We start from the raw sequence: 144,179 nt of genomic DNA, 5'->3' as shown, positions 1-144,179 counted from the left end.
TTGAATAATGGTACCACATTGGCTGTCCTCCAGTCCTCCACACCTTTCCTGTGGCCAGAGAGGAATTGATAATTTTTGTAAGGGGCCCTGCTTTTTCCTCCCTTGCCTCACTTAACAACCTGGAATACTTATCTACTTTTAGGTCCCATACCTCAGAAAGGATGTAGTGGTCCTGGAGAAAGTCCAGAGGAGGTTCACGAGAATGAACCCAGGAATGAAAGGCTTAACATACGAGGAACGTTTGAGGACTCTGGGTCTATACTCAATGGAGTTTAGAAGGATGAGGGGCAATCTAATTGAAACTTACAGAATACTGAATGGCCTGGACAGAGTGGATGTTGAGAAGGAGAGACGAGGACCCATGGTAAACGGAGTAAAAGGAAGACCCTTTACAACAATGTTGAGGAGAAACTTCTTTTGCCAGAGAGTGGTGAATCTATGGAAATCATTGCCACAGAATGCAATGGAGGCCACGTCATTGAGTATATTTAAGACAGAGATGGAAAGGTTTTTGATTGTCCAGGGGATCAAAGATTACAGGGAAAATAGGATTGGGAAATGTATCAGCTATGACTGAATGGCAGAGCAGACTTGATAGGCCAAATGGCCTGATTTCTGCTCCTATGTCTTATAGTTTTTAAGTCTGTCAGATCTGCAGAACCTCCTCTCTGTCTTTTTTAATGGTATCACAAGATATAGCAGTTGGAAAATGGAGGCTTCAAATTCTCCAGACTGTGTATATCGATCATTTGAGAAGATGAGGCTGTCACAAGGCACTGCCATTACATTTGAGTATTGTTGAACATAAGATGCCAATCAGTGGACACAAAGCCCTCTTCATGGGTCCTTCATGATTGCATGTCTAAACTGAATTATGTGGGATATTTATGTGGGATTTACTGGATTATACTTTGCTCTCTGGGTTGAAATCCTTCTTGCCATGTCATAACACACCCAGTGAGGCTGAAGAATGTTAACTTCCAGATTAATGGTGAATCGAAAACGAATGGTGAGCATTGTTTAACCACTTGAATAATGATAAATGCAAAATCCCTTCGAAGGGCTCACATTCCAGTCCTGCACTTTGGGAAAAGAAGAGCAATTGACTCCTCCAACTTTGCAAGTGGTTCATTCCATTTTCAAATTTTATTGCACAATTGAGACCACCATCCCCTGTGATATCACTTCTATTGTATTGTCGACACGAACCCCATTGAAAACAAAGCCCATCCCTTTTTTTTTGCCAAAAGCTGTCCCTTGACTCAAGGAGATTCTGTCCTTGATTTCTTTCAGACGGGTAATAAACCAGGCTGCGCTCCAATCAGTCTGGTTTGGTACAGAGATGAAAAGGGTTTTGAGAGGCCTTTTGTTTATATGTAAACAGATGAGACTTCAGGTCAAAGTGGTCATGTTTTAAAAGTCTAGATTAGAATGGTGCTGGAAAAGCACAGCAAGTCAGGCAGCTTCCGAGGAGCAGGAAAATTGACATTTCGGGCAAAAGCCCTTCATCAGGAATGAGGCAGGAGCCTCCGGGGTGGAGAGATAACTTAATCCAGGTACTTTTCATTGTACACTTACTGAAACAAATTGCAAAGTTTGAGATTGTAAGGTCTGAGGTGCCTGCTTAATAAAGTTTTGAGTGGTCTGGCTTAGTCCATATCACCATAAATTTACCTCTCCACCCTGGAGGCTCCTGCCTCATTCCTGATGAAGGGCTTTTGCCCGAAACATCGATTTTCCTGCTCTTCAGATGCTGCCTGACCTGCTGTGCTTTTCCAGCATCACTCTAATCTAGACTCTGATCTCCAGCATCTGCAGTCCTCACTTTCGCCATGTTTTAAAAGTGACCAGTATAAGAATGGGGAGTGATCAGCTCTCTAACTGAGCTGAGCAGTTTCCTGATGAACGGCTTGTGCCCGAAACATCGATTTTCTTGCTCCTCAGATGCTGCCTGGCCCGCTGTGCTTTTCCAGCAATATACCCTTGACCCTGAGCTCCCGCATCTGCAGTCCTCATTTTCTCTCAGTTTTTAGTTTAGTCTGATCTGGTGACAAGTTCAACAGAGAGCTATATTGAATCTCTCTCTCTCTCTCTCTTTCTGCCCTTGAACTTCAATCTGTAAACATGTACTCCATTTATACTGGTTTTTAAAGGGAATTTGTTTATTGGGACTGTTGTGTATATTTGGATCAGCATAATTAAGTCTAGTAGGATAGTTTTGAGTTCTGTGGGGGTTCTTTATTCTGTTCTTTGTGTTTCATTGTGTAATTCTGTGAATAAATTTTTGTCTGTTTTAAAATCTAGTAGTCAACCTAGCTAACTTTTAATCCAGGTAATTTTCATTGTATACTTAACGAAACAAATTGCAAAGTGATAGTCTGAGCTGCCTGCTTAAGAATATTTTGATTGGTCTGGCTTAGTCCATAACACCATGACCATTTCCTCAGTGACTACATAGATTGAGGCCAATCCCAGAGTTAAATTGACCACAGCCTTGAAGAATGCCATGAACCAAATTTCCAGATTCTACACAATTCCCAGCCCCTGACCAAACATGGGCCCATGCTTATGTACAGGGCAGCTCAACTGACTGCAGCCTGGACCGACACCATAATATCATCCTGACTGACCGAAACTGCTTTATTTGACCATCAGGATGGACAATGATGCAGACTGTAACTGTATGAAATCCATAACTCATGTTGCACCGAAAACGTGACTGACAGCAGTCCAGCCCCTAGACTCTAAAAGGCCCAGCCCCTGAATTGAGTGGCTGGAGTCCAGTCCCTCTGCTTTCACACATCACTTCAAACATTCGCATTGCCTCATAATGGAAGGTGTTGACATATCCTGCCCCTCTGGCATTGACGCTGCACGGCAAAATGACCCATAATTCCTCCACTCTTGAGGACTGGTATTTTTCAATGTTTCCTCAAGCCAGAAGGTTTCTGAACCTGTTTGTGTGAGAAATCAAGAGAAAGTGAGGACTGCAGATGGCGGAGATCAGAGTCGAAAAGTGTGGCACTGGAAAAGCACAGGCAAGTCAGGCAAGAGAATCGACGTTTTGGGCATAAGCCCTTTATCAGGAATGTGTGAAACCAGTAAGCTAGAAGCTGACTATCTGTCCATCTGTGTGAAAATAATATAACAAAGGAAAAAGATGCCAGGCAGTCCAAATCTGTCAGTACTACCTCTAAGTATCAATGGTGTCCGAGTGTGCCCAATCTCAAGTAGTCTGATGTTCTGAGGTGGATACATTGACAATGCCCCGTTATGTTGATGAAGGGATTCAACTGCCATGAAGGCACTTGCTGCAGTTGACATGGTTGTCAGTAAAGAAAAAGAAAATGGTTGGCATAGCCATGACTCGATGCTGAGGTATGAACTTAACAGGTATCCAGGGCGAAAGTGAGGACTGCAGATGCTGGAAACCAGAGTTTAGATCAGAGTGGTGCTGGAAAAGCACAGCAGGTCAGCCAGCATCCGAGAAGCAGAAAAATCGACATTTCGGGCAAAAGCCCTTCATCAGGCTTCCTGAAATGTCGATTTTCCTGCTCCTCAGATGCTGCCTGACCTGCTGTGCTTTTCCAGCACCTCTGATCTAAACTTTAACAGGCATCCACTCTATTTTGAGACATTGAGAATTATGACCAGGGAAAACATTACTCGGGAAGGGGAGGTTTGCAGAGTAAGCGTAATTAATGAGGTACAAACTCAAGCTACTAAACTTTATTGTCATCAGATAGTAAGAATTGGATCTTGCTATCTAAGTAGAAGTGAATTGCAAGAGTATTTCTCGACACAGACTCTCACTCATTGGAGCCATTACATTCATCATTATTCTCCCCACCACTGGGAAGGTAAAATCATACCCAAGGTTAGGCCACTTGAAATCAGAGCTAGGCCACTCAGAAGAAAGATTATAGAACATTTTTCATGTTAAGGACAATGGAAATGTGGAAATCTCTCAATAAATGACAGGTCAATTGAGCTTTGTAAATCTGGTAAACAGATTTTTTGGTTTTCTCCATATCACATTTTTAATTTGAGGAGAAATCCTGTAAACGGTCTCCTTCATCTCCAAAGGTGATCCAGCTAAATGTACAACACTTGAATCACTTTAGATATGAATTCAACTGCATTTTTATGGAAGGAGGTTTAACAGGTCAGCTCCAGTGAGCAATGGTATGGGTGGTTTGTGGTTCCTAGATGGTCTGATGTACTAGTGTGCTGTGAAGGTCACAGTTTGAGGACAGTCATTAAACACTTGCACTACAGATAAAGAAATACAAATATCACTCTCACTCTTAGTGCTGCCTTATAGCCACTGTCAAAAGGAACCAGTACAAAAGAATTTCAATTAACTTCATGCCACAACACGCTTTGTTCAAAATGTTCTTACATGGGAATTATGGAGAGCTCTCATTTTCCCCAATTGTTTACTCACCTTCCACAGCCCATATGTAGACTTTGGAGTAGGACTGCTTGGAAAATTGTTAGTGTAATAACAACAAACAACTGGGATTATATTAATGTTGAGGTTCTCATGAAACTTCATCCTCCGTCTTTGAATCACTTGAATACTACACTAATTACTGATTGAAATCCTAAATCAACTTATGATAGTCATTTCAGGAGGCGAAGACAGTTAGTCTCTGAACAAGGTTTCTGTATCAGAGGAATCTGTAAATCAGAGGAATTTGGCAGATGTTCTGGATGTGAATCAACCCAGTCTCAGTAGCTGCATGGAACTCGGTCGATATACAACACTGGACATCTACATGTCATAAAAACGATGGTTGGACAACAATGATTCGTCTGCTGTGATGGTGACCCAACTCTCAAAAACTTCTCATGAAGAACATCAAAGTCCTCCACAAGAAGGATTTAAACCCCTTCTTCATCCAGACATGGAATATGCCAACAGCTTCTTTGGCAAGGAAACTTAGCCAATCTACTTTCACCAACAGTGAATAAGCGTCCATCCAGAGCAGTGACTGCACTACACGTTTTTTTCAGATTAGATTACTTACAGTGTGGAAACAGGCCCTATGGCCCAACAAGTCCACATTGACCTTCCGAAGAGCAACCCACCCAGACCAATTCCCCTACATTTACCTCTTCATCTAACACTACGGGCAACTTCACATGGCCAATTCACCTAACCTGCACATCTTTAGACTGTGGAAGGAAACCGGGGCACCCAGAGGAAACACACGCAGACACAGGAGAATGTGCAAACTCTACACAGACAGTTGACCGAGGCGGGATTTGAAACCGGGTCTCTAGCACTGTGCCACCATGCCACTCGGTTTTATTTTTAAACCCTTGATTTGATTCCAGTCTGTATCGCATTCCTGGGTATCTGGTATGCTGTATATAAACCACCCTGAACTTCTTGATAAACCCAACTTCCCTCATATTCTGAGACAAGCTCAAATCAATACACAGAATCACAGTGATCTGCTCCTCAACCAGCCCAACATTCAACCTTGCCATTAAAGCTGAAGCCCAGATTCCCATAAGAATTCAATTTGTATCAATTATACAGAATATCAACGTTCTCACCTGTTGATCCAAGGAAATACCTCTCTAACACAGATCCGTAACCTGTGGGGGTGTCCTGTAGGTTGCTGATGATGAAAGGTTGGGAGTCAATGTCAGCATTGTTAATGGGCCAGTATTGAGAATGCATGCTTCCTCCTCCATACCATGACACATTGTCCATGGAAAAACAATCCTGTGAACAGAGAACCCAATGACCAACTCCATTGAAATTACAGAACAGAAACAGGCCATTTTGTCAAATTTGCAGTTTATGCTTCACACTCATCACCTCCTATTTCTCATAGTCGAGACTATGGTGCGGGAAAAGCACAGCAGGCCAGGCAGCATCTGAGGAGCAGGAGAATCAACGTTTTGGGTAGAAGCCCTTCATCAGGACTGAGGCTTGTGGGCAAGAGGGCTGAGAGATAAATGGGAGGGGGGGGGGGGAGGTGGGAAGGTAGCTGAGAATGCGATAAGTAGAAGGTGAGGGGGAACATGTTAGGTTGGGGGGGGAGGGGGAGGGGAGGTGGAGGTGGAGGTGGAGCGGATTGATGGGGAAGATGATGGACAGGTCAGGAGGATGGTGCCGAGTTGGAGGCTTGGGACTGGAATAATGTGGTGGGAGGGGAAATGAAGGAACTGTTCAAATCCACATTTATCCCATGTGGTTGCAGGGTCTCAAGGCGGAATATGAGGCGTTCCTCCTCCAGGCGTTGGGTGGTAACAGTTTGGCAATGGAGGTGGCCCTGGACCTGCATGTCCTTGGCAGAGTGGCAGGGGAAATTCAAGTGTTCAGCCACGGGACGGTGGGTTGGTTGGGTGCGTGTGTCCTAGAGATGTTCTCTGAAACAATCTGCAAGTAGGCGTCCTGTCTCCCCGATGTACAGGAGACCACATTGGATGCAACAGATACAGTAGATGACATTGGTTAGGTGCAGGTAAATTTCTGTTGGATGTGGAAGGGTCCTTTGGGATCTTGGACAGAGGTGAGGGATTTGGTGTGGGCACAGATTTTACACTTCCTGCCGTGGTAGGGGAAGGTGCTGTGAATGGGGTGTAGGCTGGTGTGGGCATGGACGTGACGAGGGAGCCACAGAGGGAATGGTCACTCTGGAACGCTGATAAGGGTAGGGAGAGAAATATCTCTCTGGTGGTGGGGTCCTATTTCTCATAACAATGGATCAAAACCTCAAAGTACTTATGAACACATTGAACTTTTAAGTCAATGTGCTTTTTTCTAAAAAAAAGGACAGCTACAGTCAAAAGATGACAGTGATTATGCAACAGTGTTCTGTTCAGATATGTTTGTTTTACCCTTTCAAGAAAGCATAAATAAAATGTTAGGGCTCGAAACGAACTGTAACCATTGGTCTGTGTGTTCATGGCCTGATGTATAGTGTGCTGTGAAGTTCACCATTTGAGGACAGTTATTAAATCCTTGCATTACAGGTAAAAAAAAATCAGATGTCTCTCACTCTTAATGCTACCAGACAGCAACTGTCAAAGGGAACCAAGATAAAAGAATTTCCGTTAACTTGCAAAGTCAAGAATATTCAACCGTCAATGTAGCAACCACAACTGTCCAATGTCTCAGAGACTGATTGAGTTTGTAAGTTTTTTCTTCGGATTCACTTTTCATTGCTAGTCTGGATGTTGTTTTTTTTTGCAATTAGCAATTAATAAACTTCCTCTTTTATTAACTCAAGGAAGTCTGATTAAATTGGCTCCCTTCTTAAAACAAATGAATTGAGTTCAAGAGCAAGTCTCCACTGGGAAGGGATCCTTCACAAATCAATCTTGTCAGGACCAACGAAAGATGAGTGAATAAAGGAGGGGAGCCAATATCCCTCCTCATCTGGAACTGAAAAATTTGGGGAATGTCATCCACGGACTCATCATCACTTATTTTGTTTTCATCTTATATTATTAGTATAATCTTTTAATCCTTTCTCCCTCACATGAGTGGATTGCTTTTGTTAAACATATCAGTATGGGTCCCCTAAAAGTCCATGTGGCATTAGATTCAACATTCCCACTGAATCGGTTAGTGACTATTTTATTGTTCTAAGCCAGTTTTGCAATTCATCACAAGGGGAAACATTCAAACCTTCTGCAACTAACAGGCTTTAAGAAACCAGACAATATGCAATGTTCTCTAAGAAATTCAATGCATTGAAAATTAAGCTTCATTATTCCCAAAGTCATCAAAAGGATTAAAAGTGTTATCAAATAATGCAAAATTCTACACTTTACCTTTTAGACACAGGTTGACAACGCACAGAGCAGGTTTCTGTACTTCAGAAATACTAATGCTTTGAAATAAATAACCTTAAGCTACAGGTAAACAATTATGAACCATCGAGAGGGAGAGAGGGGGAGAGGGAGGGAGGGACGAATGTGCACGCACACACACTCACAAAAAGAGGTCATTAGTCCCAAATCACTAAAATAAGATGATAATTTTTGATTCTTAGAACCTACTGCTCCTTGATCTTCCTTTTTCAGATACCATCACTTGCTTGCAGGAGACATGGAGCAACAAGGTGACTCTTAAAATCTTTGACCTATTGGTTAAAATCCACAGCTAACAACAACCAACTAAGGAGAGAAAACAGACTGGCTTTCTTTGGCTTGTGGCGTCTTTATTTTTTAAATGCAGAGAAAAGGGCAGCACCTTCCTTTCTGAAGGTCCAATGGCTTCTTACCAAACATACACAAGCCGTTCAGCTAGCGGCAAGCCAATCACATAATTGTCAGCAAGCAGAGGGCCTGGACATTAACAACTGGTCACCATTCCACAGGCCAATCAACTACTTGTTGCTGGTTGAATCTCTGTTCACACATTCCACTGTCTCCAGCTTGTCTGTAGTAACATTCCCCACTACTTCAACAAAGATCAATGTAAAATGCACTTGCCAAGTAACTTGCTTTTAAAAAGTGCAGCAATTTTTCTACAATCTTTTGCTTTTTAAACAGTCATAAAGTCATAGAACTGTACAGCACGGAAAGACTCTTTGGTCCAACTCGTCCATGCCAACCAGATAGCCTAACCAATTAGCCAACATTTGGACCATATCCCTCTAAACCCTTCCTATTCATATACCCATCCAGATGCCTTTTAAATGTTGTAATTGTACTAGCCTCCACCACTTCCTCTGGCAGCTCATGCCATACAGACACCTCAATCTGCATGAAAAAGATGCCCCTAGGACCCTTTTAAATCTTCCTTTCCCATTTCAGTCCACAGTCATAGAAAAACCGAGAAACAAATCAAAACATAGAAATATTTAAAAAGTACCATTTTTACACTCATGCAGTAGCAGAACCGCAAGTATTCATTAATGTCCTCACCAATTGTCACCATTGTCTAAAATGAAAGCCAAGTCATACAAAAGCATCAAGTTCCCAGACACCATATATAAATTGGCACAAAACATTAGGTACAAGTTAGCAATCAATATTTGTTCAAAGGTACTGAAGCACACTTTTACACACAAAAAGCTATCACCTTACCTTCAACAGACGGGTGAGGTTACAACTGAAGCAATGCAATCTCATACTTTAATCAATCAATTACCACCTACTTTATTGAAGCTCAGTTTTCAATCCCAGAGCAGAATTTAGCAATTTACGTTGCAAACGCTATAATCCCATTCACAATATTTTTCCTGTTACTAGCTCCTGAACTGACAGCCTGTAGCTAGATTCTGGATCAATGGTGCTGGAAGAGCACAGCAGTTCAGGCAGCATCCGAGGAGCAGTAAAGTCGACGTTTCAGGCAAAAACCCATCATCAGGAATAAAGGCAGAGAGCCTGAAGCGTGGAGAGATAAGGTAGAGGAGGGTGGGAGTGGGGAGGGGATGAAGGTGATAGGTTGGGGGCAGGGGGAGGGTGGAGTGGATAGGTGGAAAAGAAGATAGGCAGGTAGGACAAGTCATGGGGACAGTGCTGAGCTGGAAGTTTGGAACTAGGGTGAGGTAGGGGAAGGGGAAATGAGGAAACTGGTGAAGTCCACATTGATGCCCTGAGGTTGAAGTGTTCCGAGGTGGAAGATGAGGCGTTCTTCCTCCAGGCGTCTGGTGGTGAGGGAGCCGTGGTGAAGGAGGCCCAGGACCTCCATGTCCTTGGCAGAGTGGGAAAGGGAGTTGAAATGTTGGGCCACGGGCGGTGTGGTTGATTGGTGCGGGTGTCCCGGAGATGTTCCCTAAAGCGCTCTGCTAGGAGGCGTCCAGTCTCCCCAATGTAGAGGAGACCGCATCGGGAGCAACGGATACAATAAATGATATCAGTGGATGTGCAGGCAAAACTTTGATGGATGTGGAAGGCTCCTTTAGGGCCTTGGATGGAGGTGAGGGAGGTGCTGTGGGCGCAGGTCTTACAGTTCCTAAGTTGGCAGGGGAAAGTGCCAGGATGGGAGGGTGGGTCGTAGGGGGGCGTGGACCTGACCAGGTAGTCACGGAGGGAACGGTCTTTGCGGAAGGCGGAAAGGGGTAGGGAGGAAAATATATCCCTGGTGGTGGGGTCTTTTTGGAGGTGGCGGAAATGTCGACGGATGATTTGGTTTATGCGAAGGTTTGTAAGGTGGAAGGTGAGCACCAGGGGTGTTCTGTCCTTGTTACGGTCGGAGGGGTGGGGTCTGAGGGCGGAGGTGCGGGATGTGGACGAGATGCGTTGGAGGGCATCTTTGACCACGTGGGAAGGGAAATTGCGGTCTCTAAAGAAGGAGGCCATCTGGTGTGTTCTATGGTGGAACTGGTCCTCCTGGGAGCAGATATGGCGGAGGCGGAGGAATTGGGAATATGGTATGGCATTTTTGCAAGAGATAGGGCGGGAAGAGGTATAATCCAGGTAGCTGTGGGAGTCGGTGGGTTTGTAAAAAATGTCGGTGTCAAGTCAGTCATCATTAATGGAGATGGAGAGGTTTGCCTGTCATTTTCTGGTTGGTAAGCTGAACTAATGGAGTGCCCCAGCAGTCAGTGCTAGGTCCTCAACTATTTACAATCTATTTCAGTGACTTGGGTAAAGGAATTGAATGTATGATAGTTTCCAATTTATCCTTGTGACATCAGAAAATCAGCTAAGTTGCAAAAGGACAAAAGAAGTTAGCAAAGGTTGGTTAAGTGACTGGGCAAGATGGAATATAATGTGGGAAAATGTGTACTTGTCCACGTTGGCAAGAAGAATAGCAAAACTGCACACTCTCTGAGTGAAGAGAGATAATATAATTCTATATTACAGAAGGGACTGGATGGCCTGGTACATGAAACACAAGAAATTAGATTACAGGTACAGCAAGTGATTAGGAAGGCAAAAGGAATGTTGGGCCTTAGTGAAAAGGAGAGCGAGTACAAATGTTGCGTTGCTGCACAGGCTTGGTGAGACCACATCTGAAATACATTATCATGTTTTGGTATCGTTACCAAAGAAAAGATATACCCTGTAATTGCAACTCAAGGCAGTAGAGTGATTCAATCTCTTCCAGTGGGTTATCTTATGAAGAAAGGCTGGACATGTTGGGCCTGAATCCTCTTGTGTCTACAAGAATGCGAGGTGATCTTAGTGAAACAAAGGAACTTTGACAGGATGGATTTTGAGAGAATGTTACTTCTTTGGGGAAATCTAAAACATATTAAAAATAAGAGGTTCACTAATTTAAAAATGAGGTAGGAATTACTTTTATGTCAAATGCTGTTAGTCTGTAGAATTCTCTTCACCATAGAGGAGGTTGCATTGTTGAACTCTATATAGAGTTAGACAATCCCTAATTGACAAGGGTATCAAGGATTATTTGGGGGGCAATGACAGAAAGGTACAATTAAGATACATCCAGAACAGCCAAGATGTTATTGAAAGTACGGCAGGCTGAAGGGGTGAATTGGCCTAAGCCTTACTTTGTATTCCTGTGTTCTTATATGAATGAGAAAAGAAAAATAAATCCATATGCCACCTCTTCCTGCTATCCAGAGTGAGAGACAGTGAGCATGGGGGGAAGGATTATGTCACTGAAGCACCTGGTTTTGTTCTATATCCTGTCAAATTCCATCCTGCCATTGTGGAGGCCAAGCAATCACACAAAAGTCCCACCTTTTTACCATCACAATCACAGAACAGTGGGAGTATCCCTGTCTCTGAGTCACAAGTCTGATGGGCCAAGTCCTGAGCTAGACCTTAAGCACAATACACCCGGTTGCCAGTCTAGTATTACATTAAATGAGATCATAAAACTTTTACCCTTTCAGGTGAATGCAAATGATTTATTGCCATTTTTTGAAAGAGAAAAGCAGGGAATCTATATCTGGCCAATGTTCATGAATGACAGAAAAAGCAAGGATATCTGCCCATGATCGTACTGTATTCATGGGAGCTCAACTGTCTGTCTAGCTTCCAATATTACAAGTGGTTAAAACTGCAAAAGTATCTGATTGCCAACAAAGCACTTTATGCCATGCCACGGCATTGCATAAATGCTCATTTTTTTTACTGTCAATTACCACTTCAGTTTAGTGGATTCCCGGCCTGTGGATTAGCAGATCAAAAACCATTCCGCATGACTTCCCTCTGCTTAGCTTTCCTGACTTTCCCTACAATAACATCACTTCACACAATCATACTTCATTGCATAGCAAGCCAAAGGAAGCTAGCACACCCAAATTGGGGCGGCACTGTGGCTCAGTGGTTAGCAATGCTGCCTTACAGAGCCAGGAATCCAAGTTCAATTCTCGCCTCGGGCAACTGTCTGTGCGGAGTTTGCACATTCTCTCTATGTCTGCGTGGGTTTCCTCCCACAATCCAAAGATGTGCAGGTTAGGTGAATTGGCCAAGCTAAACTGCCCATAGTGTTAGGTGCAGGGGTAAATGTAAGGGAATGGGTCTGGGTGGGTTGCTCTTCAGAGGGTCGGTGTGGACCTGTTTCCACGCTGTAGGGAACTTAATCCAAAAAAATTTTCATCTGGCTCATTGACTAATCATTTAAGTTTCCTGTTACATATACTCAAAAGGTATTAGTCACCAAGGAGATGATCCTTGCTACGCTCTCACAGAGTTCACAGTGAGTGACAGCCATAACAGTCTTTCCACACTCCTGAGTTGTCATAATGGTGATGTCGGTGTCATCAAACTAGGAGGTGGGGCTGATTAGTTATGCATGATACAAAGCTCAGACACTGAGCCTTGATCCTTTCTGTCTGAGCCTCATATTAATATTCTCTGTTTGCTGGAACTCTCAAAGCCAGATACAATCTGCTAAATTCTTGTAGGGATTAAGTTGGTCTTTGAATGGCTCATTAATCCAATTCTACTGCTGGTTCACTCACATCAGATGCCAGCTCTGGCCTATGAATTCTTACACATATATAGACAGGGCTTTTCAGATTTACAAAATCATTCTCTGATAAATAATAGCCAATTTAAACATTCAAAGATGTAATTTTGAAATCCTGTTAACAATGATAACATCTGAAATAGCCCAGAACATATCAGCGCTGTCACTTATGCTTTTTGAGCAACAAGGCAGCTGATTTCCACACTAAGACCTGAACAGTTAGGAAATAAATGACCAAGTACTACAATTGGTGGAGGCAGGAAGATTAGTTAGGCAATTCCAGAACACAGAGCAGATAATTCATTCACACACAGGCCCTGTCACAAAATCATTCAGATCTCATTCTCATGCAGTCTGCATCTCATGACCTTTTTTTACTACAGTGGACATTAAATACTCAATAAAGGTGTTTGAGGTCTATGGAATAATCAAACTGCAGTAGTATCTAAATCATCATCCCTTTAATTTACAATAAAAGCTTGCATTTTTCAGTTGAAAAATAATCATTATTTTGAACGTTAATTGCTGTTGACAAGGGGATCAGGAAAAATGATTAACACTTGACTGCTGTTGTATCATTGAATCCTAAAATCATTACAGCAGAAGTGGAGACCCAATCGATTCATTGGGCTGACTGTCCCAAGGAGCGATTCATACACTGACACTGCCCAACCCTCTCCCAATATCCCTGCATCTTACTTCTCTTTCAATATTTTGGAAACACAAACATTTACAGCACAGAGTCTGCACTTATCGAGAAACAAATTAGCCAGCCTAATCCCATGAACTAGCATTTGGTCCCATATCATTGGATGATATGGGACTTCAGGTGCATATCCAGACACAATTGAATTGATCTGAGGGTTTCTGCCTCATCTACCCTTTCAGGCAGTCAGTTTAAGAACCCAACCATCCTTTGGTGGAAATCATATTTCCTCAACTTCCCTTTAGCCCTACCATCAATCACTCTAAATTCATGCCCGCCTACCCCAAATATGTGCTGCCTATTCATTCCATCCAAGACCCTCACTATTTTGTGTACACCTCAATTAAAGTTGGTCAGCCTCCTCTGTTCAAAAGAAACCACCTCAGCCTAGCCAATCTTTCCTCAGAGCTACATTATTCCAGCTCTGTACACTATCCGCTGTGATTGTTGAGGTGCTTAGAACGGCAAACGTTACGGGAATGAATGAAAGACACGACAGGTGAGTGGGCTAGAAGGAGCCTTAGCTACAAGTGAAAAAGCATGGGTTGCCCAACAGTGATTAAGGGGCCATTTGAGGTATATGGGTGACATGGCATGGATGGGACATGGGGAGTGTGTGGATGATGATGCAATGGGAAGGTGAGAGCTGGAGGATCTAATATTCACCAATTAAATCAAATCTCGATGAACTCGGTCAGGCCTTGTAGCTAACCCACCTGGCTCCATCCTTCACCCACCACCAGAAACAAAGTTCAATTTATTTGTTGCACTTTTTCCAGAGGCAGGTGCAGCAAGCCAAGAAATCCCCTAATGTTGGTTTACTGTCTTGAGAGTGAGAAATGTGGGCACCGTGTGTAACTGTTGGCAGATACAACACAGCTGTGCATTTAATATAGTCATGATACATTGTGCACATGACACTTTGTGCACGCAGCACAGTAGGCACACTAGACATCTCACACACATGACATAACACATATGGTAGGTAGCCCATGCACATGACATGGCAGGTAAACTAGACCATCAAAATCTGAAATGTGAGAAAGAAAACTTTCAGCCAGAGGGTGATAGGAATATGGAACTCACTGTCTGTAAGTGTGGTGGAGACAGAAACCTTTATAATATTCAAGAAGTATTTAAGCATGCATTTAAGGTGCCATGGGGGCATATAAGAAATGGGCTAAATGCTGGAAAATAGGATTAGAATAGTGGTTGTTTTTAACCAGCTTGGACACGATGGATATTTTTCTGTGCGGAGAATCTCTTTGACTTTGTGACATTATAACCCATCTACCAACTGGATACTACATACAATACAAAGCCTTTACAAGGGAAAGGTATTGGCAAAAGTGAGGACTGCAGATGCTGGAGATCTAGATTAGAGTGGTGCTGGAAAGGCACAGCAGGTCAGGCAGCATCTGAGAAGCAGGAAAATCGACGTTTCAGACAAAACCCTTCACTAGGAATGAGGCAGGGAGCCGTTGGGGTGAAGAGATAAATGGGAGGAGGGTGGGGCTGGGGAGAAGGTAGCCAAGAGTACAATAGGTGGATGGAGGTTTGGATGATAGGTCAGAGAGGAGGGTGGAGTGGATAGGTGGGAAGGAAGATTGGCAGGTAGGACAGGTCATGAGGATGGTGCTGAGCTAGCAGGTTGGAACTGGAGAAGGTTGGGAGGGTGGGGGGAGGGGAGGGGAGGGGAAATGAGGAAACTGGTGAAGTCCACATTGATGTCCTGTGGTTGAGGTGTTTCGAGGCGTAAGATGAGGCGTTCTTCCTCCAGGCATTGGGTGGTGAGGGAGTGGCGATGGAGGAGGCCCAGGACCTGCAAGTCCTCGGCAGAGTGGGATGGGGAGTTGAAATGTCCAGCCAAGGGGCGGTGGGGTTGATTGGTGCAGGTATCCTGGAGATGTTCTTAAAGCGCTCTGTGAGAAGGCGCCCAGTCTCCCCAATGTACAGAAGACCGCATTGGGAGCAATGGATACAATAAATGGTATTGTTGGATGTGCAGGTAAACTTTGATGGATGTGGAAGGCTCCTTTGGGGCCTTGGATGGAGGTGAGGGAGGAGGTGTGGGCGCAGGTTTTGCAATTCTTGAGGTGGCAAGGGAAGGTGCCAGGATGGGACGGTGGGTTGTTGGGGGCGTGGACCTGACCAGGTAGTCACGGAGGGAACGGTCTTTGCGGAAAGCGGAAAGGGGCGGGAAGGGAAATATATCCAAAGTTTGTGAGAAGATTTGTAGCTCGGATGCTCGTTGCTGTGGTTCTGTTCACCGAGCTGGGAATTTGCGTTGCAGACGTTTCGTCCCCTGTCTAGGTGACATCCTCAGTGCTTGGGAGCCTCCTGTGAAGCGCTTCTGTGATGTTTCCTCCGGCATTTATAGTGGTTTGTCTCTGCCGCTTCCAGTTGTCAGTTCTAGCTGTCTGTTGCAGTGGTCGGTATATTGGGTCCAGGTCGATGTGCTTATTGATTGAATGTATGGATGAGTGCCATGCCTCTAGGAATTCCCTGGCTGTTCTCTGTTTGGCTTGTCCTATAATAGTAGTGTTGTCCCAGTCGAACTCATGTTGCTTGTCATCTGCGTGTGTGGCTACTAAGGATAGCTGGTCGTGTCATTTCATGGCTAGTTGGCTCCCAAGCACTGAGGATGTCACCGAGACAGGGGATGAAACGTCTGCAACACAAATTCCCAGCTCGGCGAACAGAACCACAACAGGGAAATATATCCCTGGTAATGGGGTCCGTTTGGAGGTAGCAGAAATGTCAGCAGGTAATGTGATTTACGCGGAAGTTGGTAGGATGTAAGGTGAGGACCAGAGGGGTTCCATCCTTGTTATGGATCAAGGTGTGCGTTTGAGGGTGAAGGTGCAAGATAAGATGATTTGGAGGGGAAATTATGGTCTTTAAAGAAGGAGGCCATCTGGTGTGCTCTGTGGTAGAATTGGTCCTCCTGGGAGCAGATACGGCAGAGGCGGAGGAATTGGGAATATAGAATAGCATTTTTGCAGGAGGTAGGATGCGAAGAGGTGTAATCTAGGTAGCTGTGGGAGTTGTGGGTTTGTAAAAAATGTCAACGTTATGTCGGTCATCATTGATGGAGATGGAGAGGTCCAGGGAGGGGAGGAAGGTGTCAGAGATGGTCCAGGTGAATTTAAGGTCGGGTTGGAATATGTTGGTGAAGTTGATGAATTGCTCCTCCTCCTCGCAAGAGCACAAGGTGGCACCGATGCAGTCATCAATGTAACAGAGGAAGAGGTGGGAGTGGTGCCGGTGTAACTACGGAAGATGGACAAAGAGTTAGGCATAGCTGGGGCCCATGCAGGTGCCATGGCTACCCCGTTTGTCTGGAGGAAGTGGAAGGATTCGAAGGAGAAATTGTTACGGGTGAGGACCAGTTCAGCCAAACGAATGAGAGTCAGTGGAAGGGTACTGTTGGGGACGTCAGGAGAGGAAGAAACGGAGGACTTGGAAGCCCTGGTCATGGCAGATGGAGATGTAGAGGGATTGAATGTCCATGGTGAAGATGAGGCGTTGGGTGCCGGAGAAATGGAAGTCTTGGAGGTGGAGGGCATAGGTAGTGTCTCAAACGTATGTGGGAAGTTCCTGGACTGGGGGATAGGACAGTAGTGAGGTAGGTAGAGATGAGTTCAGTGGGGCAGGAGCAGGATGAGACAATGGGTTAGTCAGGATGGTCGGGCTGGTTGATCTTGGGAAGGAGGTAGAATCAGGCGGTGCGGGGTTCCCAGACTATGAGTTTAGAAACTATGGATGGGAGATCTCCTGAGGTGATGAGGTTGTGTATGGGAGATGATGGTTTGGTGATGGGGGGGGGTTGGGGTCATGGTCAAGGGGGCGGTAGGAGAAGGTGTCTTCGAGTTGGCGCCTGGCTTCAGCGGTGTAGAGGTCAGTGCACCAAACTACCACTGTACCCCTTTTATCTGCTGGTTTGGTGGTGAGGTTGGGATTGGAGCAGAGGGAGTGGAGGGCTGCACGTTGTGTGGATGAGAACTGATAATTATTGGTACCTGATTGATCCAGAGACCCAGGTTATGTTCTGGGGACTGGGGTTCAAATCCCTCCACAGCAGAGAGGGGAATTTGAATTCAACAACAAAAATCTGGAATTAAGAGCCAGCATGGCATCATGAAAGGGAAATCATGTCTGAAAGAGAAACCCCAACCAGAGTGATAGAGGGAAACAGTAGATGAGCTTTATTTAGACTTCCAGACAATGTTTCACAAAGTACCTCACAAAAGCTTAAGACATAAGATAAGAGCCTATGACGTCAGAGGTAGCATATTGGCATGGATAGAGAATTGGCTAATGGGCAGGAAACACTAGGATGATCCCTGGTACAGAAGGATTGTCTAATGAGCAAAGCCTCAACAGTTTGGGATTCTACTCACTGGAGTTTAGAAGAATGGGAGGTGATCTCATTGAAACATAATAAAATTCTTAAGGAGCTTGCCAAGTTTAATACTAAGAGGATGTTTCCCCTCATGAGAGAGTCCAGTACTAAAGGGCAGAATCTCAGAATAAAGTAGTGCCAATTTAAGATTGAGATGAGGAGGAATTTCTTCTCTCAGAGGATTGAGCAAGTTTAGAACATCTTGCCTGTGGGGACAGAGTCCTTGTGTATAGTTAACACTGAAATGAATAGATTCTTGATCAGTAGAGGAATCAACTTTTATGGGGAAAACACAGGACATGAGGAATTTTGGATCAGCCATGATCCTACTGAATGGTGCAGCAGGCTTGAGGGGCAGAACAGTCTATTCCTGTTTTTTTTTCTTATGGTCTTATGGTCTAAAACACGAATGATGTCAGAAAATCCCATCTAGTGGACCAAGGTCCTTCCAGGAAGGAAATCTGCCATTCATAGCTGGTATAGCCAGGAAACAACAATGGCAGAAACAGCCCTGTCAACTCTGCAAAGTCATCCTTACTAACATCTGAAGCTAGTGCCAAAATTGGGAAAGCTGTCTCACACACTTGTCAGGATGTTGCTTGACATAGTTGTACTCATGGAATCATACTTTACAGACAACGTCCCAGACATCACCATCACCGCCTATGGATATATCCTGACTGATTGGCAGGAGAGGTGATATACACTATTACAAAGTCAGGGGCACATTACCTTGAGAGTCCTCAACATGACTCCAAACCCCATGAAGTCTCATGGCTTCAGGTTGAACATGGCTAAGGAAACTTCCTGCTGATTAGCACATACCTCACAGGGAAGTCATCTGGGATTTGCTACTAAATAATGAGCCAGGCCAGATGTCAGATCGCTCAGCAGGGGAGCATTTTGTCAACAGTGACCACAACTGTCTCACCTTTATCACAGCCACGGAGAGGGATAGGAATGGACAGTATGGGAAAGTATTCAATTTGTGGAGGGGAAATTATACTGCAAGTAGACAGGAGCTGAGGAGTATAAATTGGGAACAATTGTTCTACAGGAAGTGCACAACAGAATAGTGGAGGTTTTTTAAGGAGCACTTGTTGGGAGTGTTGGATAACTTTGTCCCACTGAGAGAGGCAAGGAATGCCAAGGTGAAGGAGCCTTGGATGACAAGAAAAGAGGAGCTTCTCATCAAGAGGAAGAAGGAAGCTTACTTAAGGCTGAGGAAGCAAGGTTCTGTCACAGCTTTAGAGGATTACAGAGCTAGGAAAGAACTCAAAAATGAACTAAGGAGTGGGAAGGATTAAGGAAAACCCAAAGGCATTCTACACTTAAGTGATGAATAAGAGAATGATCAGAGAGAGGATAGGGCCGTTCAGGGATAATGGAGGGAAATTGTGCCTGGAGTCTGAAGAGGTAGGGGAAGGCCAAAATTAACTTTTTGCTTTAGTATTCACTAGAGGGACCTTGTTGAGAGTGAGAACATTATAAACCAGACTAATAGGCTTGAACAGATTGATATTAAGCAAGTGGATGTGCTGGAAATTCTGGGAAGCATCAATATAGATAATTCCCCAGGGCTGGACCAGATAAATCCAGATCCAGATAAAGTGATTTATCTCTCCACTCTGGAGGCTTCCTGCCTTTATCCTGATAAAGGGCTTTTGCCCGAAACGTCGATTTTCCTGCTCCTCGGATACAGCCTGACCTGCTGTGCTTTTCCAGCATCACTCTGATCTAAACTCTGGTTTCCAGCATCTACAATCCTCACTTTTGCCCAGATAAATCCAAGGTTACTATGGGAAGCGAGGAATGAGATTGCTGTGCCTCTAGTGATGACCTTTGCTCCTCACGCTCCATGGAAGTAGTGCCAGATAATTGGAGGGAGGCGAATGCTGTTCCTCTGTTCAAGATAGGGAATAGTGAAATCCCTTAGATCTGCAGACCTGTCAGTCTTACGTCTATGGTAAACAAGGTACTGGAATGGATTCTGAGAGGTGGGATTCATGACTATTTGGAAAAGTATGGTTTGATTAAAGGTAGTCTGCATGGCTTTGTGTGGGGCAGGTCATGCCTCACAAGCCTTATTGAGTTCTTTGAGGATGTGACGAGACAAGTTGACAAATGCCAAGCAGTGGATGTGGTGTATATGGATTTCAGTAAGGCATTGATAAGGTTCCCCACAGTAGGCCCATTCAGAAAGTTAGGAGGGAAATTTAGCTGTCTGGATATAGTATCGGCTGGCCGAAAGTAGATAGTGAGTGGTAGTGATGAAAAGGATTCCGCCTGGAGGTCGGTGGCCAGTGATGTCCACAGGGATCTGTTGTTGGGCCTCTGCTCCTTGTAGTTTTTAAAAATGACTTGGATGAAGAAGCAGAAAGGTGAGTGAGAAAGTTTGCCAATGATTTACAATCCAGCTGAGTACATGAAAAGATCAGCCATGATTTTATTGAATGGTGGATCAGGCTTGAAGGGCCAGATGGTCTACTCTTGCTCCTAATTCTTTTGTTCCTTTGTTAAAGGGGAGTGGAGTTATAGATATCGTTGAGGGCTTTTGCAGGCTGCAACAAGACATTGATAAAATGGAGAGCTTGGTTGAGAAGCGGCAGACGGAGCTCAACCTGGATAAATGCGAAGTGATTCATTCTGGAAGGTCAAATTTGAATGCTAAATACATTGTTAAAGCCAGGATGCTTGACAGTGTGGAGGAACAGCAGAATCTTGGGGTCCACACACATAGATCTCTGAAAGTTGCCACCCAAGTTGATGGGGTTGTTACGGCGGTGAATGGTGTTTTGGCTTGCATTAACAGGGGGATTGAGTTTCAGAACTGTGAGGTATTGCTGCAGCTCTATAAAACCCTGGTTAGACCACACTTGGAATATTGTGTCCAGCTCTGGCTGCCTCATTGTAGGAAGGATGTAGCTGCTTTAGAGAGGGTGCAGAGAAGATTTACCAGGATGCTGCCTGGATTGGAGGTCTTCTCTTATGAAGAGAGGTTGTGAGTTAGAACTTTTCACACTGGAGAGAAGAAGGAAGAGAGGACACCTGATAGAGGTGTACAAGGTAACGAGAGGCATAGATAGTGTAGTTAGCCAGAGACTTTTCCCCAGGGTAGAAATGGCTGTCATGAGGGGTCAGAATTTTAAGGTGATTGGGGGAAGGTATAGGAGAGATGTCAGAGATAGGTTCTTTATGCAGAGAGTGATGGGTGCGTGGAGTGCATTGCCACTGGTGGGAGTAGAGTCAACGACATTAGGGACACTTAAGCAACTACTGGACAAGTACATGGATAGCAGTAAATTGAGGAGTATGTAGATTAGGGTGATCTTAGATTAAGATAAATGTTCAGCACAACATTGTGCGCTGAAGGCCTGTAATATGCTGTACTGTACTATGTTCTATACATTTCTCCCTTGGATGATGAATCAGAACTAACCACCACCCTTTAACAATCAATGGAGGTACCATTACTGAATCGGCCACTATCAACCACCTGGAGGTTACCATCAATCAGACACTTAACTGGACTCGCCATATAAATATAGTGGCTACAAGAGCAAGTCAGAGGCTAGGAATACTGTTGCAAGTAACTCACCTCCTGACTCCCCAAAGCCTGTTCACCATCCACAAGACAAGTCAGGAATATGATGGAACACTGCCCATTTTCCTGTATGGTTGCAGCTCCAATGTTACTCAAGAAACTCAACACCACCCAGGTCAAAGCAAACCACTTGGCTGACACCCATTCCCTCCCCCACTAATATTCAGTAGCAGCAATGTGTTCTATCTACAGGATGCACTATAGAAGGCTCTATAGACAGCACCTTCCAAACCAAGAGTCACCTCCATCTCGAAGGATGAGGGCAACAGATACAGAGGAACACCACCACCACCTGCAGGTTCCCCTCCAAGCCACTCACCATCATGATTTAGACATATATCGCCTTGAAAATATATGTTGCTGGGACGAAATTCAGGAATTCCTTCCCTGATGGCATTGTTGGTCTAACTACAGCACGTCAACTGCAGCAGTTCAAGGCAGCAGCTCATCACCACTTTCTCCAGGGAAACATAATAAACACTGGCCCAGTCAGCGACATCGATACCCCACGAGTGAATAAAAAGTATTAAAACTCCTCCGTGTTGAACAACTCTTGGAGGAAGCACTGAGGGTGGCTGGGGCACAAAATGTACTCTGGGTGAGGAATTTCAATATCCACTACCACCAATGACCATGCAGTAGCCACTATATTGAGGAAGTTGTTCGAGTCCTAAAGATATTGCTGCTGGACAGGGTATGTGGCAAGTAACGAGGGAAAAACATAGTTGAACTCTTCCTCACCAATCTGCTAGCTGCAGATACATTTGTTCATGACAGTATCAGTAAGAGTGACCACTGCACTTGTAGAGGTGAAGTCCCGTCTTCACATTATGAAAATTCTCCAATCTTATAAACTAAGATATCCCTCCATGTCTCATCAACAGCCTAGGCCAAGAGTTCTCAAATTCTCCCTCCAAATCCTCAGCACCTCACTACTTTCCTCCTTTAAGATACTTCTTAAAACTTAAATGATTGACTAGAAGCTTGGTTATCTTCCCTAACATTTCCTTACATGACTTAGTGCCAAATTCTCTCTGATCATTGGTCCTTGGAAACACCTTAGAGTTTTCTCCTATAATAAAGACACCTTATCAATTGCATCACCTTATACTACTTCACAGTGAAGTTCATCTGCCATGTATCCAGCTATTCCTGGATCCCATGTCCTCGCTGTAACCTGCAACACGTAGAATGCAACCATAATATTAACACAAAGCAGCCAATATATGGAAGACTCATGTAAAACAGCCTGCTTGCATCAGACACTGTGTAACATAGCACTAGTGTTATATATAACAGTGAAAGTACACAAGATAGCGTGTTTGTAGCCCATCATATGGTGCCTCCTGTAATACTGCATCCTCTCTATTCTCCTGTAGGAGTTTGTGCACTCCACTACAGCCTAACCCTCTTAAAATTTAATTGATTTGGTTAATGTTCAAATCAGTCAATGTCCATAAGCAGCAAGACTTGGATAATATCCAGGCTTGGGCTAACAAGTGGCAAGTACATTTACACCATACAAATGTCAGGCAATGACCAATTCCAATAAGAGACATTCAAACCACTGTCCCTTGACATTCAATGGCATTACAAATGCCAAATCACTCACATCATGGGGTTGTATCATTATTTGTGACATCTTGGGGTTACCATTGACCAGAACTGAACTTGATCTGCCATGTAAATACAGTGGCTACAGGAGCAGATCAGAGGCTAGGGACACTGCAGCAACTAAGATATCTCCTGATTCCCCAAAGCCTGTCAATCATATACAAGGCACAAAGAATATTCCCCACTTACCCGGATGAATGTAGCTCCAACAACCGTCAAGAAGCTTTACATCAAGGACAAAGCAGACTGCTTGATAAGCACAACTCCACAAGGTGCCAAAACCTCTCAGGATCTTGAATGTTTCAATCAAGTCACCTCTCACTTTCTAAACTCCAGTACAACAAACCAAGCCTATCAAACCTTTCCTCATAAGACAAGCTTTTCATTGCAGAGATTTGTTTGGTAAATCTTCTTCCATGCATTACATCCTTTCTTAAGTAAGGAGGCCAATACTGTGACAGTGCTCCAGATGCAATCTTACCAGTGTCTTGTATAATTGAAGCATAACCTTCCCACTTTTATATTCAATTCCCCACAAAATAAATTACAACATGCTACTGGATTTCCTTTGAAATTCATGGACTACAGTTCCCAAACCCCTCCCCCCGGCTCACATATCTGAAACCTCTGCACTCACCATTTAGATAATATGCTCTTTGTTTTTAATTCTCTGCCAAAATGGACTTCACATTTCCCTCGTTAGCCCCTGTTTGCCAGATCCCACCTCACTTATTGACACCCTTTTGTAGCTTTGCTACATCCTCTTCACAACTTATTTCTGCACCATACGTTCATTTGTCAACCATTGGGTTAGGATGAGAATGGTGCTGGAAAAGCACAGCAGGTCAGGCAGCATCCTGATTTTCCTGCTCCTCGGATGTTGCCTGGCCTGCTGTGCTTTTCCAGCACCACTCTAATCGCGACTCTGATTTCCAGCATCTGCAGTCTTCACTTTTGCCTAACCATAAGGTTAGGGTCATTGAAGCCACTGCTATCAAGTGTGAACTCAGTTGAGGTCTCAGCACCGATTCCTGGTGCCACACACAAGTTGGTGCTAACAATGGAACGAATCGTACCTGCCGTTTGTTGTCAATGACAGACACTGAACTGCTGACCAAGTCGCAGCTTGCCTGGGAGCAGTGGATTTACCTTGAGAGCCACTTGGCAGTGTCTGGGGGTCCACTCCACTCGGTAACATTCGGCCAGGCTTTGGTTGATGGGTTCCAGCAGTACCTGTAGCTCACTCACGCCATCCCAGCTGGAGCACAGGAGGCTCTGGTTGTACCAGCAGCGGTTGGTAAGGAGCGTGTGTCCGGAAAGGGGGAGGTGCCGAGGCTGGATGAGGGCGAAAGACTGCTCCCCGAGCACGGATCGAAGTGCCAGCACTGACCTCTTGCTGTGCCACACCAACCCGCTGAGCTGGCCCTTGAGCAGCCAGGCAGGCTCCGGCCGTTCGGCCACTTGCCAGTACAGTACCCCGATGGTCATGAGGAAGAGCAGAGCCACCCCCACACAGCCCAGAGCCCCTTTCCACGGCTCACTCATCTCCCGGCTGCCCGCCTCCAGACTGCACTCTGCAGCTGGGCTGCTCGACTCATCGCGCCGCCGTGCCATCCCGGAGAGAGCAGCCCTGTCCCGGGACTGTGCCCCCGGTGCCCGGTGAGAGAGAGCCCAGGACCGAGCCCCGGTGCCCGGTGAGAGAGAGCCCAGGACCGAGCCCCGGTGCCCGGTGAGAGAGCCCAGGACCGAGCCACTGACTCCGCTCTTGCAATGACTGCCGGACTCTAGCTCCGTCTCGCTGTCCCCACTCACTCACACAGCGCTCAGCACATGACCCGGACTGGAGCCGGACCAAAACCAGAGACAGATCCGAATTAGGGATAGACCGTGACTGGAAAAAGTTCGTACACAGATCTAGACTGGAACCAGACCGGAGACGGTCCGGGACTGGAACCAGATCAGTAACAGACCTGGTCTGCAACAAGATTGGAGATAAACCCGGATCAGATTCAGGTCAGATATACCGGGACTGGAAACAAGTCAAAGATTGACCTACAATGGGTATAAGAACAGAGATAGACCCACTTTGGACGCTGCCTGAACTGCTGTGCTCTTCCAGCACCACTGATCCAGACTGGAACTAGATGAGAGGAAGAGACAGAGTGGAACCAAATCAATAATACACCCAAACTGAAGCTGCAGCAGAGATAGTCGTGAACTGAATATAAACCAGGGACAAGATGTAGACTGGAACCAGATCAAGATAGATCTAGACTGGATCTACTTCTGAGTTACACCTGGACTGGAATCTGATCAGAAGTGGATCGAAATCAGGAACAGACCGGACTGGAACCAGATCAGAAATAGACGTACAGTGGACCTGGATCGGAGATAGACTCGGGAAAGAACAGATCAGAGATGGACCCGGACTGGAACCAGAGCAGAGATCTTCCTGGATAGGAACTGTTCAAAATCAGATAAATGACCGGCATGGAACAAGGTCAGAGATAGCCCTGGCCAGGACCCAGACAAGATCAGAGATGGACATCCAATGGAACTGGAGCCAGATCAAAACCAAAGACACATCCAGAGTGGAACAGGATCAAAATCGGAGACAAACTCAGTGCGGAACCAGTTCAAAACGAGAGATGGACTCAGACTGCATCAATGAATATGCACAGCGCTAAATGATTTGTCGCCCGACCGCCTCTATGCGTGATCAATAGTGGCCCGATAATCATACAATGGCAAGAGGAGTGAGGGATCGCCACCAACATCAGAACAAAAGAGAAGCTGGTACGTAGTCTTGGATATCTTCTCCAGCTCATTGTTATGTTTTGAGCCTTTACCTTTGACAATAACAAGTAATGACCCTCAGTTCCTCATGTCCCAATCAGTGTATTCACTTGCACAGATATCCTGTGATAAAGTTATCAAGTAGCCAGAGTCAAATAAATGTGGCGCTAGGAAAGCACAGCAGGTCAGGCAGCAGGAGAGTCGACGTTTCGGGCATAAGCCCTTCCGGATGATTCCCTGCACCTCGGATACTGTCTGACCTGCTGTGATTTTCCAGCACCGCATTTGTCGACTCTGATCTGCAGTCCTCACTTTCTTCCTTATCATGATTCGGAGATGCCGGTGTTGGATTGGGGTGTACAACGTTAAAAAAAAAATCACCACAACACCGGGTTATAGTCCAACAGGTTTAATTGGAAGCACACTAGCTTTCGGAGCGCCGCTCCTTCATCAGGTGGTTGTACTTCTCCTTACCAAGTCGCCAGCTAACCGTGGTTAATTTGTACCTGGACCTCCTTATACCCAGTAGGTGGCAGCACAACACTACCGTCAACTTTCTCTTGCCTGCCAAACAAATTTGCTGAACAGAGAAGGGAAGGTTCTTCTATCAGGGTGCTTTTCTAGGTTAATTTAATTAACTTGTTCAGATTTGTTATTATACACACCTGCAACAAGAACCCTGACCTCCCAAGTGAGAGTTAGTGACACTACCACTGCATGTCAAGAGCCTTTGCACAATGCTTTTGTCACACTAATTATCAGATTTTGGGCTGTCAGTTTGTAAGGTAATTTGGGTTACACTCTTGAGTTGTTCAGATATAAAGTGATTCTGCACATGTTCAGATAAACTATACACACAGTGGTTAGCACTGCAGCTTCACAGATCCAGAGAACTGTGTTCGACTCATGCCTTGGGTGACTCTCTGTGTGGAGTTTGTACATTCTCCCCATGTCTACATGGGCTTCCTCCCACAGTCCAAAGGTGTGCAAGTTTGGTGGATTGGCCATGTTAAATTGCTCCTAGTAACCAGGGGTGTGTAGGCTAGCTAGGTTAGCCATGGGGAATGCAGGGATGGCCTTTAGAGGGATTGATGTGGGCTGAAGGGCTTGTTTCTACACTGTAGGGATTCTATTGACAATGCGTATAAGGTATGAGCAGGTAAGGAAAGAGTTAAGTTGAGGGACAAAGGCTCAGCTCACATGACTTTGACCAGTAAACAATGAGGTGCTGGAGGCAAGGTTAGTGTTTAGCGAGGTGAAGAACATCTATTGTTAAAAATCACACAACACCAGGTTATAGTCCAACAGGTTTAATTGGGAGCACAGTAGCTTTCGGAGCGACGCTCCTTCATTAGGTGATAGAATTGAGCCCTCCACTAACACAGAATTTATAGCAAAAATTTACTGTGTAATGTACACTGGGATTTCAATCCCAATTTTACAAATTTGCACTGTAAATTTTTGCTATAAATTCTGTGTTAGGATTGAGCCCTCTGCTATCACCTGATGAAGGAGTGTCGCTCCGAAAGCTGGTGTGCTCCCAATTAAACCTGTTGAACTATAACCTGGTGTTGTGAGATTTTTAACTTTGTACACCCCAGTCCAACACTGGCATCTCCATATCATAACATCTATGTGTAATGCTAGGTGGCTTAATCTTTACTATTGATACTTGCTGATTGTAATGGTCACCCAATCAATATAGATGTTGCCTTATTTGGATGCTGATCCCTGTAAGGGATATATAATTCTTTAAAAATCTGCTGTTCAAGAGAAGACTACGAACTCATGTCTTCATGTACATGGGCGATTGCGGTCTCTCCAGGGCTTGGAATAAAGATGAAGAAGGTAGAGCCATTCTGTGTCTCTGAGTGTTTGCTTCGACTGGTACAGAAACAGGAGGACAATATAATGATGAAAGCACTGAAGAACAGGATGAATTTTTAATTTGCCTGACCTGTAGGGAGTTGTACTTCTTTGACACAGATTAGGAGGGAGGAGGAGCTGAATCCAGGGGTGGAGCTTCAGACAGGACATCATAACTCAAAAAGTGGTGTAGGATTGGCTGCTTTCAGACGAGCTTTAGAGACCAAGTGAGAGCAATACCCAGAAGGCATGGAATGTTCTTATTTTTATAGTTCGTAGTTTGTTAGGAACAGAGTGTTGAGTATTGGGTAAAAACAATGACTGCAGATGCTGGAAACCAGAGTTTAGATTAGAGTGGTGCTGGAAAAGCACAGCAGTTCAGGCAGCATCCGAGGAGCAGTAATATTGATGTTTCAGGAATACAGGCAGAGAGCCTGAAGGGTGGAGAGATAAGTGAGAGGAGGGTGGGGGTGGGGAGAAAGTAGCACCAGGGCAGAGGAAATGACCTGGGAGTGCAGTGGGAGAGGAACTCCCTGAGATTCTTGTAGAGAGAGGAGGAGAACTTCTTCAAGGCAGGCATCCTTGCAAGAGGATTCGCAGTAAGGTGCACAATGGCAGGAGAACTGGACCCCATGGAATGCTCCTGCAGTATATGGGAAATCAGACTTCCAGTGTCTATGGTGATCCTGTATGCAGGAAGTGTCTTCATCTGCAATTCCTGATTTGCCAAATGGAGCACTTAGAGCTGCAGATGGACTCACTATGGAAATTCACTGAAGCTGAGAATGTGGTGGATAGCACGTTTAGCAAGCTGGTCACACCACCAATAGTACACAGACTGAAAAATGTTGGGGTGACCCCCAGAAGTGTTGGCAGGCAGTGCAGGAGTCCCTTATGACCATTTCCCTCTCAAACAGTTATACCTTGTTGCATACTGTTTGAGGAAGGTGAGCCCCTCGGGCGCGAAGCAGCATGGCCTGATTAAATGCAGTCAACACGGCTTTGTGAGAGGCTAGTCATGCCTCACAAACCTTATCAAGTTCTTTGAGGATGTGACTAGAAAAGTTGATGAGGGTCCAGCTGTGGATGTGGTGTATATGGATTTCAGCAAGGCATTTAATAAGGTTCCCCATGGTAGGCTCCTTCAGAAGGTCAGATGGAATGGGATACAGGGAACTTAGCTGTCTGGATACAGGGAACTTAGCTGTCTGGATACAGAATTGACTGGCCAACAGAAGACAGTGAGTGGTAGTAGAAGGAAAATATTCTGCCTGGAAGTCTGTGGTGAGTGGTGTTCCACAGGGCTCTGTCCTTGGGCCTCTACTGTTTGTAATTTTTATCAATGATTTGGATGAGGGGATTGAAGGATGGGTCAGCAAGTTTGCAGACATCACAAAGGTTGGAGGTATCGTTGATAGTATAGGGGGCTGTTGTAGACTGCAGCGGGACATTGATAGGATGAGAGGTGGCAGATGGATTTCAACCTGGATAAATGCGAGGTGATGCATTTTGGAAGGTCGAATTTGAAAGCTGAGTACAGGATTAAGCATAGCATTCTTGGCAGTGTGGAGGAACAGAGGAATCTTGATGTGCAGGTACACAGATCCCTTAAAATGGCCACCCAAGTAGACAGGGTTGGTTGTTAAGAAAGCATATGGTGTTTTGGCTTTCATTAACAGGGGAATTGAGTTTAAGAGTCGTGAGATCTTGTTGCAGCTCTATAAAACTTTGGTGAGACCATACTTGGAATACTGTGTCCAGTTCTGGTCGCCCTATTATAGGAAAGATGTGGATGCTTTGGAGAAGGTTCAGAGGAGGTTTACCAGGATGCTGCCTGGACTGGAGGGCGTATCTTATGAAGAGAGGTTGACTGAGTTCGGACTTTTCTCATTGGAGAAAAGGAGGAGGAGAGGGGACCTTATTGAGGTATACAAGATAATGAGAGACATAGATAAAGTTGATAGCCAGAGACTATTTCCCAGGGCAGAAATGGCTAACACGAGAGGTCATTTTTAAGTTGGTTGGAGTAAAGGATAGAGGGGATGTCAGAGGCGGGTTCTTTACACAGAGTTGTGAGAGCATGGAATGCGTTACCAGCAGCAGTTGTGGAAGCAAGGTCATTGGGGACATTTAAGAGACTGCTGGACATGCTTATGGCCACAGAAATTTGAGGGTGCATACATAAGGATCAATGGTCGGCACAACATCGTGGGTTGAAGGGCCTGTTCTGTGCTGTACTGTTGTATGTTCTATAATCAGCCAGATCAGTGGCAGCACGACTGGCTTAGTTTTGCAGCAGGGAAGGTTGAAGTGTAGGCAAGTAGTAGTGATAGGGGACTCTATAGCCAGGGGCACAGATAGGTGTTTCTGTGGTTATGGGAGAGGGTCTAGGACGTTGTGTTGCCTCCCTGGTGCCAAGGGGGCAGGTGAGAAGCTAGAGGTTGTAGTCCATTTTGGTATTAATGACATAGGCAGAAAGAGAGATGAGATCCTGCAGAGTTCAGGGAGTTAGGTAGAGAGTTGAAAAACAGTACTTCTAGAGTTATAGTTTCAGGACTACTCCCTGTCCTACATGCTAGTGAGGCCAGATATGTAGAAAATAAGAGTTGAGTATACGGCTAAAGAGTTGGTGTAGGCAGGTGGACTTCAGATACCTGGATCATTGCAATCTCTCCAGGGCAAGTGAGACCTGTAAAAGAAGGGTGGGTTACACCTAAACTGGAGGGCACCAATATCTTGGCAGGGAGTATGTTAGTGCCACTCAGGAGGTCAGCATATAGTAGAGAAGAATGTAGAGGTTGTCAAGTAAGTCTAATAGGAAGAACAGTAAAAAGTGAGGTCTGCAGATGCTGGAGATCAGAGCTGAAAATGTGTTGCTGGTTAAAGCACAGCAGGTCAGGCAGCATCCAAGGAACAGGAAATTCGACGTTTCGGGCCCGAGCTCTGATGAAGGGCTCTGGCCCGAAACGTCGAATTCCCTGTACCTTGGATGCTGCCTGACCTGCTGTGCTTTAACCAGCAACACATTTTCAGCTCTAATAGGAAGAACAGACAGGACCAGGTAAATAAACACACTGGAACTGGAGATGTAAAGTTATTTAAATAAAAGGTAATGAGTGTAACAGGGAAGGCAGATGAGCTTAGAGCCTGGATTAGTACATGGGGCTACAATGTGGTAGCCATTACAAAAACTTGAGAGAAGGACAGGACTGGCAGCTCAACATTCCAGGGTTTAGATGCTTCAGGATTGATAGAGAGAGATGTAAAAGGGATGGGGAAGTTGTATGACTGATTAAGGGGAATGTTACAGCCATACTGAGAGAGAACATCTTTGAGTGCTCATCCAGTGAGGTCATTTGGATAGAACTCAAGAACAAGAAAGGTGCAATAACTATGATGGAGTTATACTATAGGCTTCCCTGTAGTAGATACAGGAACACCTATAGAAATAGATCTTGAAAAGATGTTAAAATGACAGTTGCAGTGGGTGGTTTTAACTTCCCAATATTGACTGGGACTACCTTCGTGCCAGAGGCTTAGATGGGACAAGATTTTTTTTAGTCACAGCCAGAAGGTTTCTTGAAACAATGTAGATTGTCCAATAAAGAATTGTATTAGCCTTGTGCAGTCAGTTCTGCAATAATGCAATGGTTGCATTCTTGTGCAAACCTGCATTATAGAAAAATCACACTTTAGAAACAGCATTTAAAGTGTTGACTTTGTAGTCACGTTATGTCAAAACATGTTTTAAGTTTGTGCTTTATAAATAGCACCCCCAATTCCAACAATCGCATTATAGTGAGTTTGTGGTAGGGAAATGCAGGCTATAGCAGAATGAGCTGTATTGGAGAATGAGCCTGGACAGGTGTTCAAAGTTTCAGTAAGGGAGGCATCTTGGAAAGAGTGATCATAATTCTGTAGCTTTTAAGATAGTAAAAGAGAAGGATAAGACTGGTCCTTGGGTGAAAATGCTGAATTGGGTGAAGGGTAATTTCAACAGTAATAAGCAGGAAATGTAGAAATTAAATTTGGAAGGTGAAGGACTAGTAGTATTATCACTGGATTGTTAATTCTTTGAGAAGGTGACCAAAACAGGTGGATGGAGGGTAAAGCAGTTGATGTGGTGCATATGGATTTCAGTTAGGTTTTTGATAAGGTTCCTCATGGTAGGCTACTGCACAAAATACAGAGGCATGAGATGGAGGGCAATTTAGTGGTTTGGATCAGACATTGGCTAGCTGAAAGAAGACAGAGGGTGGTGGTTGATGGGAAATAGTCATCCTGGAGTTCAGTTACTCGTGGCGTACCGCAAGCATCTGTTTTGGATCCATTACTTTTTTTCATTTTTACATGACCTGGATTAGGGCATAGAAGGATGGGTTAGTAATTTTGCGGATGACACTAAAGTCGGTACAGCTGTGGATAATGCTGAAGAATGTTGTAGATTACAGAGGGACATAGATAAGCTGCAGAGCTGGGCTGAAACGTGGAAAATGGAGATTAATGCAGAAAAGTGTGAGCTGATTCACTTTGGAAGAAGTGACAGGAATGGCTAATGATAAGATTCTTGGTAGTGTCCCGCTACATAGATCCCTCAAAGTTATTACCCAGGTTGATAGTGCTGTTAGAAGGCATACAGTGGGTTAGCTTTTATTGGTAGAAAGATTGAGTTTCAGAACCATGAGGTCATGCTACAGCTGTACAAAGCTTTGGTGCGGCTGCACTTGGAGTATTGCGTACAGTTCTAGTCACCGCATTATATGAAGGATGTGGAAACTTTGAAAAGGGTTCAGAGGAGATTTACTAGGATGTTGCCTGGAACAGAGGGAAGGTCTTATGAGGAAAGTCTGAGGGACTGGAGGCTATTTTCACTAGAGAGAAGTTTGAGAGGTGACTTAATTGAGACATATAAGATAATCAGAGGGTTAGATCAGGTGGACAGTGAGAGCCTTTTTCCTCAGATGGTGATGGCTAGCAGGAGGGGACATAGCTTTAAATTGAGGGGTGATAGATATAGGACAGATGTCAGAGGTAGTTTCTTTACTCAGAGTAGTAGAGCATGGAATGCACTGCCTGCAACAGTTGTGGACTTGCCAACTTTTCAGGCATTTAAATGGTCATTGGATAGGCACATGGATGAGAATGGAAGTGTAGGTTAGATGGGCTTCAGGTTGTTGCACCATCCTGTGAAACCATTGGGAACTGAAGGGCCTGTTCTGTGCTGTAACGTTCTATGTATATAATTTCTTGGTACTGTTAATAGATGATGCCTGAGAGATTTCTATTGAGAGCAAGATGTTTATTTCTTCAGATGGCAGTTGGCTGTGACCAAAATGCCCTTCCTTTCTTTAAGCCCAGTATCATACTCATTAATTTATCAGTCTGATGTTATCAATACAAATTAAATTGGTTTATTGTATCCTGGGCATAATTTAAATTAATTGGTTAAATTCAAATCCTTAGCATCAAACCGTGACCCCAAGCTATTGTTACACATGATCAATTCTCAGCGCTCCCTGCAGCTGTCAGCTCATCACAGTCACGTGCTGTCACAATCTCAGCTCAGAAAAGGTACCTCTCTCAAAGTGACCATACACTCTTCTAACTTGGTAACATCTCTTCCCCCCCTCCATTCCCCACTTCAGAAAAAAAATCATAATGAAGCAATTGCTTCTTTTTCTTCTAAATCTTAAAGCCATTGTTATTAAATACATGTCATGAATCTATGTTTCATATTAATTCTGCACACAACTTTGGATTGTAAATCGGTCCAATCTTGTCTGCACATTTTTTGAAATTTTCAATAACACATCTGCAACAACCTTTTTACGACCCGCAATTTGTAGAATTTGTAAGTTAAAAGTCCGTAACATTAAAGATTCCAATGAAATAGTCTCATACGTGTTTAAATCTTTTCAGAAACGGGGTTTGGGGTCCGACTACCCAACCAACTCCAATACATTGTTCATTGCAAACATTAAAATGTTGTAAAGCCTGTACCAAACTCAATAGCTCTTTTACAACAGTGGAGTTATTTTCTGTTTGTGTATATAGAGTCTTTGAAAAATAACCTTTCAATTCAATTACGATCCTCCTGCATTAACACAGCTCCAACCCCTATAATCACTAGCATCGATTGCAACTTGAAAAAAGGTTTTAAAAAATTTGATGTAGCTAGAACTGGTGTGGTGGTGAACACGGCTTTTAAAGTGTCAAAATGCTTCTTTTCGTTCTCTGTGTAGAAATCTCATGCTTTTTTTAAGCAAATCAGTCAGTGGTGCCACCATGCTGCTGAAGTATGGAACAAACTTCCAGTTGAAGCATCTCTCTCTCTCTCTCTCTCTCTCTCAGAGGATGGTGTGGAAATTCCGTAATGGCCTTCATCTTCATGTTCCTTGGCGGTCATCCTTCCATGCCTGATATTATGTCCCAAGAATGTCACTTCTACCTTTGCAAATTCTATTTTCTTTAAGTTTATTACCAGCTCTGCCAACTGTACTACATGAGGTTTTCATGAGTGGCTAAAGATCGCAGTGTCAAGATAAACGGCAATTACTTAATCTTGCCACAACTCTGTTCATGAGTCTTTGGCATATGGCTGGTGCGTACTTCATTCCAAAAGGCATCACTGAATTGATATCGCCAATTTGGTGTTACAAATGCAGAGATCTTTCATTTTCTCCAATAAAAGGTACTTGTCAATAACCATGCAGTGAGCCCAACTTCGTGAGGTAAGTGACTTGTCCAACTTTCTCTATACAGTGCTCCAATCTTAGTATTGGCTAGGAGTCAGATTTAGTAATGGTGTTGACCTTCTGATAGTCCACACAAAATCATTGAGTCAAGTCAGGATTGGGAACTAACACAGCTGGCGAACTCCACTCACTCTGACTCGGTTCAATTATATCTTCTTTGAGCAATGCATCCACTTCCTTCTGGACCTGTGTGGTTTTGAGAGGATTAAGCCTGTAGGGGTATTGTTTTATCAGAACTGTATTCCCCACTTCCACTTCATGCATAATTGTGTTAGTCCTCCCCAGTCTATTTCTACACATGTCCTCATTCTGCTGCCACAAATCTTTCAACTCAGTTCTTTGCTCCTGAGACAAGTGGCTCACTATCCTATCCCATTCTTCAAAGACCTCCTTGTTATTTGAGGCACAGCAAAATCCACATCATTGGGATTTTATTCCTCACTGTTCAGGGCAGTAATTAAGGTATTTCTACAGTGGCTTTCCTGTCATCTGGCACATTTTACAGGTGCAGCAAAATTCAACCATATCCTTATGCAGTCCAGGTCAACAGAAGTGCTTTTCTATCTTAAACAGAGTCTTCCTCATACCTAGATGATCTCATACAGGTAATTTACATGCTACCCACAGTACTTCCTGTCTGTGCGCTACCAGCAACGCTATCTGGTGCATTTCTGCCATTTATCCCCTATACTAACCTGCCGTGGTCTCCATTTTCACCTTTGAATTCTATCCTTTAGATAATAACTCTTAGGAATACATTCTGATTCCGAGAGAAAACCAGAGCACCGGAGGAAACCCATGCAGACGCGGGGAGAAAATGTGCAAACTCCATACAGAGTCACCCGGGGCTGGAATCGAGCCTGGGTCCCTGGTGCTGTGAGGCAGCAGTGCTAACCACTGAGCCACCGTGCCTAGTATTAGAGACTGATTAGCTTCCATATCTCAATATTTTAACTTGTTTCCTTTTTCCCCATTCTTCACCTCCACCACCCTCTGACCTTTGAGCAAGTTCTGTATCCAAATGGCCAGTTCTCCCTGTATTCCATGTGATCTAATCTTGCTAACCAATCTACCATGAGGAACCTTACTGAATATCTTACTGAGGTCCACGTAGATCACATCCACTGCTCTGCTCTCAATCCTCCTTGTTAGTTCTTAACAAAACCCAAGTTAGTGAGACATGATTTTCCACACACAAAGCCTTGTTGACTAGCCCTAATCAATCCTTGCCTATCCAAGTACCTGTACATCCTATCCCTCAGGATTATCTCCAACAACTTGCCCACATCTGATGTAAGGCCCACTGGTCTATAGTTTCCTGGCTTTTTCTTAAATAATGGCACCACGATAGCCAACCTGTCATCTTCAAGCAATCACCTGTGTTTATCGATGATACAAATATCTCAGCAAGGGGCCCAGCAATCACTTCCCTACCTTCCCAGAGTTCTCAGGTACACCTGGTCAGGTCCTGGGGAATTATTTATCTTCATGTGTTTCAAGACATCCAGCATTTCCTCCCCTGCAATATGGACATTTTTCAAGATGTCACCACCTATTTAATTGCATTCTGTATCTTCTATGTCATTCTCCACAGTAAACACTGATTCCAAATATTCATTTGGTATCTGCCCCACCTCCTATGGGTCCACACATGGCCTGAATTGCTGATCTTTGAGGGGTCACATTCTTTCCCTAGTAGCCCTTTTGTCATTAATAGGTTTATAAATTCCCTTTGGAGTCTCCTTAACCTTATTTGCCAAAGCTCTCTCATGTTCCCTTTTTGCTCTCCTGTTTCCCTTGTAAGTATACTCCTACTGCCTTTATACTCTAAGGATTCACTCGATCTATCCTGTCTACCTGACATATACTTTCTTCTTGCACTTACCAGCCTTTCCTTTCACCCTAACAAGAATATATTGTCTCTGGACTCTCGTTATCTCATTTCTGAAGGCTTCCCATTTTCTAGCCTTCTCTTTACCTGTGAACCTTTGAAAGTTCTTGGCCTTCCTCCAATTTAGAACTTTACCTTTCAGATCTGGTCTATCTTTTCCATCACTATTTTAAAACTAATAGAATTATGGTCGCTGGCCCCAAAATGCTCCCCCACTGACATCTCAGTCACCTGCGGTGCCTTATTTCCCAAGAAGGTCAAGTTTTGCACCTTCTCTAATAGGTACATCCATGTACACTCTTAAATTCCTCTCCATCTACATCCTTAACACTATAGCAGTCCCAGTCTAGAATTAGAATTCCTACAACGTGGGAAAAGACCCTTCGGCCCATCAAGTCCACACCAACCCTCCAAACTCCATATACCTTTGGGGAAGCCGAGTCCATGAGTATTGACAGCCGGCAAAAGTAAAGACAAAAAAGGTACTGACTATCAGGGGGCAATTTAATAGAAAAAAGGCAGACCAGAGGTCAACACAGAAACATAAGTGGCCAAGGCAGGGACAGAAGTGAGAATAGCATTAGTATCAGGGACTACAGGGAAGCAGAGAACAACAGCATTGACAGCCCATAGATCCTGGGCAAACCTCCACCCATCAGGCTTGCCAGGTTTCAGCACAGATAAAATAGGGATATTTCAGGGGCTTCATGTAGGAACAAGAAAGGGAAGCAATAAGGAGCCTAACGTCCTCAGTAGCAGTGGGAGTGAGCGGATACTGATAGAATGACGGTAGTTGAGCGCCAACTTTTAAAGTAACACAGTATGTGGAGGGGAAGAAAGAACTAAACCAGCATGTTTAGGATGGAGGGCCCATGGCGCAGGTGGCAAATTATCTAAAAGTCACAGGCGACCGACCAATGGGTCTAACATAGTGAAAGTAGCACCAATGGTAGAAGCAGCAGGTACAAGCAGAAACAGTCCAGACCAAGTACAGCAATGTATAAGGATGACGAATCACCAGAAATGAGGGGATCGAACAAATAGAGAAGAGAAGCATTTTGTAAACCTCTATAAGGTCACCCCTCAGCCTCTGATGCTCCAGGGAAAACAGCCCCAGCCTGTTCAGCCTCTCCCTATTATTCAAATCCTTCAACCCTGGCAACATCCTTGTAAATCTTTCCTGAACCCTTTCAAGTTTCACATCTTTCCAATAGGAAGGAGACCAGAATTGCACGCAATATTCCAACAGTGGCCTAACTAATGTCCTGTACAGCCGCAACATGACCTCCCAACTCCTGTACTCAATACTCTGACCAATAAAGGAAAGCATACCAAACGCCTTCTTCACTATCCTATCTACCTGCGACTCCACTTTCAAGGAGGTATGAACCTGCACTCCAAGGTCTCTTTGTTCAGCAACACTCCCTAGGACCTTACCAAAAAACCAGAGGCACCAACAGTACAGACAAAATCTGAACTGAGGGTTGGATCCGCAGAGGAAGGTACAGAAGAATGAGTGGCCCCTGAATCCACCAAAACCGGAATGGAAAGCCCTCCCATCTCCACTGTCATCATAGGATTTTCAAGTGGGGACCAGGAGAGTCGTATCGCGGCAGCCTGCTGCACCACTAAGCACTAAGGGAACGGGGGAAAACACCATAAGACTGATGCGGGTATTGGGGGATCAAAGGAGGCATGTGAGGGCGCAACTCGACATGAAGCAGCCACATGGTAGTTTCGCTCCCAGTGCCCATACTGACTACAAGACCGACATTTGACAAATTGTCAGCGCAGGGCAAACCCTATAATTGAGGGGGAGCAAAATCTAAATCAAGGATATGCCTCTGTATCACCTCTATTACTAAACATACCATGTCTCTCCATGTAGTTAAGTGTCGTATGAGTATCTTTCCATGAGGCAATCCGCCAAGTGAGGTTCTGTGCCTTATAAACCCTGGGCATAATGAGGCAGCATATTGTCTAGCAAACACCAATTGTTACAATTAACTTGAGAACGCAACTTTTAAAAAAAGGTTTTGTGATTTACACATGAAAGAAGTAAAATTATCATGGTACTCAAACAGATGAAAGACTCAATAGACAATCAAGGTATTTTTCAATGTATAATTTCAGTTACATCACACTGTAAATTTTTGCTAAAAGTTCTGTTTCTTACAATTGAGTTCTCCACAACCACCTGATGAAGGAGCGGCACTCCGAAAGCTAGTCCGCTTGTTGCACTATAACCTGGTGTTGTGTGATTTTTAACCTTGTACACCCAGCATCTCCAAATCATAACCAACAGTCAATCTTATCTAATTTAAATGATCCTGTATAAGGCCAATTACCATCCATATAGATCAAAGGTAAAGGGAATAACATAATGACTATCACCCATTTCCCTGCAAATGATGCCAGCTGGTAAACCCAGGGGTACCAGCAGTTCTCCTACCTCATTCTTGCACTTCATGTATTTACTGTGGCACTGTTGAGTCCTTTCTGAAGGTTACAGGTGTTGTAGGCCGTCCTTCACAGCATGATGAGATAACCTCATACCCGGGGGGCAGCCCGTTGCCGTTGATCTTAGGAAATTGCGATCCCATTGAATTGTGTGTTAGTCCAACAGACAAGGCAGCAAAACAAAAAAAAAATACAATGACACAAAACGGAGAAGCAGAGACAGACACCAGAACTCAGGATCTCGGCCAACAACTCAAGGCGAACGCTGCCGAATTAATCAAAAAAACTGGCACGGTCTCCTTCAACCCAATCTTGCCTCAGCGTCAAAACGGCTCCCTACTCATGCCTGTTGGCTCAGAGGAGGAACGGTCGCAAATTACCAGGGGAAAACTTTGGAGAAGTCTCCAAATGCAACCTATGTTGCCGCAGTGTGTTGCCAGCAGCCCAAGGTGTCACTATTAGATCGCAGAGAATTAAAACTAGATAGATTAGATTCCCTACACTGTGGAAACAGGCCCTTCGGCCCAACACGTCCACACCAACCCTCCGAAGAGCAACCCACCCACCCATTCTCCTATATTTACCCCTGACCAATGCACCCAATTTAGCATGGCCAATTCACCTGACCTGCGCATCTTTGAACTGTGGGAGGAAACCAGAGCACCCAGAGGAAACCCATGCAGACACAGGGAGAATGTGCAAACTCCACACACACAGTTGCCCGAGGTGGGAATTGAACCCGGGTCCCTGATGCTGTGAGGCAGCAGTGCCAACCACTGAACCACTCTGCTGAAGAGACCGACAGTGGTGGAAACTATTCTCCCACTTGTCACAGAAATCCCGTCTAGTAGTCACAAAAATAAACTGCCAACTACTCGCAAATAAAAGCTGCTGACTCAGGGAGCAAAACAGCTCTCCCATTTGTCGCAAGAATCCCGACTCAAGGAGGTTGTACAAAAAAGGAGAAAATCGAGAGAAAGGAAAAAAAGGCCGGAAACCTCATGAATCGAGGTCCTGCAGGCTACACCAACTGTTGGGGATAGGAAATTATCAGTGGACGACTTGCTTGTAGCAGTCTAAATTAAAGAAAATGAATCACGCCACACAAACCCTGAGTTATTGATTGTTTACTAGTGAGCTCATGGGGAGAGACACCCACCCAGTCCCCTTCCCTATATTTGCCCCTGACAAATGCACCTAACCTACACATCCCTGAACATTATGGGGAATTTAGCACGGCCAATTCACCTAACTTCCACATCTTTAGATTATGGGAGGAAACTGGAGCAACCATGCAGACACAGGGAGAATGTCTGTGTGGAGTTTGCACAGTCACCCGAGGCTGGGATCGGAACCGGATCCCTGGTGCTGTGACGCAGCAGTGCTATGTTTGGAAAGTTAAAATCTCCTACTATTACCACCCTATTATTCCTACAGATAACTGAGGTTCCTTACAAACTGGTTTCTCAATTTTCTGCTGACTACTGGGGGCCAAAGGTACAATCCCAATAAGGTAATTATCCCTTCTTTATTTCTCAGTTCCATCCAAATAACTTTCCTGGACATATTCCAGGAATATCCTCCCTAATTATAGCCGTAATGTTATCCCTTATCAAAAAAAAAATCCCTTCTCTCTTTCTATCCTTCCCAAGGGTAGATTCCCTTTGACCACATGGAGCCTGATGTACCACTCATTACATTAAAGCCAGTTTCAATACCCAGAAACTTAAGTTTTCACATTACATTCCCCTGAGTCTATCACCCTCTATATTTTCCAAAACAGCATTCTTGTTTGAGATGGGGATAGTCACAGACTTCCTGCACCACCTGCTTTCCTCTCCTACCTTTCCTGGCAGTAATCCATCTATCTGACTGTATCTGCAGTTTTTCTCCCTTCCTATAACTGCCATCCATCCCCTAGCTCCTGTAAATTCCTCATTATTCTAACTGCTGCTCCAACTCATCCATGTGACCCGATAGGGTTTGCAACCAAACATACTGCAGACATAATCAGTAACATGGGAAATTCTTCCTAATCTCCCATATCTGACAGAAGAGCACATCACTCTACTAAAGACCATCTTTTCACCTTAATCTACAGAAAATAGCAGTCTTACTGCTCTAAAAATCACTACTCCAAGCTAATTTAGTACCAATATTTTGTATTTTGAAATTTTAATCAAGAAACAGATCTCAATAAAACATACAGCCAAAACAAAAACCCCACTTTTCTCACTATTAAAAAAAGCTTACACTTAAAAACCATGCACCTATCTGCTCCTATGCTAAGACCTCTCCCTCACAGGTTCCTCCAAGGTCAGCTGTGAATTTTACTGTTTAATTTTTCTTAGATGCAGTCCAATGTTCAGAAATATTTTAACTCAAACAGCAAAGGCAATAGCTGTGCAGAGTCACTGCTACATCATGCAGCAGTGTAGGTTTCTTGCTCTCTCTCTCTTACTAACCATTTGGTCTGCCTTTGGTCTCTTCCTCCTTTTTCAAGTGCCATTGTTTTGATCTTTTTTTCCCTCCAGAAGTTTCAAAGCAATGCAACAGCTAATAAAACAGTAATTACTGCTCATGCAATTCAAGGAAATTATCTCCAACACTTAAAATATCTCAAAAAAAGTAGCAGCTCTTAGTCAATTTTTTCCCACCTTCCATCTTGAATTGCCCAAAATAAATTTCCTTTTCTTAGGGTTTCCTTTACTACTTGCACTAATCCCACTGTTTTTGGCTCTTTTACCACATCTTTTCCACCAGTGCCTTTCTTCAACAACCAGCAATGGTTCTAATCTTCCCGCAGTGGAATTACCTGGGGCCTTTTACCTACTTGGGCTTTTTTTTTCACCTATGGCAAGCTATTTCCAGGGTGATCTATTTTTTCTTTTATAATAAAGAACCTCCCCTTCTCCCAGTTTTGCCTTATGTACCAAAGCATATTCATCTGCCATTTCTGCAACTTCTCTCACTCCTTGAGCTCTCTGTTAATTCACATATTTCTTATCTCTGGAAGGGAGTTTTTAAACTCCTCCTGAAGAATAATCTCTCTTAAGGCCTCATATGTCTTGTCTATTTTTAAGGCCTGCTCTCATCTATCAAAAGTTGTTATGTTTAATTCTTTCGAACTTAATCTAAGTCTGACCTGGTTCCTCCTTTACATTTCTGGACCACTGTCTATATACTTCTGGTAGCAATTCAGAGGCACTCAAAATAGCCTGGTTGATATTTGCATAATTGAGGGCAGCACAGTGGCTAGCACTGCTGCCTCACAGTGCCAGAGACCCAGGTTCAATTCCAGCCTTGGACAACTGTCTGTGTGGAGTTTGCACATTCTCCCAGTGTCTGCGTGGGTTTCCTCCCACAGTCAAAAGATGTGCAGGCCAGGTGAATTGGCCATGCTAAATTACCTATAGTGTTAGGTACATTAGTAATAGAGAAAGGAGTCTGGGTTGGTTCCTCTTTGGAGGATCAGTGTGGACTTTTTAGGCTGAAGGGCCTGTTTCCACACTGTAGGGAAACAAATCATAATCTCTTGACCCCTCATCTAACAGAACTGCAAACACCTCACTAGCTCTGCCTACCAGCTTAGTCTGAATTACACTCCCCACAAGTTCTCTGGCCAACCCATCTGCCCAGCCAATTTTTCAAATGAAATAAGAAAAGACTTCAACATCTTTTTTATCAAATTTTGTAGTGTTGTAACATACTTGTAGATATCCCTACCTTCCCCCTTCATCTCCATCCTTTTAAATTTAACTTCAGAAATTGCACATTAGTCAGAAAAGTCAGACTCTTTTTTATTTTTGCTAAGAATCTTCTCTTGTAAGAATCTACTTGTAACTATTCAAACAGTTTCATTTCCTTCTCTCTTGCTTCATTTTCAATTGAATTTTAGCCATTTCCAAAGATTCTGATGGCTTTTCTAGCACATTTAAATGTCAAGCTATTTCTGTAATTACTTCTTTCTTCACAGGCACAGGAAACCCCAACTCCAGCTTGTCTGCCAATTCAAGCAGTTTTTCCTTACTTACCTTTTGTAAAGCACCCAAACTCACTTCTTCCACCCCCAGAAAATATTTAATAACTGAAAGTGCTACTTCTCTCACTTTTAATCTAACCAACCACAAGTAACTGCAATTAAACACATTTTCTCACTTAAGTTTTATTTAAAAAGGTCTAGGACAGTAATCTCCAAGTCTGTTTGAATCTGTCCAAATCCATTGTTTCAGTACATGAACTGGCCAGATCTCAGACTAGAGATCCTACCTATTCAAATAGAGCCATAGAGATATACAGTACGGAAACAGACCCGTCAGTCCAACCCGTCCATGCCGACTACATATCCCAACCCAATCTAATCCAACCTGCCAGCACCCGGCCCATATCCCTCCAAACCCTTCCTATTCATATACCCATCCCAGATGGCTTTTAAATGTTGCAATTATACCAGCCTCCACCACTTCCTCTGGCAGCTCAATCCATACAAATACCACCCTCTAAGTGAAAAGGTGGCCCCTTAGGTCTTTTTTATATCTTCCCCTTCTCACCCTAAACCTATGCCTTCTAGTTCTGGACTCGCCCCCCCCACCCCAGGGAAAAGACTTTCTCTATTTATCCTATCCATGCCTCTCATGATTTTATAAACATCTACAAGGTCACCCCTCAGCCTCCAACACTCCAGGGAAAACCACCCTAGCCTGTTCAACCTCTCCCTATAGCTCAAATCCTCCAACCCTGTCAACATCCTTATAACTCTTTCTGAACCCTTTCACGTTTCACAACATCTTTCCAATAAGAAGGAGACCAGAATTGTACACAACATTCCAACAGTGGCCTAACCAATGTCCTGTATAGCTGCAACATGACCTCCAACTCCTGTACTCGATACTCTGACCAATAAAGGAAAGCATACCAAATGCCTTCTTCACTATCCTATCTACCTGCAAATCCACTTTCAAGGTCTCTGTTCAGCAACACTCCCTAGGACCTTACCATTAAGTGGCGAAGTCCTGCTAAGATTTGCTTTCCCAAAATGCAGCACCTCACATTTATCTAAATTAAACTCCATCTGCCACTTCTCAGCACATTGGCCCATCTGATCAAGATTAAAATCTGGGACCTGAACCCCCAACCTGCTCATATCCCAGACAATGAGCTCCCAATCTGTGAAAACATGAAGGTCAAACCACTCTGCTAATTAAAACACCCCAGAAAAGCTCACCTCTCCTCGTAATCTGCTGAAAGTGTGTGAGTGAAAGAAGACTCCTGATTTCCACTGTTTAAAGAAAAGCTAACAATTTATTTTCATAACCCTCAGTGAATACTAAATAAAAACTATTATCAAATCTGAGCCCCTTTTTTAAACTAATTATTATCTGATCCCAACTCTATTAGAATGCTGCTCCAATAACACAATTATTAAATGAGCTTAATCTGTCAAAGTCCAGACAGTCTCTTATGCTGTCTTCCTTCCAATTCTGTTGTCTTACTTTTTTCTGTATGCGTCTTTGTATACAATATTTAATAGATGATGCCTTCTGAGAGATTTCTATTGAGAACAAGTTGTTTATTTCTTTGGATAGCAATTGGCTCTGCCCAATTTTCAAAATGCCCTTCCATGCTATACTCTCTCATCGGTCTGATGTTGTCAGTACAATAAATTCAAATTCAATTGGTTTTTGGTATCCTGGGCATAATTTAAATTAATTGGTTAAATTCAAATCCGGCAGCCTTAACATCAAACCACAACCCCAAGCTGATTGTTACATACTATCAATTCTCAGCATGCCCTGCAGCTGTCAGCTCATCACAGACACACGTGCTGTCACAATCTCTCAGCTCAGAAAAGGTACCTCTCTTAAAGTGACCATACACTCTTTTGACTTCATAACACATGTATGGCATGGATATTACCTGCCACTTAACAGCCCAAGCCTCGATATTTTCCAGATCTTGCTGCAGCAAATGAAAATTGTTGAGCCTAGGGTACCATCCTGAGGAACTCCTGCAAAGATATCTTGGAGCTGAGATGACGGGTGCCAGGTATGACTCCAACCAGTGGGGAGTTTTCTCCTGATACCCATTGATTCGATTTCTACTAGGCCTCCTTGATGGCACACTTAGTCAATGCAGCCTTGATGTCAAGGGCTGTCACTCTCACCTCACCTCTGGAATTCAACTCCTGATGTTTAGGTAAAGGCTGTAATGAGGTCAGGAGCTCAGTCACCCTGGCGGAAGCAGAATTGGGTGTTCGTGAGCAGGTGCTGCTTTAAAGCTCTGTTGATGACACCTTCCATTACCTTACTGAGACTGAGACAAGACTGATGGGTGGTAGTTGGCCATGTTGCATTTGCTCTGCTTTTTCTGTATAGAATATACTTGGACAATGTTTCACATTGTCAGGTCAATGCTAGTTCTGTAGCTGTATTGGAACATTTTGGCTAAAGAAGCAGCACTTTCTGGAGCACAAGTCTTTGGTACTGTTGCCAGAAGCTTGTCAAGGTCCATGTCCTTTACAGTATCCAGTGCCTTCAACTGTTTTTTGATATCACATGGACTGAATTGAATTGACTGAATACTGGTATCTGTGATTCCTCCAGGTGGAATACTTTCCTTTGTGGGAGAGTCGAGGATCAGAGGGCTTAATCTTAGAGGAAGGGTCACCCATTTAAAACAGAGATGAGGAGGAATTTCTCTCAGAGGGTACAGAATATAGGAATTCTTATTGTACAGGCTGGGTTGTTGAGCATATTTAAGGCTGAGAGAGACAAATTTTTAATCAGTAAGGAAATCAAGGATTACAGGGTAAAAGTATGAATGTGGAGTAGGATATTTGCCCTATGAACTGAGGTACAGAATACAAAGCAGGGAGGTTATGCTCAAATAGTATAAAACACTAGTTGTGCCACAATGTGAGTAGTGTGTGCAGTCCTGGCCACCACATTACATGGGTATTATTGCATTCAAGAAGGTGCAGGGAAGATTTACCATGATATTGCCTGGACTAGTGGATCTGAGCTCAGATGAAAGATTGGATAAACTAGGATTATTTTCCTTGGAGCAGTGAAGGTTGAGAAGTGACCAGGTAGGGATGTGTATAAGATTATGAGACAGGGTGCATAGGAAAACACTTTTTCCATTAGTAGAAGGGTCAATAACCAAGCGCATAGATTTAAGATAAGAAATAGAGGGCTAGGAGGTGAGTTGAGACATGGTTTCAAGTCAGGAGGTAGCAAGAATCTGAAAGTCATTGCCTGAAAGAAAAGTCGTGTCAGAAACTATCAAGATATTTAAACAATATTTAGGTGTTTACTTGCATTGCCACATGTTCCAGGGTTATGAGCCGAGAGCTTGAAAATGGGATAAGTATAATCGGATCTTTGTTGACTGTTGATGACTTAATGGTCTGAATGGTCTCTTTCAGTGCTGTACATGTCTATGAGTCTACGAATTTCAAAACTAATTCTTGCTAAGGGTGTAGAAGTCAGAGTAAATTGACATATAGGTCAGAGGTTTCTACTTTGTTTCTGGCATCTGGTTATTCATCTTTTTATTGAAGTACTATATTTGTGAATCCGAGTATAGGTCCGTTGTCCTGAATGGTATAACAGGACTGTTTAACAAGGGTTAATTGTAGGGGTGGCCTGTATCTACACATACCAAAATGGCCGATATCTGAAAGAGACAAAATGGCTGACAAGGATTAAATAAAATGAGGCAGCCAGTCCCAACATTAAGACACAAAATGGTTGAAAAGAGATAAACAGGACAAACAGCTTGTTCTAGCCTTGAAGTGAAACACAATGGTACATTTGAACAGAACTACCCAAAGGCCAGTGAAGGAACCTTGTGCAGCAACCATCTGACTCAGTTTTGATAAGAGGATGCCGAAAGATAGACAAATGACTGATCCCAGCTTCATTAATGAAAGGATGATTGTCCCAGTAAATGAATAACACCAGGTGTGAGTCTCAGCACATGAATTGTCTGGTTAACTTTCTAAGTAGCTGCACTGACAAGAGCCAAAGTTAGAGAATCATAGAATCCCTACAGTATGGTAACAGGCCCTTCAGCCCAACAGGTCCGCACTGACCCTATGAAGAGTACCCCACTCAAACCCCTGACTAATCCACCTCACCTACACATCCCCAAACACCATGGGCAATTTAGCATGGCCAATCCACCCTAACCTGCACATCTTTGGATTGTGGGAGGAAACTGGAGCACCCGGAAAAAACCCACGCAGACACAGGAGAATGTGCAAACTCCATACAGACAGTCGCCTGAGACTGTAATCGAACCCAGGTCACTGTGTGCTAACCACTGAGCCACCATGCCGCCCCCTACTATCACCCTACTACACTGATTTTGTAGTAAATTGTTGTTTCTTTAAAGTTACTTGCAATATTAAGAAATTGGTTCTAGTTAAAGGTTCTTCAAATAATCATAGAAGTTGTTTTCAATATAAAAAGATAAATATACATAACCAAAGCATAAGGGGAATACAGATGTGAAAGTTAATTAGCCTCAAGAAACACTCTCTCTTATGCCCTGAACAAAATAGATTGTTCACGGCCCATTAATTACAAAGTACTAACAGTGGAAATAGCTGTATAACTTTACATTTTATAACTAACTTTTATAATAAAAAATCAATATTACAAATCTTATAGCAAGTAGTTAAAACTAACTGTCTTTTGTATTTTTACATACATATAATAATACATATAATAAATAATATATAATGAAATATAAGAGGAATATCTCAATTGGATAAAGGCAGCACATGGAATACAGTGCATTCTGGCAAAATGCGACAATTGCATTTCTCTGCAACTTTGCACAATGGAAAACTGTAATAGAAAATCATGCTGTAGAGGATCGCTACAGAAAATCACTATACCCCTTCAGTACAAAGTTTGCATGATCCATAAAATGTCCACAATTTATTATTGATATTATAGCCATTCCACATTGGTGAAATATGCACTGTGCCAGAACAACTTGTACAATGAACAGTAGAATTCAAACTGTCCTTACAGATAAGCATGCCTGAGACAGATCAGTAACTTTGGAATGCAATTGACAAAAATGCATAGAAAGATCCCAAGGCCTGGTGATTACAATGTCTGGTAAATGCTATGAAATCATGGGACCCTGCGGTTATCTGTATAGGGTGTATGCAATTAAGGGGAAACAACAGTAACCACGTTGTGTGTGATCATCACAATACAAAATATATAAAAAATGTACTTTCCTGTAAAAATCAGAGTATGTCATTGATCTCTCTTCCAATCTGAGCCAAAGATTAAAGAAAAGTTTGCTTTCTCACATCGAGACCAGAATCCGGGAAGATCCTTTGGCCTTCTCCCTGCATCAACCTGTTTCTGTTTGAATAAAAGTCTGCCAGCTGCCTGAATCCTGCCTATCTCCTGAGTTTTTGTTCCCATTCAGCTCCCTACAGGAGCTTTAACCAAGTCTGATATTTCCCAGTTTTAAATCACTGTACACGAAGAACCAGAGGGTACCATTCTTATCAGACATTTGCACAGGTCTCATCCAGCCAATTGCAGAGCTAAGGGGAGCTGCCAGATTTGCTACAGTTGCAAGCTGAGCTCATTCAAGTTGATTTAGCCTTAGCTAAGAATTGACCGAGATAATGTTGGTTTTGCTGTCAGCTGTAAAGAGCCTGTTCATTGGTAGTTAATAACATTATAATACCTTTAGGCTTGAGATAGAATTCCAATCATGAGCCCCAGCTGATAGATATGCAGAAGAAGCTGTGATTGAGGGCGTATTGCTGTTATTTTGCACAATTTCATACAATTTCACACAAATCTGCAGAAGCCAAGAAGTAAATTTTATTTATTCAGAATAAAAGTCCTTCAATAAGTTCAATTAAATCTTGCAATTCTCTGCTTTTTGAGATGAACCATCATCCTGATTTGGCAGGATATAACAAATTCAGGGGTCTGTGCTGTGCCTACAACTCTTCACAATTTATATCAATGATTTGAAGGAAGGCAACAAAGGCATGGTAGCTAAATTTACATGCAACCTCAAAATAGGTAGTAAATTATGTTGTGAAGAGGACATAAGGTGCTTGCAAGTGGATATGGATATGTTGAGTGTGTGGGCAAAAAATTGGCAGATGGAGAATAATGTGGGAAAATGTGAAGATCTTCACTTTGGCAGGAAAACTGATAAAGCTGCACACTACTTAAAATGAGAAAGACTGCAGAAATCCAAAGTGCAGAGAGATTTAGGTGTTCAGGTGCATCAGTCACAAACATTTAAATATAAGCACAGCATGTAATGTAGAAGGCTAATAGGATGCCATCCTTTATATTACAAGAGGAATTAGATATAAAAGGAAGGATGTGCTTCTGTTATACAGGACACTGGTGAGACCACAACTTGAAGACTGTGTGCAGTTTTAGTCTCCTTATTTAAGGAAGGATGTAAATGCATTGCAGGAGGCTCAAAGGAGGTTCATTAAATTGCTTACAGAGAATAGCAACATCAAAGATAGGAGCCATTTAACCTCTCAAGCCTGTTCTGCCATTCAATACAATCATGGCTGATCATCAAGCTCAATATCCTAATCTTGACCTCCCCCATAATCCTTAATCCCTTTAGCTTCAAGAGCTATATCTATATCCTTCTTAAAAAGACGATGTTTTGGCCCCAACCACGTTGTGACATTGAATTCCACAGGCTCACCACTCACTGGATAATGAAATTTCTCCTCAACTCGCTCCTAAAAGGTTTGCTCCTGTTATGGACCAGGCCAGACCCCCTCAATACATTTCAGGAAGGTAGCCCAACTCTAACTTTGCTAGTTTTTTTTTAAAGCAGGTATAGAGTGGATATTCCAGGAGAGATGCAGCTGGTCAAACCACTTAATTTTAAACAAAACAGGACTTATTTACAAGATCACCGAATGAATAAACCTGAAAAGAGAACAGAGTAAATAATAACCTATCCGAAAACCCAACAGATTATACCAATTTAAGAATGCTGTTCCCAATATTAGCAACAATCCCCATAAACACCCCTTGTCAGAAAAGGTAAAATCAAACACAGGGTCTTACAGTAGAGAGAGAGATGGCAGCATGGGTCACCCTTTTCCGTGTAGCTGTTTCTTGGATCAGCAGCCTCAACTCACTCTGAATGCTTTCAGTGAATAGCCAGACTGGCAAAACCAAATCAAACCAGAGAAAAGCAGAGCAGGGAGAACTGCCCACTCTCCTTTCATTGTACAAGTGTTATTTTTAAAATCTTGAAAGCCTTTTCCCTGAGGCAGTATCTGTTAGCTATAATCAAATTGGCCCTAAAACCCATCTAATCCAGACGTTTTGGAACCTGTGCCTTTACGACCTCCTGAAAATAAAAACCAAGGACACCATAACCTTGTTAAAGGAGCAGCCTTATCACACCTCCCCCTTTAAAAAAATGAACCATCAATGTCCTAACGGGGCTTCATTTTAAAATCCCTTAATCTTAAATTATTAGTACATAACAACAGCCATATACATTACATTGACAATAGTCATATAAATATGCACAACTACATTTTGTTTCAGTCTGCTTTATTCCGGTTACCGAACACCTCCATTTCTCATTCAAGTCTCGACAATGCTTCAGCAATCACGTTTTCTCATCCTGCCACATACACAATTGAATGGCTATAACAACAAGCTCCCTCTAAACAGTCTGGCATTTTTGTCCTTAAATTTCTCCAATGGGTATGGTCAGTATCATGATTGTCTCAGACATGTTACTGGTAACATAAACATTGAAATGTTGTAACACCAACACCAAGCTCAAAGTCTCTTTCCCAACTGTCAAATATTTCTGCTGATGAAATGTTCAATATCCTGGAAAATAAAGCCAACAGGTTTTTCTATCTTCCTGCCAGGGAACAGCACCAACACACACATCACTTGTATCAATAGTCATCTTGAATGGCTTTGCTTAATTAGGTGGGACAATGGTTAACACAGCTTTCATTCTGTCAAGTACCTTCTGACAGTCTGCTGTCCACCGAAACTTCTTGCCTTTCTTTAGCAATTCAGTGAGAGGAGCAGTCACACTGCTAAAACTTGGTACGAATTTTTAATAAAATCCACTCAATCCCAGGAACTGTAGCACTGCTCTTTTTGTCAATGGCATGGGCAACTCCTTAATTACCTGTGGGGCCACTTGTCCATGTCCAATTACAGGGCCCAGGAAGGTGACCTGGTCTTGATAAATTCACTTTCAATCAGGTTTATCACCAAGTCTGCTTTCCGAAGTCAATGGAACAAGTCTGATAAACGTTGTGAATGTTTCTTCAAAGTGAGAAGAAAAATCACCAAGTCATCAATATATATGACACAATTAGGTAATCCGGCAATGACCTTTTGGTTAGTCTCTGAAATGTGGCTGGCACATTTTTCATACCAAATGGCATGACTTTAAACTGATACACCTATTCGGCATTATGAATGCCAAAATTGTCTTCACTTTTTCTGACAAAGGTACCTGACAGTATCCTCTGAGCAAGTCCAACTTAGAAATATAAGTTGCTTATCCCAACTTCTCAACACAGTCTTCCAAACACGGAATTGAACATGCACCAGTCTTTGTAACTGCTTTGACTTTGCAATAGTCCACACATAATCGTTCGGTACTGTATGGTTTTGGCACCATTACTATGGGTAAGCTCCAGTCATTGTAACTCACTTTGATTATGTCATCTTGGAGCATGCGTTCAACCTCCTTTTGAATCTCTGCTGATAAGGATGTTGCTTAAGCAAAACAGCATCTCCTTTATGTACATCATGCATAATTAGGTTAGTACATCCCACCTTATTTCCACATATCTCCCCATGTAATAGTAATAACTCTTTCAGGTCATTTCAATTTTCGTCTGGAAGGTAACTCAATAATCTATCCTAATTTTTGACAATTTTCTCATTGGCCAATTTAATTTGAGGAATGTCCAATTCAGAATGCTCTGAGCTTCCATAGAATCATAGAATCTCTACAGTGTGGGAACAAGCCATCTGGCCCAACAACATGCAAAAAGTTCCTCAAATGCAGGAATAGGTATTAAACATGCAGGTTTTATTACTGCCTGTGGTTTTCCAATTATCTGACATTATGACATATCTGGCAAAATTCAACTACATTCCTTGTGCAATCCAGGCCAGTAAAAATGTTTTTGTACGTTAGCTTGTGTTTTTCTCACTCCTAAATGACTCCCTAGTGGTACCTCATGTGCCAATCATACCTCCTTTATATAACCCACTGACAATACAACTTGATGAACGTCTGCCTATTTCTCATCTGCATGAATATGTGATGGTCTCCATTTCCTCATTAAGACATCATTTTTAAGATAGTAACATTCAGGGATATGTTCAGACTCTTTTTCTGTGTATGTCTTTTGATACAATTGCTTTAAATTTTCATCTTCCTGCTGTAACCCAGTTAATTTATCTGATCTAAAGATGTCTGCTTTTTTCATTGATCTGCTCCTGGTTTGTCTCCACCATTTGATCAAACAGGGTCTCTGATAATTTCACTTCATCCTTCTTTTCTCTTTGATCTCTCCTGTTTCAACTGGTGACTTTGTGACCTCATTACCACACAGTTAGGAAAAATCCCAGGATATGTGTCCTGCAATAGTTCATTTGCCTGAGTTTGCACTGACTTTTCAAACACAGTAGGCAGCATTCCTACCTGCGAACCAGCTATATCATTAGTAAGGACAAATTAAATTCCTGGAGCTGAGAGTTTTTCCAGTATTCCTACCATGACTTCTCCTCTCTTCACTGGACATTTCAACCTCGTTTTACATAATTGAATGCTTCTTGTCTGACCGTGAATTCCCGTTACTTGCACCTTTTCTGGCAACAGTTCTTCAGAGGTACTTATCTCCTCATCTTTCAACATCAAACTTGAGAGTATCCTGTATCTCTTAATATTGTCATCTCTTTGCCTGCTGCTTTTGGCCTGTGCGAGTCAACTTTATTTTAGCAGGTAGATGATTTAAGAAGATCTGGGCTGAAAATGTGTTGCTGGAAAAGCGCAGCAGGTCAGGCAGCATCCAAGGAACAGGAAATTCGAAGTTTCGGGCATAAGCACTTCATCAGGAATGAGGAAAGTGTGTCCAGCAGGCTAAGATAAAAGGTAGGGAGGAGGGACTTGGGGGAGGGGCGATGGAGATGTGATAGGTGGAAGGAGGTCAAGGTGAGGGTGATAGGCCGGAGTTGGGGTGGGGGTGGAGAGGTCAGGAAGAAGATTGCAGGTTAGGAAGGCGGTGCTGAGTTCGAGGGATTCGATTGAGACAAGGTGGGAGGAGGGGAAATGAGGAAACTGGAGAAATCTGAGTTCATCCCTTGTGGTTGGAGGGTTCCCAGGCGAAAGATGAGGCGCTCTTCCTCCAATCGTCGTGTTGTTATGGTCTGGCGATGGAGGAGTCCAAGGACCTGCATGTCCTTGGTGGAGTGGGAGGGGGAGTTGAAGTGTTGAGCCACGGGGTGGTTGGGTTGGTCAGTCGGGTGTATCAGAGGTGTTCTCTGAAACGTTCCGCAAGTAGGCGGCCTGTCTCCCCAATATAGAGGAGGCCACATCGGGTGCAGCGGATGCAATAGATGATGTGTGTGGAGGTGCAGGTGAATTTGTGGCGGATATGGAAGGATCCCTTGGGGCCTTGGAGAGAAGTAAGGGAGGAGGTGTGGGCACAAGTTTTGCATTTCTTGCAGTTGCAGGGGAAGGTGCCGGGAGTGGAGGTTGGGTTGGTGGGGGGTGTGGACCTGACGAAGGAGTCACGGAGGGAGTGGTCTTTTCGGAACGCTGATAGGGGAGGGGAGGGAAATATATCCCTGGTGGTGGGGTCTGTTTGGAGGTGGCGGAAATGACGGCGGATGATACGTTGTATATGGAGGTTGGTGGGGTGGTAGGTGAGAACCAGGGGGGTTCTGTCCTGGTGGGGTTGGAGGGGCGGGGCTCAAGGGCGGAGGAGCGGGAAGTGGAGGAGATGCGGTGGAAGGCATCGTCAATCACGCCTGGGGGAATCTGTGGTCCTTGAAGGAGGCCATCTGGGCTGTACGGTATTGGAACTGGTCCTCCTGGGAGCAGATGCGGCAGAGACGAAAGAATTGGGAATATGCGATGGCGTTTTTACAGGGGGCAGGGTGGGAGGAGGTGTAGTCTAGGTAGCTGTGGGAGTCAGTCGGTTTATAGTAGATGTCTGTGTTGATTCGGTCGCCCGAGATAGAAATGGAAAGGTCTAGGAAGGGGAGGGAGGAGTCTGAGACAGTCCAGGTGAATTTGAGGTCAGGGTGGAAGGTGTTGGTAAAGTGGATGAACTGTTCAACCTCCTCGTGGGAGCACGAGGCAGCGCCGATACAGTCATCGATGTAGCAGAGGAAAAGGTGGGGGGTGGTGCCAGTGTAGTTGCGGAAGATGGACTGTTCCACATATCCTACGAAGAGGCAGGCATAGCTGGGGCCCATGCGGGTGCCCATGGCAACTCCTTTGGTTTGGAGAAAGTGGGAGGATTGGAAAGAGAAGTTGTTTAGGGTGAGAACCAGTTCAGTCAGTCGAAGGAGGGTGTCAGTGGAAGGGTACTGGTTGGTACAGCAGTAAAGGAAGAAGTGGAGGGCTTTGAGTCCTTCGTGATGGGGGATGGAGGTGTACAGGGACTGGATGTCCATCATGAAGATAAGGCGTTGGAGACCGGGGAAGCAAAGGAGTTGGAAAGATCTGGCACTTTCTCCTTAACCAATCTCAGATCACTTTGTACATTCTGGTGCAGCTTTCTAGCCTCCACTGTGCTTTCCGTTGCCACTCCAACAAAATTCCTGGCTTATCTTGTTTTCCTACATCTGGCTTCCCAGTACTTTTCCTAAGCCACCAACACTGTGATTTTATGTGGCCTACTTTATTGCAGTTAAAACACAAGAGCTTTTTAACTGCTCTTTCTCCTTCAAGGGTTTCCTTTTAACTCTGTGGTAAGTTATCCTTCTGATCTTCACTGAGATCTACCTTTCCCTTTCCGTATGAGGATTTCTCTTTTCCCTAATTTCTATCCCTCACGGATTGAAATTGATTTTGGAACCCAAGCTTTGATTTATGGACCAACTCATAATTATCAGCCATTTCAGCTGCTAATCTTGCCATTTTAACTCTCTGCTCTTCCACATGAGTTCTCACTACTTCAGGAAGTGAATTTTTGAACTCCTCCAAAATAATCATATTGTTTTCTCAGAGGGATGTGGGACTTTGAAGTTTTCTGTCTAAGTAGTCAGCAGAAGCGAGGTCATTGATGATTTGTATTTTAGAGGTGGATACGTTCTTCTTAGCAGGGGAATAAAGCATAATCGTGCATAGGTGGGAATGTGGAATTCAGAACACAAAAACAGATTGGCAGTGACCTTAGCAAATGGTGAAGTAGGCTTGAATGTCTATTTCTATGTCGTATATTTGTATTATCCATACTTAGTTCAAACAAGGCACTGCATTTGACAACAAGGAAAATACAGTTTGCACAGGGCCAATAAGCTTTCAATTACAGAAAGAATGACCAGTTGATCCTGAGGACCACAGAATCTAAAGTCAGAAAGTTATATTATCAGACCATTACATTATCCCCAGCAGAAATCTTGCCAAGTCATATACCAGAATGAATGACATTTTGATTAGAATAATTTTAAAACTTGCAGTCTCATCTACCATTTTTCTAAAAGAAATTTAATTTGCGCACTGCTCTCTGAATCACAATATTTACTTCACACCTGCCCATTCATTCACCTTCCATTTTGCTTTGATATTTGGCTGCTGGAGGAGACCCACATTCAGCCAGTGCACATTATAGTCACAGAGGTCTCAGACACAGAAAAAGGCCCCTTTGGCCTATCGCATCTGCGTCAATCAAAAACAACCACTGAACTATTCTAATGCCATTTTCCAGCACTTAGCCTATAGCTTTATATGCCTCAGCATTGCAAGTGCACATCCAAATGCTTCTTAAATATTATGAGGGTTTCTGCCTCTAGCACCATTACAGGCAGTGAGTTCCAGCTCCCCACCACCTCTGGGTGAAAGTGCTTTTCCTTACATCTCCTCTAAATATTCTGCCTCTTACTTTAAATCTATGCCCCTTCGTCATTGAGCCCTCCTTTCTTTCTGTCTACCTATTTATGCAACTCATAGTTTTATACATTTCAATCATGTCCCTTCTCAATTTCCTCTACTGTAAGGAAAACAACCACAATATGTCCAATTTCTCTTCATATCTGAAAATCTCTAACCCAGGCAATGTCCTGGTAAATCTCATCTGCACCTCTCCAGTGCTATCACATCGCTTCTATAATGTGGGTTCCGGAACTGCACACAATTATCTACCTGAGGTCTAACCAACATTTTATAAACTCTCTGCCTCAACTAATAAAGGAGAGTATACTAAATGCCTTCTGAACCACATAATCAACTTGTCCTGATACTGTAAAGCAGCTGGTGTACATACACACCAAGGTCCCTCTGATCCTTGTTGTTTCCCAGGGTCTTAACATCCATCACATATTCCCTGGCCTTGTTTACCCTGTCCAAGTGCATCATCTCAAATTTATCTGAATTGAATTCCAGTATTCTCTGTTAGCCCATCCTCTTGACATCTAAGGCTATCCTCCTTACTATTTATCAACCCACTAATTTTTGTACTTTCTGCAAACTTACTGATTAATCCTCCTATATTTGAGTCTAAACCATTTATATAAACCAAAAACAGAAAGATCCCTGTGGGACCTCACTGTACACAGACTTCTAGTTGGAACAACACCTCTCAGTCATTACCGTCTGCTTCCTGACACTCAGTCAACTGTGGATCCAATCTGCCAAATTTCCTTGGTTCCCTGGGTTCTTCCCGTTGCTACCAATTTCCCATGCCTTCTCATAGTTTCCCCACCACTGAGATCAGACTGATCGGCCTGTAGTCTCCTAGTTTATCCCTTGCTCCCTTCTTAAATAATGGTATCACATTGGCTATCCTCCAGTCCTCTAGTACCTCTCCTGAGACTAGAGAGGGATTGAAAATTTTAAGTGCACCTGCTGTTTCTTCCCTTGTCTCACTCAAAAACCCAGGATACATTTCATCCAGACCTGGAGATTTATCTACTTTTAAGTTAACCTGTTGATAGCTTCCTTCATATCAGAATTTTGGCCATTAACACAAGGTCAGCAGTCAGGTATGGGTGAGGTAAAGTTGGAGTGCAGGATTTTAGAAGTCATCACAATCTTATCATCAGTTCTAACAAAATACAAATTATCTTCTCTTAGGAAAGGAAGTACATAACAAGAACTGTTATTTATGTGGTGCCTTCTCAAGACACTTCATAAAAGTACAAACAAAAATATTGATGCAGTCAAAGCATGAGCTTCTACGTGGAAGAATCAAAAGCTTAATCAAGGAGGATGCTCTCTAACAGGAGAGATTTAGGGAAGATACTCCAAAACATGGAGTCTTAGTATTTTAACGCATAATCACAAATTGTGAGGAGTGAGATAAAGGAACAGAGTCAGGAATAGTCACAGAATGTATAGAAGCACTAAAGACAGAGAAGGTTGACAAAGGTTTCACCTGAACTGAGAGGGTGGAAGAAGCAGAACCAATTGAACCATTGCAACACTGTTCTTTAGAATAGGGTGGCCCCAGTAATGTCTTTAGGACTGATTAAAAGAGTTGGTGGTGGGAAGATGACTCCACTTGTGGGGCTTACCAAATTAGGAGTGTAAATTGAAGTCATTAACATTCCAATGAGTAATTTGAAGAAATATCCTGCCTCACAGCGGTCAGCGACCCAGTTCGATTCCAGCCTTAGGCGACTATCTGTGTGGAGTTCTCCCCGCGCCTGCGTGAGTTTTCTCCAGATGTGCTGGTTTCCACCTACAATCCAAAAATGTGCAGGTTAGGTGAATTTGCCATGCTAAATTTCCCATAGGGTAGGTTATTAGTCAGGGGTAAATGCAGAGGAATGTGTCTGGGTGGATTACTGTTCCGAGGGTCAGTGTGGACTTGTTGAGTCGAAGGACCTGTTTCCACACAGTAGGGATTCTAATTCTAATTCTTAGGGAGTCGTGAAAACATAGGATCCATTGTTTCGATGAGAGGTTAAGGTGAATAACAAAATGCATTTATAAGGAAGCAGGGAAAGAAACCATCTGACATACAGCAGGATAGAAAAGCATGTTCGTTGAGTAAATGAAAGAATTTTTTCTCTCAGAGTAGACTACTTGCCCACGGGGCATATTTCTGTGATGTAAATGTAATATAATTCTTTGTAGAATGTAGGAGTGGAGGAAGTCACAAAGATAAAAACGGAACAACATTGTGAAGCGATTTAAACTCAAGAATAGGAAATTTAAATTTGAAGTGTAACAAAGTTACAGGGAAACAAATAGGTCAGATAAGAGGCCAATAGATGAGCAGGAATTGTTGAATTTGGGATATGTTATGGTTTTTCAGGATATGGAATAGTTTTATCTGAAAGTGACCAAAGCATGCACGAAGGATGAGCTAAGGGCATACTGGAGGTGGTAGTAAAGACATGGGTTTGGAAGCTGAGTTCACAACTGACTAGGAAACTGAGGTTAAGAGTGTGCTCTCTGGTTCTGAGACAATAACCAGGGATGGGAATTGTCATGATGACAACTCTAAAGTACCATGAATTACAAAATGAGCGTTTTTAGGTTAAACAGCCAAAATATGACTGCAACAATAAATTCTACAGATCTCTGGAGAAAGGGAGAGACATTGGAATGTCACACTTGATGAGGTGTCAAGGAAATTTCAAAAGGGTGGATTTAAAAGGGAGAAACGCACTACAAATTGATATGTAATGTCCAGGAAACAATCTTTGAGTGTGAATATATGGGAGAAGAGAGAGCAGTCTGGGTTAGAGGCGTGTTTTATGCCTTCTCCTTTCTGAGTACACATGAACAGGAGGTGAAAGCCAGTTCAACCAGTTTCTCTGTTCTAATGAAAGAAAGTGTGCTCGTGAGCTGACATTCTCATGAGTGACTGATGGCTGAAGTACTTGTGTTTACCAGCCTGTATTAGAGTGCCAGTGTCCTATGAAGGTTGCAGTCAAAGAACCATGCACTAATCACCCCATCTTGCAAATAAAGTATTCTCTTGCACTGAGTGCAGCCAGCCAGCTTCACGAACTAATCTTCACATATGACCCAGAGACTGACCTTTTTTTTTAACTTTTTCTAATCTGGGTGAAGGAGGAATGTGTTATTATTTCTTCTTAAATAAATTTACTCTTTTGTTAATGCAAGCATGCCTGGATTAACTAGCACCTTTTCAGACATAAATTCATTTGGGCTGCAAGATAGGTACCCACATGGGAGGCAACACTTTTAAATTAACCTTGTTGCAACTAATTGAAGATGTGTAACCTCCTAACTCCTCATCCATTACTTGGAAATTTGGGGGTCATCTGCATGGCACGGTGGCTCAGTGGTTAGTACTGAGATTGTGATTCAGGGTCTGGTTATAGCAGAATGGAATCAAAGACATGGAGTGTACAATTGGTAAGAAGGGCAGAAAACACTGGCTGTAACTTTCACCTATTAAACTGGAGGAGCTTGCATTTTATCCAACTGTAGGTTTTAGGCAAAACAGTCTCATAAAATAAAAGATGGAAAGATTGAGAGTGGCAATGAAAAGTGGCTGTACATTTAAAAGCTGATCCTAATTCTGTGAATGATAGCACTTAAGGGAAAGAACGTAGCTGAAGAAAAGAAGTAGGCTGAGGATATATCAATCGGGAATTTTGAAGGTAGCAGTGCAGGGAAAAAAACCATTGCCTAAGATTCTCTGACACACAATCAGATCAGTCAGTAGTCTGAACTAAATTGATAATCATTGGAGGAAATTTGAATTGTGAGACATACCAAAGGCTGCTCAAGGAGGAGGAAGCACACCACATCACAATCACAACCACACAGACTGCAATTTGTGACTTGGATTAGGCCATTTTGAAATCTTCCTACAAAAGATTTGAATTGTGACATGATTCTCTGGTGTGCAACTGCTCACTCTCATCTCAAACCCTCCTCCCTCATTCTGACTAGAGACAGACCTTCCCTTGATTATTTAAAACTGGGGATCAATATTAGCCCACTCAAAATCCTTTAACACAATGATCACATTCACAAAATTTCCATTGGGCCTGAGGAAGCCATTTGGCTCATCATATCCACCAGCCAGTAAAATGTTATAGAATCATAGAATCCCTACAGTGTGGGAACAAACCCTTAGACCCAACAAGTCCACACCGACCCTCCGAACAGTAACCTACTCGGACCCATTCCCCTACCCGACATTTACCCCTGACTAATGCACTTAATCTACACATCCCTGAACACGATTGGCAATTTAGCATGGCCAATTCACCTAAACTGCACATCTTTGGATTGTGGGAGGAAACTGGAGCACCAGGAGAAAATCCATGCAGAGATGGGGAGAATATGCAAACTCTACACAGACAGTTGCCCAAGGCAGGAATCGAACCCGGTTCCCTTGCACATTGAGACAGCAGTGCTCACCACTGAGCCACTCTAATTCAACTTTCCCACTCTTAGTTCATAAGTCTGGAGTTTATGGCCAAGCAGTTGTACTTCCAAGTATTTTCCGTCTCTGCTACCAACAGGCAGTTCCAGATTCTCACACCCAGCCACCCCCCTCAACATACTTTGGGCTCAACCATATCCTTATGCCTCAGACAATGCTTCACCTCCATGCATTTCCACGTGACAGCAGTTACTATCGAAGTGTTGGCTTTTTGAACAAGTTTCCACTTTATCCAATTTGCTTTTGGAATGTTGTGATTAAACCTGCTCGAATAGCCCTTTCAGGTAGTGCAGCGTTCCAGATTTTTCTCTTGGTTGATCTCATAGTCACATTCTGCAAAGTCAGGTGCATAAAAATACTTTGGAATGATATGCTTGATTTAACACTTTCTTTGAGCTAGAAGACTGGCTGCTGTGATTGTTACTGGAGTATTAATAGCTGAGAGAAATAAACTACTATTGCTATAATTGGCTTAATAGGGTTCTGCTCTGTGAAGTTGTTAGATACAAAATGGAAGCTTGACAATAAACTAGTGATTGTTAGCTGGTGATCACAACTTCACTGAAAATTTCCAAAGGGTTACTGTGCATTAAGTTCTATTCTATTTCAATTCCATGATATGCCCCTTTGCCTCACAAACAATTACTTTACACAGAAAATATTAAGTGTAAATGCATTGCAACTATTAAAAATTAACCAGTTTTAATCTTGTGAAAATCTAATTTTTTTCTAATTCAAGCTTGATTTCTTTTTGGCTTCCTGTTTGACTATTTCTAGATTGAAACTAATATCAATACTTTGACATTATAGTGCCAGACTTCCCAAAGTGCAGGATCAGTTCATAATATCACTCTCAGCCTCTGTCATTGCTTCTTCATTCAATCAGGTAACATTTGTGATTATCTGCAGTCTCTCTCATGGATGTCTACTCAGGGTTGTGAGTTTCTGCCATGGGTCATCATGTGACTGAACAGGCCGATTAACAATCTCCAAACCAGTGGACACATGGAGGAGAACGTTCCACAAAGTAGTGAGATCTAGAGAGCAGGCTTTGCATCCTTTTCTTTCCCTTTCTGCTGGAAGGTAAGGAAATTGAGACTGGAAATGTGGCAGCATGGTGGCTCAGTGGTTAGGTGACCTTATAGAGGTTTACAAAATTATGGGGGGGCATGGATAGGATAAATAGACAAGATATTTTCCCTGGGATCAGGGAGTCCAGAATGAGAGGGCATAGATTTAGGGTGAGAGGGGAAAGATATAAAAGAGGCCTAAGGGGCAACTTTTTCACGCAGAGGGTGGTAGTGTATGGAATGAGCTGCCAGAGGATGTGGTGGAGACTGGTACAATTGCAACATTTAAGAGGCATTTGGATAGGTATATGAATAGGAAGGGTTTGGAGGAATATGGGCCGGGTGCTGGCAGGTGGGACTAGAGTGAGTTGGAATATCTGGTCGGCGTGGACAGGTTGGACCGAAGGGTCTGTTTCCATGCTGTACATTTCTATGACTCTATGACTGCTGCCTTACAGCACCAGGGATCTGGGTTTGTTTCCAGCCTCAGGCTATATTGAGTTTGTATGTTCTCCTCGTGTCTGTGTAGGTCTCCTCTGGGTGCTCCAGTTTCCTCCCACAGTCCAAAGATGTGCAGGCTAGGTGTATTAGCCATGGGAAATGCAGGGCTATGGGGCAGAGGTTGGGGGGTCTGGGTGGCATGCTCTTTGGAGGTGCAGTGTGAATTCAATGCACCAAATGGGCTACTTTCACACTGTAGTGATTCTATGATACTAATTGTGGCACAGGCTTAATCTCTCATGCAGCTCAGGAATTCAACATTTTCTTGTTCCTTTTAGTGTGGGATTGCTTGATAAATCATTTCTAGCCCTATTTGGAGCTGTGTATGGAGTCTGGACCATCCTGAAGTCTAATAGAAACAAAATGATTGCGCAGCAGCCTGTATAACTGGAATAGTTACTGTTTTGTTCAATGGATTTATTGAAAGGAACCAGAAATACATCAGAACCCTATCTCAGTTTTGATCACGTTTCTCTCTTTAGAATATTTGCCATGTTAAAAAAAAGCTTCACTCATTGAGCACCTCCTCCTAACATAATTCGCTTTTTACATTTACAATATTGAACAAAAGGACAAAATTTGCAACTATATTTAACACAAAAAGGTCAAGAATGTATGGGTATATCTGTTAATAACGTGCTGGACAAACCTAGCCAGTTACTGTCTCATCTGTCCACTCTCAATCATCAGCAAAGTGTGGAAAGGTTTCAAAAACAGATTGAGCAAATAGCACTTACTGCTCAAAAACCTGGTCACTGTTGCTCATCTTGTGTTCCCATAGGATCACTGCAGATCTCCAGACTCCAGATCTCATTGCAGCCTTGATCCAAGCATGGACAAAGACAATTCCAAAGGATTCAAGAAGCTTGATAGCACCCAAGACAAAGCAGCCCCCTTGATAAGCAAGCCATCACTACAGTTCACTCCTGCCACAACCTCCATGCACAACAACTGCAATTCCATAAGACCATAACACATTAGAGCAGAAAGTAGGCCATTTGGTCCATTGCATCTGCTCCACCATTCAATTATGGCTGGTAAGTTTTTCAAACCCACTCTCCCGCTTTCTCCCTTTACCCCTTGATTCTCTTGATAATCAAGAAACTATCTATCTCAGTCTTAAATATACTCAAAGACGTAGCCTCAACAGCCTTATCTGGAAATGAATTCCATAGATTCACTACTCTCTGGCTGAAGACTTTTCTCCGTATTTCCGTTTAAAACATCTTCCCTTTACTCTAAGGCTAAGCCATCGGGTCCTCATCTCTCCTACCAATGGAAACATCTTCCCAATGTCTACCCTATCCAAGCCATTCTGTATGTTTCAATTAGATCTCCCCTCATCCTTCTAAACTTCATTCAGTATAAACACAGAGTCCTCAAATGTTCCTCATATATTAAATTTTTCATTCACGTGAAGGGTTCCAAGAACCTCCTCTGAACATGCTCCAGGGCCAGTACATGGTTCCTGAGATTTTCAGCCCAAAACTTCACACAATAATCCAAATGTAGCCTGATCAGAACTTTATAAAGCCTCAGAAGTACATCCTGCTTTTACATTCAAATCCTCTCAAAATAAATGCCATCATTGCATTTGCCTTTCTAACTACTGTCTCAACCTCCAAGTTTACCTTGAGAGAATCCTAGACTAGAACTCCTAAGTCTCTTCGCACTTCAAACTTCTGAAATTTCTGAATAGACCAGTTAGCAAATAGTCTATGCCTCAATTCTTTCCACCAAAGTGCATAACCACACACTTGCCACATTGTACTCAATCTGGCACTTCATTGCCCAATTTCCTAACCTGTCCAAATCCTTCTGCAGCCTCTCGCCTCATCAATGATACCTGTCCCTATATCTATATTTGTTATGTTTGCAAGCTTAGCCAGAATGCCCCCCGTTCCTTCGTCTATAGTTAATGTATAAAGTGAAAAGTTATGGTCCCATAACTGAGCCTCGCGGAATATCAAGTCACCAGTTGCCATCCTGAGAAGGATCCTGTTATCCCCACTCACTGCTTTCTGCTTGACAGCCAAGGTTCTATTTATGCTCGCACAGTGCCTCTTACACCATTAGCCCTTATCTTACTCAGTAGCCTCGCGTCTGGCACCTTGTCAAAGATCTTCTTAAAGTCCAGGTAGACAAGATCTATTGGCTCTCCTTGGTCTAACCTGCTTGTTACTTGCTTAAAGAATTTGAGCAGATATGTCAGGTATGACCTACTCTTGATCAAACCATGCTGACTTTGCTCTATTTTACAATACACAGTCGAGTATTCAGAAATCTAATCCTTCACAATGGTTTCCACGACCGAGGTTAGGCTAACCAGTCTGTATTTTCCACCTTTTGCCTTACTTCCTTTTTAAACAGGGGTGTCACATGAGCAAATTTCCAGTCCTCTGGAACCCCTGATTTTTGTAATTCCTGAAAGATTTAGGGTGTAGGTTTGCTTGCTGAGCTGTAGGTTTGATATCCAGACATTTCATTACCTGGCTAGGTAACATCATTAGTGGCAACCTCCAAGTGAAGCAAAGAAGGGGTTCCTGGGGTTTGTGGCGATGTCATTTCCTGTTCGTTTTCTGAGGGGTTGATAGATGGCATCTAGATCTATGTGTTTGTTTATGGCGTTGTGGTTGGAGTGCCAGCCTCTAGGAATTCTCTGGCATGTCTTTGCTTAGCCAGGATAGATGTGTTGTGCCAGTCAAAATGGTGATTTTATTTCATCCGTGTGTAGAGCTACGAGGGAGAGAGGGTTGCGTCTTTTTGTGGCTAGTTGGTGTTCGTGCATCCTGGTGGCTAACTTTCTTCCCATTTGTCCTACGTAGTGTTTGTGGCAGTCCTTGCATGGAAATGACATCACCACAAACCCCAGGAACCCCATCCAGGAGAAAGATATAAATAGAAAGCAGGAGACAACAGCTTTGCTTCACTTGGAGGTCACCACTGATGATGTTACCTAACCAGGCAATGAAACGTCTGGATATCAAACCTACAGCTCAGCGAGCAAACCTACACCCTAAACCTCAACCTTAGCTACAAATCTTCACAAATCCTGAAAGATCATCACTAACACCTCCGTTATCTCTTCAACTATTTCCCTTAGAACTCTGGGGTGTAGTCCATCTGGTCCAGGTGATTTATTCACCTTCAGGCCACTCAGTTTCTCTAGCACCTTCTCCATGGTGATGGCCACCATACTTAGCTCTGCCCCCTCATTCTCTTGAATTTTTGGGATATTACTTGTGTCTTCTACCAAGAAGACTGACGCAAAGTAATTATTCAGTTCCTCAATCCATTTCTTTGTTCCCCACTACTATCTCTGCAGTGTCATTCTCCCAATGTCCATCGTTGCTTTTCTTTTGCTCTTTATATACTTAAAGAAACTATAACAGTCTTCCTTTATAATACTGCCTAGCTTACCCTCATATTTTATCTCTTCTCTCCTTATTATCTTTTTTGTTGCCCTCTGTTGGTATTTGTAAGCTTCCCAATCCTCTGGCTTCCCATTGCCCTTTGCCTCAATATATGCTTTCTCTTTTGCTTTTCTGCTATCCCTGACTTCCCTAACCATCCATGGTTGCCTCATCCTCCCAGTAATGTGCTCTTTTACCTCATGATGACTTCCTGCTGTGTGTCCTGAATTACTCCCAGAAATTCAAGGCCAGTGGTGTTCCATTCTCTTTCTTGCTAGGTTCCTCTCCCAGTTAATTCCACCCAGATTCTCCCTCATGCCTCTAAGCTCCCTTTATTCAGCTGTAATACCATTACCTCTGATTCTATCTTCTCCCTCCCAAACTGCAGAGTAAATTCAATCGTATTTTGATCAGTGCCTCCTCAGGGTTCCTTCACCTTAAGTTCCCTTATGAAGTCTGCCACATTGCAGAACATTATATCCAGTATTACCTGTCCCCTAGTGGGCTCCACACAAGCGGCTCCAAAAAGCCATCTTGCAGACATTCCACAAATTCTTTTTCTTGCAATCCACCACCAATCTGATTTTCCCAGTCCATCTGCATATTAAAATCCTCCATGACTTGGATATGCTGGTGTTGGACTGGTGTGTCTAAAGTTAAAAATCACACAAAACCAGGTTATAGTCCAACAGGTTTATATTGACAACCACCTGATGAAGGAACAGAGCTCCGAAAGCTAGTGCTTCCAATTAAACCTGTTGAACTATAACCTGGTGTTGTGTGATTTTTTTAACTTTGAAATCCCCCATGATCACTGTAATTTTGCCTTTCTTGCACATATTTTCTATCCCCTCGTGTATCTTGCACCCTAGCTCCTGACTACTATTTGGAGCCCTGTACAAAACTCCAACTATGGTTTTTTTTCACCCTTGCGGTTCCTCCATTCTACCCACACAGATTGTCCATCATCTGATCCTACTTCATTTCTTATTGTGGACCACCATTAACAAAATAAAACATGCGACAACACTTCACAGCAGCATTATACAAAACTGATGGTCAGGAACATAAGACGATATTAGGTCAGATAATCTCAAACTTGGCCAAAGGTGTGGATTTCAAGGGGTGTTACAAGGGGAGAAAATGAGGTAGGGGAGGCAGAGGTCAAAAGGTGGAATTCCAGAGCTCAAAGGTAAGACAATGAAAGGAGGGCACAGCTGGCAACAACAGAACAATAAACATCATGGATGCTCAAGAGATTAGAATTACATGCGTACAAATATCTTGAAGGGTTGTGGGGCTCGAGGAGATTATGGAAATATGGACGGGCTTAACCATGAGGTGATTTGAAAACCCAGCTGTAAACTTTAAAATGAAAACATTCCTCAACATTCCACAGGCCAACCTAAGTCTGTGGGCACTGGCATGATGTGTGAAAAGGATAGTATAAATCAACAAAGTCTTTCTCCTGGGTGGGGGACACCAGAACTAAAGGGCATAGGTTTAGAGTGAGAGGGGAAAAATTTAAGAGGGACCTAAGGGGCAACTTTTTCAGGCAGAGCGTGGTGTGTGTATGGAATAAGCTGCCAGAGGAAGTGGGGGAGGCAGGTACAATTACAACATTTAAAAGACATCTGGATGGGTATATGAACAGGAAGAGTTTAGACGGATATGGGCAAGTGCTGGCATTTGGACTCTAGATTAGATTAGGATATTTGATCAGCATAGACAAGTTGGACTGAATGGTCTGTTTACTTGCTGCACATGTCTATGACTGTATGATTTGGTGCAAGTTAGGACATGGTTAACAGTGTTTGGCTATACTGGAGTTCAAAGAAGGGAGATTACAGTAGATACAGTGGGAGGGCAGCCAAGAGTATTTTGGATTAGTCTAGTCAAGAGGTGACACAGGCATGAATGAGAATCTAAGCAACAGCTGAGTGGAGACGGGAAACAGTTGGCAATGTTGTGGAGGCGGAAATCTGTGTGCAGGTATGTAGTTGGTACCTAGTTTGGAATCATGTTTGACACCAGAATTGCAAGCAGACCGGTTTAGACTGTTGCCAGGGAGTGAGGTGAAGTTGGTAGCTAGGGAACGGAGGTGGAGCAGAGCTGAAAATAAAAGCTTCAGATTCCAAAATTTAATTTGATAAATTTTCAGCACGATTGGATTTTGAATAAGTAGTCTGATAATTTAGTACCAGACGAATGAGTGAAGTTGAATCCACTGGATACTGCAAAGGCTTTGAACCACGACAACATTCTAGGAATATTACTGAAGAGCAGTCTCCAGAGCATGCCATATCCCTAGCCAAGCTGTTCCAGTACAATGCCCGCTTCCGTTCTGTGCATAAAAAGCAGGAAAATCCATCATAGCCAATTACCGCCCCACCAGTTTACCCTCAATCGTCAGCAAAGTTATGTAAAGTGTCATCAACAGAGCTGTTGAGCAGCACTCACTCAACAATAGCCAACCAATTAATCCCCAATTCAGGTTTTGCCAGGGTCACTCGGCCCCTGACCTCATTACAGACATGGTTGTAAGAAGTGAGGTGAGAGTCACTGCGCTGGATATCAAGGCTTCATTTGATTGAGAGTGGCATCAAGGAACCCAAGCAAAACTGAAATCAATGGAAATCAGGCCATGTTGGTTGGCATCATACCTGATATATAGGAAATGCTGTTGTTCAAAGTCAATTAACTCAGTCCCAGGACATAGCCACAGAAGTTCTCCAAGGTCAACCATTTTCATCTGCTTCATCAATGACCTTCCTTCCATCAAAAGATCAGAAGTTGGGGGTGTTCATGATGATTGCATAGTGTTCAGCACCATTCGTAACTCATCAGATACTGAAGTTCGAATGCAACAAGATCTGGACAATATGCGAGCTTGGGCTGAAAAATGGAAAGTAACATTTGCACCACATAAGTGCCAGGCAATGACCATCTCCAATAAGAGAGAATTTAACCATCACTCCTTGATATTTATTGGCATTATTATTACTGAATCCCATGAACATCTGAGAGATTAAACATTCACTTTGCCAAACTTGTGACCCCTACTTTCTAGAAAGGCAAGGGCAACAGATACAAGGGTACAACTTCCATACAGTGTACCTTTATTACAGTCACAGATCCTGACGTCCTCAATGTACTTCAGTCTACTTGCTAACTTTAGTGCTGGATTAAATAAAATTGCAAATGGGTTCAAACCTGTTTCAAAATTACTCTGTAAAATGCATGAGAAGCTAGGTGAACCACTTGCTGTGCACATTCTGGGTAGTTTTGGCAATGGTCAAAACAGTAAGCCAAAAACAACAGCTGGAAACCACTCGTCATCATTATCAATTGCTTGCTTATGAGTGTGATTGTCTACTTCAGAAATTCTGTGGGTCCTGGCATGGTTTATGAACGTGATTCTAGAGTCATATCTCCAACCACACATTTTTCAGGAGATTCCCGAAGATGGAATTGGTCTTTTGCCTTAAAATCCTTTCTCCAGTTCCTATTCGTAAAGGTCATTCTGCTATAACATGTCAAGTTTTCATTCCTCTGTGACCTTGCGCTATGTAAAATTGCGCTATGGAATACTGCTATAGAAAATTGCACTGTAGAAGATCACTGTAGAAATTTGCTATACCTGTTCAGTAGAAAGTACACATTATCCAAACAGCATCCACTATAGCATTATAGCCAATCTGCACTGATGAAAAGCACTTTAACCAAAACAATTTATACTTCCTTTCACCAATAGGTGTTCTCAAAGAATCGTGCCCCTTCATACAAGAGCTTCCTTCAAGTCAGTTTCTTCTGAATGAGGTCCTCCTATACATTGACATCTATTTTTGCATTTCTTGAGGGATGCTTTCCAGGAGTCTTTGAAATGCTTCTTTTATCCTGCTCTCGTTTGAGTGCCTTCCTTAAGCTGGGCAAAGATGATTTGCTTTAGCAGTTAGAACTCAGACACCTGAAGCACACAGTTGGTTTTAGATGATCATGGCCTCAATGCTTGTACTACTGGCTCCTTCAAGGACACAGATGCTAGTATGTCTGACCTCCCAGCTGATGCAGAGGATCCGTCTCAAACAGCATTGATGGTACTACTCCAGCTCCTTGAGGTAGTCCGAGTTTCAGAGCCTTCGAGAAGAGTTAAAAGTATGATTGTCTTACAAACATGGATTTTGATGTCAGCATAAATGTTAGTCATAGAAAACTCTCATCCTTAGGCATCTGAAGGTGGCACTTACAGACTGGATGTAATGTTGAATCTTCACACTGGTATCAGCTTTGAATTAGGGATGGCTTCCCAAGTAAGAGTAACATTCCACATTTAGGAGGATTTCTCCATTGATCTGGACTGGAACTTGACTTGGGAATGGGCTGGTAAAGGATTTGAGTTTTCTTGAAGAAGAGGCTGAGACCAATTTTGTGGCATGCTACTGCAAAGGTACTGAGCAAAGCTTGATGATTCTCTTTCGAGAGAGAGAGAGAAGAGAAAACACTGTCATCTGCACCCTGAAGTTCCACAAGCAAGGTCAGTCTCATTTAGTGGGCAAAATTAGGGCACATGATGTTGGGGGCAAAATACTGACTTGGATTGAAAATTGGTTGGCTGACAGGAAACAAAGAGTAGTGACAAAAGGCTCCATTTCGGAATGGCAGGCGGTGACCAGTGGGGTACCGCAGGGATCAGTGCTGGGACTGCAGCCTTTTACAATATACATTAATGATATAGATGATGGTATTAAAAGTAATGTTAGCAAATATGCTGATGATATAAAGCTGGGTGACAGGGTGAAATGTGAGGAGGATGTTAGGATATTACAGGATGACCTGGACAGGCTAGGTGAGTGGACAGAGGCATGGCAGATGCAGTTTAATGTGGATAAATGTGTGGTTATCCACTTTGGTGGCAAGAACAGGAAGGCAAATTACTACCTAAATGGAGTCAAGTTAGGTAAAGGGGCAATACAATGAAATCTAGGTGTTCTTGTACATCAGTCAATGAAAGCAAGCATGTAGGTACAGCAAGCAGTAAGAAAGCTAAAAGCATGTTGGCCTTCATAACAAGAGGGATTGAGTATAGAAGCAAAGAGGTTCTTCTGCAGCTGTACAGGGCTCTGGTGAGACCGCACCTGGAATATTATGTGCAGCTTTGGGCTCCAAATTTGAGGAAAGACATTCTGGCTCTTGAGGGAGTGCAGCCATAGGTTCACAAGGTCAATTCCTGGAATGGCGGGACTACCTTATGTTGAAAGATTTGAGCGACTGGGCTTGTATACCCTTGAGTTTAGAAGGCTGAGAGGGATCGGATTGAGATGTATAGGATTATTAAAGGATTGGACACTCGGGAGGCAGGAGGCATGTTTCCGCTGATGGGTGAGTTCCGAACCAGAGGACACAGTTTAAAAATAAGGGGTAGGCCATTTAGAACAGAGTTGAGGAGAAACTTCTTACCCAGAGAGTGGTGAGTGTGTGGAATGCTCTGCCACAGAAGGCTGTGGAGGCCAAGTCTCTGGATACTTTCAAGAAAGAGTTGGATAGAGCTCTTGAGGATAGTGGAATCAAGGGTTATGGGGATAAGGCAGGACCAGGATACTGATTGAGGATGATCAGCCATGATCATAATGAATGGTGGTGCTGGCTCGAAGGGCAGAATGGCCTGCTCCTGCACCTGCACCTATTGTCTATTGACTATTTGCTTCTTGGATTTCAACTGGTCAAGAATGAAAAGTTTTCTGTCCATCCTGCAGACTACTGGGAAGATTATTTTTGACAAGATAAAAAATGGTGGCAATGAAGATGGAGAAAAGGGTGGGGGTGATGACACATCCTTGCTTGACTCTGACTCTACAGTCCACTTTGTCTCCTTATTTGAACATGATGGTGACAGCAGCTTCTCTTACACCTACAGCGATTTCATTTTTGTCCCAGATTTTCCGGAACGATTGAAGGAAATGACGAGCAAGCTCTGCTCTTCCAAGTTTTAAAATCTCTGTTGGAACCCCAACTAATCCTGTGGCTTTTCTATTCTTACCTTTATTCAGAAGAAACTTAAAAACTTATGCAATTTAAGTCTTAACTTTCACCATTATCCTTTTTGTCATTTAATCTCTCTTAGCTCTGATCCTATTACAGACCTTCCCAAATGTACTTTCTGCCCCTCCCTTCTTTACCTCTTTACTTGCTTAAAACCTGATACATCTTAAACTTTTCACTGTAACTTCTGTAAGCTAGACGTTTAGCAGGAACAGCTGTGCCTGTGCATCCCAGCCAGACTGTGGCCATCAGCACATGCACAACTGTTCCTGACACAGGTGGTATGATGAAATTTTTCAATTTCAGAATTGGTGTATATATGGCTGCCTCTTTAGATCACCATTGACTAAGTATGAGGGCTGTATTTTCAATTGTTGTAAAAAACAGCTGCATTTACAAAGGGAGTAAAACTGGTCCACATACAGACCACCCAGAAATTAACTTGCCACAGTGTATAATAAATCAGACCATAACAGCAGACAACATAAACAAATTTATTTAAATGTTGTTTTTCCCAGTATGTTAAGGCTTTGTACAGAGATACTCTGACAGCCCAGGTTACGCAATGGTTAGATTCCCAATGCTTCCTTAGGTTCCCAACACACATTAGTTCTGTGTGTTATGATGTTAGTACATCAACAGCCTTGCATTTGACCGAGTATGGCATTAAGGAGTGAGCAAAACTGGATCATTACCTCTTTTTTTTCTCGTCTTTCTCGACATGGTCGGCAGCATCGCAACTTCATTGATATCTGGAGTGGTACCAGAGTGGGACTCTGCAGCGAGACCGCTAACAAGTCAATGGAGTGTGGCAGTGGCTTGAGCCCAGCACAAGCCTGGATGATGGTGGTGGTGAAAATTGGCAGCGGTCGGTTGCAAAATATGGTGGCAGCGGCGGTCAGCTGTGAAAGATGGCAGCAGTAACAGTTGGTTGCAAAATACCAGTCAGAGCCAAAGACTAGCATGCCTGATGGGGTTCAGCAATGGCAGTCAGCAGTGAAGGCAGCTGGTGAGTATGGTCAGATCTTAGTCCAGTGTGGGTGAAAGCATGTCTAGCGCAGGGGAGAGCGAGCCCTCTTGAGGAAAGCCCAGCTTGGAATGTCAGAAGGCCTACACAGCTTGTGATTTTTGACCTCTTAATTTTATATCTTTATTTTTCTACTTTTATACTAAGAAGCCTATAGTGCTGAACTTATTAAGTTATTTCTTTATTTTTCTACTTATAGTAAGAATTTGTACCTAAGATGGCACTGTGTGTGACAACATTGTACATTTTTCACAGTATTCTTGTACAGATTGATCTGCTATAATATGCGCTTCATTAACACGAATCTGCTGTAATGCAATTGATGAATTGGGGACTGTTTCTAAAGGTGCTTTTAAAGCGCGTGCTGGTTATAGCACAATTACGGCGCCAACACTTAACACGTTCAGCACTGTTTCTAAAGCGCGTTTTTGCTATAAATGCAGGTTTCCACAAGGATGGAAGAACTTCCTGTACTCCGTACTTCAGTACACGTGCCAATAATCCCTCTCTCTCTCCTGGCCAGTCAAATATTTCCAGCCTTTTCCATTTTTGTTCTGGTTGAGGCTGTAATGATTGTAATGAGGTCAGCTAGCTGGCTATCATAGGTTAACCTGGTCCAATCAGGGAGTTCTGGCTGACAGATATGAACAGGCACGTCCCTCTGCTTTTGGTTGCACTTCAGTCCCACGCTCCTGATCTTCGGGCACCCGGTTCGGAGAGAGGGCAGGTCTGAAGGCCTCCTCGTGGGTCTGCTCCTGGGCCTGGCCAAACTGGGGCCGACTGCCTGCTCCTCTTCCGCGTTACATTAGAGCCCAGGTGTCCTTGGAGAAGGAGCACGTGGTGCCCACCAACACCCTGAAGTTGTTCAGGGAGAGGTGGGCGCTGCAGGGAGTGGAGTGCATTATTTCCCCCTCCAACTCTATTTTGATTTAGTCCCTGCCCTTTCCTTCACTGTTTGATCACACAGCATTGCCCTTTGATGTGAAGGGCACTGCTTGTCACTGGGCCACTTGGGGGTTTTATATCTTCCTGGTGGTGGAACTTGAATAAAGATTCGTGCACCTTGTGTCTCACACCTGCACACACACACACCATGGGTGCTGGGGAAAAATAAGCACTACCGCAGTTAGGCGGTTGTGTGGGGTTAATAAAAAAACAGGAAACTGTACAAAAAAAGGAAAAAAAACAAACAGGGAAAAAAATTAAAAAATACACAGGAATGAGTGTAAAATGAGCACTACCACAGTTAGGCGGGAAAAAAAAGAACAGGAGTGTCTAACTGTGCACACACACACCATAGGTGCTGGGGAAAAATAAGCACTACCACAGTTAGGCGGTAGTGTGGGGATTAATTTATTAAAAAAAATAAAAAATAAATAAACAGGAGTATCTCCCCTTCAGAAAAAAAAGAAAAACAAAACAAACAAAAAAACATGAACAGGCACGTCCCTCTGCTTTTGGTTGCACTTCAGTCCCACGCTCCTGATCTTTGGGCACCCGGTGCGGAGGAGGGAGGGCAGGTCTGAAGACCTCCTCGTGGGTCTGCTCCTGGGCCTGGCCAAACTGGCTATAAACAGGTCCAGACAGCAGGCCGTGGAGTGGGTCATGAGGGCCAACTGCCTGCCCCTCTTCCGCGTTACATTAGAGCCTGGGTGTCCTTGGAGAAAGAGCACGCGGTCTCCACCAACACCCTGGAGTTGTTCAGGGAGAGGAGGGAGCCGCAGGGAGTGGAGTACATTATTTCCCCCTCCAACTCTATTTTGATTTAGTCCCTGCCCTTTCCTTCAGTGTTTGATCACACAGCATTGCCCTTTGACGTGAAGGGCACTGCTTGTCACTGGCCACTCGGGTGTTTCCTTATTGAGAGTTGGATCCGTGTGAAGGTGTCAGAGGGGAAGGGGACTATCCCTGAACCAGCTACCCCACATCAAGAGAGCTGAAAGAAGGAAGAAAGAAGAAGACAGAAGAAGGAGGAGGTGGAAGGAGGTGAGACTTGGAGTCCTGGGCCTACTTTTGAAGCTGCAGCGTGGGCCTCGCCCAGGTCAAGGCAGTGTTTGAGCTGACCTGGGGCCCACACCCACTGCTGATCTCTGGGACCCCGCCTGGGCTTGCCTCCACTACCGCTGCCTGGGACTTGCCTGAGGCCCCATCCCACAACCTCCACCACTGGTGCGACCTGAGGCCTACCTCCACCGCCGCTGCCTGGGACTTGCCTGGAAGTCCCTCCCCAACAGGTCTGCCTGCACCGCCGAGACCGAGGGCCAGCCTGGGACTCGCCAGAGGCCTGCCTCAACTGCTGCTACCGCCACCGCCTGGGACTCGCCTGAGGCCCCTTCCCAGAACCTCCACAACTGCTGTGACCCGAGGCCCACCTCCATCGCTGCTGCCCGGGACTCAATTTTGGGGCTGCCTGGGACTTGCCTTGGGGACCCTCCCCAACAGGCCTGCCCCCACCGGTGACCAAGAGCCTACCTGGGACTCGCCTGAGGCCTGCCTCTGCCGCTGCCGTTACCTGAGGCCGGTCTCCACCACCACTGCCTGGGACTCGCCTGAGGCCCCTTCCCACAACCTCCACCACTGGTGCGACCTGAGGCCCACCACCACTGCCTGGGACTTGCTTGAGAGTCCCTCCCCAACAGGTCTGCCTCCACCGCTGGGACCGAAGGCCTGCCTGGGACTCACCAGAGGCCTGCCTCAACTGCTGCTGTTGCCTGAGGCCTGCCTCCACCACCGCAGCCTGGGACTCGCCTGAGGCCACTCCCCACAACCTCCACCGCTGCTGCCCAGGACTCAATTTTGGGGCTGCCTGGGACTTGTCTTGGGGATCCTCCCCAACAGGCCTGCCCCCACCACTGCATCGAGGGCCTGCCGAGGACTTGCCTGAGGCCTGCCTCCACCACCGCTGCCTGGGACTCGCCTTGGGTGACTGGCCAAGAACTCCGCCGCTGCTACTGCCAGAGGCACACCTCCACCGCTGCTGCCGGGGGTCGACGGAGTATGGCGAGCCCGAAGGTCGCAGGGCCCAGCCGGACCTACGCCAGGGTAGTCGCTGCCTTAGGCTCAGCTGTCCCAACCCCGCCCGCAACCGCAACCCCCTTCGGGCACCTGACTAAACGCCTGGGGGTAAAGGCCTATCCCCATCCCAACATATCCATCGAGGCCTGCAGTAAGGCCATGGCTAGTGTGGTCAGTCCACTGGCCATTGTCGCTGCGGCCCGCATGTACGGGAAGGCCGTTTTCTTTCTTAAGACCGAGCAGGTGGTCCACCTGGTCGTGGAGAGGGGACTCACTGTGGGCAGGACACATTTGCCCGTCGACCCTTTGGAGGTCACGGCCCAGAGGATCGTGATCTCTAACGTCCCGCCCTTCATTGTCAGTGAGCTCCTTCTTCCCCATCTCAACAACTTGGCGGAGATCCGGTCAGGTGTCCAACCGCTCCTGCTCGGTCTTAAGGACCCCGCCCTCCGGCACATATACTCCTTCCGACGCCAGGTATTCATCTGCCTGGCCCGGAAGGAGGTCACGGAGGGCTCTTTTACCATCCTCCACGAGGGCGCGGCCTATCGCGCCTTCTGGACGGCGGACGGTGTGCGGTGCCACCCGTGCCGTGAGGTGGGGCATATTAGGAAAAACTGCCCCATCCCAGAAGGCTCCCCAGCCCACACCAACGGCTGGGGGTGGCGCCGCCGCACCCACTCCCCCTCCCCCAAAGTCAACAGCACAAGCCCCGGCACCGGGGGCTAAGCCGGAGGCTCCCAATGCCTCAGCCTCTGGCAGGGAGGGGAGTGAGCGTCGACCGGACAGAAGGCGCCCAGGAAGACGCAATGCATCAAGCCCGCCCACGGGGAGACCACCCTATCCCCATCCCCATCCCCTTCCCCTCCACGTAGACCACAACCCGCCCCGCCACGACAATGCCCCTGCGGCCGTGCCAGCATCGCCCCGGCATGGGAACCCTGACCCCCGAACCCCCAAACATGTACCTGATTCTGGCCCCACTGACCCCGACCCCGACCCCCACCCCCACATTACAGAAACCCCTGGGGCTTCAACATCTACCCGGTTCGGAGGAGGGAGGGCAGCCCTGAAGACCTCCTCTTGGGTCTGCTCCTGGGCCTGGCCAAACTGGCTATAAACAGGTCCAGACAGCGGGCCGTGGAGTGGGTCGTGAGGGCCAACTGCCTGCCCCTCTTCCATGGTTACATTAGAGCCTGGGTGTCCTTAGAGAAAGAGCACGTGGTCTCCACCAACATCCTGGAGTTGTTCAGGGAGAGGAGGGTGCCGCAGGGAGTGGAGTACATTATTTCCCCCTCCAATTCTATTTTGATTTAGTCCCTGCCCTCCCCTTCACTGTTTGATCACACAGCATTGCCCTTTGATGTGAAGGGCACTGCTTGTCACTGGCCACTCGAGTGTTTCCTATCTTCCTGGTGGTGGAAATTGTATAAAGATTCGTGCACTTTGTGTCTTTCACTGTGTCTCACACCTGCACACACACAACATTGGTGCTAAAAAAAAATAGGAGTGTCAAGGGCACTGCTTGTCACTGGACCACTTGGGTGTTTGCCTATCTAGAGTTGGGAAAAAAAAGAAAAAGAAAAAAAAATGAACAGGAGATGCTCTATTTTGATTTAGTCCTTACCCTCCCCTTCACTGTTTGATCACACAGCATTGCCCTTTGATGTGAAGGGCACTGCTTGTCACTGGCCACCCGGGTACTTTCCTATCTTCCTGGTGGTGGAAATTGAATAAAGATTCGTGCACCTTGTGTCTCTCACTGTGTCTCACACCTGCACACACATACCATGGGTGCTGGGGAAAAATAAGCACTCCTGTAGTTAGGCGGTAGTGTGGGGGTTAATAAAAAATAAACAGGAGATTGGATGTGAAGGGCACTGCTTGTGAAAAAAAAATTTTAAAAATGAAAAGGTATGTCCCTCTGCTTTTGGTTGCACTTCAGCCCATGCTCCTGATCTTTGGGTACCCAGTACAGAGGAGGGAGGGCAGGTCTGAAGACCTCCTCGTGGGTCTGCTCCTGGCCAAACTGGCCATAAACAGGTCCAGGCAGCGGGCCATGGAGGGGGTCGTTAGAGCCAACTGCCTGCCTCTCTTCCGCGGTTACGTTAAAGCCCGGGTGTCCTTGGAGAAAGAGCACGCGGTCTCCACACCAACACCCTGGAGTTGTTCAGGGAGAGGAGGGCACCGCAGGGAGTGGAGTACATTATTTCCCCCTCCAATTCTATTTTGATTTAGTCCCTGCCCTCCCCTTCACTGTTTGATCACGCAGCATTGCCCTTTGATGTGAAGGGCACTGCTTGTCACTGGCCACTCGGGTGTTTCCTTTCTTCCTGGTGTGGAAACCGAATAAAGATTTGTGCACCTTGTGTCTTTCACTGTGTCCCACACCTGCACACACACACATGGGTGCAGGGGAAAGAATAAGCACTACCGCAGTTCGGCAGTAGTGTGGGGGTTAAAAAAAGAAGATAAAAATGAACAGGCACGTCAGACATCCTAACACTCTGAGTCCCGGCTCTGAATGAGCCAGTACGAAAGTCAAGGACCCTCCACATGTAAATAAAGGATAACATAGTGCAGATACTGGTCTCTGTGGAGAGATTTCAGTGGCAAAAGTTTTTTTAAAAAATCTATTAATTCATGGAATGTTTCACCACAAGACCAACAACTTCACATTCATAACTGGCTCTGTAAAGGGGCAATAATGGGTATGAAATTACCACTTCAGATTATTGGGAGTCTGCAGGATCAGGAATGGATCTCCTGACCATTGGTGCTTGCAGCCCAGGAGATATTCAAAATTTATGTTACTTGGCACATCAACAGCTTTGCATTTGACCAATTGTGGCATAAAGGAGTGAGCAAAACTGGAATCAGTGTGTGTCAGGGGAAAACTCTCTGGTAGTTGGAGTTAGATCCAGCTCAAAGGAAGAGGTTGTGATTGTTGGAGGTCAGTGATCTCTGCAGGACTTCCTCAGGACAGTGTCCTTGCACTAGACATCTTCAGCTGCTTTATCAATGACCTTCCGTCCATCATAAGGTCAGAATGAGAATGTTTGCTGATGATTGCAATGTTCAGCACCATTCACAACTCCTTGGATATTTAAGCAGTTCAAGTCCAAATGCAGCAAGATGTGGACAATACCCAAGTTTCAGCTGACAACTGGTAAAGAATAAGTGCCATGCAATGACCATCTCCAACAAGTGACAATCTCGCCATCATCCCTTGATATTCAATGTCATTATCGCTACTGAATTCCTCACTACCAACATCCTGGTGGGTTATCATTGACCAAAAGTTGAATTGGACTCACCATTTAAATACTGTGGCTACAAGAGAAGCTCAGATATTAGAAATACTGCAAGTAACTCACCTCCCGGCACCTCAAAGCCTGTCCACTATCTACAGAGCACAAATCAAGAGTGTGATGGAATACTCCCCACTTACCTGGACAACTGCAGCTCCAATAACACTCAAAAAGCTTGATAATATCCAAAGCAAAGCAGCCTAGTTGATTGGCATCATATCCACAGACATTCACACCAACTTACAAAATGAACAAAGTAACTCACCAAGATGCCTACAAATCTTCCAAAGCATAGCCTTTACTAACGAGTAGGACAAAGGCAGAAGAATAAGAATGCAATTTGCAAGGTCCCTTCCAAATCATTCACCATCCTGACTTGGAAATATCTCACCATTCCTTCAGTGTCACTGGATCAAATTCTGGAAATTCTTCCCTAACAGCATTGTGGACCTGCTCACATCTCACGTACTGTAGCAGTTCAAAAAGGCAACTCATCACCACCTGCTCCAGGGTTATTTGGGATGACCAATAAATGCTGGCCGAGTCAGTGACACCCATATCCCATGAAACAATAACAAAATAGTACAAGGGATGCAGATGTGAGTGGGGGAAGGGATGAAGGTCATACAGATGAAGGGAATACAGATGTGACCAGACCACATTATCTTAAACCCTCTTCCTACCACTCCTCTTTTCCCTTCCCTTCTCCTCTATTCACACCATACTCTGCCTCCCTCAATGTTCCAACCACTTCCCTTTCTCCCTGAACTTCATTTGCCCGCTTCAACTTTACACACTTCTTCCCACCCACTCTTTCTCACATCTTCTCTCTGTCTGCATTCTTTTCCATCTCTCTATTTCTTGACCTGCACTATCTCCTCCTGCTTCTGACACCACCATGTGGATCACAACACCTACCTCCACTCCTTCTCTCATCACCTAACTCCCCACCACCTTCTTTTCTCACCTCCTGCACACCATTCCGTCCTTACTCTCCACCCACATACTGCTCCCTTCTCACTATCGGCCTGCATAGCACTCACAGGCAATGGGTGAATGTTGCTGCCATCACTACCAACTTTTTCTCCTCACCATTTCACTATTAACCCTTAATCCCCTCTCACCATCAAACATTCTCTCCTTCATCCATCAACCTTTCCCCCAACCTCACCAGCAACCTCCAGCTCAACCTCACTATTAATCCCTACACACCCACCATCAATCCTTACACACTCTCCACCAACCCTAACCCCATCTCACCACCAAATCTCATCCCCCTACCATACCTTCTCCCAATCCTCCACCCTCTCCAACCTCACCACTAACCCCCACCCCATCCCCACCACCAACTCTTCCACCCCTGCCATCATTCCTTACTCATTCACCAACCCTTAAACACCAACATTCAACATTCACTAACGCCCACAAATCCAATAAATCTCCCCCTTCAACCTTCACGCCCAACAACCCTCCCTCTCACTACCAATCCTACCTCCACACCATCAACCCTTTCCTACCCATCAACCCTTTAGTCACTCCCCATCATGAAACCTTCCATCAGCTAGGGTTTAGTCAGCATCTGGGGGATGGGGTGGTGGATGGGGTTTAGTCAGAGTTTGGGCGATGGAGTTTAATCAGGGTCTGGGGTTGGGGTGGCAGATGGGATTTAGTCAGGGTCTGGGAGTGAGGGGTAAATGGGGTTTAGTCAGGGTCTGTGGTTTAGTTCGGGTTTTGGGGTGGAGGTTTAGTCTGGGGGGAAGGTGGATGGAGTTTAGTCGGGGCTGAGGCATGGGGGATGGGGTTTAGTCAAGTTCTGAGGGAGTGGGGTGGTGGATGAGGATTAGTCAGGATCTGAGAAGCTGCGCTGGTGGATGGGGATTTGTCAGGGTCTGAGAGGCTGCGCTGGTGGATGGGGATTTGTCAGGGTCTGAGAGGCTGCGCTGGTGGATGGGGATTTGTCAGGATTGAGAGGCTGCGCTGGGGGATGGGGATTTGTCAGGATCTGAGGGGATGATGGATTTGTCAGGGTCTGAGGGGATGGTGGATGGGGATTTGTCAGGGTCTGAGGGGATGGTGGATGGGGATTTGTCAGGGTCTGAGAGGCTGTACTGGTGGATGGGGATTTGTCACTGTCTGAGGGGATGGTGGATGGGGATATGTCAGGGTCTGAGAGGCTACGCTGGTGGATGGGAAATTGTCAGGATCTGAGGGGATGCACTGGTGGATGGGGATTTGTCAGGGTCTGAGGGAATGGTGGATGGAGATTTGTCAGGGTCTGAGAGGCTGCGCTGGTGGATGGGGATTTGTCAGGGTCAGAGGGGATTTGTCAGGGCCTGAGGGGATGGTGAATGGGGATTTGTCAGGATCTGAGGGGATTTGTCAGGGTCTGAGGGGATGGTGGATGGGGAATTGTTAGGGTCTGAGAGGGTGCACTGGTGGACGGGGATTTGTCAGGGTCTGAGGGGATGGTGGATGGGGATTTGTCAGGGTCTGAGGGAATTTGTCAGGGTCTGAGGGGATGGTGGATGGGGATTTGTCAGGGTCTGAGAGAATGGTGGATGGGGATTTGTCAGGGTCTGAGAAGCTGCGCTGGTGGATGGGGATTTGTCAGGGTCAGAGGGGATTTGTCAGGGCCTGAGGGGATGGTGAATGGGGATTTGTCAGGGTCTGAGGGGATGGTGGATGGGGAATTGTCAGGGTCTGAGAGGGTGCACTGGTGGATGGGGATTTGTCAGGGTCTGAGGGGATGGTGGATGGGGATTTGACAGGGTCTGAGGGGATGGTGGATGGGGATTTGACAGGGTCTGAGGGAATTTGTCAGGGTCTGAGGGAATGGTGGATGGGGATTTGTCAGGGTCTGAGAGACTGCGCTGGTGGATGGGGATTTGTCAGGGTCTGAGGGGATTTGTCAGGGCCTGAGGGGATGGTGAATGGGGATTTGTCAGGATCTGAGGGGATTTGTCAGGGTCTGAGGGGATGGTGGATGGGGATTTGTCAGGATCTGAGGGGATTGTGGATGGGGATTTGTCAGGATCGAAAAGGATGCGTTGGTGGATGGGGATTTTTCAGGGTCTGAGGGGATGGTGGATGGGGATTTGTCAGAGTCTGAGGGGATGATGGATGGGGATTTGTCAGGGTCTGAGGGGATGGTGGATGGGGATTTGTCAGGGTCTGAGGGGATTTGTCAGGGTCTGAGGGGTTGATGGATGGGGATTTGTCAGGGTCTGAGGGGATTTGTCAGGGTCTGAGGGGATTTGTCAGGGTCTGAGGGGTTGATGGATGGGGATTTGTCAGGCTCTGAGGGGATGGTGGATGGGTATTTGTCAGGGTCTGAGGGGATTTGTCAGGGTCTGAGGGGTTGATGGATGGGGATTTGTCAGGCTCTGAGGGGATGGTGGATGGGTATTTGTCAGGGTCTGAGGGGATTTGTCAGGGTCTGAGGGGTTGATGGATGGGGATTTGTCAGGGTCTGAGGGGATGGTGGATGGGTATTTGTCAGGGTCTGAGGGGATTTGTCAGGGTCTGAGGGGTTGATGGATGGGGATTTGTCAGGGTCTGAGGGGATGGTGGATGGGTATTTGTCAGGGTCTGAGGGGATTTGTCAGGGTATGAGGGGATGGTGGATGGGGATTTGTCATGGTCTGAGGGGATGGTGGATGGGGATTTGTCAGGGTCAGAGGGGATTTGTCAGGGTATGAGGGGATGGTGGATGGGGATTTGTCAGAGTCTGAGGGGATGGTGGATGGGGATTTGTCATGGTCTGAGGGGATGGTGGATGGGGATTTGTCAGGGTCAGAGGGGATTTGTCAGGGTATGAGGGGATGGTGGATGGGGATTTGTCAGGGTCTGAGGGGATGATGGATGGGGATTTGTCAGGGTCTGAGGGGATGGTGGATAGGGATTTGTCAGGGTCTGAGGGGATGGCGGATGGGGACTTGTCAGGGTCTGAGGGGATGGCGGATGGGGATTTGTCAGGGTCTGAGGGGATGTCGGATGGGGATTTGTCAGGGTCTGAGGGGATGGCGGATGGGGATTTGTCAGGGTCTGAGGGGATGGCGGATGGGGATTTGTCAGGGTCTGAGGGGATGTCGGATGGGGATTTGTCAGGGTCTGAGGGGATGTCGGATGGGGATTTGTCAGGGTCTGAGGGGATGGCGGATGGGGATTTGTCAGGGTCTGAGGGGATGTCGGATGGGGATTTGTCAGGGTCTGAGGGGATGGCGGATGGGGATTTGTCAGGGTCTGAGGGGATGGCGGATGGGGATTTGTCAGGGTATGAGGGGATGGCGGATGGGGACTTGTCAGGGTCTGAGGGGATGGCGGATGGGGATTTGTCAGGGTCTGAGGGGATGGTGGATGGGGATTTGTCAGGGTCTGAGGGGATGGTGGATGGGGATTTGTCAGGGTCTGAGGGGATGGTGGATGGGGATTTGTCAGGGTTGAGAGGCTGCGCTGGTGGATGGGCCCAGGGTCGACGGTTGCGTCTCGAGCAGAAAATGAAATCATCGGCGCGCGCCCGGCCAGCCGCGCGGGACCACAGCGGAATGGGGCGAGGCCGTTACTGCGCATGGGCGGCTCCGTCCGTGTCTGGGGCTCTGATGCTCGTACCCAGGCGCGCGCTGCCTCGGGCATTCCGGCGTGTCCGCGCACGCTCGAGCCTTGACGTTCTCCGCTGACTACGTGGCTGCGGCTGGATGATCGGGTTCGCAGGGCGAGTGGGAACAGGAGCTGGGATCCGAGAGACGGGAGGGTGGTGGACACGGCGGCGGCAGTGACCGCTCCTGTCCGCGGCTTGGAGGGACAGTCCTCTCGCCGAGGCTTGACCCGAGTGTTGCTGTGGCCTAGGGCGGTGAGTTATTAGCGCTCCCATCGGACCGAGTCCGCGACTGGGGGCGCCGCGACGGCCACAAACTCATCAACTTTTCCCAAAGTTAACGGCACCTCCACAAACTGTCCCCGGGGCAGCTCACGTTCACATCGACCCCAATGTGGTTATAACCTCCACCGTGTGTACCAACCCGGAGAGTATATAACGCTGAGATTTGTGCTCACACCTCCAGTGTGTATATAGCCCCCCCAGTGTAAATATCCCAGCGTGTATGTAACCGCCAGGGAGTATATGTGTATCACAGAATGGGTATAACCCCCAGAATGTGTACATACTCCATCCAGTGTATATGTAACCCCCAGAGTTTGTACAGTTTACTGGAATCTGTAATGATGCTGGAATCTATACTGAAAAAAAATGCTGGAAATCACAGCGGGTAAGGCTGTGAGAGAGTACATGCAGAATGAATATAACCCCTACAGTGTGTGCACAGCTCCTGTGTGTACATAAACACCAGTATACATATGCCAGTGTATGTACACAGCCCCAGATTATGGATTCAAACCCTTAATGTATATACCCTCCAGAGTGTGTCCATACCCCAGAGTGCATATAGCTTCCAGTGTGTAGAAAGTCCTTGAATGTGCATTACCCAGAATCTGTATTTAACTCTGAGTGTGTACACAGCCCCAGGTTGCGCATGTACCTCCTCCAGAATGTATATGATCCCCAAATTGTAGGCACACCCCAAGAGTGTGTATTCTCACTGGATTGTGGATACAACACCAGATTGTGTACATACCCTAGATTTTAGATACAGCTCCAGACTGCAGATGCATCTTTGAAGTGTATGGAACCTCCAACATGTTGAATACAACCCCTAGGTGTGCATACATTCCCTCGTGTAAATATCTTTCCAGATTGTTTACACACCCCCAGAGTTTAGATTGTGCCTACAACCTCTGAGTGTACATATGTAGATTGTTACCTAACCCCCACAGTGTATAAAACCTCCCAGGATGTAGATACCTCTCTGTTTCTGCATGTTTTGTACACACCTTCAGATTGAGGATACGACCCCAGACTGTGTTAACAACCTTTGACCATCTACATCCCACAGAGAGTACATATCTGGAGATAGTACAGATGCCAAGTTGTATGTAACCCCTCCCAGATTGTGTATATAACTCCAGATTTTGTACACACCCAAGAATGCATCAACCCAAAATGTATACACTGCAACCAGTACTATACTGCAAGTTGTATATATGTTCAGATTGAATGTATGCCCCCTAAGTGTATATACCCCAACAATCATAAATACCTGCAGATTATAAATACCCTAGGTTCTGCACCCATATATGTAAAAGAATCCCAGATAGAGTATGTTCCTCCAGATTGTGTATAAATGTCCAGAGGGTATATGCATCCCCAGCTTGTACATATGTACAACCCCAATTGTATAAATACAATCCAGATTGTACATACGCCCCCAGAGTTTCTGAGAGCCCCAGACTGTACAAATACAAGATTATATCTGAAACCCAGATTGCATATCCTCCCCAGATTGTTGATAAGACCAGCTTGTAATATACACCTCTAGATTATAATTCATAACTATATTGGAGAGAACTGAGGGAGTGCAAGTCATCCACAACTGTTGCTGCTGAGTCTAGTCTTTGCTGTTCGAACATGCATATGGCAACACAGGTGGAGCTTGAATTGGCCTTCAGGAGTTGTGTAGAATTCTCATCTATTTCAAACGTTCATCCCAAGATATATAATCACAGGGACACCAATTTGAATTGCACCTGTAAAAATTACACCATTCAATCTTGCAGAACGTGGTAGCTGCCCTATTTTCTCACTTATTTTGGAACTATTAGTAAATGAGTGCACAGTCAGTGTGAGGGAGGTTTTGCCTGAGTAAGACAACAGCCATGTAATGATAGTGTCAAAGCTGTAGAGATCTACAACACGGAAAAAGGCCCCTTGGTCCATCAAGTAAGTTGTGCCGATCAGAACCAAGCATCTAACTGTACGAATCCCATTTTACAGCACTTGGCCATAGTCTTGTATTCCTTGGCATTGCAAGTGTTCATTGAAATACTTCTTCAGTGTTATGATGGTTTTGGTTTCTATCACTCTTAAAGGCACTGAGTTCCAGATTCCCACTACTCTCTGACCTCTCGATGAAAATGTTTTTCTACGCCCAAAATGGAGTGGTACAGAGCACAATGGTAAGCACTGCTGCCTCTCAGTACCAGGACCTGGGTTCAATCCCAGCCTTGGGTGAATGTGTGGAGTTTGTACGTTATCCCTGTGTCTGTCTGGGTTTCTGCCAGGTGCTCCGGTTTCCTCCCACAGTCCAAAGATGTGCAATGGATTGGCAATGCTAAATTGCCCCATAGGGTCCGGGGATGTGTAGGCTGGGTGAATTAGCTAAATTAAATGCAGGGTTACCGGGATATGTTGGGGGTCTGGATAGGATACTGTTTGGATGGTCAGTGCAGACCTGATGGGAGAAATTCTTTTGCTGCACTGTGATTCTTCTATGATCCTCACATCACATCTAAACTTTCTGTCCTTTTATTTATATCATCTTTCATTAATCTCTCTATCAAGAGGAAAAATCTCTTCCTTTCTCTCCTATCTATGTGTCCCATGACTTTATACATCTCAATCATGTCTCCTTCTCCATCTCCTCTCTTCTAAGGAAAACAACTTGTTGGTCCAATTTCTTTTCATAATTGAAAGCCTACATCCCAGGCTATGTCCTTGTAATGCCTCTCTGTATCTTTTCCAGTGCTATCACATCTATCCAGTTATGTGGATTCCAGAACTGACACAGTATTCTAGCTCTGGCCTAACCGATATTTTATATTGATCCAGAATCGCCACCTTTCTACTAAACTCAGTGCTTCAACTAATAAAGGCAAGTATACACCTTAACTACTTTATCCATCTGTCCTTAAGGGACCAATGTGTAAGCACGCCAAAGTCCCTCTGATCTTCAGTGCTTCCCAGGGTCCTACAGCTCATCATGTATTCACTTGCCTTATTCGTCCTCCCCAAGTGCATAACCTCACACTTATCTGGATTGAATCCCATTTGCCGTTGTTCAGCCCATCTGACCAGCTCAACCATACCTTCCTGTAATTTAAGGCTATCCTCTTCACTATTTACCATCCTGTCAATTTTTGTATCATCTATGAATTTACTGATTTAAATTTGAATGTAGGAGATATCAATCATTTAGATCATAGTGTGAAAGCAGGCCATTCAGCCCATTGGGTCCACACCAACCCTCCAAAGAACATCTCCACAACCCACCACTCCAATCTATAATTTTAACCCTGCATAACCCATGGCTAAGCCGTCTCACCCACACATCCCTGGATATTATGGGCAATTTAGCATGGCAAATCCAGCTTATCTGCACATCTTTGGACTGTGGAAGGAAACCCACTCAGACATAGGGAGAATGTGCAAACTCAACACAGACAGTTGTCTGAAGGTAGAATCAAACCCAGGTCTTTGGGAGGCAGCAGTACTAATCACTGAGCCACTATGCTACCCCACCAACTGCAAGAGCCCCAACGCTGATTCCTGTGGGACCTCACTGAGCACATACTTCCAGTTGGTAAAATACCCCTTACCAATAACCCTCAGCTTCCTGCCACTCAGCAAATTTTCTTGGATCCCATAGGCTTTCTCCTTTCTTGTCAGTTTCCCATGTGGGACTTTATCAAAAGTGTGGTTGATATCAAAGATATGTTTGCCATGGTCCAAAACGTGTGGTGCTGAAAAAGCACAGCCGGTCAGGCAGCTTTTGAGGAGCAGGAAACTCGACATTTCGAGCATAAGCTTTTCATCAGGAATGTGTTATTTCCACCTCACTATCATGCCTAATGAAGGGCCTATGCTTGAAATGTTGACTGTCCTGCTCCTCAGATGCTACCTGACTGGTTGTGCTTTTCCAGTGCCACACTTTTTGACTCTGATATCCAGCATCTGCAGTCCCCACTTTGTCCTCTATATCTGCATGGGCCACAGTGGTGCCTGTCTCTTTGTCAGGTATGTGGAACATTCCTTGTTCCACTTCTCCTCTGATCCTTTTTCACAATTCTTTCTCTGGTATGTTGATGACATCATCAAATGCTGTTTCCCTCTCCCACCTGGAATTGAAGAAATTTGTCGATTTCCTGCCTTCTCTCATCTTCACCTGGTCAATCTCCCTTTCCTTACTCGACATCTGTTTCCATTTCTGGGGAAAGGCTGGCCACCGATATTCTATTACAAACTCTGTTACCTGGACTATACAACCTTATGCCCTGCTTTCTATAAAGGCTCCACTCCATTCTTACAGTTTTTCTGCCTCCGTTGCATCTGTTCTTCTTCTGAAGGGGAGCCTCAGATATATCTACTTTGTTCCTCAGTCGAGGATTCCTGCCACTGAACAGGTCCCTCAGCTGTGTCCAACACATTTCCTGCACATCTGCCCTCACCCCTTCCTTTTTCCTCCCATAACACTAAGAGAGTGCCCTGGTCCTCGCTTTTCACTTGACCAGGATCTGCATCCAAAGGATCATAATCTGCCATTTCTATCATCTCCAGCAGGATGCCACACCAGATGCACATTCCCCTCCCTTGTCAGCATTGTGTAAGGACGATTCCCTCTAGGATACCCTTGTCTCCTCCTCCTCCACACCCAAGGCTTTTCAACAGCCCACGGCATCTTCAGAAGGTGTAACGCCTGCCTGTTAATTTCCTCCCTCACTATCCAAAGCTCCAGATACACTATCCAGGTTAAGTAGTAATTTACCTGCACATCACTCAATCTAGTCTACTGTAGTTGTTGCTCACCTTGTGGACTCCTCTGCACTGGGGATATGAAACGCAGACTGGGTGGCCGCATTGCGGTACATCTGTATCCTGTCTGCGGAATGACCCAGAGCTTCCAGTTACCTGCCACTTCAACACACCACCATGTTCCAAGGCCAACATTTCTGTCTTGCTGCAGTTCTCCAGTGAGGCTCAACAGAAGCTGGAAGAACAACTTCTCGGTTTCCACTTGGGGACTCTGCAGGCTTCAGGACTCTACATTGAGTTCAATAATTTTAGCATCTCAACACCTTCTTCTGACTCTTTTACTCACCCCAGGCTCTGTTATCCCATGGCTGCTTTTAGCACAGCCAACCCCTTATCACCTATTTATGCTCCCCATTGGCAGCTCTTCCTTCTCCCTGGCTTACCATTATCCATCACATAGTTTGCCTAACTGTCTTGCTCTTTGGGCTCCAAGTCCACTTATTGCTTAATCCTTTACCTCCAGCCTCCCTCTCCAGCCCATTCTGCATAAATGCCACTATTTCTCTAATAGTGAGTAAGGTCAGGGCATTTATTTAAAGTTTAGAACATAGAACAGTACAGCACAGAACAGGCCCTTCAGCCCACGATGTTGTGCCGACCACTGATCCTCATGTATGTGCCCTCAAATTTCTGTGACCATATGCATGTCTAGGAGACTCTCAAATCTCCCCAATGACCCTGCCTCCACAACTGCTGCTGGCAATGCATTCCATGCTCTCTCAACTCTGTGTAAAGAACCTGCCTCTGACATCCCCTCTGTACTTTCCTCCAACCAGCTTAAAATTATGACCCCTCCTGTTAGTCATTTCTGCCCTGGGAAATAGTCTCTGGCTATTGACTCTATCTGTGCCTCTCATTATCTTTTATACCTCAATTAGGTCCCCTCTTCTCCTCCTTTTCTCCAATGAAAAAAGTCCGAGCTCAGTCAACCTCTGAGTTGACTGATAAGATAAGCCCTCCAGTCCAGACAGCATCCTGGCAAACCTCCTCTGAACCCTCTCCGAAGTATCCACATCTTTCTTATAATAGGGCGACCATATCTGGACGCAGTATTCCAAGAGCAGTCTAACCAAAGTTTTATAGAGCTGCAACAAGATCTCACGACTTTTAAACTCAATTCCCCTGTTAATGAAAGCCAAAACAACATATGCTTTCTTAACAACCCTGTCCACTTGGGTGGCCATTTTAAGGGATCTATGTACCTGCACCCCAAGATCCCTCTGTTCCTCCACACTACCAAGAATCCTATCCTTAATCCTGTACTCAGCTTTCAAATTCGACCTTCCAAAATGCATCACCTCGTATTTATCCAGGTTGAACTCCATCTGCCACCTTTCAGCCCACTTCTGCATCCTGTCAATGTCCCGCTGCAGCCTACAAAAGCCCTCTATACTGTCAACGACACCTCCAACCTTTGTGTCATCTGCAAACTTGCTGACCCATCCTCCAATCCCCTCACCCAAGTCATTAATAAAAATTACAAATAATAGAGGCCCAAGGACAGAGCCCTGTGGAACACCATGCACCACAGGCAGAATATTTTCCTTCTACTACCACTCGCTGTCTTCTGTTGGCCAGCCAATTCTGTATCCAGACAGCTATGTTCCCCTGAATCCCATTTCTCCTGACATTCTGAATGAGCCTACCATAGTGAACCTTATTAAATGCCTTGCTGAAGTCCATATACACCACATCCACAGCTCGACCCTCATCAATATTTCTAGTCACATCCTCAAAGAACTTGATAAGGTTTGTGAGGCATGACCTGCCCCTCACAAAGCCGTGTTGACTGCATTTAATCAAGCCATGCTCTTCCAGATGGTCATAAATTTTATCCCTCAGAATCCTTTCTAACACCTTGCAGACAACAGACATGAGACTTACTGGTCTGTAATTGCCAGGGATTTCCTATTTCCTTTCTTGAAGAGAGGAATTACATTTGCCTGTCTCCAGTCCTCAGGTACGACTCCGGTGGAGAGCAAGGATGAAAAGATCTTCACAAGTGGCAAAGCAATTACATTTCTTGTTTCCCAAAGCAGCCGAGGACAAATCTGGTCGGGGCCTGGCAACTTGTCAATCTTAATGTTTGACAAAATTTTCAGCACATCAGCTTCCTCTATCTCTATCCATTTCAGCATGCACACCTGCTCTTCAAAGGTTTCATTTACTACAAAGTTTGTTTCTTTTGTAAAGACAGAAGCAAAAAAACTCATTTAGGGCTTCCCCTACCTCCTCAGACTCCACACACAAGTTCCCTATGCTATCCCTGATCGGCCCTACTCTTTCTTTGATCATTCTCTTATTACTCACAAGTGTAAAATGCCTTTGTATTCTCCCTAATCCGTTCTGCCAAGCCTTTCTCGTACCTGCTCCAGGCTCTCCTCAGACCATTTTTAAGCTCCTTCCTTGCCTGTCTGTAATCCTGTAGAGCTGAGCTTGAACCTAGCTACCTCCACCTTATGTAAGCTACGTTTTTCCTTTTGACGAGAAGCTCCACCGCTCTCGTCATCCAAGGTTCCTTTATCTTACCACTTCTTGCCTGTCTCAGAGGGACATACTTATTCATCACTCGCAACAACTGTTCCTTAAACAGTCCCCACATGTCTACAGTGCCTTTACCATGGAACAATTGCTCCCAGTCCATGCTTCCTAACTCATGTCTAATCGCAACATAGTTTCCTCTTCCCCAATTAAATATCTTCCCATTTTGCCTAATCCTCTCCTTCTCCATAGTTATGTAGAATGTGAGGCAGTTGTGGTCATTATCACCAAAATGCTCTCCCACCCCAAGATCTGATACCTGCCCCGGCTCTTTTCCGAGCACTAAGTCTAGAATGGCCTCCCCCCTCGTCGGCCTGTCAATGTACTGAGTTAGGAAACCCTCCTGAACACACCTTACAAAAACAGCTCCATTCAAATCTTCTGCTCGAAGGAGTTTCCAATCAATATTGGGAAAGTTAAAGTCACTCATTACAACAACCCTACTACGTCCACACTTTTCCAAAATCTGCCGACCTATGCTTATACTGTGATTTGTCTCTGGTTGATGTTTAATATTAAGGATTGTTATTAAGTTATCCTGGAGCAGTGTTTTTGAGCACTAAGGTAGATTGAACTTAGGGCGTGGTTGGGAACATGTGCCTAGCATATCATACCTATCACAGACACAAGGCCCCAGGAATGGGCAGGACTGGCAGCTTAATGTTCCATGGTACAGATGCTACAGGAAGGGTAGAAAGGAAGGCAAGGCAAGAGAGGAGGGGAGTGGCATTTTGGGTTCGTGAAAACATCATGGCTGTACTTAGGATAGTCCTGGGAGACTGTCCAGTGAAGTTATACGGGTGGAAAAGGGATGATGACCTTGTTAGCATGTCTTACAGCAGCAGCAAGAACCCCCCCAACCCCCATCCAGTTAGTGTGAAGATAGATGAAGGAAATACTGGATGCCCAGAGAAATTGAGGCTCTGGTCAAGAAAAAGAACAAGGCATATTATCAAGTACAGACAGCTGGGATTGACTGAATCCCGAGAAGAGGATAAGGGCAGTAGGAGTATACTTGAGGGAAGTCAGGAGGGCAAAAAGAGGTCATAAATCTCTTTGGACTCTCCTTGATTCTATAAATATATTAGGGGTAAAAGAGTAAATAGAGTAAATTTACATGTCAATAAGGTTATCGATGTGTGGAATCATGGGAGATAGCTGATATACTAAATGGGTATTTCACGTCAGTGTTTACTGCAGAGAAGGACATGGATGCGAGGGTACTTGGGGAAATAAATAGCGATATCTTGAAAAGTGTCCATATCTTGCCAAAGTGGAGGTGCTGGAGGTCTTAAAATGGTAAAGGTAGTTAAATCTCTGGGACCTGAACAGGTGTTTCACAGAACGTTATGGGAAGCTAGGGAAGAAATTGCTAGACCCCTTGCTGAGCTGTTTGTATCGATAGCCATGGGTGAGGTGCCATGACCGAAAGTTGGCTAATGTGATGCCATTAGTTAAGAAAGGCTGTAAGGAAAAGCCAGGAAACTATAGATTGGTGAGTCAGTGTTAATATTGGAGGTGATTCTGAGGGACAGGATTTCTGTGCATTTGGTAAGGCAAGGACTGATTAGGGATAGTCAGCATGGCTTTGGAAAATCACATCTCATTCACTTTGAGTTTTTTGAAGAGATAATAAAGAAGATTGATGAAGGCAGAGCAGTTGACGTTGTCTATATGGACTTCAGTAAAGCATTTGACAATGTTCTGCATGGTAGACTGGTTAGTAACGTTGGGTTACATGGGATCCAGGGGGAACTAGCCAAATGGATATAAATTTGGCTTGAAGATAGGAGACAGAGGATGGTAGGGTGGAGGAATGTTTTTTTGGATTGGAGACCTGTGACTAGTGCTGCTTCCACTGTTTTTTGCATTCGTATCAATGATTTGGATGTGAATATTGGAGATATGGTTCATAAGTTTGCAGATTGGTGGTGTAGTGTACAGTGAAGAAGTTTACCTCAGTGTACAATGGGACCCTGATCAGATGGGTCAATGCAGTAAGGAATCTCAGGTGAAATTTAATTTAGATAAATGTGAGGTCCAGTTGTTGAATTTTGGTATGGCAAACCAGGGCAGCACTTATACAGTGATTGGTCAGACCGTGGGAAATGTTGTTGAACAAAGAGACCTAGAGATGCAGGTGCATAATGCCCTGAAAGTCAGTAGACAGGGTAGTTGAGAAGCTATTTGGCATGCTTGCCTTCATTGGTCATAACATTGTGTATAGAACTTATGATGTCATGTTGCAGTGGTACAGGACATTGGTGAGGCCACTTCTGGAATACTGCGTACAATTCTGGTTGCCCTTCTATAGGAAGGATCTTGTTAAACTTGAGAGGGTGCAGGAAAGATTTACAAGGATGTGGCTTTGACTGGAGGGTTTGAACTACAGGGAGAAGCTGAATAGGTTGGGGCTTTTTTTCCTTGGAGCGTCGGAGACTGAGGGGTGACCTCAGAGATTTATAAAATCATGAGCATGGATAGGGTGATTCAACAAGGTCTTTTTCCTCAGATGGGGAAGTCCAAAACTAGAGGGCATAGGTTTAAGGTGAGAGGGGAAAAGATTTAAAAGGAGCCTGAGGGGTAATTTTTCATGCAAAGGGTGATGCACGTATGGAACAAATCACAGCAGAAGTGGTGGAGGTGGGTACAACTACAACATTACAAGGCATCTGGATGGGTATATGAATAAGAAGGGTTTAGAGAGATATGAGCCAAATGCTGGCAAATGGGACTAGGGGAGATTGAGATATCTGGTCAAAGCAGAAGAATTGGACCGAAGAGTCTGTTTTATATTTTATGACTCTGACTATTACCTGTCTGCCATCAGTTCTGAAGAAGCATCACTGGACCCAAAATGTTAACTCCGTGGATGCAGACAGAGTCTGCTGAGTTTCTCCAGCAATTTACATGTTTTAGATTTGCAGTATCTGCCATTCTTTGTTTTAATTTAGAAGATAAAACAGTAATTGGTATTATGAGTAACTGTACCTCTTATTGGTGTTGTTTCCTAAGTCTTATAAAGTTTACAAACTGCTTAAAGCTCTTTTTGGGAGGTGTAAGTTTCTACTAATTCATATTTGATATAATTAACATGGGGATAGCAGATCAGGTGATGTGCTGCACTTGAAGAATAATGAGAGCATCTGGATGCCTGTCTGATCCAGGGCAAATACATCTGCAGTCAGTGCTTGTGATTGCAGGAACATCAGCAAGTGGCTGAAATACAGACACTTCAGTACATCGAGGAGGTGGAAAGTTACCTGGACTCTTTGTTCCGGAGGCAGTCACAGCCCTTTATGGTATGGTCTTCTGATTTTCTCAATGGTCAGGGACAGGACAGTATGACTGTAAGTGAGCAAGTGAGGAGACAAGAGGACAGAAGCCACAGCCTTAGCAACTGTACAACAGGTTTGAGGTTTTCCCAGCTTCTTTGAATGAGAATTCTGGCTGTAGGGTGGATGAGCAAACTGACCATCGCACAGGAAGCCATTCCAGATGTGGGAATGAAGAAGGAATGTGGTGGTAATAGAGGACAGTATAATGAAAGGGATTGATGCCATTCTTTGCAGCAAATGGCAAAAGTCCAGATGGCTCTGTCTAGCCAGTGCCAGAGTTTGAGGTATCTGTAATTGGAAGACGCAATAGCCATGGTGTACTTTGGTACCATGACATAGATACAGTTCATTTCTTTGTCTTTAAAAGCTTCAAATATTCAATTTTAAAAAAGATAACCCGAAACTGTATTGACCTATGAGTCATTGCTGCTATGTGAAAAGAGTTGACTGACTCCACGCAGCAGAATTGTCTGGTCCTAGCTGACACAGAAGTTGTCTGTGTAGTGTCTCCAGTATCAGCCCTTTGAACACAGTAGAATCAAAGAAAGAACAGTACACAACCCATGTATGTGGCATTAGCTCCTGTATGCTGTTATGCTTTCAAAAATCCAAATCTGTTAAGGAGTCGATATGTAGTGATGAATGGTTAGGGCAGTGGACACTGATGAAGTAGTTAAGCCAGTTGATAGGTCAGTTCGTTGGGAGGTGTGTCAGTTTGAGGAAGATTTTCAGCTCAAACAGGGCATAGGCATGTGCTCAGGGAAGGTAGTTGAAGTGGTCATGGAGTGTTGACCCAGATGGGACATAGCCATCTCAATCAGAGAACATGTAGGTTGGGGGAGGGTTGTAGTTATGTTGGTGAGGCAGAGCTGCTTACGCTAGGAGAGTGGTCATGTTGGAGGGGTAGGTAGGTTGCTGGGTGTGTTAATTTGGGTAAGGGGGGAGTTATTCTGATTATTTGGAAGGGCTATCTGGGTTGTGAGGGGACTGGTCTGGGCAATTGACTTGTGTGGGGGCAGGGGAGAAATTGGATTGTGAGAATATGTAAATAGACAGTGTAAAATGGAGCACAAAGTGGGATCAGGTAAGTTGGTTTGGAGGGTATTAGTGGTAGGATTGCTGTTTATTAATCATGTGCCAAAAGCTATGTCAATGTTCTGAGGTGTTGCTTGCATTAATATGTACCCTTGGGGAATATCAAAGTAGGGCGTTTTTTGGTGAATGCTTGCGAGTATTTTCAGTGGCAACGTGTCTGAATGAATCATGGAATTGGATTTAATCTGTCAAACAGCTGCAGGACTGGACAGGAATTTGCAGAAATGTAAAGGAATTGTGAGTCGACAATGTTTCAAATCACTTTGTCGGAGAAAACAATTTGTGATGGGTTTGTGATGTCTCGGGTCCTGTTTTCAGGATCCTTGAGGGGGAGAGGGAACAGTCCCAAGTTATGGTCCACGTATGCACTAACGACATAGGTAGGTAAAGGGGATGGGGTTTTAAGGCAGAAATTCAGGGAGCAAGGATAGAAGCTTGGAACTAGAACAAAGAGTTGTCTCTGGTTCATTGCCTGTGCCACATGCTTGTGAGGCAAGGAATAGGGAGAGACAGAAGTTGACCATGTGGCTACATGGATGGTTTTGGATACCTGGATATTTAGGACTCATTCTTGGGTAGATGGGACCTCTACAAACAGGGTGGTCTACACCTGAACTGGGGTACCAATATCCTGGAGTGGTGAGGGGGGAGGGGGGGTGGGTGGGTGGTGGTGTTGAATTTGCTAATGCTCTTCAGGAGGGTTTAAACTAATTAAGCAGGGGGATGGGAACCTCAATTGTAGTTCCAATGTCCAGGAGGTTGAGAGTAGTGAGGTCAGAAATATGGTTGCAAGCAGGAAGGTGGTTTGAAGTGTGACTATTTTAATGGCAGGAACATCCAGAATAAAGTGGGTGATCTTGCAGCATGCGTTGATACTTGGGACTTCGATGTTGTGGCCATTTCGGACACATGAATAGAGCAGGGGCAGGAATGGTTGTTTCAGATTCGGGGTTGAAATGTTTCTGTAAGAACAAATAAGATGGTAAAAGAGGTGAAGTTGTGGCATTGTTAGTCAAGGACAGTATTACGGTGGCAAAAATGATGTTTGGGGACTCCTCTACTGAGGTAGTATGGGCTGAGGTTAGAAACAGGAAAGCAGAAGTCACCCTGTTGGGAGTTTACTATAGGGCGCTGAATAGTTCCAGAGATATAGTGGAAAGGATTGCAAAGTTGATTCTGGATAGGAGTGCGAGTGACAGGGTAGCTGTTATGGGGATCTTTAACTTTCCAAATATTGACGAGGAATATTATAGTTCAAGTACTTTAGATGGGTCAGTTTTTGTCCAATGTGTGCAGGATGGTTTCCTGACACATTATGTAGACTGGTCAACAAGGGATGAGACCACATTGGATTTGGTACTGTGTATTGAACCCGGCCAAGTGTTAGATTTGGAAGTGGGTAAGCACTTTGGTGATAGTGATCTTTGTTTACTTTGTTATGTTTACTTTGGTGATGGAAAGTGACAGGTATATATCGCAGGGCAAGAGTTATACTGGGGTAAAAGGCAATGATGCTTTGGATGGGCACAGTTGAAATGTGGAGCTTATCCAAGGAACAGCTACTGCGAGTCCTTGATAAATATGTACCTGCTAGGCAGGGATGAAGTGGTCGAGTGAGTGAGCCATGGTTTACTAAGGAAGTTGAATCTCATGTCAAGAGGAAGAAAGTGGCTTATGTTAGGATAAGATGTGAAGGTTCAGTTAGGGCACTTGAGAGTTACAAATTAGCCAGGAAAGACTTAGAGAGACCTAAGAAGAGCCAGGAGAGGCATAAATCATTGGCAGATATGATCAAGGAAAACCCTTAAGTTTTCTATAGGTATATCAGGAATAAAAGAATGACTGGAGTAGGATTAGGGCCAATCAAGGACACTAATGGGAAGTTGTGCGTGGAGTCCGAGAAGATAGGAGAAGTGCTAAATAAATATTTTTCATTGTCTTTTTTTCAGTGAGAATACCAATGTTATCTAGGAGAATACTGAGATACAGTCTCTAGATCAAACAGGATTGAGGTTTGCAAGGAGGAAGTATTAACAATTCTGGAAAGTGTGAAAATAGATAAGTCTCCTGGGTCAGATAGAATTTATCCTAGGATTCTCCAGGAAAGTCAGGGAGGAGATTGTAGAGCCTTTGGCTTTGATCTTTGTCGTCATTGTCTATAGGAATAATTCCAGAAAAGTGTGAGGTGATTCACTTTGGAAGGAGCAACTGGAATGCAGAGTACTGGACTAATGGTAAGATTCTTGATAGTTTGGATGAGCAGAGAGATCTCTGTGTCCATGTACATAGATCCCTGAAAATTGCCGTCCAGGTTAATAGGGTTGTTAAGAAGGCAGACGGTATGTTAACTTTTATTGGTAGAGGGATTGAGTTTCAGAGCCATGAGGTTATTTTGCAGCTGTACGAAACTCTGGGACGGCCACACTTGGATAATTGTTTACAGTTCTGGTCACCACATTATAGGAAGGATGTGGAAGTTTTGGAAAGGTTAAGAAATGATTTACTAAGATGTTACCTGGTATGGAGGGAAGGTCTTATGAGGAAAGGCTGAGGACTTGAGGCTTTTTCATTAGAGAGAAAAAGGTTGAGAGGTGTCTTAAATGAGACATCTGAGATAATCAGAGGGTTAGGTGGGTTGGTCAGTGAAAAATTCTTTTTTTCTCCGACCATGATGGCTAGTATGACAGTATGTAGCTTTAAATTGAGGGGTGTTAGATATAGAACAGATGTCAGAGATAGTTTCTTTAGTAGGGGCACTGTCTGTAACAGTAGTAGATTTGTCAACTTTAAGGGCAGTTAAATGGTTGTTGGATAAACATATAGATGAAAATGGAATAGTGTAGGATAGATAGGCTTCAGATTGGTTCCACACGCTGTTGCAACATCAAGGGCCGAAGGGCCTGTACTGCACTTATGTTCTATGTAACATGCCCATGTTTTGGAGTTTGAATGGCTCTTCCTCAGTGCCCTACCTGCCTATCTCCTTTTCCACCTATCCACTCCACCCTCTCCTCCCTGACGTATCACCTTCATCCCCTCCCCCACTCACCCATTGAAATCTATGCTACTTTCTCTCCACCCCCACCCTCCTCTAGCTTATCTCTCCACGCTTCAGGCTCACTGCCTTTATTCCTGATGAAGGGCTTTTGCCCGAAACGTCGATTTCGCTGCTCCTTGGATCTGAACTGCTGTGCTCTTCCAGCACCACTAATCCAGATTCATGTGAAGTGAGTCTACTTGTGGCTTTGGGATGCTTAAAATAATCTGTTTATCTTTATCCTTGTGCAAAATGGCAGTTGTTAGAGCCAATGCAGCAAAACCTCTATTTGGAATTGTCTTGTCAAAAAAAATCTCCATTTTTTTTGTACTTGACAATTGATTGCACTTAGAATGTGAGAGCAAGGTGTTGGGAAAGATTTTGTGTGATACTGCCTTCTAGCAATAATATCTTGTGAAGAAGTCACAAGTGGGGAGGTCACTTCTGAAAATGTTGACTGGATTGCTGGTATAAACTTCAGTATTTCTGAATACAACCAAGCATATTTATTACATTCCTCAACTGACGATCTGATGACACTAGTTCAAATTCCAGTAAAACGAGTTGGAGCATATAAATTCTTGAATACAAAAGTAGAAAAGGTCATCAGTGATGACAGTTTAAACTGTCAGATTGTTATAAATTCCAGCTGTAATTTTATGGTCTAGCTGCTTGAGTTCTTCTGGACTTTAGGAGTTGAATCTTCAACTTGAAGTACCAAATGGATGATCTGTCTCAACCACCTCTTGTGGTCCTCAGAAATGTCAGTCTTCTAATTTGACACTCTCCATGCGATATCATGAAATACTGGATGTTTCAAAGGCTGTGGCACCGATATCAATAGTACTAAAGACTTGTGCTTCATTACCAGGCATATCCCAAATCAAACAGTTTCAGTACATCTACAACAAAGGAAGCTGGAGAAACTTAGCAGACCTGGCAGCATCTGTGGAGAGAAAACTTGAGTTAATGTGTCAACTCTGTTGACCCTTCAGAACCGATAGCACCTAGTGGCTGTGGGAAGTCAGTTATCTCAGTTCCAGGATATCTTTGCAGGAGTTCCTCAGGGAGCTTCTCCCTGTCATAAGTTCAGAAGAGGGAATGTTCACTGATGATTGCACAATATTTAGCAACATTTGTGACCCCTGAGATACAGAAGAGATGGATGTAGGTTTGCTCATTGAACTGGAAGGTTCATTTTCAGGCATTTTGTCACCATACTGGGTAACATCTTCAGTGAGCCTCCGAATGAATACAGAAGAGATCTATGTTCAAATGCAACAACACCTGGACAATATCCAGGCTTGGGCTGATAAAAGGCATATAACATTTGTGTCACATAGATACCAGGTAACAACTATCTCCAGTAAGACAATCTAACTATCATGACTTGACATTCAGTGGCATTACCATCACTGAATCCCCACTATCAGCATCCTGGGGATTACCACTGAGCAGAAACGTAACTCGCCATATAAAACAGTAGCTAATAACAGCACGTCAGAGGCTAGGAATATTTTGGTGATTAACTCACCATCTGACTCCTTAAAGCATGTCCACTATCTGCAAAGCACAAGTCAAGAGTGTGTTGGAATATTCCCCACTTGTCTGATGGATGCAGCTCCAACAACACTCAAGAAGCGTGACACCACCCAAGATAAAGCAGACCACTTGTTTGGCATCACATCCACAAACGTCTACTCCCAACTCCACTGATGCTCCTTAGCAGTACTGTGCTATCTACAAGATGCATTCAGAAATTTGCCAAACTTTCTTAGACAGTACTTTCCAAACGCTCAATCACTTGTATCTAGAAAGAAAAGGGCAGCAGTACATTAGAACACCACCCCCTACATGTTCCCTCCATGGCACTCACCCTCCTGACTTAGAAGTATATCGCCATTCCTTCAATGTCGCTGCAATGAAATCCTAGAATTTCTTCCATAAGGGCATTGTGCATCTATGTACAACACATGGATTGCAGCTCCTCAAGGAAGCAGTTCGCTAACACCTTCTCAAGGGTAACTTGGGACAGGCAGTACTACTATTGATGTCCATGTGCCACAGTGAATAAAAAACAGTAAGTTTATAGATAATACAGAAATTGGTGGGTAATCTGGATAAGCGCTTGGACAAGACAAACAAGGTAAAGGAATTCATGATGAACCGTAAGTCCTTGTGAAGCACTGAGGATCAGAGGGACTTGGGGTGCACATGCAGTTGTTCCTTAAGATAGTGGCATAGGTAGATAAAGTGGTGGAGAAAGTATATGAAATACTTGCCAAGGCATAGAGCAGAGAAGTTATGCTGGAACTATACAAAACGTTGGCTGGAATATTATGTGCAGTTCTGGAATTTATAGGAGAGATTGGATTGCACTGGATAGAATGCAGAGGAGATTTACCAGGATGCTGCCTGAGTTTTAGTTATGAAGAGAGATTGAAAAGACTGCAGTTGTATACCTTGGAGCAGAAGAGACTGAGAAGGGATATGATTGAGATATATGAAATTTTAAGGAACATAGGTAGGAAAGAAGTTCCCCTTGGTGGAGGGATCAGTGACTAAGGGGTATAGATTTAAGATAAGGGTTTGACATTTGGATTATGAAGAAAATAATATACTACACCAGGGCCAGTAACCTCATTGAGCCTTTCTCTTATTTCAGAAAATGCCAAGTTAAACTAGCTTTCCCCCTCTTGAAATCAATACTGACTCTTCCTAATCCACCCACCTTTTCCCATGTGATTAATTTTATCCTGAATAATTGTTTCTCAAAGCTTCTCCACCACTGAAGACATGTAATTGGGCATATCCTTAAACCTTTCGTGAGCAAGGCTGTAATGTTTACAATTTTCCAGTCTTCTGGCACCTCGCTGAGTCTTAGGAAAGACTGACAGGTTGTTGTTCTCCTGCAATTGCTGTTCTCACATTCATTAGAATCCTTCAGATGCATCCCATCCAATTCTGGTGCCTTGTAAACTTAAAATATTCTTCCTTTTCAATTTTGAACTATTCTAGTGACAAGAATTTTCTCCTGTGTCACATGGCTGAGGTAGAGTTAAAAACTAGGTGAAAACAGTTGCAAAATTTTTGTTTAACTCCTAGTCATACCTTATCCTAAGGAGCATGATTCATATGTATTTGGAAAGGCAAGGACTGATTAGGAATAGACGACATGGCTTTGTGCATGGGAAATTGTGTCTTGAACTTGATTCAGTTTTGATGAAGTAACAAAGAGAATTAATGAGCGCAGAGTGGTACACGTGATCTGTGTGGACTTAAGTAAGGCATTCGACAACGTTCCCCATGGGAAACTGGTTAGCGAGGTTAGGTCACATGGAATAGAGGGAGGACTGGCTATTTAGATACAGAGGGTGGTGGTGGAGGGTTGCTTTTTAGACTGGAGGTCTGTGACCAGTGGTGTGCCACAAGGATTGGTGCTGAGTCAACTGCTTTTCATCATTTTATACAAATGATTCGGATGTCAATGTAGGAGGTAGTGTTTATAAGTTTGCAGAAGACACCAAATTGGAGGTGCAGTGGACAGCGAAGAGGGTTACCTCCAGATTACCACGGGATCTTGATTAGATGGGCCAAGGATAGCAGATGGCGTTTAATTTAGATCGATGTGAGGTGCTGCGTTTTGGAAAGATAGATCACGACTTGTATACTGAATGGGAAGTGTTGCTGAACAAAGACCTTGGTGTGCAGGTTCATAGCTCCTTGTGAGTGGAGCCCCAGGTAGATAGGCATGTGAAGATGATGTTTGGAATGCTTTCCTTTATTTGTTGGTGCATTGATTTAGGAGGTCCTATTGCAGCTGTACAGGACATTGGTTTGGCAACTATTGGAATAGTACCTGCAATTCTGGTCTCCCTGCTATAGGAATGATATTGTGAAACTTGAAAGTGTTCAGAAAAGTATTACAAAAATGTTGCCTGGGTTGAAGGCTCTCGCAACCCCCTCTCTAGCACCCCCCCTCTCTAGCACTCGCCCCCTCTCTCGCCCCCCCCTCTCGCCCCCCCTCTCCCTCGCCCCCCCCTCCCTCGCCCCCCCGCTCTCTCGCCCCCCCTCTCTCTCGCCCCCCCTCTCTCTCGCCCCCCCCTCCCTCGCGCCGCCCTCCCTCGCCCCCCCTCTCCCTCGCCCCCCCGCTCCCTCGCCCCCCCGCTCCCTCGCCCCCCCGATCTCTCGCCCCCCCGATCTCTCGCCCCCCCGATCTCTCGCCCCCCCGATCTCTCGCCCCCCTCTCTTCCCCCCGCTCTCTCTCTCCGCCCCCTCCTCTCTCTCTCGCCCCCCCTCGCCCCCCCTCTCGCCCCCCCTCTCGCCCCCCCGCCCCCCTCTCTCGCCCCCCTCTCTCGCCCCCCCCTCTCGCCCCCCCTCTCTCGCCCCCCCCTCTCTCGCCCCCCCTCTCTCGCCCCCCCCTCTCTCGCCCCCCCTCTCTCGCCCCCCCTCTCTCGCCCCCCCTCTCTCGCCCCCCCTCTCTCGCCCCCCCTCTCTCGCCCCCCCTCTCTCGCCCCCCCTCTCTCGCCCCCCCTCTCTCGCCCCCCCCTCTCTCGCCCCCCCTCTCTCGCCCCCCCCTCTCTCGCCCCCCCTCTCTCGCCCCCCCTCTCTCGCCCCCCCCTCTCTCGCCCCCCCCTCTCTCGCCCCCCCCCCCTCTCTCGCCCCCCCCTCTCTCGCCCCCCCCTCTCGCCCCCCTCTCTCGCCCCCCCTCTCGCCCCCCCCTCTCGCCCCCCCCTCTCGCCCCCCTCTCTCGCCCCTCCCTCTCTCCACCCCCTCTCGCCCCCCCTCTCTCCCCCCCTCTCTCGCCCCCCCCTCTCTCGCCCCCCTCTCTCGCCCCCCCTCTCTCCCCCCCCCTCTCTCGCCCCCCCTCTCTCGCCCCCCCTCTCTCGCCCCCCCCTCTCTCGCCCCCCCTCTCTCGCCCCCCCTCTCTCGCCCCCCCTCTCTCGCCCCCCCTCTCTCTCGCCCCCCTCTCGCGCCCCCCCTCTCGCGCCCCCCCTCTCGCGCCCCCCCTCTCGCGCCCCCCCTCTCGCGCCCCCCCTCGCCCCCTCTCTCTCGCCCCCCCCGATCTCTCGCCCCCTCTCTCTTCCCACCCTTGTCCCCCCGCTCTCTCTCTCGCCGCCCCCTCCTCCCTCCCTCGCCCCCCCTCTCGCCCCCCCCCCCTCGCCCCCACCGCGCCCCCCTCTCGCCCCCCCCTCTCGCCCCCCCTCTCGCTCGCCCCCCCCCCTCTCGCCCCCCCCTCTCGCCCCCCCCCTCTCTCGCCCCCCCCTCTCTCGCCCCCCCCTCTCTCGCCCCCCCCTCTCTCGCGCCCCCCCTCTCTCGCCCCCCCCTCTCTCGCCCCCCCCTCTCTCGCCCCCCCCTCTCTCGCCCCCCCCTCTCTCGCCCCCCCTCTCTCGCCCCCCCCCTCTCTCGCCCCCCCCTCTCTCTCGCCCCCCCTCTCGCCCCCCCCCTCTCTCGCCCCCCCTCTCTCCCCCCCCCTCTCTCGCCCCCCCTCTCTCTCGCCCCCCCCTCTCTCGCCCCCCCCCTCTCGCCCCCCCCTCTCTCTCGCCCCCCCCTCTCTCGCCCCCCCCTCTCTCGCCCCCCCCTCTCTCGCCCCCCCTCTCTCTCGCCCCCCCCTCTCGCCCCCCCCCTCGCCCCCCCCTCTCTCGCCCCCCCTCTCTCGCCCCCCCCTCTCTCGCCCCCCCCTCTCTCGCCCCCCCCCTCTCTCGCCCCCCCTCTCTCGCCCCCCCCCTCTCTCGCCCCCCCCTCTCTCGCCCCCCCCCTCTCGCCCCCCCCTCTCTCGCCCCCCCCCCCTCTCGCCCCCCCCTCTCGCCCCCCCCCTCTCGCCCCCCCTCTCTCGCCCCCCCCCTCTCTCGCCCCCCCCCTCTCTCGCCCCCCCCTCTCTCGCCCCCCCCCTCTCTCGCCCCCCCCCTCTCTCGCCCCCCCCTCTCTCGCCCCCCCCTCTCTCGCCCCCCCCCTCTCGCCCCCCCCTCTCTCGCCCCCCCCCTCTCTCGCCCCCCCCCTCTCTCGCGCCGCCCCTCGCCCCCTCCCTCTCGCCCCCCCGATCCCTCGCCCCCCGATCCCTCGCCCCCCGATCCCTCGCCCCCCCTGATCTCCCCCCCCTTCGTCCCCCCGCTCTCTCTCGCCGCCCCCCTCGCCCCCCTCCCTCTCGCCCCCCCTCCCTCTCGCCCCCCCTCCCTCTCGCCCCCCCTCCCTCTCGCCCCCGCCTCTCTCTCGCCCCCCCTCTCTCTCTCGCCCCCCCCCTCTCTCTCGCCCCCCCTCTCTCTCTCGCCCCCCCCTCTCTCTCTCGCCCCCCCCCTCTCTCTCTCGCCCCCCCCTCTCTCTCTCGCCCCCCCTCTCTCTCTCGCCCCCCTCTCTCTCGCCCCCCCCTCTCTCTCTCGCCCCCCTCTCTCTCTCTCGCCCCCCCCTCTCTCTCTCGCCCCCCTCTCTCTCTCGCCCCCCTCTCTCTCTCGCCCCCCCTCTCTCTCTCGCCCCCCTCTCTCTCTCGCCCCCCCCCCCTCTCGCCCCCCCCCCTCTCGCCCCCCCCCCTCTCGCCCCCCCCCTCTCGCCCCCCCCCTCTCGCCCCCCCCCTCTCGCCCCCCCCCTCTCGCCCCCCCTCTCTCGCGCCGCCCCTCGCCCCCTCCCTCTCGCCCCCCCGATCCCTCGCACCCCGATCCCTCGCCCCCCGATCCCTCGCCCCCCCTGATCTCCCCCCCCCTCTCTCTCCCCCCCTCGTCCCCCCCGCTCTCTCTCGCCGCCCCCTCGCCCCCCTCCCTCTCGCCCCCCCCTCCCTCTCGCCCCCCCCCCCTCTCGCCCCCCCCCTCCCTCTCGCCCCCCCCTCTCTCTCGCCCCCCCCTCTCTCTCGCCCCCCTCTCTCTCGCCCCCCTCTCTCTCTCTCTCGCCTCGCCCCCCTCCTCCCACACCCCCTCGCCCCACACTGCCCCCCCGCCCCCCCTCTCGCCCACACCCCCTCACCCCACCCCACCTCCCCTCTCGCGCGCTCTCTCTCCTCGCACCCACTGACATGCATGCATCTTATTCCTTTCCATATCCTTCGTGTTATAGGTTGCAGCAGTTCTTCTGTCCCTATGTGCATTTCATTTCGGCACCTTGATTTGAGAAGGATATTAGGTTGTCCCTGTTAGAAGTGGAAATATGTCCACATTGAGAAGAGACACGTTTATGCTTAGCTGTGCTGCTCGACAGTTGACTAACTTATTAACTTTGTTATGAGGGAGACGATTTCAATTTGATACAGGTGGCAATCATGAAACTTAGGAATGAAGTAGTGCAAGGAATGAAGTACTGCAAAATGTGGGGAGCTAGTGGGTGACTCCATTGTGGAGTTCTGGAGGAGTTTCATTTATATCTACATTTATATTGGCTTTAAGGTTGATCCAAACAGTAAGGTGTGCCATCTTGCATTAGTCATTTTATTCTTTCTGTGGGATGTGGGCATCGCTGACAAGGCCAGCATTTGTTGCCCTTCAGCTAAGTAGCTTACTCAGCCATCTCAGGAGGCAGTCAAGAGTCAAGTACAATGGTGGGGATCTGGAATATGATGTCAGCCTGACCAGATAAGGGCGGCAGATCTTCTATAAAGAGCATTAGTGAGCCAGCTGCGTTTTTAAAACAAATGAGTGTTTTTCATGGTCAACATCACTGAGACTAGCTTTCTTTTCCACATCTGTGTGTTGAATTTAATTTCCACTAGCTGTCATGGTGAGATTTGAATCCGTGTTCCCCGACCATTAGTTCCTGGATACAAGTGACATTCCCAACACATGACTGTCTCCCTGGCTTGTTTCACTGCAATAATATGAAAGGATAATCAGCAATAGATAGCCACCCGTTGACACAGTGAATGAATAAGATCAGTTGAATATGTGTCTGTTTGTACATTGAACTGTTTGTTAATTTTATGCAAGAAATGGAGTAGGCCATTTGGCACATTAAACATCCTCCTCCATTCATTAAGATCATGGCTGATCATCCTGAATTCCACCTTCCCACATTATCCTCAACATGCTTGGAAGCATGCCACCTTTTTAAAATTGAGAGTTTAAAGATGTCAGCCTCAGTGAGCCAAAGCATCGTTACAGTGATGCTTAACATTCTGAATGGCAAATGCCATTATGTCTTTCTTTTACCGTAGTTACTGAGCAGGACTTTGGAAAGTGTGCCTACCCAAATAAGTGGTAATTCTCTCCAGGAAATGGTGATAAAATCAAGGTGTGAAGAAACTTGTTTGCGTTCCATTTGCAAGCGGTCACCTCCTTCCTGCCTTTTAGATAACCATTGCTCTGTTTATTTTACAGTGAATGGACTGGTGTTGGTCCACCTCAGCCTGTGATCAGGATGGTGGGACAGAAGCAACTCTGGAGTGTCCTGGTGGTTTTTTGCACTTGTAGTATGTTTCTGCCTCTGGCCAGTGCAGATATCCACAGAGCCAATGCCAAGAAGCTGGCACGAAAGGCAGCGGCTGCACAAGCTGCCATTGGCAGCAACAGATGGTGCCCTGAAAACGTGTTTGAGTTTCGCTCATGGTCAGAACTATTCACTGGAGAGCGTGTTGATGCCTGGATCTGCTCTTTGATTGGCTCAGTCATGGTTGGGCTCAGTGGTATCTTTCCTCTCCTAGTCATCCCGGTCGAAGCTGGGGCCTCATTAAAATCAAAAGGTAAATTCACAGATGCTGCCAGACCTGCTGAGCTTTTCCAGCAATTTCTATTTTTGTTAAATTCATTTACAGTTTGGTGACGAAGAATAAAAATGTAGCTAAATTCTGACTATACTGTCCAGCCTGCAAGAACGTAATTGTGATAAAAGTGAAATGATGCCAATCTTGTGACTCTGAAATAAAAACAAAGTGCTCAAAATATTATTTCTGCTGTAACAGAAAGTGTGTTGGTAGTCAAGCCTCACTGCTCCAGGGAACACAGTATTAGTGTAACGATTTCATTTCAATCACCAAAAAATTCCCTTTGTACCTGCTAACCAGAATTAGACAGACTTTGAGCAAGCTGCTTTAACCAGCTCAAAATACTCAATTTATTTGAAAAAAAAAGCTCATATGAGAGATAATCGGAATTAGAAGTATGTCCCTTTTTAATTCCAAAATTGACACCATCACACACAAAGGCAACAGTGGCACTGCAGAGATGGTACTTCTTAAAAAGAAAGAAACACCCTTATTTGCCAATTGCCTGAGACGTACAGAATACAATTTGAGGAATTCGCAAATTCAGACATGTTATGATACACCTCTGTGCAGGTGGGACTTGAACCCAGACTTTCTGGCTCAGAGATAGGAATGCTACCGTGGCATCACAAACCTTCTACTTACCAGATTTTGTTTTTTAAAACCAGAGAGGCTTTTATACATCACTTTTTTTTCGGTACCAAATCCACTGTGGTGTTTTTATTTCCTCCTTCTGTCACGACTAAATCACCTGTGTTTCTGAATTATTTACCAATTTGCATGTAAAACCCATCAGGCATGGTGCAATGACATCAAAACCGAGAGACAGGTGGGGAGAGGAGGAGGAGGAGACTCCACCAAAATGGAATTGGTGGGGAAATAAGACATTCTACTTCACTTTTATTTTCTATATAGCCTGCTCAGAGATGTAATGACACAGAGTCATAGCATCCTACAGTGTGGAAACAGGCCATTTGGCCCATCAAGTCCACACCGACCCTACAAAGAGCATCCCATCCAGATCCAGCCCCATGCCAGCCCACCGAGCCTGCACATCCCTAGATGCTGTGGACAATTTATCATGGCCAGTCCACCAAAATTGCACATCTTTGGGAGAAAATTTGAGCATCCGGAGAAAACCCGTGCAGACACGGGAAGAATGTACAAACTCCACACACAGTCACCAGAGGAAGGAATTGAACCCAGGTCACTGGTCCTGTGAGGCAGCAGTGCTAACCACTGACTTGCTATGCTGTCCCACACACTCTTAGACAAGGTGGGACTTGAAACAGCAGTAATGAAATTGTCAGATTGGTCCTCCCTGTAACTCTGACTTTAACTTTGTCCTATTTGTTATGATTACATGCATAGAGCTCCTTGTAAATGTGGCCTCTCTGTATTCTACTTGTGGTTTGTGTTTCTTCTTTATTGAAGTAACCTCTTTGTCTCTCTTCTTGCGATGGTAACATGAGACTTTCCATATCTTAGCTAAATTCCTGGTGATGTTGCTGCCAGGTCATGGGTTGTCTGGTCACATTGACCAATACTTGCTAAAGAAATTACACTTGATCACTTTACAATTGTTGTAAAACTTTGTCATTTTTAAGCATTCTCAATGCCAACTAAATATTCCACAAACATTTTAAAGAAAGGACAGTTTTCCTTATACAACCATTTATGGGCCAAAGGTCCTTACAAATTGGAACAGATAGAAACTCTTACAATCTATTCCCTTTGCCAAATAAACCTGATAATATCAACCAAAGACTATGCTTCTCTAAAGTATTAGGTGCAAGCTATTTTAGACTATTTTGTTAACTAAGATGATTTAAACTGGGTATTCGTCCTGTGACCATCCTCCGCACCCTTCCAAAGCCTCAGTATCAGTCACCACTGATTAAAGGGATTAAAACTGAACACATTATTTCAACAAGGCCTAGAGAAACACAAAAATGTTTTGTTTAGTCTTTTATTTATTGAATTTGTTTATCAATTTGTGTCCTGTATATGGAAGACTATTTGCTGCACCTGTTGTATGATGGTATTATTCTGGGACCTTTAGCGATGTTTTCACTAGAATGCTCAGAGCATTTCCTCTATTGAACGTTAATACTTTCTCTGGAGGATATACATATATTGAACATTGGTCCTGTATAATACTTCACTTCTCCAGATTGTCATCATCTGGTTGTGAGTTCACTTCCCCAATACATCACAATCTGTCTAAAGTAGTTGAGTCTCAACTACAGTCTTAACACTCGCACATATCTTCATATCATTTACAATTTTACAAATCCTCACCCCTCTCGGGTGCCTCTACATCAATAGCAAAATTAAAAAATAATCCCAACTGTGAATGACACTGCTACTGACCAGCCTCCAAACAGATCTGAACCTATCTATAACTGCAGTCTGCCCTTTTGATTCCAGGCAGTTCTTAATCCAGTTTGCTATATTGCCAGTAATTGTAGAGATTGTGATTTTAATGAGCAGCCTCTTGGTCAAAAGCTTTTTGGAAATCAACAACAGGCAACATCTACTGGACAAACTCTGCTTTGCTAAGCAGCTTGTATTTGTGAGATATCCCTTTAAGCTAAAATGATACTTGAGCATGGGAAATCTCAGCAAGTCTGGCAGCATCTGTAAGGAGAGAAAAGAGCTGACGTTTCGAGTCTAACTGACCCTTTGTCAAAGCTTTGACAAAGGGTCAGTTAGACTTGAAACGTCAGCTCTTTTCTCTCCTTACAAATGCTGCCAGTCTTGCTGAGATTTTCCAGCATTTTCTCTTTTGGTTTCAGATTCCAGCATCCACAGTAATTTGCTTTGATACTTAAGCATATTCTGGAAAGATGGATGTAATTGGAATTCCTAGCTATGAAGTCATTAGACATTTGAGAAATTAGCCTGGTTATAGTTGCTTGGGAGATGGGATTCAGATAAGAGGAATACCGTGAATGAGATATGTTTTGTTAGAATGGAAATGATATTTACCTTAAGTATCAGTGAAACTCTGGGAGAATGAAGCCTAATCTTATACAGGAATCTTATACAGACTGCTATGTGAATAAAAGCCTTTTATTGTCGAACTATTCAGCCTTGCACTCTGAAGTGAGTGGTGTCTGTCTTAATTATTTGAAGTACAGTTTATTGTTTCTATTGAAATACAACTTGGTTGTTAATGTTGACTTTAGGTTTGGTTATTTCACGAGAAGCTTGAAAAACTGAAATCTTGTCCATCACTTTTGTTAGCATTGTTTGGGTATTCCATTCTTGTTAGATTATTGGTCTCTACGGGTTTGTAACACATCATGTTGGTGACTTTTCCAAAAACTACAGTCTCGTTTGTAAAGCGCGACTTGTTTGAAGTACGTTGGATATCTTCAGAAAGTCCCTCTATCTAGGTATTTATGCCTAATGATTCCCTCAAGCATTTATTTTTATTTTCCTAACAGTAAACTATTAGGCCTATAAGTAGCCATTAAATATATTAACTATTTTTGGAGTCTAAAGTCTTACACAGTGAGCTTTTAAAAAGAGATTTGTGCAACCCATATCAAATCTCATTTAAGGCTGTGAGTGGATAACATCTGTCTTGGCTGTTTGATATGTTTGTAAAATCTTAATTCAATCTAAAATAGTAGATATGGGATCTAGATTGCCTCGTTAATGGTTAAAGACTTCATTTCAAATTCAAAATAGGGGAAGCCAATAAAAATCATGTGAAATCCAGAGCAAGGGGACATAATAAAATTACAGGGGCTGTTTAGAATGCGCTTTCACCACACACAAAAATGGAACTCCCTTTCTCCCAAAAGGAATGCTGCAATAACTGGAAGCTTCAAGATGAAGAGTGATTTTCACTCAGGATGTTGAGTAAATGAAAGAAGGGCTGCACAAAAGGAGTTTTGAGGTACAAAACAACTGCAAACTAACAGATGGGTGAAGTAGACTTATGGGAACAGCTTACTACTGTCTGTCTTGAAAATTACTTCTAATAGCTCCTGCCTATATAGCTGCAGATGGAATATATTTTGAATTGCAGTCCTTGTTGAATGGGAAGAGGGAAAATGACACCCTAGAATGAAGGTCTAGGAATAGCCTGGCAGGTAAAGAATCTTTCAATAATTGAGATTTGGGAACAGTGATCACAATTCCAGAAGTTTTGAAATACTCTTGGACAAAGATGAGAGCGGTCCTACAGGAAGAGTGCTGAATTGTAGCAAAATTTGGCAGGAGCAGGGGAATGTAGATTGGGAGCAGCTGATTGAAGGGAAATCCACATTTGATGTTTGGGAGGCTTTTAAAGAGAGGTTGGTTAGAGTTCAGGACAGATAGGTCCCTGTGAAAATGAGGGATAGAAATGACAAGATTAGGGAACCATGGATGCTGGGTGAAATTGAGACTAGCTAAGAGGAAAAATGGAAGCATACATAAGGTCTAGGTGACTAAAAACAGACAAAGCTTTGGAAGAATATTGGGAAAGTGGGACCAACCTGAAATGAGGAATTAAGAGGGCTAAAAGGGGTCCTGAGATATTCTCAGCGAGCAGGGTTAAGGAAAACCCCAAAGCCTTTTATTCATTAAGAGCAAGAGGGTAACTAAAGAAAGGGTTGACCCACTCAAACATAAAGGAGGAAAGATATGCGTGGAGTCAGAGAAAATGGATGAGATTCTTAATGAGTACTTTGCATCAGTATTCACCGAGGAGAGGGACATGGTGGATGTTGACATTAGTGGTATATCTTTGATTATTCTAGGTCAAGTCAACATAAGGAGGGAGGCAGTATTAAGTATTCTAAAAGGCATTAAGGTGGACAAGTCCCCAGATCCGGGTGGGGTCTATCCCAGGTTATTGAGGGAAGCAAGAGGAAATGGCTGGGGCTTTAACAGATATCTTTACATTATCCTTGAACACGGGTGAGGTCCCAGAGGACTGAAGAATTGCTAATGCTGTCCCCTTGTTTAAGAAGGGTAGCAAGGATAATTTAGGTAATTACAGACCTGTGAGCCTGACATCAGTGGTAGGAAAGCTGCTGCAGAAGATACTGAGGGATATGATATATATACTCAAGTTGCATGGGGTCCACAGTATTCTAGCTAGATGGATAGAGAACTGGTTGGGCAACAGGAGACAGGGAGTAGTGGTGGAAGGGAGCTTCTTAAAATGGAGACTTGGGACCAGTGGAGTTCCACAAGGATCCATGTTGAGACCACTGTTGTTTGTGATATACATAAATGATTTGGAGGAAGGTGTAGGTTGCCTCATTAGCAAGTTTGCAGTTGACAATAAAATTGGTGGAGTAGCAGATAGTGAAGGGGACTGTCAGAGAAAACAGCAGAATATAGATAGATTGGAGAGTTAGGCCAAGAAATGGCAGATGGAGTTCAATCCGGACAAATGTGAGGTGATACATTTTGCAAGCTCCAATTCAAGAGTGAACTATACAGGAAATGGAAAAGTCCTGGGTGAAATTGATGCACAGAGAAATCTGGGTGTTCAGCTCCATTGTTCCCTAAAGGTGCCAACACAGGTCAGTAGAGTGGTGAAGAAGGTATACAGCATGCTTTCCTTCAGTGGAAGGGGTATTAAGTACAAGAGTTGGCAGCCATGTTACAGTTGTATAAGACTTTGGTTCAGCCACATTTGGAATACGGTGTACAGTTATGGTCACCACCTTACCAAAAGGATGTGAATGTTTTAGAGAGGGTGCAGAGGAGATTCATCAGGATGTTGCCTGGTATGGAGGATGCTAGCTATGAAGAGAGGTTGAGTAGATTAGGATTATTTTCATTGAAAAGACAAAGGTTGAGGGGGGACCTAATTGAGGCCTTCAAAATCATGAGAGGTATAGACAGGGTGGATAGCAAGAAACTTTTTCCCCAGAGTGAAGAATTCAATTACATGGGATCAAGAGTTCAAACTGAGGGGGGGAAAGTTTTGGGGCGATATGCATGGAAAATTTTTCTCGCAGAGGCTGGTGGTTGCCTGGAATGCATTGCCAGCAGAGGTGGTAGGGGCAGGCACGGTAGTATCATTTAGGATGTATTTGGGCAGGGAACAGAGAGATACAGATCCTTAGAGAATAGGCAACAGGTTTAGTTAGAGGATCTGGATTGGTACAGGCTTGGAGGGCCGAAGGGCCAGTTCATGTGCTGTAATTTTCTTTGTTCTTTGTACATGCAAGTGGGCTCCAACTAAATAGACTTGCTTTATAAAATAGCCGAAGTGTTACTAGGACATTAGCCACACTGTGAACTAAAATCCTTCCTCTTCGTGAACTTGCATTGGCTTGGAGAACTAAGCATTGACAATTTAGTAGCTTGTCATTAAGTGACTGGGAAGAATTGTGGAAGTATCAACTTGCAAGATGCTTTGAAAAAAACATTAAAACTGTGGTTGTTGACCTCAGAGCCTGCAGGGCTGATTGACCTCTTGGGGAAGAAGGAGTGTGAAGTGAACAAAGAAAATGATGTTTAAGCAGGAAATGTATGTGCAATTTTCCAAGTGCCATGAACAGTTAGTGCCTTTGTAAATATGCAGATAAAGAAGGTTATAGTGGGGAAGCTAAAATCAATTAGTTGAAACCGAAGCAAGATATTTCATGTGTTGACCTCCCAATTGCAGCCATACTATTATGGGAAGGCACTGAATAGAGGTTAAATTTTTCTTTGGAAGGGAAATCATCAAATGATGGTCTTGAATGATCAGTGGCTGAGGCTGGTCATTAATATTTCTTACACTGGACAAGATGGGAAACTATTTTAGATGTGGTGCAGTCCTGCTGTTGAAAGAACAATTGTGCAATTTGATCAAGCAGTGAAACTGGAGACTTTCCAGGTAGTTGTAAATGCTAATCCATAAAGATATCCTAGTTATAGAGACATAAAATTCAGTGTCTATGTTTAATAATAGGACGTGCACCTGGACTGAAAGCTATTGGGTTAGCTCATTGACAACTGAACAGCAGAAAGATGAGTCGACATTGCCATATTTTAGTCAGTTAATATTCAGATTCCTGACCAATGTACCAGCACCAACTATTCAGTGAAACCATGGTTGCCCTATGATATTGTTGTTTGCACTGTCAATGGGCAGAGCTTGACTTCCCTTTTCTCTGTTCTACTGTTGCAGATGGGTCCCAACGTTTGAAACGGTTGTTGAGTTTTGCCATTGGTGGGCTGCTCGGGGATGTCTTTCTCCACCTATTGCCTGAAGCATGGGCCTACACATGCAACAGTAATCCAGGTAAAGAATAAACCCCAAAGCTTGTACTTATGCAGTGTCCACAAAGCAGACAATGCAGCTCAAAATGGCAACAGATGGAGTGATGAGAAACAAAAAGGCTGCAGTTTTGAAAGTTGCTGCCTTATGCGAGCACAGAAAAGAATTTGATAAGCTAATCTCACTGTATCCAAATGGAAGAAACATAGAGAGAAATGATTAGTGATTTTGCCAAGAAGATCTTTGTGCATGAGTTTCATATGTCACATCAGCATTCGGAAAAAGAGAGGGGTATAAATCCAGTACTATAAGCACTGTCAAGGTGAACACGTAGAATTTAATGGGCAATGGTGATTATCAGTATGGTTGGCTAAGTTAAATGCATTAATGTCTCTTTGACTGACAAGAAGCGTACATTGGCAATCCTAGTGGAGTCTGTCAGTGGCTGAGTATTAGAGATATAGCTCAATTTGATGAGATGCAGGAATGTGGGGATTCGCCCGCACAATTCTGTGTGAAAGACTAGAATAAGGATGTTCATATACAATAGAGCATAATGAGATGCTGAACTTTAAAAATAGAGAAATTTGGAAACATGGAAATTATGGTTAAACTCAATGAATCATAGGGTAGCTCAGCGCTACCACCTCACAGCGCCAGGAAACTGGGTTCGATTCCAGCCTCGGGCGACTGTCCATGTGGAATTTGCACATTCTCCCCGTGTCTGTGTGGGTTTCTTCTGTGTGCTCTGGTTTCCTCCCACAGTCCAAAGACGTGTAGGTTAGGAGGATTGGCCATGCTAAATTGCCCGTAGTGTTCTGGGATGTGCATACCAGGGTAGGGGGTTAGGACTGGATGGGACACTCCTCGGGGGGGTTGGTGTGGACTCAATGAGCTGAATGGCCCACTTCCACACTGTAGAGATTCTACATTTTAAAAAAGATTTTAGGCAGTGTACTTTAGGAAGGACTTGGAGACTTAGGGAGGCAGTGGCTTAGTGGTAATGTCACTGGACTAGTCATCCAGAGACTGAGCCTAATGTTCTGGCGACGTGAATTTAAATTCGAAAATTTTAATTAAATTTTTAAAATCTGGAATTAATCAAAATGGTGACTGCCTGATCACTGCCAATTGTTGTAAAATCTCATCCGGTTGATTAACGTCTTTCAAGCAAAAAAATCCTTATTCAGTCTGGCCACTGACGTTGACGCTGCTCTCTGAAATGATCTAACAAGCCAGTTTAAAAGGCATGTAGGGATGCACAGTAAATGCTGCGAGCAATACCCACATGCTATGAAAAAAAACTTTTAAAGAGTTTGGCTGGCATTCGGAGAAAAATGGTCAGAATAGCACCAGAAATGAGGGGCTTACATGACAATTCATGAGCTATTTTTGTTTTCCTTAGAGTAGTGAAGGTAGATTCATTAGAAGTGCTCAACATTACTAAAGGCTTTGATGATGTGGACATGGAGAACTTATTTTCCCAACATTGATAATTGGAGGTTGCAATCTAATGATATTTGGCAAAAGAACTGAGGAAAGATTGCAAATGAAGATTTGAACTGCAATGATTAAAAAAATCATTCCAAAAAACAAAAGTTGCAATATCATGGAGAAAGAATGGGATGAGTTGGCTCATGTATTCACAGGATTGCATCACTAGCTTTGTACTGCAAGATTCTTTGGTTATAGTATGAGGATTTGTATATAGAAAGGGAATGACCTTGAAATTGTTGGTTGTCTTGAATCTAACTAGTTTGTCCTTTTAGGAAAGGGAACCTGCCATCTCAGATGTGGCTTGAGGCCCACACTAAAAGGATTCACCCAAACCATTCTGTGGCTCAGCAAGCCATTCAGTTATGTCATCATCTTTGTCTAACTAGGCAAGGGCAATGAAAATGAGTATTATCTTTTAAAAAAAAGACTTGATGCTCAAATCAGATATGTTCATGAAATAGATCATTGCACAAAGCCACAATTTTGAACCTGAAGAATTGGAATATACCTCATATTCCAGGCTTGCAGTTGCTTGGCACTAGTTCTTGTTTGGCCCATTTTGCCACTCTACTAATCTACTCTTCTAACTCCTTCATTTGTGCAGATGGAAGCCACAGTCGTAAACAGCAGAGGAAGTTGGGATTGTGGGTAATCGTTGGATTGCTTGCGTTTTTCATTTTGGAGAAATTATTCCCAGATAAAGATGAGGATAAAGAGTACCACAAAGTAAGTTATTTTGGTACTACGCAATATAGAAGTACTTGGTAACTATTTACAAGAATGACATAATGACTTGAAACCACCAATTCTTTACAGCCTACCATGAACACCATTGATTAGCCTTCTCTGTATTCTATGTACATGTACACGATAGGCTGTACTCCATTCATTTCACCTCTTTGCATAGTATCTATGAAGGCCATGATTTATACAATGAATGCAGGAAGCAGCATGGAAACAAATCCTTTGGTCCAGCCAGTCCATGCTGAATATAATCCCAAACTGAACTAGTCCTACCTGCCTGCTCCCAGCCCATATCCCTCCAAACCTTCCTATTCCTGCACTTATTCAAATGTCTTTTAAAAGTTGTAATTATACCCACATTTCCTCACATGAACTACCCTCTGTGGAAAACACCTGCCCCTCATGTCTTTTTGAAATCCCCCATCCTAAGGAACAGATAACTACTATTAGCTCTATCTATACCCCTCATTATAAATTTCCATCAGGTTGCTTTTTAATCTCCTATGGTCCAGTGAAAAAAGTACCAGCCTATCCAGCCTTTCTTTATAACTCAAACCTTCCATACCCAGCAACATTCTGGTAAATCTCTTCTTAACCCTCTCCAGCTTAATAATATCCTTCCTCTAACTGGATGGCCAGAACTGAACACAGTCATTAAGTATGGTGCTGGAAAAGCACAGCTGGTCAGGCAGAATCCAAAGATCAGAAGAGTTGACGTTTTGAGCATGAACTGTTCATTAGGAGTGGGGAAGGGGGTGTGTAAGGGGGGGCAGGGAGATAATTAGGAGGGGGGAATGGAGCTGGTGGGAGGTACCTGGGAATGCAAAAGGTAGATGAAGGTGGGGATGATGGTGATAGGTCAGAGAGGAAGGTAGAGCAGATAGGAGGGAAGGGAGATGGACAGGTAGGGTAGTTCAAGAGGGCAGTGCTGAGGTGGGAATGTTGGACCTGGGCTATGGTGGAGGCAGGGGAAATGAAGAAACTAGTGAAATCCACATGGATCCTGTGCGGTTGGAGGGTCTCAAGGCAGAAGATGAGATGTTCTTCCTCTAGGCTTCGGATGGCAAGAATCTGGCAATGGAAGAGGTCAAGGATTTGCATGTCCTTGGCAGAGTGCGAGGGGGAATGCAAGCCCTTTGGCAACCTCCACTGCTAACCTCTATCCACCTGATGCCTGGAGGAAGAACGCCTTATCTTCTGCCTTGGAAACTTAAACCACATGGGATCAATGTTGATCTCGCCAGTTTCCTCCTTTCCCCTGCTCCCACCTTATCCTAGATCCAACCCTCCAGCCCTCTTGAACTGTCCATCTCCCTTCCCACCTATCTGCTCCACTCCTCTCTGGCCTATCACCATCACCCTGCCTTCATCTACCTATCGAGTTCCCAGCTACCTCCCGCCAGGTCTCTTGTCTACCTGCCCCCCAATTGCTGATGAAGAGCGGATGTTCGAAACGTTGACTTTCATGCTTCTCAAATGCTGCCTGACCGCTTGTGTCTTTCCAGCACCACACGTCTTGACTCTGATCTCCAGTATCTGTGGTCTCACTTTCTCCCAGAACTGGACACAGTATTCCAATGTCCTGTACAACCTCAACATGATTCCGCAACTCTCACTCAAAGGACGAGGCAATGAAGCATGTCAAACGCCTTTTTAACCACCCTGTCAATTTGTGACGTAAACCTCTTGGTGTCATCTGTTTTACAACTCTACCCAAGGCCCTACTATTAATTATATAAGCCCTGATGAAGGGCTCATACCCAACCGTTGACTCTCCTGCTCCTTGGATGCTGCCTGACCTGTTTTTTTTTTGAGCACCACACTTTTCATCTAAGCCCTACCCTTGTAGGTTATGTCAAAATACAATGTCTTGCATTTATCCAGATTGAACTCCACTTTACTAATCAAGTCAGCGCTCATCTCTCATGCAGTATAAATGTTATTTTTCCTTTATGTTGGTATTTCCAGTGAATTGTCCTTATGAATGCAACACAAACATTTTTACTAAGTGTCATTTTTCATCAATAAAATGAAAACTTTCAAGTTTATACACCAAATGACAACTATTGATGACTCTGAGAATTCCACTGAATTGTAGATGTGTTCATTATAACTACTAGCACTGTAAAACTGTTCTGGACTCATCTTATGATGGTATCCCACCATGACAAATAATCAGTTACACCAAAGTTAATGATTCACAGGCAGGTTAAGGAACTTCAGTTTCACCAGTCAATCATTTTCGAAAGTTGTCACTTCCTTGCCTTTCCAACTTACAAGAACAAAATGCAGATGCCTTTCTCTAGAAGGAAGTGAGTCTTGCTAAAATTCAGTGCTACAAGAGCTGCCAGTATGCATTGTCTTATCCCAGTGACTATTTGATACAAAGCATGTTGATTTTGATCTCACGTATAGAGGGAATATATTCAGCATAATGTCTGGGTCAACACTTTGCCAGGGACAGACCAAAACTAATACCACTGTCTTAATTTCTCCTGTTGTCGTGTTCCTTCTACATGTTCAAATATTAACAGTTTTCCTTCTCATATAATGTTAGACGTATTCCATGGATAAGGTATTCTACATTGTAACATCCCTCTTTCCCAGCATTGTGTTCCTGCACTCCCCAAGCCAATCAGTCAAACATATACTTTCACTTTTGTCAACTTAAATTTATTTTCATCTTAATTTCAGAACATGAAGCCCCCAGTGCACCATAAATTGAACTGTCCAGAGCAGATTTACAGTGTAGGTAGTTGCAATGAACAGTCTATCAAATGAATTATCTCAGTAATCAGGATGTTTGTGATTGGTATGTGAACTGAAAGCTTTCATTTGCTGGTCAGGCATGATCAGTAGTTGGGAACCTGGCTAGCTTTGTTCATAGATTTTGATTTAAATTGTCACTCTGCAAGTTCCAGCAGATGCTGGAGGTGGAACCTGGCATCTTTCAGATCTGAAATTCTGATCTATCAGTCGGTTTTTATACTGGTACTTTGAACAATACAAATGGAGCATGATGAGATCAGTATTTTCATAAGTAGCTCACTTGGGTCATTTTTGACTATTCCATAGTGCTGCTTGGTTTTTCTCTGTATTTCTTTTGATATCTTTCCATTTTGTTGCACTTGATTGCCTACTGATTTATTTGGTCTTAGTGTTGTTGGACTGAGCTGCGAAGCTAGCAATTCTTGCTGGTGACATTGTTTATCTTGTGGTATTTATAATCTAAGATGTGAGTCAAATACAAGCAGCTGTTGAAATGTTACAGAGTAAATTACAATGCCTTTTGTTTTCACCAAAGTGATTCTCCTGGAATTGTAGTGACATCTTTAACAAGCAGCCTTCAAAACCCAAGAGGAAGCAACAGAGATAAATCAAATGTTAGAATTTCAAAATATGTTCTATAACCCCTCTATTTGCAATATTTACATGAATTTGAAATACATTGCCTCCAAACCCAGTGATGGGTTCCAATCTCTTTAGTACATGACCATTTCTCCTCATGGGTGCATAGTTGATGCATCGTGATATGCAATTTGATATTTCACAAAAGAAACCTGTCTTAACCTACAAGTATTTGCATGAAGATCAGTGAGGTGCTACAGGGAGGTTAGGTGGCTGCCTTGAATAAGTGAAGTATTCTGTTTGACTAAGTGGAGTATTCTGTTATGTGTTTACTGCTCAATCAACCCCGCTGAAATAAATTATCTGGTCATTATCTAATTGTTTGTGGGATCTTGTCGATGTGAAATTGACTGTTTTTCCTGCATTAAAACAGTAATTATTTTTCACAAATACTTCTGCTTTGGCATGTCCTAAGTCTAGACAAGTACAAATCTTTCTTTGTCTTTTGAAAACAAATTGCGCCCACTTCCGGCAGCAAATGAGCTTCTAATTCTCTTTGCACCTGAAATTTTGTCATTCTCCTCTCAGGAACCTTTTGAGATCAAGAATGGACATGTCTGTCTAGATAAAGCAATTAAACACCTTAAAAATGGAAAACTCATTCCCTCTGCTAGCACTCGCCGTAATGGTTCTTGTGTCCAGCTTAGTAATGGCCACTGCCGTAACTCCACTCTGCAGCTCAAGGTTTCAACTCAGCCGGTTCAAGTCATTAAGGTAAGAGGTCACTGTTGTTTGTCGCAATTGATCCCTCCATGAATCTGTTTTTAATTTTGAAAATTTGACCTTGACCGTTGTTTTATAGATTAGTGGGTACCTGAACCTTATTGCCAATGGTATTGATAACTTCACACATGGTCTAGCAGTGGCTGGGAGCTTCCTCGTCAGCAGAAAGGTAAGGAATACAGAAGGAAATAACTTGCAAAGAGAATGGTGAGATGCAAATCTTTGTATCGATAACAAATTGTGTTTGTATAGTGTCTTTAATGTAGTACCATGTCCCAAGGTATTCACAGGGTCGTATCAAACAAAAAAGTGGTGATGAGCCAAGTAAATTATTGGCAGATATTTTAGAGTGGGTCTTAAAAAAGGAAAGATGTATGGCAGAGTTTAGGGAGGGAATTTGGTAGTCCAGGGCCTCGCAGATGAAAGTACACTTTCCAGTTGTCATTGCCAATTAACATTGACTATGTTAAAGGTGGAGAGTGCCAATATTTGAGGATCGTGTGGCTAGAGGAAGCTACAGAGGTAAACCTGGACAGTGTAGGGAGCATTGTTATCAAGTGCTTTACAAACACAGATGAGAGGTTTACATTCAAAGGGCTATTTAATCCTGAGCCAATGGGTGAATTGGACAATTGGTTTCTGCTTGTTAGAACTGCCACAATCTGGCGGTGAATCAATATACTTGGTGTGTGGCCACAGAACTTTAGGAATTGCCCGAATAACTCATGGGCCCCTGAGCACACACTGCCCCTAAGTTAATCATTAATATTGATCTGATTAAAAAAAAAATCAACAAAGTTGCACTTCATCTCTTTAGAAATTCTTGTTCAGAGGGAGGCAAGTCATTATGGGTTGAAATTCATTTCAAAATCATTGGTGATTTTATATGGGCATGGGTGTGATAGAATGGTATATCCAGCTGTGAGTTAGAGATTGAAATCTAATCAAAGTGTTTGTTGGGTTTTATGCTAAATGTTCGATACCTGAGACTGAAGTTAGTTTATGGGCTAGAATTTTAATCAGTGACAGCCAGGACTGTGAAACAGCTCTTTTGCATCCTGATCATTGCTAGGTGTGCATTTGTTTGTCAGTTGTAAATATCACAGGTAATGTCCATTTGTAACCCCTTCTGTAAAACTCCTGGTGATTTAACTCCCAGTGTGAATTATGCAGCCAGTTTTACCTCTATACCTGCTAGTTTTGAGTAGCATATTAACTTGAAAAGAAGATCGATTAGTTAACACGAGTATAGAATAGGCTTGAATGAAACTTTATTCAGGTAGGCAACATGTAACGAGTGGTGTACCACAGGGACCTCAACTGTCCAAAGCTGATATAAATGACTTGGATAATGAGATTGAAGGTAAGTTGCCAAATTTGCTGATGCCACAAAGATGGGAAGGGGAAGGTAAGTTGTGATGAGGATATAAGGACTCTGCAGATGGATATTGATAGAGGGCAGAGATGTGACAAATGGAGTGTAACTTGGGAAAATGTGAAATTTTCTTTGGCAAGCAGAATTAGAAAGAAGTGTATTTTATAAATAGTATATTGAATGGGCAGAGATGTGACAAATGGAGTGTAACTTGGGAAAATGTGAAATTTTCTTTGGCAAGCAGAATTAGAAAGAAGTGTATTTTATAAATAGTAAGAGCTTGTAGAGCCTGAGATGCAGAGAGGCACATGTCCTCATGCATGAACGATAAAAGATTGATATGCTGTTACAGAAATTGATTAGGAAAGCTAATTGAATGTTATTACTAAGTGCAAGAAGATTTGAATGCAAAAGAAAGGTTATGCTTCAATTGTACAAGGCAATGTCGAGGCAACACCTAGAGTACTATGTATAGTATTGGTCACTTTATTTAATGAAGGAAGTAAATGTGTGAGAAGCAGTTCAGAGAAGGTTTACAACATTAATCTCTGGAATTAAACAGTTGTTTTATATGGAACGGTTGGATGAGCTCAGCTTGTAACTTTGGAAATGTGGAAGAAGAGACTTGATTAAAACGTATCCGCTCCTGAGGGGTGGATGTGGAGACAATATGTCCTGTTATGAGATAACCTTACAGTAGGGGTCGCATTTTAACATAAGGGTCACCCATTTAACACAGATGAGGTCATTTTTTTTTTCTCTGGGCTTTGAGTGTGTTTAGAACTTTCTTTCTGAGTAGGTGTTAGAAGCAGAGACCTTTAAATATTTTTAAGGCAAAGTTGGATGGATTTTTTGTTAAGCAACAGGATAAAAGGTTATTGGATAAGCAGGAATATGGATTTGAGGTTGCAGTCATATTAGCCATGATCTTGTTGAATGGTAGAGCAGACTTGAGGGACTGAGTTGCTTCGTCCTGCTTCATGTTGAAATGTTTTTATGTAGCAGTTGTGGAGCTTTCAAGGTCAGTCTCAGTTTGCTTTGGAATGATGGAGAAATAATGTTCTGTTCTAAGAAAGTTATTTAGAAACAATATAGGAACCCAACACAGACCCCTTCTCTTCATTTCAGAATCTGTGCTCCAAGTGTAGACAGACCGCTTGTGCTTGTACTGCACTCATCTTCATGGTCAATCTTCTTCAGTAGTCCAAGCAAAAATGCTTGCTTACAAAGACTGATCAGTGACTACTGGTCTTTAAGGTCTTTAATTCAGTCTTTAAGGATGAGGTTGTCCTGTTCTATTCAACAAAGTGGTAGAAATATTGCAGATCTGGCAGCACCTGCAAAGAATGAAACCGTTCATGTTGCATGATTGATGACCTTTCATCGTACTTGGAAAACATTAGAGATGTAACATGTTTGAAATGAAAACAGAGGCAGCCCTCAACCTTGGCAGAGGCACAGGAGGAAACATTGGAGAAAGAGTATGGAGATAGGTGAGACTAAATAACGAAAAGTTTGATGGTGAAAAGAAAACTTGGGTGCCAACAGGACAAGCAAAGAAACAATAAATCAATGGATCTAGAGGAGGTGGTGAATGGGGGCAAACAAATCCTACCAATAGCTGCTGTGCACAAATATTGTTTAGAATGTCATGTTGCTGATTGCCATGTTGACTCAACATGGCAGTACGACATTGAAAGATGAGGTGCTGTTCTTGAGCTCTGTCAGAACAGGACAATAGGCTGAAGACTGAGCAAAGTGGGAGAGTTAACAGGACATGCTGTGTGTGTGTGTGTTTGATCTAGTAAGCAATTGATTTTATTGGGAATTTTTTTGAACACCTTGAAAGTTAATATTTTTTGGGTGTAAGAACAGATTTTTTTTCTACAATTCATTGTAGTTTGTTTGATATCATGATTTCTTTGTCATGGTTCTGTTCAGCTATCTCTACACTGGGCTGGAGTTAACTCTTAAGCAGTGTAAAAAATCAGTAATAAAAGTATAGTATCTATGGTTGCATTACCTGGTACTCATTTTGACCTAGTCAACTATTGGAGACAGAGCATTGCTGTTGTTGAGATAGTTAATGTGTAATCATACTTTCCTCTAGGTTGGACTCACAACAACGCTGGCTATTCTTCTCCACGAAGTTCCACACGAGGTGAGTGAGCTGAGACTTGTGCGAATAATTGATCTTCTATGAACGTTTTTAAAAAGTACACTTCCCTCATATAGGAACCTTCTGCTTCCCAACTCTTTATTTTTCCAGGTCTTTGGATGGACAGATTAGTGAGGAGGGCAGTCATCCATATAGCACAAAGTAAAGCAAATGTGATTTTTCGTCACATTCATACGATCTGCAGACAGAGCTCACTCAGCCCCTTGTCTCTGTGCTGGCTCTGTGTAAGAGCAACTCTGCTAACCCCACTCACCCACACTTTCCCCTTAATCCTGCATTTTGTTTTCTCTTGCACTTAGCCATTTCTCTTTTGTAAGAGATTAAGTCTGCCTTTACCACATTTTCAGGCAGTGCATTCAGACCTTAACCACTGGCTGCATAAAAATGTTTTTTCTCAGGTCATTGCTGCTTCTCTTTTCAATCACCTTAATTTGCTTTCCCGTCTGTCATTGTAGCATCAACAAGTTCGGTTCCAAAGCAATTGGTCCATTCATCCAAGTCATTGACATAGATTGTGAATAGTTGAGGCCTCAGCACTAATCACTGTGGCATACCATTCAATACAGTTAATAAACCTGAAAATGATGCAATTATCTGGACTCTATCCATTCCAATATATAATCTCCAATACTATGATCTCTTGTGCAGTAGCCTTTTATGGCAGTTTTTTGAATGCTTTTGAAAATCTAAACCTTTTCATCTACTCTGTTTACACCCTCAAAAAAATCTAATAAATTTGACATAGTTTCCTTGAACAAATCCACATTGACTCTGCCTGATTGTTTTATGATTTTTGTAAATGTCCTGCATTTGCCCAATAAGAACATAAGAACTAATAGCTGGTGTAGGCAAATCAGCCCCTTGAGCCACTCTGCCATTTGATATGATCATAGCTGATCTCATCTTGGCCTCAACTCCACTTTCCTGCCTGCTCTTTTAACTCATTATTAACGAAAAAGCTGTCTAGTTCCTCAAATGTGTTCACTGTGTAAACTTTCACCCTACGCAAGGGTAATTAATTCCACAGATTCACGAGCCTTTGAGAGAAGTAATTCCTTTTCATCTCTGTATGGAATTTGCTATTCCTTAACTTAAAACTGTAACCACTCATTCAAAATTGACCCATAAAGAGAAACATCCACTCTACATGTACTTTGTTAATTCCCTTTCGCATCTTCTGTATTTGTAAGTCTCCTCCCATTCTTACGCTAGCAAAAATAGGCCCAAACTATTCAATCTCTTTTCATAAGGCAAGCCTTTCATAAGAATTAATATAGCAAACCTTCTCTTAACTGCCTCCAATTCAGTTGTCTTTCCTTGAGTAAGGGACCAAAACTGTATAAGGTACTCCACATGCGATCTCACCAATGCCTTGTATAGTTGCAACACTTCCCTGCTATTATACACTTCTATTTTAGCAATAAGTGCTACAATTCCATTTGCCCTTCTTATTGCCTGCTGTACCTGCATACTAGTTTTAAGTATTTCCCAGCAATCAATATCTCCCAACTGCCCCATCTCTTGAGGCACACTGTCACCTTCTCTATCCTTCTATTTTTAGACACTGGGAATAATCTGGACATTAATAACTTTGAGACCCTGCTTGCTGGTATGTTCTCTAGTTTGCTAAAATCTGCTTGCAGAAGCTCATCCCTTTTTTCCCAATATGATTATGACCTCTGGTTTCTTTCCCCCCTCCCCAAGTGTTCTGGAGTAGCTTAGTGACATCCTTGAACCTGGTAATAGCAAGGTAATGTAGCAAACACAAAAACAAAAGCAGAACTTGGTGGAAAAACGCGACTAGTCTGGCACTATCTATAGAGAGAAATCAGAGTTAATCTTTCTGGTCCAGTCACCCTTCAAAACTAGCTTCGGAGCTACCAGAAATGGTAGCTTGAAAAAGGTGGTATTTATGCAGAAATGGGATGGCGGGAGAGAGGAGAGTAAATGAAAGGTGAAGATAGAGCTCAAAGAGCGACAAAAACAGTTGGACAAACAAAAGAACTGGTTAAAGGTCAATTTGGGGAAATGAATAGCTGCAAATGGGGACTATTAGTAGCTGCCAATGCATTGTGTATAATAGCAGTCTATGTGATGCCAAGGACTGGTATATGGGAGTGGGACTAAGGACATGGCCTCAAACCCCAAAATTGTTGAACTCTATGTTGAATCCAGAAGGCCGTAGAATTCCCAAATAGAAAACAAGGTGCTATTCTTCCAGGTTGCACTGAACTTCACTGGAGTGCTGCAGCAAGCCTGAGACAGAGGTGTTGGCCGGGGAGCATTGTGTGTGTTCAAGTGGTAGGCAACTGGAAACTTAGGGTCTTTTTTGCAGACAAAACAGGGGTCACTCAGGATGTAGATTTGCTCACTGAGCTGGCAGGTTCGGTTTCAGACATTTTGTCACCATACTAGGTAACATCATTAATGAGACTCTGAATGAAGTGCTGGTGGTATGGCCGGCTTTTAATTTGTGTGTTAAGAGTTCCTTGGGTTGGTGACATCATTTCCTGTGGTGACGTCATTTCCTGTTCTTTTCTTCATGGGGTGGTAAATGGGATCCAAGTCAATGTGTTTGTTGACCCATCCTAGGATGGGTGCGTTGTCCCAGTCGAAGTGGTGTCCTTCCTCATCTATATGTAAAGATACTAGTGAGAGTGGGTCATGTCTTTTTGTGGCTAGCTGATGCTCCTGTCATACAGATGAGGAAGGACACCACTTCGACTGGGACAGCACATCCATCCTAGGACAAGCCAAACAGAGATATGCGTGAGAATTCCTAGAAGCATGGCATTCCAACCTGAACTCTATCAACAAACACATTGACTTGAATCCCATTTACCACCCCCTGAGAAAAAGAACAGAAAATGACGTCACCAACACAAGGAAACCTAAACACACCAATCAAAACCGGGCCGTACCACTAACGTTTCACCTGGAGGCTCACTGATGGCGTTAGCTAGTATGGAAACATCTGAAACCAAACCTTCCAGCTTAGCGAGCAAACCTACATCCAGAACCTCAACCTGAGCTACAAATCTTCTCAAAACTCACTAATAGGTCACTCAATTTACGCATTATTTCCCCAATCTAAAGGAGAATGTGTTGTGAACAGCGAATACAAGAGACTAGATTGAGTGAAGTGTTGCTTCACTTGGAAGATGTGTTTAGGCCCTGGATGGTGAGGACAGAGGAAGTAATAGGGCAGCTGTTACACCTTCTGCAGTTGCAGGGGGAAGTGCCGTGGTGGGTGTGGGGACTTGTTGGGAATGAAGGAGGAGTGGACCAGGGTGTCCTGGAAGGAATGGTCCCTGTAGAAAGCTGACAAGGGAGAGGGACGATAATATATTTCTGGTGGAAGCATCCCGCTCGAGGTGTCAGAAATCGCAGTTAAGATTCTGCAGATGTGGATGCTAGTGGAATGGTAGGTGAGGACAAGGGGCACCCTCTTGTTCTTGTGGGAGGGAAGAGAGGGGTTGGGGACCAAATTGTGGGAGATGGGTCAGATCTCATTTTACGCATGGAATTCTGCAGCCTTCTGGATTTCATATTGAGTTCATCAATTTTAGGGCTTGAGGCCACGTCTACTCCCACCCCCCATACACCAGGCTTTGGCATCACATGAGCTGCTATCACTCAACCTATTGTCAGTTACTAACAGCTCCTCCAATTAGCAGATATTCATTCCCCCAGACTGATCTTTAACCACTCCTTTGTCTGTCCAATTGTTCTCCCCTCTCTTTGAGCTGTATCTCCACTTGTTGTTTACCTCCATCTTCTACATAAATATCAACCTTTTTATAGCTACCATCAGTTCTGAAGAAGGGTCACTGGACTCGAAACATTAACTCTGATTTTTCTCCATAGATGCTGCCAAACTTGCTGCCAAATTTTTCCAGCAATTTCTGTTTCTGTTTCTGATTTCCAGCTTTTTGTAAGGTAATGTACTATCTTGAATTCATGTCTATGGCCACAGTTCTGTTCTGAGCCCTAACTATTCTGTTGATTTGCTAATCTGTATCCTTCAACCTGTCAACTGAAAGCTGATCCATCCATGGTCCCATGGTCTTGGCTCAATCTGCATTCACCAGATGCAAGATCACACTCCAGTATTCTGGACTGAATACTGGCTGATGCGAGATGCAGTCAAGGAAATGCTATACTACCTGCCTATACTACATTTTTTTTCTCTGAAGCGTACGCTTAAGATACAGGCTGATCACATTCAGAAACCTGCTGTCTACCAAGCTCTTAGCCTCATGGATGCACCATAGTGATACCAGCTACTGCTCAAGCTCTGACACCCGGAGCTCAAGACACTGTACCTGCCAATACCTCCTGTAAGAGTGGTTGTCCAGTACATATTACATTCTGGAGTGGAACATTTTGTGCACTCCGGATGACTGAAATGTCTCTATTTGTTTAAATAGTATTGTCACTTATGCTGACATTTGTCTTAGTTTTTTCTTTTGCAAGCTGCCTGACACAGTCTTTTGCTGGGTTTTTGTCATAAATACCTTTTCAGGTCCACTACTGTTACTTATTAATCTCTAGCAAAAGTTCCCTTCAAGCTCGCTTTTATACTCAAACCTTTCAGCCAATCACTATTGCTAGGAATACTCTGTCCTACCAGAAGGACGCACCCACCATAGGTGGTGTTACAATGGCATACTGTGAGAAGGGAATTGTCCTGAATCCTCAACAGAGACTTCTGAATCTGTGATGTTTTATGGCATTTAACCAGACGTGGACAAGGAAACCTTTTAGCAGCTACCACCTATTCAGCAGATATAGCAAGGAAACAGACCCTTCCGTCCAAACTGTCCATGCCAATCGTATATCCCAACCCAATCTAGTCCCACTTGCCAGCATCCGGCTCATATCCCTCCAAACCCTTCCTCTTCATATACCCATCCAGATGCCTTTTAATGTTGCAATTGTACCAGCCTCACCACTTCCTCTGGCAGCTCATTCCATACACGTACCACCCACAATGTGAAAATATTGCCCCTTAGGTCTCTCTTATATCTTTCCCCTCTCATCCTCTTGTTCTGGACTCCCCCCACCCCACAGAAAAGACTTTGACTATTTATCCTACCCATGCCCCTCATGATTTTATAAACCTGTATAAGATCACCCCTCAGCCTCCGATACTCCAGGGAAAACCGCCCCAACCTGTTCACCCTCTCCCTATCGCTCAAATCCTCCAATCCTGGCAACATTCTTGTAAATCTTTTCTGAACCCTTTCAAGTTTCACAACATCTTTCCCACAGGAAGGAGACTAGAATTGCACGCAATATTCCAACAGTGGCCTAACCAATGTCCTGTACAGCAGATGAATCAATACTGTTCTGTATTGAACAGTACTTAGTGGCAGTGGTCCAAAACATTATTTGCAGTAAGTGGTTCAGTAGAATGATTTGTGATTGGTCTGGCTGTGACTTAGAGTAATAGAGTCATAGAGATGTCCAGCATGGAAACAGACCCTTCGGTCCAACCCGTCCATGCAGACCAGATATCCCAACCCAATCTAGTCCCACCTGCCTGCACCTGGACCATATCCCTCCAAACCCTTGCAAACCCTACTTTTTGTCGTTTATATAAATGGTTTGGATGCGAGCTTAAGAGGTATAGTTAGTAAGTTTGCAGATGACACCAAAATTGGAGGTGGCGAACTACTTAGGGGCCAGCAACCATAATTCTATTAGTTTTCAAATAGTGATGGAGAAAGATAGACCGGATCTAAAAGTTGAAGTTCTAAATTGGAGGAAGGCCAATTTTGACGGTATTAGGCAAGAACTTTCAAAAGTTGATGTGGATGTTTACAGGTAGAGTTAGAAAATGTGAAGCCTTTAAAAATGAGATAGCGAGAGTCCAGTTAGGGTGAAGGGCAAGACTGCTAGGTTTTGGGAATGCTGGATGATTGAAGAAATTTGAGGTTTTGATCAAGAATAAGAAGGAAGCATATATCAGGTACAGACAGCAGAAATCGAGTGATTCCCTAGAAGAGTATAAAAGCAGATAGGAGTATACTTAAGAGGGAAATCAGGAGGACGAAAAGGGAACATGAGATAGCTTTGACAAATAGGGTTAAGGAGAATCCAAAGGGATTCTACAGATACGGTAAGGGCAAAAGGGGAACTAGGGCCCCTCAAAGATCAGCAAAGCAGCCTTTGTGTGGAACTGCAGGAAATGGGGCAGATACGAAGTGATTATTTTGCATCAGTAATTAGTGTGGAGAAGGACCAGAAGATGCAGAATGTGGAGAAATAGGTAGTGACATCTTGAAAAATGTTTACAGTGGAGAAGAATGTGGAAGATAAAGAATGTGGGAAAATAAATAGCAACATCTTGAGAAACGTTCATATTTCAGAGGAGGTGCTGGATGGCTTAAATCCCCAGGACCTGATCAGGTGTACCCTAAAACTTTGTGGGAAGCGAGGGAAGAGATTGCTGGGCCCCTTGCTGAGATATTTGTATCATTGATAGCCACAGGCAAGGTGCTAGAAAATTGGAGGTTGGCTAATGTGGTGCCACTATTTAAGAATGCTGGTAAGGAAAAGCCAGGGAAGTATAGACCAGTAAACTTGACATTGATGGTGGGCAAGTTGTTGGAGGAAATCTTGAGGGATAGCTTTACATGTATTTGGAAAGGCAAGGACTGATTAAGGATAGTCTTTTCTCTGGGCTGAGGGAGTCCAAAACTAGAGGACGTAGGTTTGAGGTGAGAGTGGCAAGTTTTGAAAGGGACCAAAGAGGCAACATTTTCACACAGGGGATGGTGTGTGTATAGAATGAGCTGCCAGAGGAAGTGGTGGAGATTGATACAATTACAATATTTAAAAATGCATCTGAATAGAGATATGAGCAGGAATGGTTTTGAAGGAAATAGCCCAAATACTGACAAATGGGACCAGATTTAATTAGGATATCTGGTTGGCATGGATGAGTTAGACTGAAGGGTCATGGAACATGAAGACGTAGCTAAGCTATCCTACATCAAACAGATCTGCCATATGTTGTGTTGTGAATGGTAGTGAGCAATTAACCATAGAATGGGCGAATGACCTTTCCTTAGTATTCCCATCCTCAATGATCAGAAGGGCCAGCACATCAGTGCAAAGGTCAAATCTGAAGCATTTTCAGCTAGAAATGCTAAGCATTGTTTGACATTGGGTTGCCCCTGAAATCCTCCCGATCAAAGATGTTAGTTTTTGGCCAATTTGATTCACTGCATGTGATGTCCAGCACTTTAAGTAGTCCCTAGACATTACAAAAACTATGGCCCTGACAACATCAGATCCACCTGACAATTCCACAGATGTGCGCTGCCTGTGAAAACTATGAAAAATCCCATCTAACCAAATCAAAGAACATTGACTTTTTTATGATTTGCTATAAATACTCCAATTCAGCATAGGTTTTTGCTGACCAAGATTACAACCAGAATTCCAGAGGTGAGTGAAAGAGTGAAAGTGATAGCCATTAGCATTTAAACCAATGGCATTAAGAGCTGAGTAGCCCTGGCAGAACCCAAACTGACAGTGAGCAGATTACTCCTGATCCGTGCAATTTGATTACTATATCTTTCACCACTTGCTAATAATTGAGGGTAGACTGATAGACTAGTAATTGGCAAGGTTGAATTTGTCCTACTGTGTATAGAAACTGAATGATTTTCCATGTTGCTGGGTAGATGGCAATGTTGTAATTATTTGGAATAGCTTGGCCAGGGACACGGTTAGTTCTGGAGCAAAAGCCTTTTAATGCCCACAGCATTTGCAATACCCAGTGTTTTCTTGACAACAAGTGGAGTGAATTGAATTGTCTGAAGACTGGTATCTGTGATGCTGGTGACCTCTGGAAGAACCTGAGATGGATCATGCACTTGGCACTTCATGGCTGACAACTGCTTCAGACTTGTCTTTTCCTCTGTGCTGAGCTGGGCTGCACAGTATTGATGATATTAGCTATTAAATTACGAGGTTCATCACTGCCTTCCCAGGGCCAATAGGATGGGAAACTAATGATGAATTTGATAGTGAAGTCCACATTCCATGGTGGAATAATTTTTTAAAATCCCTGTGGACTTTAATAGAGTCATAAAGATGTACAGCACAGGAACTTGTCCATGCCAACCAGATATCCCAACCTAATCTAGTTCCATTTGCCAGCACTTGGCTAGTATCCCTCTAAATCCTTCCTATTCATATACCCATCCAAATGCCTTTTAAATGCTGTAACTGCACCAGCCTCCACCACTTCCTCTGGCAACTCATTCCACACACACACCACCCTCTGCGTGAAAAAGTTACCCTTTGGGTCCCTTTTATATTTTACCCCTTTCACCCTAAACTTATGCCCTCTAGTTCTGAACTCCCCTCATGATTTTATAAACTTCTATGAGGTCACCCCACAGCCTCCGACACTCCAGCAAAAACAGCCCCAGCCTATTTAGTGTCTCGCTCAAATCCTCCAACCCTGGCAACATCCTTGTGAATCTTTTCTGAACCTCCTTCTGATAGGAGGGAGACCAGAATTGCACGCAGTATACCAAATGTGGCCTAACCAATGTCCTGTACAGATGCAACATGACCTCCCAACTCCTGTACTCAATGCTCTGACCAATAAAGGAAACATACCAAACTTCTTTACTATCCTATCCACCTGCAACTTGACTTTCAAGGTCTCTTTGCTCAGCAACACTCCCCAGGACCTTACCATTAAGTGTATAAGTCTTGCTGTAATTTGCTTTTCCAAAGTGTAGCATGTCGCATTTATCTAAATTAAACTCCATCTGCCACCCCTCAGCCCATTGGCCCAGCTGATCAAGATTCTGTTGTACTCTGAGGTAACCTTTGGCGCTGTTCACTACACCTCCAATGTTCATGTCATCTGTAAACTTCCTAACTAAAGCTCCTATGTTTACATCCAAGTCATTTATAAAAATAACGAAAATCAGTGGACCCAGCACCGATCCTTGTGGCACACTGGACACAGGCTTCCAGTCTGAAAAGCAACCCTCCACCATCACCCTCTGTCTTCTACCTTCGAGTTAATTCTGTATCCAAATGGTTATTTCTCCCTGTATTCCATGAGATCTAACTTTGCTAATCAGTCTCCCGTGAGGAACCTTGCTGTACGCCTGACTGAAGTCCATATAGATCATGTTTACTGCTGTGCCTTCATCAGTTCTCTTTATTGCTCCTTCAAAAAACTCAATCATACAATCATGACCGTGTAGAAACAGGCCCTTTGGTCCAACAAGTCCACACCGGCCCTCCAAAGAGTAACCCACCCAGAGCTATTCCCCATCCTATTACTCTACATTTACCCCTGACTAATGCCTACATATCCCTGAATGCTAAGGGCAATTTAACATGGCCAACTCGCACATCTTTTGAATTGTGGGAAGAAACCGGAGCAAACCTATGTAGACATGGGGAGAATGTGCAAACTGCACACAGACTGAGGCTGGAATCGAACCCAAGTCCCTGGCGCTGTGAGGCAATAGTGCTATTGCCACTGAGCCACCGTGCTGCCCACACGTTTGTGGAACATGATTTCCCCCACACAAAACCATGCTGACTATCCCTGATCAGTCCTTGCCTTTCTGAATACATGTACATCCTGTCCCTCAGGGTTCCCTCCAACAACTTGCCCACCACTGATGTCAGGCTCACCAGTCTATAGTTCCCTGGCTTTTCCTTCCCACCTTTCTTAAACAGTGGCACCACACTAGCCAACTAACCTCCAGTCTTCTGGCACCTCACCTGTGACTATCGATGATAAAAATATCTCAGCAAGGGGCCCAGCAATCACTTCACTAGCTTCCCACAAAGCTCTAGGGTACACCTGATCAGGTCCTGGGGATTTATCCACTTTTATGCAGTTCAAGACATTCAGCACCAACATCTCTGTAATATGGACATTTTTCAAGATGTCACCATCTATTTCCCCACATTCAATATCTTCCATGTCCTCCTTTACAGTAAATATAGATGCAAAATACTCATTTAGTATCTTCCCCAATCTGCTGTGGCTCCACACACAGGCTGCCTTGCTGATCTTTGAGGGGGCCTATTCTCTCCCTAGTTACCCTTTTGTCCTTAATATATTTATAAAAAAACCTTTTGGATTCTCCTTAATCCTATTAGCTAAAGCTATCTCATGTCCCTTTTTGCCCTCCTGGCAGCTGCCCTCGCAAGTATATTCCTACTGCCTTTATACTTTTTTAAGGATTCATTCGATCTTTTCTGTCTATACCTAACATTTGTTTCCTCCTTATACTTAACCAAAACCTCAATTTCTTTAGTCATCCAGCATTCCCAATACCTACCAACCTTTCCTTTCACCCGAACAGGAAGATGCTGCCTCTGGACACTCGTTATCTCATTTCTGAAAGCTTCCCATTTTCCAGCCATCCCTTTACCTGTGAACATTTGCCCTCCAGTCAGCTTTTGAAAGTTCTTGCCTAATACCATCAAAATTAGCTTTCCTCCAATTTAGAACTTCAACTTTTAGATCCGGTCTATTCTTTTCCATTAATTATTTTAAAACTAATAGAATTAGGGTTGCTGGCCCCAAAGTGCTCCCCCACAGACACCTCAGTCACCTGCCCTGCCTTATTTTCCAAGAGTAGGTTAAGTTTTGCACCTTCTATAGTAGATACATCCACATACTGAATCAGAAAAGTTTCTTGTACACAACAAACAAATTCCTCTCCATCTAAACCCTTAACGCTATGACAGTCCCAGTTTATGTTTGGTAAGTTAAAATCCCCTATTGTAACAATCTTATTATTCTTATGGGTAACTGTAAACTCCTTACAAATTTGTTTCTCAACTTCCCACTGACAATTAGGGGATCTATAATGCAATCCCAATTACGTGATCATCCCTGTCTTATTTCTCAGTTCTACCCAAATAACATCCCTGGATGTATTTCCGGGAATATGCTCCCTAAGTACAGCTATAATGTTATCCCTTATCAAGAACGCCACACCACCTCCTGTCTTGCACCCCCCCCACCCCCACCCCCCAATGTATCCTTCCAATAGCATTTGTATCCTGGAACCTTAAGCTGCCAGTCCTTTCAATCCCTGAGCCACATCTCAGGGATTGAAAGGACTCAGGGGGCGGCACGGTGGCACATGGGGCGGCACGGTGGCACAGTGGTTAGCACTGCTGCCTCACAGCGCCAGGGACCTGGGTTCAATTCCCACCTCAGGGGACTGACTGTGTGGAGTTTGCACGTTCTCCCCGTGTCTGCGTGGGTTTCCTCCGGGTGCTCCGGTTTCCTCCCACAGTCACACAGATGTGCGGGTCAGGTGAATTGGCCATACTAAATTGCCCATAGTGTTAGGTAAGGGGTATGGGTGGGTTGTGCTTCGGCGGGTCGGTGTGGACTTGTTGGGCCGAAGGGCCTGTTTCCACACTGTAAGTAATCTAATCTAATCTAATCTCTGTAATTGCTATGATATCCCAGTCCCATGTTGCTACCCATGCCCTGAGTTCATCTGCCTTCCATGTTAGGCCTCTTGCATTGAAATAAATGCAGCTTAATTTATCAGTCCTACCTTGTTCTCTGCTTTATTTCTGCCTGCCCTGACTGCTTGACTTCCTCCTTTTCTCAATTGTACCAGTCTCGAATTGATCCCTTTCCTCACTGTTGCTCTGCCCCCAACCCCCTCACCTTACTCGTTTAAATCCTGAGCAGCTTGAGCAAATCTCCCTACCAGTATATTAGTCCCTTTCCAATTCAGGTGCAATCACCCCTCAATGTACAGGTCACTTTGACCCCAAAAGAGATTTCAATGATTCAAAAATGTGAATCCTTCTCCCCTGCACCAGCTCTTCTTCAACTGTTCCATGCTGTCTTGTCTAAGTCAGTCATTTTGAACTGGAGATTGAAGATGCAAGCCGTGACAATCCAATGAATACAGTAATAACATTAAAGGAAGTACGTGTAAGTTTGTTGCTTTACCTGGAAAAGTTTTTACAACGGATATGCCTATACATTCACAGGAACTACCTGTCAGCGGTTTTCTTGTGCCTCATTGTTTTGACCAGAGATGAATCCTCATTCCACTGTACAAAATGGCTACTATAGACCTGACATAACTGTTTCATTGTATTAATCCACAGGTTGGAGACTTTGCCATCCTGCTCAGGGCTGGTTTTGATCGGTGGAGTGCAGCGAAAATGCAGTTGACAACTGCATTTGGAGGAGTGTTGGGGGCATGCTTTGCCATGTGTGCAGAGTCTCCAGAAGGAGCAGGTATGTTTAATTTTCTGAATGTAAGTTAGGCATTGACAGTATTGTTGGGGGAAAGGAGACAATAGTCTGAATATTTCTCTTTTTGTTGTTTTTAAAATAGGCCCAACCAGAAGTGTACTTTTCTTCTTTTTTACCACTCTCTCTCACACCATCCTCACCCTTATTTCCCTCTCTCTACATTTCTCCTCCAATCCCATTTCCCACTGCTTGCAAACATGCTCTCCTTCTTCACTGTTTTCCCCAATCAACAGATCTTTTACCTACCACCTCCCCTTCTGTCTCCTTTACCCCAATCCATTCTCAATCTCAATCTTGGTTCCCATCTAACCTCGCCCTTCCCTCTGAGGTCTCTTCAGTGCATGCACACCATCTCACTGGCTCCTTTTCCCTGACCCAAATACTGGCTTTGGGTCCTCTCCATATGTGCCGCATATCTCTATTTCTTCTTGGATTCTGTCACTGGTCCATACCTCCTCCAGTTGAGCCTTCCGCATTTCCCCTGCCTCCTCCCTCTGTGTCCTGTTTCTTTCCTCCACCAATTTCTGGGACCTTTCTTCCAATCTCATGTTAGTTAGGGTTCTCTCCATTCCCAATCTAAGTTCTCTTTGTTGTGCAGTTGCCTTTATTGCATGTGTACACCATGTTTATCCTCTCCCTTCTATAACCCCATCCACCCCTCCCTCTCTGAATCACCGCATGCCCATACCCAGCCACTCCTTTCTGTCCTCCCTATTCTTTCCCTTTGTCCATTCCATCCCTTCCCCCTCTGCTTCCTCCCTCCTGTTTCTTCCCTCTCATCCTTTCCTCCTTATCACCCTCCTCTCTGACCATTTCCATACCCTCTCCCTTTCTGAACTTCCCCTCCTTCTCTGACCTCCCTACCCATCTATCTCTGACCCTCTGCCCCTTCCTCTCTGACTTCCCATGTCCCTCCTCTCTCTGCACCTACCTGCCTCTCAAAATTGATTGCAGCTTGCTGCCTCCTTTTGGTCATTTACATGTGGTTATGGAGTTTTTTTATGGTGCACTTGTAGTGTTTCTATCTCTGAGGCCTGGGTTCAAGTATAATACTATCTCTGAAGAGATTGCTTAAAAATATCTATCTACATATATTCATTAATGCATTGAATTCTAAGGTACGGTCAGTGACTCAACAACATATCTCTATAATTCTAATGCATCTAACTCTGAAATCTTTCAGGGGACAGTGTAGCTTGGATTCTACCATTTACTTCAGGTGGATTTCTGTACATTGCTCTGGTTTCTGTGGTACCTGACCTCCTTCAAGAAAAGGATGTGTGGTAAGGAACCATTCTGCATAGATTCTGGAAATGTTGGTCAGAGGGATAATGTTAAACTTGCTTCTTCCTTTTCGATTATAAAATTAAATGAGCTTAGTGATCCTCATGCATAATGTTAATAGTGGCCATGGGTGTTTGCCAAGCTACTACGTCAGCGACAATGCTATTTTGTAATGGTGCTGGAACCACACCTGGAATGTGTACTTCTACAAATAGTGTCTGAGCTAATTGCTGATATAATTAATTAGTTAGTAACTTGAAGCAACCCACAGGCATCTACAATAGTTAAACTCTTACTTGACATCTTTATGACTGTAGGTTATTGCAGACTCTTATTTATCAGTCTATTGTGGTTGGACAAACCTGTGGCAGTTTGAAAAACAAAGCAATCAAATTGTCTGAAGCTCAGGAGATTCTCTGCAGGTCAGGCTGAGGAGCTGAAAGTGATGAAGTTGAGGGATGACTTTGCCAGGTTGAATGTAGTGCACAGAGAAATATAGATGTGAAGAGTTTTAATATAGGCTGTAGACTTGTGTCTACATTTGACTGTCATGAAGCAGTTTAATCCTTTGACTCCATAATGCTGACACAGAGGACAGCATTCGATTATCCTGGCCTCTTGGCAAAGCTGAACTCTTGAACTCCCATGTACTGGAGGAATGAGCTGAGGCAGATTGATTTTGCTTAGGGACACATGAGAGTATGAGTATATTAAGTGGGATTGTGGACTTTAGTGTATAGTAGCTTGGTTGCTTTGCAATGAACAGGCAGTGCTGACTGAGTCTCCAAGAACAGCTCCTATGCCATCTACTATTTTCTCATGTCAGGCAGAGATTGAACACCTGCAAACCTGACTCTGTGTGCCCCACATGTAGTTCTATTGCCTCTTTATTGCACTTCAGTAGATGTGTAGCAGCCTGCTTGTTGCTGGAGACTCACCTTCTCTGAGGACAGGTCTAGCAAACAATGAATTCACTGCTGAGAAATCAAATTAGGCTGCTAGATTGCAGGTCAAAATGGATTCATCTGGGAGCACAATCAAAGTAGGCGCAGAGATGTATATTTCCAGACAAACTCCATCCAGCAGTTGTCTGGCTTGAAAGGATAAAGAATATTGTTTGAAGGTCCAAGTGAGCACCAGATAAGGGGTCTTCCTGTTCTTCTGGCTAAGCTCCATATAGAATGGGTCATATTCAGAAACAAACAGCATTGCATGGATAAAGAACTGCTGGGCAGACAGGAAACAGAGAGTTGGAATAAAGGGTTCCATTTCAAAGTGGCAGACCTTGACCAGTGGGGTGCTACAGTGTTCAGTGGGACCGCAGCTGTTCACAATATACGTTAAAGATTTGGATGAAGGAATTGAACACCATATCTCCAAATTTGCAGATGACACTAAGCTGGGTGGCAGTGTGCTGTGAGGGGGATGCTAAGAGGCTGCAGGGTGAGTTGGACAGACTGTCTGAGTGGGCAAACACCTGGCAAATGCAATGTAATGTGGATAAATGTGAGGTTATCCACTTTGGTCATAAAAACAGGAAAGCAAATTATCTGAATAAACTGGTGGCAGTTTAAGTGAGATGCAATGAGACCTGGTGTCATGGTGGAGCAATTGCTGAAGGTTGGCATGCAGGTGCAGCAGGCAGTGAGGAAAGCTAATGGTCTTCATTGTGAGAGGATTGGGGTATCGGAGTATGGATGTCTTGCTGCAGTTATACAGGGCCTTGGTGAGGCCACACCTTCAATATTACTTTGGTCTTCTAGTCTGAGAAAGGACATTCTTGTTATTGAAGGAGTACAGCAAAGGTTCACAGGCTGATTCCCAAGATGGCAGGACTAACATACAAGGAAAGATTGAATCGATTGGACTTGTATTTGCTCAAATTTGGAAGAATGAGGGAGGATCTCATAGAAACATATAAAATCCTGATGGCACTGGACAGGCCAGATGCAGGAAGATTGCTCCCAATATGGGCAAGTCCAGAACTAGGGGTCACAGTCTAAGAATAAGGGGTAAGCCATTCAGAACTGAGATGAGGAAGAATTTTTTTACTTAGTTGTGAACCTGTGGAATTCTCTCCCACAGGATGCTGTTAGTACCAGGGTGGCATGGTGTCTCAGTGGTTAGCACTACAGCCTCAGCGCCAGGGACCCAGGTTCGATTCCAGCCTCTGGTGACTGTCTGTGTGGAATCTGCGCATTCTCCCCGTGTCTGCGTGGGTTTCCTCCCACAATCCAAAGGTGTGTAGGTCAGGTGGATTGGCCATGCTAAATTATCCATAGGGTTAGGTGCATAAGTCAGAGGGAAATGGGTCTGAGTGGGTTGTTCTTCGGCGGGTCGGTGTGGATTTCTTGTGCCAAAGGGCCTGTTTCCACACAGTAGGGAATCTATTTTAATCTAATCTAATCTAATCAGATAAATTCAGGAGGGAAGTAGACATACCCTCGCAACTAAAGGGATCAAGGGGTATGGGGAGAGGGTGGGAATGGGATACTAAGATTGCAGGATCGTATTGAATGGTAGTGCAGGCTTGAAGGGTCAATTGGCCTAATGTTACACCAATCTGCTGTTTCTGTGTTTCATTTTTAGCCTCTCCACCACCCTTATATTTGGCTGTGAAAGTCTGTCTGATCATGTTTTAATTCATAATTATATGTTTTGTAGTCTCACCCAAGTTCCAGGTACTAGTAGATCCAGAGATCAGGTATAAAAATGGGACAATGTATATATGATTCACTAAGGTCAACTCTTCATAGGTTGGGGGTGAGTTACAAAAATAGAACATGCTGAAAATGTTCCATAGTTCAGTCAGTATCTGTCGAGAGGGAAATAGTAATTCAGGTTGATGGTCTCAATGTTAGAGCCGTTGTAATGAAGTGTTGACTCTGTCTTTGTCCACTCATATTGGCAGATGTGCTGAATATTTCCACCACGTTTTGTATTTACTTTAGATTGCCGGAACCTGCATTTGTTTTAGATTCAGAATATGTTGTCCAAGTGTTCTGGTTACAGCAAACATCATAATGGGAAATTATCTGTTTAGTGCTTCTGTTTGAGGAAATCTTTCCATAAGTGTCTACATTTCAAAAATGTTTCATTAGCTTCCCAATGCTTTGGGAACCCATCATCATGAATGTTATGCCAGTGTGGGATTGTCTTTTTATACAATGATACTGTATCTGCCCTGGGAGTATTTGATGGAAACAGTATAAAAGATCTGGACCTAACCTCATGCTGCAGCTGTGCTGGCTTTGTTTGATAGCTACACTGTAGAAGGAGCTTTAAGCAACCTATCTGTACGTGACGTAATTGGTCCTGACATAGCATTTCCCACCCAAAGCATAAATTTATTTTTCCATGAATTTACATTGTGTGTGAATCAAAGGAGGGATTTTGAATGTTTGAAAATCCTAAGGTGACCTTTAGTGAGTCCAAGTCCACTGCTTACTTGTGAATTTGTGAAGAATCATTTGATTAAGATTTGCATTCATGTAGCTCCTTATCCTCTGGATATCCCAAAGTGCTTCACAAATACTGTATTCTACTTTGAAGTGTAGTCACTGCTATGCGGCCTAGTCATGGAGGTTTGCTTTGATCAGGATGGTTTTCCCAGCCTCTGTGGGATTTACAAAGTTAAAAATCTCACAACACCAGGTTATAGTCCAACAGGTTTAATTGGAAGCATACTAGCTTTCGGAGCGAGGCTCCTTCATCAGGTGGTGACTACCTGTTGAACCTGTTGGACTATAACCTGGTGTCGTGAGATTTTTAACTTTGTACACCCCAGTCCAGCACCAGCATCTCCAAATCTGTGGGATTTAACTTAATCTGTTGTTTGTGCCTTGGCTGCGAGCTTGACTATGGATTGTCCTCTGTTAAAATAAACTGAAATGTAACCTCTGTGTTGAGGCCCGCAATGATTTCTATGCATCAGCTATCAAAGCAGTCGATAATTGTGAAGAAAGAAGTGGAGTTCTGACAGGTAGGGAATTGTGCGCATTGCATTTGTACTCGATGGATTCTCTTTTAATTTGCTGCAATTTTGATCTCTGATTATGTTGCAGGAACTCTGTGTGTCAGGTGTTATTGTTGTGCTGTGGGATTGGAGTCATGATGCTGGTCTCTGCTATTGTTTAACTGAGGCCCTGGATTATCCTGGATCAGTAGGCTGTTTCAGTACCACCGAGGGAAAGGTAACTTGCAGCCAGCTTTCTTCAGGCCATTGATCAGCAAAATGAACTACTGTACCATTGTCGTTCCTCCCCCACCCCATGTCTCCTGGAAACTGAGTTTGGTCACGGAGACTTGCTAAATGACTCTTATCCGGCAGTAAAATGCTGAACCAAAGAAAAATGCAATAAGCCAGATGTTGCACAACTAGGAACAGCCACTACATAAATTGATGGTGCTTCACTGTCGGACAGCGAACTCCTCAGCTTACCTTATGAGTCATGTTGTTGCTCCGTTAGAAGTGCTCAGCCATGTTGAGTTCCAAATTTGCATAGACTGGCCCTGACACCACACTTTTTATTCAAAAGTAGCATAGGAAATGTTGACAGGTGAACCTTGCCAATTGCTGTTACATTGTTAACGTGAGATTGTAATCTGGAGTTTGCCATTGCTTTTTGACACAGGTCAGACATCAATAGCGAAAAGCACTGTGATGCTGCAGTAAATACTGTTGTTGCAGTACTTCCACTTCGATGGGTCTGCTCGAATCTATGCCCTGCCAAAGTCAAAAATCCAAAGTCAGTTGGATGTGTACTGGAGGAGTCAGGGGTCAGTAAGCTCTCCCGGAACAAAATCATCAATAATAGTTGTCATTTTGTCCTGATAACATCAGGATTAATGACTCCCTTTTCAATTATATTACTAGAATGTAAACAGCAATAAACCAAAAGGAACTGAGTCGAACCTGACTCAATTTCCCACTGGTTCTCTCCAAATACCCCCCAAAAGCTATCAGTTTGCCGTATATCCCCTGATCTCGTTTGCCAAACATTGTCTAGTTGTCTCGATCTTGTTCACAAACACTATCTGTCAGGCCATCTTGACCCTAATTGCCAAACACTGTCTGTCTGACCCCCTCGATTCTATCCCCCAAACACTGTCTGTCTGAACTCCTTGATCTTTTTCCCCAAACACTGTCTGACCCCTTCAATCCTGTTCTCCAAAAACTGTCTGACTAACCCCCTCGATATTAGTCTTCAAACACTACACATCTGACCCCCCCCATCCTATTTCCCATACGTTATCCGAGTCCCTTGATCGTGTGTCTGTCATATCCTATTTACCAAATTATTACTTGTCCCCAAGATTTCTACACTTCTTGTAATCAGATTGCACATGACATATGATAATAGTATTTGCGGCGGTTAGATAGCAAAACCAAAAGAAATGTGCAGTTTCCCAGATCAGTTGGGGTGTATAAGCATAACTATGCTTTTGGTGTGTGGCATCTGCCCATTTACTACAGTGCAATAACTATGCCATCTGCAAAATCAAACCTTTTTGCTCGGCACTGCCATACTAATGGAATCAGTTACCATGTTAGGAAGTAAAGACATTCCTCAGTCTGTGTGCTCAGATGAGGGCTATGGACTGACTGTTAGTACCAGCTGTTAGTGTTATTGGTGCTGTCTGCTCCAGTGTGAGGCTGTTGCTCATTGCACGCGACTGAGATCTTCAGCACCTCACAGCTATATACAGACCTTGCGATAAAATGAAGCTCTCCGCACTTTCTCCTATCTCCAGGCACAGATTTTATTTTCCTCATTCTTTTTAAAAATTTTATGTATTTTCATTTTACTTGTAAATATTTAGCATGAAATATTTAATAAAATATGCATATTCAGTTTGTCATGTATGTGTGTCTGATTTAAACCCAAAGCTGAAAGATCAAAGCTCATGCATGGGGAGATTCAACCTCTCTAGATTTTGATGTTAGTGTCTGTGTGCAGTCTGTCAGTATTTCAGTTGCCAGATTGAATTGGCCTCATGTACATGCCAAGACAGACTTGAGTACAGTGAGACTGGTGTGCATTACCCCTTATGCCTTTCAGTCTTGGACTCCTGGTTTATTGTGACCT

General features: G+C 44.4%; 2 protein-coding genes across 5 annotated transcripts in view; one reads left to right on the top strand and one right to left on the bottom strand.

Moving 5' to 3' along the window:
* The window catches only part of si:ch211-236l14.4 (SITS-binding protein), a 91,587-nt gene extending 66,683 nt beyond the window's left edge, over nucleotides 1–24,904 (bottom strand). The window contains exons 1-2 of the mRNA XM_060838373.1: nucleotides 24,347–24,904; nucleotides 5,569–5,740 (exon numbers count right to left, since the gene is read on the bottom strand). Coding sequence (XP_060694356.1) covers nucleotides 5,569–5,740; nucleotides 24,347–24,811 — 637 coding nt within the window. The 5' untranslated portion in view covers nucleotides 24,812–24,904. The remainder of the gene's footprint in view (nucleotides 1–5,568; nucleotides 5,741–24,346) is intronic.
* Nucleotides 24,905–83,630: 58,726 nt separating this feature from the next.
* On the top strand, nucleotides 83,631–143,947 carry slc39a13 (solute carrier family 39 member 13). 4 transcript variants are annotated; one of them, XM_060838698.1, is made up of 11 exons: nucleotides 83,631–83,821; nucleotides 86,607–86,735; nucleotides 106,978–107,339; nucleotides 114,493–114,606; nucleotides 116,684–116,805; nucleotides 120,760–120,945; nucleotides 121,034–121,123; nucleotides 124,440–124,490; nucleotides 136,656–136,788; nucleotides 137,990–138,089; nucleotides 142,155–143,947. In XM_060838698.1, the coding sequence occupies exons 3-11, from the start codon at nucleotides 107,018–107,020 to the stop codon at nucleotides 142,225–142,227; spliced, it is 1,191 nt and encodes a 396-aa protein (XP_060694681.1). In that variant the 5' UTR covers nucleotides 83,631–83,821; nucleotides 86,607–86,735; nucleotides 106,978–107,017; the 3' UTR covers nucleotides 142,228–143,947. The 4 variants fall into 4 exon arrangements, with proteins under 4 accessions (XP_060694681.1, XP_060694679.1, XP_060694680.1 ...); XM_060838696.1 differs by lacking the exon at nucleotides 86,607–86,735 and adding an exon at nucleotides 85,954–86,040; XM_060838699.1 differs by lacking the exon at nucleotides 83,631–83,821 and adding an exon at nucleotides 85,953–86,040.
* Nucleotides 143,948–144,179: the final 232 nt, after the last annotated feature.

This window comes from Hemiscyllium ocellatum, chromosome 18, assembly GCF_020745735.1.
Source record: "Hemiscyllium ocellatum isolate sHemOce1 chromosome 18, sHemOce1.pat.X.cur, whole genome shotgun sequence".
NCBI lineage: Eukaryota > Metazoa > Chordata > Chondrichthyes > Orectolobiformes > Hemiscylliidae > Hemiscyllium > Hemiscyllium ocellatum.
This window is presented reverse-complemented; position numbering and strand designations above follow the sequence as displayed.

Bases quoted from the DNA above. Each gene is read 5' to 3' on its own strand.
- slc39a13 (XM_060838696.1), top strand. From the start codon at position 86,018: ATGGAGTGGTACAGAGCACAATG. The intron at 107,340-114,492 runs GTAAATTCACAG...CTACTGTTGCAG, and splicing joins GGCCTCATTAAAATCAAAAG to ATGGGTCCCAACGTTTGAAA. The intron at 120,946-121,033 runs GTAAGAGGTCAC...GTTGTTTTATAG, and splicing joins AGCCGGTTCAAGTCATTAAG to ATTAGTGGGTACCTGAACCT.